The 144,179-nt window shown below is 49.2% G+C and overlaps 4 protein-coding genes across 6 annotated transcripts in view; 2 read left to right on the forward strand and 2 right to left on the reverse strand.

The window, feature by feature from the left end:
* STX1B (syntaxin 1B) overlaps positions 1 to 14,356 on the reverse strand; it is a 73,904-nt gene extending 59,548 nt beyond the window's left edge. The window contains exon 1 of the mRNA XM_083152363.1: positions 14,084 to 14,356. Within this exon, the coding sequence (XP_083008489.1) occupies positions 14,084 to 14,113 (30 nt within the window). The 5' untranslated portion in view covers positions 14,114 to 14,356. The remainder of the gene's footprint in view (positions 1 to 14,083) is intronic.
* Positions 14,357 to 45,850: 31,494 nt separating this feature from the next.
* On the forward strand, positions 45,851 to 67,582 carry LOC146019801 (syntaxin-4-like). The gene is made up of 10 exons (XM_083152364.1): positions 45,851 to 46,002; positions 48,093 to 48,194; positions 48,304 to 48,403; positions 58,188 to 58,262; positions 62,735 to 62,802; positions 63,086 to 63,194; positions 64,742 to 64,815; positions 65,009 to 65,146; positions 66,178 to 66,288; positions 66,379 to 67,582. Exons 1-10 carry the CDS (start codon positions 45,973 to 45,975, stop codon positions 66,457 to 66,459), a joined length of 888 nt encoding a protein of 295 aa, XP_083008490.1. The 5' UTR covers positions 45,851 to 45,972; the 3' UTR covers positions 66,460 to 67,582.
* A 17,464-nt stretch (positions 67,583 to 85,046) lies between these two features.
* ZNF668 (zinc finger protein 668) lies at positions 85,047 to 97,683 on the reverse strand. 3 transcript variants are annotated; one of them, XM_083152368.1, is made up of 3 exons: positions 97,251 to 97,292; positions 89,972 to 90,307; positions 85,047 to 87,757 (listed from the first exon to the last, which is right to left on the reverse strand). In XM_083152368.1, the coding sequence occupies exons 2-3, from the start codon at positions 90,296 to 90,298 to the stop codon at positions 86,054 to 86,056; spliced, it is 2,031 nt and encodes a 676-aa protein (XP_083008494.1). In that variant the 5' UTR covers positions 90,299 to 90,307; positions 97,251 to 97,292; the 3' UTR covers positions 85,047 to 86,053. The 3 variants fall into 3 exon arrangements, with proteins under 3 accessions (XP_083008494.1, XP_083008495.1, XP_083008492.1); XM_083152369.1 differs by lacking the exon at positions 97,251 to 97,292 and adding an exon at positions 96,951 to 96,971; XM_083152366.1 differs by lacking the exon at positions 97,251 to 97,292 and adding an exon at positions 97,398 to 97,683 and having other exon boundaries at positions 85,048 to 87,757.
* Positions 97,670 to 112,037, forward strand: ZNF646 (zinc finger protein 646). The gene is made up of 3 exons (XM_083152365.1): positions 97,670 to 98,238; positions 102,417 to 102,484; positions 103,806 to 112,037. Exon 3 carries the CDS (start codon positions 103,976 to 103,978, stop codon positions 110,150 to 110,152), a length of 6,177 nt encoding a protein of 2,058 aa, XP_083008491.1. The 5' UTR covers positions 97,670 to 98,238; positions 102,417 to 102,484; positions 103,806 to 103,975; the 3' UTR covers positions 110,153 to 112,037.
* The last annotated feature ends 32,142 nt before the right edge of the window (positions 112,038 to 144,179 follow it).

Below are 144,179 nucleotides of genomic sequence, written 5' to 3' on the forward strand. Positions count from 1 at the left end.
CACCAGGTGAGCGCCCCCCGCCGCCCACCCCCCCCCCGACCACCCCTCCCGCGAATCGCGGCACCCCCCGCGCGACCCTCCCCTCCCGCGATTCGCGGCAAAACTTCACCCCCTCCCGCGATACCCACCATCAACCCCCTGCACCCTCCACCCCGCGACCCCTCCTCCCGCGATTTGCGGCACCCCTCCCACGATTCGCAGCACCCACCACCAACCGCGCGACCCCCCAATTCTCTGCAACCCCCCGCGCCACCTCCCACGATTCGCGGCACCCACCCCAACCCCCATGACCCCCCTTCCCGCGACCCCCCCCCTCCTGTGATTCACGGACACCGCCCACCTCCCCCCCACGCGATTCGCAGCAACCCCAAGAATAAATGGCACATGCAAAACACTGACATGGCTATGGTCGACAATGAAAAAGGTTGACATGAGTTTTTGAAGATTTATTTTTCATTTTTTGAATGTTTTCATATTCATTCTCATGTGTTGACATGGACACCAATGAAGTGCCACACTTATGTCAACATTTACATGTGTTGACCTTTCTGTGTTGATTTTTTCTTGTGGTGATTCGCGGCACCCCCACCCCCCCCACCCCCGCGACCCCCCTCCCGTGATTCGCGGCACCCCCCCACCACGTGACCCCCCCTCCCGCGATTTGCACCAACCCCCGCCCCAGGGACCCCCCTCCCGTGATTCGCGGCAACCCCCCCTCCCACAATTCGCGGCACACCACCCCCGCGACCCCTGCGTTTCGCGACCTCCTCCCGTGGTTCGCGGCAAACCCTCCCGCCCCCGTGACCCCCCTCTCCCGCAATTCGCTGCAACCCCCCCGCCCCCCTCCCGTGATTCGCGGCACCCACCCCCCGCGACCCCCCTCCCACAAATTCACGACACCCCCCCCCTGCGACCCTCCCTCCCGCAATTCGCGGACACCGCCCACCTCCCCCACCCCCCCCCCCCCGCGATTCATGGCAACCCCAGGATTAAATGGCACATGCAAAACACTGACATGGCTATGGTCGACAATGAAAAAGGTTGACATGGACAAAAATGAAGTGCCACACTTATGTCAACATTTACATGTGTTGACCTTTCTGTGTTGATTTTTTCTTGTGGCAATTTTTTTCCAGTGCCAACTTTGTGCACGTCAACCTAGACATCATCAACCAAGATGTTGTATAATATACAACACCTGTTCTGTTTTACTGTAGTTGTTTTAAGTCAGATCTTTTACTGCCACTATTACTGTTTATGTAAATGCATTCTGTATGACAGCAACATCCTACCATCCTGCTACAAGAATATATAACCAACTAGGTGATTCATCGCACCCCGTGCCCCCCCCCCCCCTCCCGCAATTCACGGACCCCCTGCACCCCCCTCCCGCGATTCACGCCCCCCTCCCACAATTCACGGCACCCCTGTGCCCCTCTTTAGTCCCCCGTATGCCCACACACCCCTATCACTACCCAGCTTCCTGCTCTCCTGAACCGTAACTTCCACCACTGGGGAGTCGCTGATGCTGTGTTGCCCACATACCCCTATCACTGCCCTGCCTCCTGTTCTCCTGCCCCGTAACTTCCGCCAGTGGGGACCCGCTCACCCTGTGTTGCCCACATTCCCCTTGACATGGACACCCCCCACCTCCCCCACCACCCCACCCCCCCCCCCCCCCCCCCGCGATTCATGGCAACCCCAGGATTAAATGGCACATGCAAAACAATGACATGGCTATGGTCGACAATGAAAAAGGTTGACATGGACACCAATGAAGTGCCACACTTATGTCAACATTTACATGTGTTGACCTTTCTGTGTTGATTTTTTCTTGTGGCAATTTTTTTCCAGTGGCAACTTTGTGCACGTCAACCTAGACATCATCAACCAAGATGTTGTATAATATACAACACCTGTTCTGTTTTACTGTAGTTGTTTTAAGTCAGATCTTTTACTGCCACTATTACTGTTTATGTAAATGCATCCGTATGACAGCAACATCCTACCATCCTGCTACAAGAATATATAACCAACTAGGTGATTCATCGCGCCCCGTGCCACCCCCCCTCCCGCAATTCACGGACCCCCCGCACCCCCCTCCCGCAATTCACGCTCCCCTCCCACAATTTATGGCACCCCCCCTCCCGCAATTCACAACCCCCCCTCGCGCAATTCACGCCCCCTCCCGCGCTTTGCGGACCCCCGCCCCCTTCCGCGATACGCGGACACCTGTGCCCTCCCTCCCTTGATTCACGGCACCCCCCGCGCCCCTTCCACAATTCACGGCACCCCTGCGCCCCTCTTCAGTCCCCCGTATGCCCACACACCCCTATCACTACCCAGCTTCCTGCTCTCCTGAACCGTAACTTCCACCACTGGGGAGTCGCTGACGATGTGTTGCCCACATACCCCTATCACTGCCCTGCCTCCTGTTCTCCTGCCCCGTAACTTCCGCCAGTGGGGACCCGCTCACCCTGTGTTGCCCACATTCCCCTATCATGCTTTACCACCCAGCCTCCTGCTCTCATGCACCCTAACTCAGCCTCCTGCTCTCATGCACCCTAACTCCCACTCAGTAGGAGGAGACACTGACTCAGGGCCACCGTCCTATACTCCTGTACTGCCATGCTGGACCCTCACCCACTGGCAGAATCTGCACAGTGTCCCCCACCCTCCTCTTTAGTCCCCCTTATGCCCACACACCCCTATCACTAGCCAGCCTCCTGTTTTCCTGTGTCATGACCTCCGCCAGTGGGGAGCCGCTGACTCAAAAACACCCTACTATACTAATGCACACACACCTAAACAACACGCACACACAGCTCCCCCCCACACCCACAAATGTCACTGTACCCTCCACACTATCAATGTACATCTTACTCTGTAACCGCTTTTTAATTAAACAAAACAATACACACCCCCTTCCACATCATATGCTCTCTATTTAACACATTTCACCTATAACTCAAGTTGCAATACAGGCATCTTTCATACAATTCTAACCATATTTCTCATATACAAACGTTCACAAATTAAGGGGGCGCAGCCCCTTACGCCGGTGTGAAGAGCGCCCGATGAATCACCTAGTATATAATAAGTCAGATCCCATGTACGCATGTAACTACATCAGATATATATAATAAGTCAGATCCCATGTACGCATGTAACTACATCAGATATATAATAGGTCAGATCCCATGTACACATGTAACTACATCAGGTATATAATAGGTCAGATCCCATGTACACACATCAGGTATATAATAGGTCATAATAGGTCAGATCCCATGTACACATGTAACTACATCAGATATATAATAGGCCAGATCCCATGTACACATGTAACTACATCAGGTATATAATAGGTCAGATCCCATGTACACATATCTCTCTATATCAGGTATATAATAGGTCAGATCCCATGTACACATATATCTCTTCATCAGGTATATAATAGGTCAGATCCCATGTACACATATATCTCTACATCAGGTATATAATAGGTCAGATCCCATGTACACATATATCTCTACATCAGGTATATAATAGGTCCGATCCCATGTACACATATCTCTCTATATCAGGTATATAATAGGTCAGATCCCATGTACACATATATCTCTTCATCAGGTATATAATAGGTCAGATCCCATGTACACATATATCTCTACATCAGGTATATAATAGGTCCGATCCCATGTACACATATATCTCTACATCAGGTATATAATAGGTCCGATCCCATGTACACATATTTCTCTATATCAGGTATATAATAGGTCCGATCCCATGTACACATATATCTCTTCATCAGATATATAATAGGTCAGATCCCATGTACACATATCTCTCTATATCAGGTATATAATAGGTCAGATCCCATGTACACATATATCTCTTCATCAGATATATAATAGGTCAGATCCCATGTACACATATATCTCTTCATCAGGTATATAATAGGTCAGATCCCATGTACACATATCTCTCTATATCAGGTATATAATAGGTCCGATCCCATGTACACATATATCTCTTCATCAGATATATAATAATAGGTCAGATCCCATGTACACATATCTCTCTATATCAGGTATATAATAGGTCAGATCCCATGTACACATATATCTCTTCATCAGATATATAATAGGTCAGATCCCATGTACACATATCTCTCTATATCAGGTATATAATAGGTCAGATCCCATGTACACATATCTCTCTATATCAGGTATATAATAGGTCAGATCCCATGTACACATATATCTCTTCATCAGGTATATAATAGGTCAGATCCCATGTACACATATATCTCTACATCAGGTATATAATAGGTCAGATCCCATGTACACATATATCTCTACATCAGGTATATAATAGGTCCGATCCCATGTACACATATCTCTCTATATCAGGTATATAATAGGTCAGATCCCATGTACACATATATCTCTTCATCAGGTATATAATAGGTCAGATCCCATGTACACATATATCTCTACATCAGGTATATAATAGGTCCGATCCCATGTACACATATATCTCTACATCAGGTATATAATAGGTCCGATCCCATGTACACATATCTCTCTATATCAGGTATATAATAGGTCCGATCCCATGTACACATATATCTCTTCATCAGGTATATAATAGGTCCGATCCCATGTACACATATCTCTCTATATCAGGTATATAATAGGTCCGATCCCATGTACACATATATCTCTTCATCAGATATATAATAGGTCAGATCCCATGTACACATATCTCTCTATATCAGGTATATAATAGGTCAGATCCCATGTTCACATATATCTCTTCATCAGATATATAATAGGTCAGATCCCATGTACACATATATCTCTTCATCAGGTATATAATAGGTCAGATCCCATGTACACATATCTCTCTATATCAGGTATATAATAGGTCCGATCCCATGTACACATATATCTCTTCATCAGATATATAATAGGTCAGATCCCATGTACACATATCTCTCTATATCAGGTATATAATAGGTCAGATCCCATGTACACATATATCTCTTCATCAGATATATAATAGGTCAGATCCCATGTACACATATCTCTCTATATCAGGTATATAATAGGTCAGATCCCATGTACACATATATCTCTTCATCAGATATATAATAGGTCAGATCCCATGTACACATATATCTCTACATCAGGTATATAATAGGTCCGATCCCATGTACACATATATCTCTTCATCAGATATATAATAGGTCAGATCCCATGTACACATATATCTCTTCATCAGGTATATAATAGGTCAGATCCCATGTACACATATATCTCTACATCAGGTATATAATAGGTCCGATCCCATGTACACATATCTCTCTATATCAGGTATATAATAGGTCAGATCCCATGTACACATATATCTCTTCATCAGGTATATAATAGGTCAGATCCCATGTACACATATATCTCTACATCAGGTATATAATAGGTCCGATCCCATGTACACATATATCTCTTCATCAGATATATAATAGGTCCGATCCCATGTACACATATCTCTCTATATCAGGTATATAATAGGTCAGATCCCATGTACACATATATCTCTTCATCAGATATATAATAGGTCAGATCCCATGTACACATATATCTCTTCATCAGGTATATAATAGGTCAGATCCCATGTACACATATCTCTCTATATCAGGTATATAATAGGTCCGATCCCATGTACACATATATCTCTTCATCAGATATATAATAGGTCAGATCCCATGTACACATATCTCTCTATATCAGGTATATAATAGGTCAGATCCCATGTACACATATATCTCTTCATCAGATATATAATAGGTCAGATCCCATGTACACATATCTCTCTATATCAGGTATATAATAGGTCAGATCCCATGTACACATATATCTCTTCATCAGGTATATAATAGGTCAGATCCCATGTACACATATATCTCTACATCAGGTATATAATAGGTCCGATCCCATGTACACATATATCTCTACATCAGGTATATAATAGGTCCGATCCCATGTACACATAAATCTCTTCATCAGGTATATAATAGGTCAGATCCCATGTACACATATATCTCTACATCAGGTATATAATAGGTCAGATCCCATGTACACATATATCTCTTCATCAGGTATATAATAGGTCAGATCCCATGTACACATATATCTCTTCATCAGGTATATAATAGGTCCGATCCCATGTACACATAAATCTCTTCATCAGGTATATAATAGGTCCGATCCCATGTACACATATATCTCTACATCAGGTATATAATAGGTCCGATCCCATGTACACATATATCTCTTCATCAGGTATATAATAGGTCAGATCCCATGTACGCATGTAACGACATCAGATATATAATAGGTCAGATTCCATGTACACATGTAACAACATCAGATATATAATAGGTCAGATTCCATGTACACATGTAACGACATCAGATATATAATAGGTCAGATCCCATGTACACATGTAACAACATCAGGTATATAATAGGTCCGATCCCATGTACACATATCTCTCTATATCAGATATATAATAGGTCAGATCCCATGTACACATATATCTCTACATCAGATATATAATAGGTCAGATCCCATGTACACATAAATCTCTTCATCAGATATATAATAGGTCCGATCCCATGTACACATATATCTCTACATCAGATATATAATAGGTCCGATCCCATGTACACATATAGCTGAAATTCCTGTATAATAAAAGGCTAACTCTGTTCCTCACCTCTAAAGGGATAATTCAAGTGTACTGCGAACAGGTGGCCACTAGATGGCATCCAAAAGAGCAAATAAATGTTGCTTGGTTCGTGAGCGCATCGCCGTTGGTGCTGTCATTACTTCTATGTTTTTTGGAGCAAGTAACTACTCAGATATAATATTTTAGACCCCAAATAGACATAGATAGATCCTATGTACACATGTAGCTGAATATAAGATAATTACAGGTCAGATCCCACGTATACATGTAGCTGACTATCCTGTATAATAAGAGGCTTACGCTACTACACACAATCAACACATATAGGAACACGTACATACTATACTGTCTCACCTGCACATATAGGAACACGTACATACTATACTGTCTCACCTGCACATATAGGAACACGTACATACTATACTGTCTCACCTGCACATATAGGAACATGTACATACTATACTGTCTCACCTGCACATATAGGAACACGTACATACTATACTGTCTCACCTGCACATATAGGAACACGTACATACTATACTGTCTCACCGGCACATATAGGAACACGTACATACTATACTGTCTCACCTGCACATATAGGAACACGTACATACTATACTGTCTCACCTGCACATACAGGAACACGTACATACTATACTGTCTCACCTGCACATATAGGAACATGTACATACTATACTGTCTCACCGGCACATATAGGAACACGTACATACTATACTGTCTCACCTGCACATATAGGAACACGTACATACTATACTATCTCACCTGCACATATAGGAACACGTACATACTATACTGTCTCACCTGCACATATAGGAACACGTACATACTATACTGTCTCACCTGCATATATAGGAACACGTACATACTATACTGTCTCACCTGCACATATAGGAACACGTACATACTATACTGTCTCACCTGCACATATAGGAACACGTACATACTATACTATCTCACCTGCATATATAGGAACACGTGCATACTATACTGTCTCACCTGCACATACAGGAACATGTACATACTATACTGTCTCACCTGCACATATAGGAACACGTACATACTATACTATCTCACCTGCATATATAAGAACACATACATACTATACTCTCACCTGCATATATAGGAACACGTACATACTATACTATCTCACCTGCATATATGAACACGTACATACTATACTATACTCACCTGCATATATAAGAACACGTACATACTATACTATCTCACCTGCACATATAGGAACACGTACATACTATACTGTCTCACCTGCACATATAGGAACACATATATACTATACTGTCTCACCTGCACATATAGGAACACGTACATACTATACTGTCTCACCTGCACATATAGGAACATGTACATACTATACTGTCTCACCTGCATATATAAGAACACGTACATATTATACTGTCTCACCTGCACATATAGGAACACATACATACTATACTGTCTCACCTGCACATATAGGAACACGTACATACTATACTGTCTCACCTGCACATATAGGAACACGTACATACTATACTGTCTCACCTGCACATATAGGAACACGTACATACAATACTGTCTCACCTGCACATATAAGAACACGTACATACTATACTGTCTCACCTGCACATATAGGAACACGTACATACTATACTGTTTCACCTGCACATATAGGAACACGTACATACTATACTGTCTCACCTGCACATATAGGAACACGTACATACTATACTGTCTCACCTGCACAAATAAGAACACGTACATACTATACTGTCTCACCTGCACATATAGGAACACGTACATACTATACTGTCTCACCTGCACATATAGGAACACATACATACTATACTGTCTCACCTGCACATATAGGAACACGTACATACTATACTGTCTCACCTGCACATATAGGAACACGTACATACTATACTGTCTCACCTGCACATATAGGAACACGTACATACTATACTGTCTCACCTGCACATATAGGAACACGTACATACTATACTGTCTCACCTGCACATATAGGAACACATACATACTATACTGTCTCACCTGCACATATAGGAACACGTACATACTATACTGCCTCACCTGCATATATAAGAACACATACATACTATACTATCTCACCTGCACATATAGGAACACATACATACTATACTGTCTCACCTGCACATAAAGGAACACGTACATACTATACTGTCTTACATGCACATATAGGAACACATACATACTATACTGTCTCACCTGCACATATAGGAACACGTACATACTATACTGCCTCACCTGCATATATAAGAACACATACATACTATACTATCTCACCTGCACATATAGGAACACGTACATACTATACTGTCTCACCTGCACATAAAGGAACACGTACATACTATACTGTCTTACATGCACATATAGGAACACGTACATACTATACTGTCTCACCTGCACATATAGGAACACTTACATACTATACTCTCACCTGCATATATAAGAACACGTACATACTATACTGTCTCACCTACACATATAGGAAGACGTACATACTATACTGTCTCACCTGCTCATATAGGAACATGTACATACTATACTATCTCACCTGCACATATAGGAACACAAACATACTATACTGTCTCACCTGCACATATAGGAACACGTACATACTATACTGCCTCACCTGCACATATAGGAACACGTACATACTATACTGTCTCACCTGCACATATAAGAACACGTACATACTATACTGTCTCACATGCACATATAGGAACACGTACATACTATACTGTCTTACCTGCACATATAGGAACACGTACATACTATACTCTCACCTGCATATATAAGAACACGTACATACTATACTGTCTTACCTGCACATATAGGAACACGTACATACTATACTGTCTCACCTGCACATAAAGGAACACGTACATACTATACTGTCTTACATGCACATATAGGAACACGTACATACTATACTGTCTCACCTGCACATATAGGAACACTTACATACTATACTCTCACCTGCATATATAAGAACACGTACATACTATACTGTCTCACCTACACATATAGGAAGACGTACATACTATACTGTCTCACCTGCTCATATAGGAACATGTACATACTATACTATCTCACCTGCACATATAGGAACACGTACATACTATACTGTCTCACCTGCACATATAGGAACACGTACATCCTATACTGCCTCACCTGCATATATAAGAACACATACATACTATACTATCTCACCTGCACATATAGGAACACGTACATACTATACTGTCTCACCTGCACATATAGGAACACGTACATACTATACTGTCTCACCTGCACATATAGGAACACGTACATACTATACTGTCTTACCTGCACATATAGGAACACGTACATACTATACTCTCACCTGCATATATAAGAACACGTACATACTATACTGTCTCACCTGCTCATATAGGAACACGTACATACTATACTGTCTCACCTGTACATATAGGAACATGTACATACTATACTGCCTCACCTGCATATATAAGAACACATACATACTATACTATCTCACCTGCACATATAGGAACACGTACATACTATACTGTCTCACCTGCACATATAGGAACATGTACATACTTTACTGTCTCACCTGCACATATAGGAACACGTACATACTATACTGCCTCACCTGCACATATAGGAACACGTACATACTATACTGTCTCACCTGCTCATATAGAAACACGTACATACTATACTGTCTCACCTGCACATATAGGAACACGTACATACTATACTATCTCCCGCGCTTTGCGGACCCCCGCCCCCTTCCGCGATTCGCGGACACCTGCACCCCCCCCTCTCCGGCAATTCTGTCCCCCTCCCTCCCTTGATTCACGGCACCCCCCGCGCCCCTTCCGCAATTCACGGCACCCCTGCGCCCCTCTTTAGTCCCCCGTATGCCCACACACCCCTATCACTACCCAGCTTCCTGCTCTCCTGAACCGTAAATTCCACCACTGGGGAATCGCTGACGCTGTGTTGCCCACATGCCCCTATCACTGCCCTGCCTCCTGTTGTCCTGCCCCGTAACTTCCGCCAGTGGGGACCAGCTCACCCTGTGTTGCCCACATTCCCCTTGACATGGACACCCCCAACCTCCCCCCCCCCCCGCGATTCATGGCAACCCCAGGATTAAATGGCACATGCAAAACACTGACATGGTTATGGTCGACAATGAAAAAGGTTGACATGGACACCAATGAAAAACAACTGACTTAAAACATACTATACTGTCTCACCTGCACATATAGGAACACATACATACTATAATGCCTCACCTGCACATATAGGAACACGTACATACTATACTGTCTTACCTGCACATATAGGAACACGTACATACTATACTGTCTTACCTGCACATATAGGAACACGTACATACTATACTGTCTCACCTGCACATATAGGAACACGTACATACTATACTGTCTTACCTGCACATATAGGAACACGTACATACTATACTCTCACCTGCATATATAAGAACACGTACATACTATACTGTCTTACCTGCACATATAGGAACACGTACATACTATACTGTCTCACCTGCACATATAGGAACACGTACATACTATACTGTCTCACCTGCACATATAGGAACACGTACATACTATACTATTTCACCTGCATATATAGGAACAGGTACATACTATACTGTCTCACCTGCACATACAGGAACACGTACATACTATACTGTCTCACCTGCACATACAGGAACACGTACATACTATACTGTCTCACCTGCATATATAGGAACACGTACATACTATACTGTCTCACCTGCACATATAGGAACACGTACATACTATACTGTCTCACCTGCATATATAGGAACACGTACATACTATACTGTCTCACCTGCACATACAGGAACACGTACATACTATACTGTCTCACCTGCACATACAGGAACACGTACATACTATACTGTCTCACCTGCATATATAGGAACACGTACATACTATACTGTCTCACCTGCACATATAGGAACACGTACATACTATACTGTCTCACCTGCACATACAGGAACACGTACATACTATACTGTCTCACCTGCACATACAGGAACACGTACATACTATACTGTCTCACCTGCACATATAGGAACACGTACATACTATACTGTCTCACCTGCACATACAGGAACACGTACATACTATACTGTCTCACCTGCACATACAGGAACACGTACATACTATACTGTCTCACCTGCACATATAGGAACACGTAAATACTATACTGTCTCACCTGCACATATAGGAACACGTACATACTATACTGTCTCACCTGCACATATAGGAACACGTACATACTATACTGTCTCACCTGCACATATAGGAACACGTACATACTATATCTTATCTGAGCTACACATGATACATTTCCCACACACACATGTATATAACACACACAGACGTGTAAATATATAACTATACAAGACACAATGAATGACAGGGTGAGAACACAGCCAGAATACTGTCATTATCCATACTCATACGTGCACACAAGAGACATGCAGCCGGCTCCACACATGCACAGATGCCCATGTTAGCAGCAGTCCAGCAATTCCCAGGACACACTTACACATGAATGAGTGGCTGGTTACACCAACGTTCAGACCAATGGCTGACGGGGCCCTCACACACAGGAATGAATGAGATTACACACTGGCACACACAGCACAAAATGAATGAAGCCTGTACCATTCCATCTGACAAGCACATGATTTACACACACCTAACAACTGTCCATTCAGCAGTAGTGTAATGACACACACACCATACAATAATGTAGTACCATACAATAGTGTAACCCAAACCATATAGTAGTGATATCACCCCCCACACACCCACACTATACAGTAGTGTAATGAGAAGCATGCGCCATACAATAGTGAATAGTAGTGTAACACAAACCATAAACTAGGCTGACATTTTTATAAAGGGCTGTCATTTATTCGGCAAACCCATGTCCCCGACATGATTGTCCCTATACATAAACCCCTGCGGTAGTTCAGCACCCGCATGTGCGCCGGACTTGCCCTGCAACACATTTCGAATACCTGCGGGACTTGCAACACATCACACCCAAATCGTATAGGCCCAAACACACAGTATACAGTATAGATGACACCAGACAGTATATTTGATACACACACCACACACAATATATAGTGTAGATGACACACACACAGTAAACAGTAATTACACACAGAGTGTACAGGAGAGGGAGGCACACACAGTATATAGTGTCGATGATACACACAGTGTATAGCGTATATGAAACTGTGCATTGTGTAGATGACACACACACACATAGAGTATATAGTGTAATTGACACACACAGTGCATAGGAGAGGCAGACACACATACACTGTATATATTGTAGATGACACACACACACAGCGTATAGTGTAGATGACACATACAGTATATACACACAGTATATAGTGTAGATGACACACAAAGTATATAGTGTAGATGAGACACACACGGCGTATATTTTAGATGACACACAAGTGTATAGTGTAGATGACACACACAGTATAGTGTAAATGACTCACACAGTGTATAGGAGACACACACAGTATATAGTGTAGATGAGACACACACTCAGTATATAGTATACAGTAGATGACACACATACGGCGTATAGTGTACATGGCACACACAGTATATAGTGTAGATGACACACACAGACGGCATATAGTGTAGATGACACACACGTGTATAGTGTAGATGAAACACACAGCGTATAGGAGAGGGAGGCAGACATACACACTACACACTGACACACACAGTGCATAGTGTAGATGGAACACACAGCATATAGTGTAGATGACACACAGTATGCAGTAATGACACACACAGTGTATAAAAGAGAGAGGCACACACAGTATATACACAAAGTGTATAGTGTAGATGACATACACAGTATACAGTAATGACACACACAGTATACAGTAATGACACACACAGTATACAGTAATGGCACACACAGTATACAGTAAAGAGATGACACACAGTGTATAGGAGAGGGAGGCACACACAATATACAGTAATGACACACACACACCACACACACAGCAGCAGCTCATAAATCAGAATGAGACAGAGACCCGCAATGCACCCTTACCCCCCCACTCACACACACAGCCCTCCCCTCCCCCATCCTGCCCCCCACCCGCACACACAGGGGAGAGCCGGGAGATTGGGGCGCTGGGAAAGGGGGTGATGGAGGCACAGCTTACACTCCTCAGCTCCTGGGTCCGGTCCTTCATGCTTCCTGCGGCGGGGAGTCAGCACCGTGTCCCCCTCCTCTCTCACTGTGTGCCGGTGACAGGGGAGCCCCGGGCGGCGCTCGCTCACAGGGGGAAGGCTGCTGCGGGCGGGCGCAGGGAGGCTGCGGGAGGGCGCACGGAGCAGGCGGGCGGGCGGGCGGACGACTCGGGGGATGCTGCTGCTGCTGCTCTGGTGCTGATGCAGCAGGCGGTGAGGAGGATGCGGGAGAAAGAGACAGAGAGAGGAGGCAGTGCGCAGGCGCAGAGTGCAGGGGCCGCGGGGCATGACGGGATCTGTAGTCCTTCTCCCTCACACAGCTGTATAGATAGAAGCTCCATCCATGTCACATACAGCTAGATATATCCATGTCATATGTGTGTATGTATGTGCTATACATGTATATATTTATCTATATGTGTCACAGCCAATGTCTGTTACACCTATATGTTTGTATGTCCAGGTGTGATATATCTTTTAAATATAGGTAGTTATGTTTAAAATCTATGTATGCATATCTATTTACAGCTTTCTATCTATTTATCCATATAAATATATTAGATTAGGTTCAACTTTATTGTCATTACCCCCAGTACAGTGTATACACACTAGTATACTAGTATAGCAATGTCTTTCTCTCCCCCTTTCCGTGTTCCTCCCATCTCCCCTGTTCCTCCCATATACTACACGTTCTTCCCATTTACTCACATGTTCTTCCCATCTACTCCATCTTCCCCTATTCCTTTTAATCTACCCCATATTCTTCCCATTCCCCCCCATATACCCCATGTTCTTCCCATTTCCTCCCATATAGCCCATGTTCTTATTATGTCCTCCTATCTCGCCCTAGTCTTCCCATCTACCCCATGTTCTTTCCATTTCATCTCATCTACCTCATGTTCCTCCCATCTACACCATTTTCCTAAAATTTCCTCCCATCTAACCCAGGGTCTTCCCTTTTTCTCCCACCTACCCCATGTATTTTCTATTTACTCTCATCTACCCCATGTTCTTCCCATCTACCCAATGTTCTTTCCAGTTACTCCCATCTACCCCATGTTATTCCCCGTTCCTCTCATAACCCCCCTTTTCCTTCTATTTTCCCCATGTTCTTACCTTTTCCTCCCATCTCCCCCTGTTCCTCCCATCTTCTCCATGTTCCTCCCATCTACCCCATGTGCTTTCCATTTCCTCCCATCTTTCCCATGTTCTTCCCATTTCCTCCCATCTATCCCATGTTATTTCCATTTCCTCTAAAATTCCCCATGTTCCTCCAATCCATGCCATGTTCTTCCCATGTCCTCTAATCTACCCAATGTTCTTATCATTTCTAACATGTTCTTCCCATCCAATCTCTCCCTATTCCCATTTTTCTCCCATTTTGCCCATGTTCTTACCTTTTCCTCCCATCTCCCCCTGTTCCTCCCATCTTCACCACATCCAACCTGATGTCCTTCTAGTTTCCTCCCATCTACCCAGTGTCCTTCCCATTTCTTCCAATCTCCCATTCCTCCCAACTACACCATGTTCTTCCCATTTTCTCCCACCTACCCCATGCACTTTCAATTTACTCTCATCTTCCCCATGTTCTTCCCATCTACCAATGTTCTTCCCAGTTACTCCCATCTACCCCACATTATTCCCATTTCCTTTCATCATCCCGTTCCTCCCATCAACCCCATGTTTTTCCCATTTCTACCCATATTCTTCCATCTCCCCATTCCTCTCATAACGCACTTTTTCTCCCATTTTTCCCATGTTCTCACCTTTTCCTCCAATCTCCCCCTGTTCCTTCCATCTTCACCATGTTCTTCCCATCTACCACATGTGCTTTCCATTTCCTCCCATCTTTCCCATGATCTTCCCATCTACCCCATGTTATTTCCATTTCCTCTAAAATTCCCTATGTTCCTCAAATCTACCCCATGTTCTTCCCATGTCCTCCCATCTATCCAATGTTCTTCCCATTTCTCCCATGTTTCTCCTATCTACCTCATGTTCTTCTCATTTCCTCCCATCTACCCCGTGTCCTGGCCATTTCCTCCAATCTCCCCCTGTTCCTCTCAACTACGCCATGTTCTTCCCATTTTCTCCCACCTACCCCATGTACTTTCAATTTACTCTCATATACCCCATGTGCTTTCCATTTCCTCCCATCTTCCCCATAATCTTCCCATCTAACCCATGTTCTTCCCATTTCCTCCCATCTACACCATGGTATTTCCATTTCCTCTAAAATTCCCCATGTTCCTCCAATCTACCCAATATTCTTCCCCATTCCTCCCATCTACCCAATGTTCATCACATTTCTTCCCTGTTCCTCCTATCTACCTGATGTCCTTCTAGTTTCCTACCATCTATCCAGTGTCCTTCCCATTTCCTCCAATCTTCCCTGTTCCTCCCAACTACATCATGTTCTTTCCATTTTCTCCCACTTACACCATGCACTTTCAATTTACTCTCATCTACTCCATGTTCTTCCCATCTACCAATGTTCTTCCCAGTTACTCCCATCTACCCCACATTCTTCCCATTTCCTTTCAGCATCCCCTGTTCCTCCCATCACACCTTGTTCTTCCCACTGACCCCATGTTTTTCCCATTTCTTCCTATATGCCAATGTTCTTACCCAGGGCCATCTTAACAGCAGTGTGGGCCCCTGGGCAAAGCAATGCACTGGGGCCCTTACCCATTCTCCCCTCCTAGGGGTGAGGGTGCTATAAGCAGCAGCTTTGATGTCCCACGGGTGGCAGGGTGTGCTCTATCTTCCACTCAGCATGTAGGACCTGGAGCAGTAACTTCTGCAAATTACTCCTTTACTGCACAGGTGGTGGGAGGGAGAACACTAATGTGTGGAAGGGGGCACTGAGTTGAATGAAGGGTCCCTTGTAAATGACTTCCAGGGAGGTAGGGGGTGTTTTATATGCAGAGGAGGGTTGGATAATGGAGTGGGCTTAATATTTGTCATTTTCCAGTGGAAGGGCAGCTTGTTTGACTGCAGATATCGCCATTATCCGGAAATAGATTTATTAGCCTTCAATAGTATAAAAACCTCTTTCCGGAGGTGCTGGTGACTTGGGGATCAGAGATCAGGAGCCAGAGCAATCCATTGACAAAAATATAAAACTGTACACCAGACATTTGGAGCTGGAGCAGGGACCAGCTGCTGGAAGGCTGATATCTCTGGTTCTGGGCAGGATAGAGACAAGCTGTGTCGACAGAAAGGGGAGAGTCCCAGCTTTTGGAATATACTCATAAAAACTCCCAGTCAGAGAGAACCTGATAAATATGACTGGCAATTAACAGGTCGCATGTGGACTGCTAATTTGAAGTTGTATATCTCCAGTTCCCCAGGGTCGATTTTCAAAATTCTGGTATCCCTGGAAAAAGGGGATCCTCAGCTATCATACACCTGGGGCCCCTGGGCAAGTGCCCATTAAGCCCATATGAAAAGATGGCCCTGTTCTTACCTTTTCCTCCCATCTCCCTGTTTCTCCCATTTTCTCCATGTTCCTCCTATCTACTCCATGTGCTTTCCATTTCCTCCCATCTTTCCCATGATCTTCCCATCTACCCCATGTTCTTCCCATTTCCTCCACTCTACCCCCATGTTATTTCCAGTTCCTCTAAAATTCGCTATGTTCTTCCCATGTCCTCCCATCTACCCAATGTTCTTCCCATTTCTCCCATGTTCCTCCCATCTACCTAATGTTCTTCTAATTTCCTACCATCTACCTCATTTCCTTCCATTTCCTCCAATATCCCCCTGTTCCTCCCAACTATGCCATGTTCTTCCCATCTACCCCATGCCCTTCCCATTTCCTTCCATCTTCTCCGGTTCCTCTAATCTACCAAATGTTCTTCCCATTTCCTCCCATCTATATCATGTTCTTTCAATTTCTCCCGACTCCCCCTGTTCCTTCCACCGACTTCCATTTCCTCCCATCAACCCCATGTTATTTCCCTTTCCTCTCAAATTCCCCATGTTCCTCCCATCAACCCCATATTCTTCCATTTTCCTCCCATCTACGCCACACTCTTCCCCTTCCCTTTTATTTACTCAATGTTCTTCCCATTTCCTCCCATCTACCCCACACTCTTTCCAATTCCTCTCACCTACCACATGCTCTCCACCTGTTCCTCCCTTCTTCTCCATGTTCCTCCCATCTACCTTATCTCCTTCCCATTTCCTCCCATCTTCCCCATGTTCCTCTAATCTACTGCATGTTCTTCCCATTGGGATCAGTAGGATTTACCTACAGCTGAATTCCCGAAAATTACTTGACCGACACTGTTACACCAGCAAGGCGTCAATTCAATTCTTATGGCCAATATCTTGACTCATACTTAATAACAACTGTTGAAATGCCTAGTCATTGACATGATCATAATGCCGAACATGTTAAAATACTGACACAGTTATAATGATGACACGGTCATTAATTTGTATTATGTACCGCAATCCCTCCCATGGCTAGCTGCACTTGCCAAGCTTCCAGCACGGTATCCTGCTACACCCGGCATTCTATTATAGTCTCCCTCTATGGCCACTGGGATAATAAAGTATGAACAAGACAGGTAACTGGCCACAGTCAGTGCGTACAGTGATGCACACTACCCCTTCTCCTGCTCTGTATATTGGAAGTTAGTCTCGGTATCAGGGCACATTTATTAGGTACAGAGATGGCCCACTACCCCTTCTCCTGTTCTGTATATTGGAAGTTAGTCTCGGTATCAGGGCACATTCAGTAGGTACAGAGATGCAAACAACCCCTTCTTCTGCTCTGTATATTGGGCGTAAGTCTCGGTATCTGGGCACATTCAGTAGGTACAGAGATGCACACTACCCCTTCTCCTGTTCTCTATATTGGATGTTAGTCTCGGTATCTGGGCACATTCCATAGGTACAGGGATGCACACTACCCCTTCTCCTGTTTTGTATATTGGGTGTAAGTCTCCTTATCTGGACACATTTCGTAGGAACACAGATGTACACTACCCCTTCTCCTGTTCTGTATATTGGATGTGAGTCTCGGTATATTGGCACATTCAGTAGGTACAGAGATGCAAACTACCCCTTCTTCTGCTATGTATATTGGGCGGAAGTCTTGGTATCTGGGCACATTCAGTATGTACAGAGATGCACACTACCCCTTCTCCTGTTCTGTATATTGGATGTTAGTCTCGGTATCTGGGCACATTCAGTAGGTGCAGAGATGCACACTAAATTCCTATATAGAGAACAGGAGAAGGGGTAGTGTGCATCTCTGTACCTACTGAATGTGCCAATATACCGAGACTCGCACCCAATATACAGAACAGGAGAAGGGGTAGTGTGCATCTGTGTTCCTACGAAATGTGACCAGATACCGAGACTAACACCTAATATACAGAACAGGAGAAGGGGTAGTCTCGGTATCTGGGCACATTCAGTAGGTACAGAGATGCACACTACCCCTTCTCCTGTTCTGTATATTGGATGCTAGTCTCGGTATCTGGCCACATTCTGTAGGTACAGTGATGCACACTACCCCTTCTCCTGTTCTCTATATTGGATGTTAGTCTCGGTATCTGGGCACATTCCGTAGGTACAGTGATGCACACTACCCCTTCTCCTGTTCTGTATATTGGGTGTGAGTCTCGGTATATTGGCACATTCAGTAGGTACAGAGATGCACACTACCCCTTCTCCTGCTCTGTATATTGGGTGTAAGTCATGGTATCTGGGCACATTCAGTAGGTACAGTGATGCACACTACCCCTTCTCCTGTTTTGTATATTGGAAGTCAGTCTCGGTATCAGGGCACATTCAGTAGGTACAGAGATGCACACTACCCCTTCTCCTGTTCTCTATATTGGGCGTAAGTCTTGGTATCTGGGCACATTCAGTAGGTACAGAGATGCACACTACCCCTTCTCCTGTTCTCTATATTGGAAGTTACAGTAGTCTCGGTATCAGGGCACATTCAGTAGGTACAGAGATGCAAACTACCCCTTCTTCTGCTATGTATATTGGGCGTAAGTCTCGGTATCTGGGCACATTCAGTAGGTACAGAGATGCACACTACCCCTTCTCCTGTTCTGTATATTGGATGTTAGTCTCGGTATCTGGGCACATTCCGTAGGTACAGTGATGCACACTTCCCCTTCTCCTGTTCTCTATATTGGATGTTAGTCTCGGTATCTGGGCACATTCCGTAGGTACAGTGATGCACACTACCCCTTCTCCTGTTCTGTATATTGGGTGTTAGTCTCGGTATCAGGGCACATTCAGTAGGTACAGAAATGCACACTACCCCTTCTCCTGTTCTGTATATTGGATGTTAGTCTCGGTATATGGCCACATTCCGTAGGTACAGTGATGCACACTACCCCTTCTCCTGTTCTCTATATTGGATGTTAGTCTCGGTATCTGGGCACATTTCGTAGGTACAGGGATGTACACTACCCCTTCTCCTGTTCTATATATCGGGTGCGAGTCTCGGTATATTGGCACATTCAGTAGGTACAGAGATGCACACTACCCCTTCTCCTGTTCTTTATATTGGGTGTTAGTCTTGGTATCTGGGCACATACAGTAGGTGCAGAGATGCACACTACCCCTTCTCCTGTTCTGTATATTGGGTGTTAGTCTCGGTATCTGGGCTCATTCAGTAGGTACAGAGATGCACACTACCCCTTCTCCTGTTCTGTATATTGGAAGTTACAGTAGTCTCGGTATCAGGGCACATTCAGTAGGTACAGAGATGCAAACTACCCCTTCTTCTGCTATGTATATTGGGCGTAAGTCTCGGTATCTGGGCACATTCAGTAGGTACAGAGATGCACACTACCCCTTCTCCTGTTCTGTATATTGGATGTTAGTCTCGGTATCTGGCCACATTCCGTAGGTACAGTGATGCACACTACCCCTTCTCCTGTTCTCTATATTGGATGTTAGTCTCGGTATCTGGGCACATTCCGTAGGTACAGTGATGCACACTACCCCTTCTCCTGTTCTGTATATTGGGTGTTAGTCTCGGTATCAGGGCACATTCAGTAGGTACAGAGATGTACACTACCCCGTATCCTGTTCTGTATATTGGAAGTTAGTCTCGGTATCAGGGCACATTCAGTAGGTACAGAAATGCACACTACCCCTTCTCCTGTTCTGTATATTGGATGTTAGTCTCGGTATCTGGCCACATTCCGTAGGTACAGAAATGCACACTACCCCTTCTCCTGTTCTCTATATTGGATGTTAGTCTCGGTATCTGGGCACATTCTGTAGGTACAGGGATGTACACTACCCCTTCTCCTGTTCTGTATATTGGGTGTGAGTCTCGGTATATTGGCACATTCAGTAGGTACAGAGATGCACACTACCCCTTCTCCTGTTCTCTATATTGGATGTTAGTCTCGGTATCTGGGCACATTTCGTAGGTACAGGGATGTACACTACCCCTTCTCCTGTTCTATATATCGGGTGCGAGTCTCGGTATATTGGCACATTCAGTAGGTACAGAGATGCACACTACCCCTTCTCCTGTTCTTTATATTGGGTGTTAGTCTTGGTATCTGGGCACATACAGTAGGTGCAGAGATGCACACTACCCCTTCTCCTGTTCTGTATATTGGGTGTTAGTCTCGGTATCTGGGCTCATTCAGTAGGTACAGAGATGCACACTACCCCTTCTCCTGTTCTGTATATTGGGTGTAAGTCTTGGTATCTGGGTACATTCAGTGGGTACAGTGATGCACACTACCCCTTCTTTTGCTCTGTATATTGGGTGTAATTCTCGGTATCAGGGCACATTCAGTAGGTACAGAGATGTACACTACCCCGTATCCTGTTCTGTATATTGGAAGTTAGTCTCGGTATCAGGGCACATTCAGTAGGTACAGAGATGCACACTACCCCTTCTCCTGTTCTCTATATTGGATGTTAGTCTCGGTATCTGGGCACATTCCGTAGGTACAGTGATGCACACTACCCCTTCTCCTGTTCTGTATATTGGAAGTTAGTCTCGGTATCTGGGCACATTCAGTAGGTACAGAGATGCACACTACCCCTTCTCCTGTTCTGTATATTGGATGTTAGTCTCGGTATCTGGCCACATTCCGTAGGTACAGTGATGCACACTACCCCTTCTCCTGTTCTCTATATTGGATGTTAGTCTCGGTATCTGGGCACATTCCGTAGGTACAGTGATGCACACTACCCCTTCTCCTGTTCTCTATATTGGATGTTAGTCTCGGTATCTGGGCATATTTCGTAGGTACAGTGATGCACACTACCCCTTCTTCTGTTCTGTATATTGGATGTTAGTCTCGGTATCTGGGCACATTCCGTAGGTACAGGGATGTACACTACCCCTTCTCCTGTTCTATATATTGGGTGTGAGTCTCGGTATCTGGGCACATACAGTAGGTGCAGAGATGCACACTACCCCTTCTCCTGTTCTGTATATTGGGTGTTAGTCTCGGTATCTGGCCACATTCAGTAGGTACAGAGATGCACACTACCCCTTCTCCTGTTCTGTATATTGGGTGTAAGTCTTGGTATCTAGGTACATTCAGTGGGTACAGTGATACACACTACCCCTTCTTCTGCTCTGTATATTGGGTGTAATTCTCGGTATCTGGGCACATTTAGTAGGTACAGAGATGCACACTACCCCTTCTCCTGTTCTGTATATTCGATGTTAGTCTCGGTATCTGGGCACATTCCGTAGGTACAGAGATGCACACTATCCCTTCTCCTGTTTTGTATATTGGGTGCAAGTCTCGGTGCCTGGGCACATTCCGTAGGAACACAGATGTACACTACCCCTTCTCCTGTTCTGTATATTGAATGTTAGTCTCGGTATCTCGGCATATTCCGTAGGTACACAGATGCACACTACGTCTTCTCCTGTTCTGTATATTGGGTGTAAGTTTCGGTATCTGGGCACATTCTGTAGGTACAGAGATGCACACTACCCCTTCTCCTGCTCTGTATATTGGGTGTTTGTACCTACGAAATGTACCCAGATACAGAGACTGAGATGCACACTACCCCTTCTCATGTTCTGTATATTGTATGTTAGTCTCGGTATCTGGGCACATTCAGTAGGTACAGAGATGTACACTTCCCCGTATCCTGTTCTGTATATTGGAAGTTAGTCTCGGTATCAGGGCACATTCATTAGGTACAGAGATGGACACTACCCCTTCTCCTGCTCTGTATATTGGGCGTAAGTCTTGGTATCTGGGCACATTCAGTAGGTACAGAGATGCACACTACCCCTTCTCCTGTTCTGTATATTGGAAGTTAGTCTCGGTATCAGGGCACATTCATTAGGTACAGAGATGCAAACTACCCCTTCTTCTGCCATGTATATTGGGCGTAAGTCTTGGTATCTGGGCACATTCAGTAGGTACAGAGATGCACAATACCCCTTCTCCTGTTCTCTATATTGGATGTTAGTCTCGGTATCTGGGCACATTTTGTAGGTACAGTGATGCACACTATTCCTTCTCCTGTTCTCTATATTGGATGTTAGTCTCGGTATCTGGGCACATTCTGTAGGTACAGGGATGTACACTACCTCTTCTCCTGTTCTGTATATTGGGTGTGAGTCTCGGTATATTGGCACATTCAGTAGGTACAGAGATGCAAACTACCCCTTCTCCTGTTCTTTATATTGGGTGTTAGTCTCGGTATCAGGGCACATTCAGTAGGTACACAGATGTACACTACCCCTTCTCCTGTTTTGTATATTGGGTGTGAGTCTCGATATATTGGAACATTCAGTAGGTACAGAGATGCACACTACCCCTTCTCCGGTTCTTTATATTGGGTGTTAGTCTTGGTATCTGAGCACATACAGTAGGTACAGAGATGTACACTACCCCTTCTCCTGTTCTGTATATTGGGTGTGAGTCTCGGTATCTGGGCACATTCAGTAGGTACAGAGATGCACACTACCCCTTCTCCTGTTCTGTATATTGGGTGTAAGTCTTGGTATCTAGGTACATTCAGTGGGTACAGTGATGCACACTACCCCTTCTTCTGCTCTGTATATTGGGTGCAATTCTCGGTATCTGGGCACATTCAGTAGGTACAGAGATGCACACTACCCCTTCTCCTGTTCTGTATATTGGATGTTAGTCTCGGTATCTGGGCACATTCCGTAGGTACAGAGATGCACACTACCCCTTCTCCTGTTCTGTATATTGGGTGCAAGTCTCGGTATCTGGGCACATTCCGTAGGAACACAGATGTACACTACCCCTTCTCCTGTTCTGTATATTGGATGTGAGTCTCTGTATCTGGGCACATACAGTAGGTACAGAGATGCACACTACCCCTTCTCCTGTTCTGTATATTGGGTGTTAGTCTCTGTATCTGGGCACATTTCGTAGGTACAGAGATACAGACTACCCCTTCTCCTGCTCTGTATATTGGGTGTAAGTCTTGGTATCTGGGTACATTCAGTGGGTACAGTGATGCACACTACCCCTTCTCCTGCTCTGTATATTGGGTGTAAGTCTCGGTATCTGGGTAAATTCAGTAGGTACAGAGATGCACACTACCCCTTTTCCTGTTCTTTATATTGGGTGTTAGTCTCGGTTTCTGGGCACATACAGTAGGTACAGAGATGCACACTACCCCTTCTCCTGTTCTGTATATTGGGTGTTAGTCTTTGTATCTGGGCACATTTCGTAGGTACAGAGATACAAACTACCCCTTCTCCTGCTCTGTATATTGGGTGTAAGTCTTGGTATCTGGGTACATTCAGTGGGTACAGTGATGCACACTACCCCTTCTCCTGTTCTGTATATTGGGTGTAATTCTCTGTATCTGGGCACATTCAGTAGGTACAGAGATGCACACTACCCCTTCTCCTGCTCTGTATATTGGGTGTGAGTCTCGGTATCTGGGCACATTCCGTAGGTACAGAGATGCACACTACCCCTTCTCCTGCTCTGTATATTGGGCGTAAGTCTTGGTATCTGGGTACATTCAGTAGGAAGACAGACGGACAATACCCCTTCTTCTGTTCTGTATATTGAATGTTAGTCTCGGTATCTGGCCACATTCAGTAGGTACAGAGATGCACACTACCCCTTCTCCTGTATATTGGGTGCAAGTCTCGGTATCTGGGCACATTCCGTAGGAACACAGATGCACACTACCCCTTCTCCTGTTCTGTATATTGGGTTTTAGTCTCGGTATCTGGGCACAGTCAGCAGGTACAGAGATGCACACTACCCCTTCTCCTGTTCTGTATATTGGATGTTAGTCTTGGTATATGGGCACATTCTGTAGGTACAGAGATGCACACTACCCCTTCTCCTGTTCTTTATATTGGATGTTAGTCTCAGTATCTGGCCACATTCAGTAGGTACAGAGATGCACACTACCCTTTCTCCTGTTCTGTATATTGGGTGTAAGTTTCGGTATATTGGCACATTCAGTGGGTACAGTGATGCACACTACCCCTTCTCCTGTTCTGTATATTGGGTATAAGTCTCGTATCTTGGCACATTCAGTAGGTACACTACCCCTTCTCCTGTTTTGTATATTGGGTGTTAGTCTCGGTATCTGGGCACATTCCGTAGGTACAGAGATGCACACTACCCCTTCTCCTGTTTTGTATATTGGGTGTTAGTCTCGGTATCTGGGCACATTCCGTAGGTACATAGATGCACATTACCCCTTCTTCTGTTCTGTATATTGGGTTTAGGTCTCGGTATCTGGAGTTGCTACCTCTAAGCTGTGGAACCTGCAAACAATAATAATTAAGGTCTTTGGGGCATTGACTACATGATGAAGTAAAGCTCTGAACATTGAATTCCCTATGCAGCTTCTCACAATGGAATTCTCATTAAAATCATTCAGTTTAGAGGAAACCCTAGTGCACAGTATGACTTCACTAATTCACTCCTGTGTCAGGTTCTTGGTGTTCCCTCAGGTGTAATACACACAGTGGATCCCCTTGTGGCTGCATCATCAGAACCCTACAGAGTTGTAGCAGTGGAACCCCACAGTGCTGTATCACTGGAAGCCCTTAAAACTGTATCCATAGACACACAGATCATGGTCCTCTCTGGTGCTGGTGTACACTGGAGCAGGAACATCACTAGCAGTGTAGTCATCTGACTAGGACAGGACTGGATGGGAAACAACAGGTACAGGGAACCGATAGGAGCAGGTGGTGTACAGGCAGGCGCAGACAGGAGCAAGCAGGGTAAGGATAAAAGCAGGCAAGTAGCAGGCAGGAAAAAGACAGGAAGAGGCAGGAACAAGCAGGGTACAGGAAGCAGCAATCATGTCCATATCTGTCTGTTCTATCACTGTGTAAAATTGTAAAGAGCAACCGAATCTGCTGCGCTATATAAGAAACGGTAAATTAATAAACCTTTGATGGAATTTCTGAAGAAGATGATGTCAGGGATCTCCTGCACTTTTTTGCACGAGACCTTTAGAGCCCGTTTAAGGAGGGTCTTCTGCTAATAACAACTTCCCATTGTTCCCTTAGGGCTCTGTTACTTAGGATGCCGCCTGGTCTTATAACACCAGGCACCAGAGGTTCACAAAAATATGTAGGAGACTGCTAGGAAATAATAGACTGCGAGGACCAGGCAAGTGGGTAATAGCAGATGACCAAGAGATATAGATAACTATACTGTGAGCAGGACAAAACAGATACTAGGTATAGCAGAATAGCAGGTAGAGAAACACAGAGACTTAGCTGTAGATAAGCAGACTCTGAGTAATCCAAAACACCAGGGACATGAACACTGGTGCAGGACACAGGAACCAGAATCGCAAGGGGAAACTGGAGGGAACGCTTGGCATGGCTCTAGAAGAACACGAGGAAGTGACAGTAATAAATATCAGGCAAATGATAAACCATTGCAGCTTGATGCTGCATGTGCTTCCAGCCGGCATCCCGGTCCTGACAGGCGGCCGGGACCATAGTTCATTAGACCCGTCCAGTCTGCCTTGCAACGCACAATACTGTTACCTGGCAATAGCTGAAAGACTCAACATTTGACACGAACGCCGCGAGGTGCACGCTTAGCACGTTGGCTGCACGTCTCCAATCAGCCACGACACAGCTTCTAACAAATTGGTAGTTTGAATATCTGAAGACTTTTTCTCAGGGATTTTGAGGACCACCGGGTACTGAACGGAACCTCGAGAAGGCCTGAAGTCCTGAACGTCTCTCACCTCAAATTGCTCCTTGAGATTAACAAGAATGGCAGGAGTGTAGGAGGTTGAAAATCAATGTTGGAAAAAAGAAAAGTGGTTTGCAGAGAGCGGTACGGAAAAAAATTAAGACGTTTGAGTACAGTCGAAAGTTTTAGCCTGATGGCCACTGGAGTAATTACATGAAAACCCTGGAAGGGACCAATGAACCTGGAAGCTAGCTTCATGATGGATACTTTCTGCTGAAGATGGCTGGTTGCTAGAGGGCTTTCCTTTTATTCTGATCTGAGAGAAACTTGTACCAAGCAAGTGCCTATATTGTCATGGACTCAGAAGTTGAGATAGAATTGTATAAAACCCATAGCGTCTAGCCACCCTGCCGCAGCCCTCTCCCTGACAGTCTATCTATCTCCAGCTTATAGCCACCCTCTACTCTCCCCCTGTATCCCCATCTCACACCTGCCTCCCCTCTGCTCTCTCCCTGTATTCCAAGCTTACACCTGCCGCACCTCTCTCCCTGACACTCTCTGTATCCTGTGCTCACAGCCGCCTCACCTCTGCGCTCTCCCTGACATTCCCTGTATCCCCAGCTCACACCTTGACAGCAGCTGTATTCCCAGCCGCCTCACCTCTGCTCTCTCCCTGACACTCCCTGTATCCTGCGCTCACAGTCACCTCACCTATGCTCTCTCTCTGACATTCCCTGTAGCCCCAGCTCACAGCCACCTCCCCTTTGCTCCCTCCCTGACACTCCCTGTATCCCCAGCTCACAGCCGCCTTACCTCTGCTTTTTCCCTGACACTCCCTGTATCCCCAGCTCACAGCCGCCTCACCTCTGCTCTATCCAACACTCCCTGTATCCCCAACTTACAGCCACCTCACCTCTGCTCTATCCAACACTCCCTGTATCCCCAGCTTACAGCCACCTCACCTCTGATCTCTCCCTGTATCCTGTGCTCACAGCTGCCTCACCTCTGCTCTCTCCCTGACACTACCTGTATCCCCATCTCACAGCCACCTCCTCTCTCCCTGTATCCTGCGCTCACAGCCACCTCACCTTTGCTCCCTCCCTGACACTCCTGTATTCCCAGCTCACAGACCCCTCACCTCTGCTCTCTACCTGACACTCCCTGTATTCCCAGCTCACAGCCGCCCCACCTCTGCTCCCTCCATTCTCAGCCTCACCTCTCCTTACACCTTGATGTCACACTCTGGGGGTTTCTAGGGACTGGCAAATGGGGAGTAACCTTAGAGGAGATGGCAGAAGCCTGGTGGACGAATGTAGTGCTTTCTCATGTACCGGAGTACCGGATAAACGGAGAAGTTGAGTAAGGTCTTAAAGTTTTAATGATAAGGCTCTCTCCCTGACACTCCCTGTATCCCCAGCTCACAGCTGCCTCACCTCTGCTTTCTTCCTGACACTCTCTGTATCCCCAGCTCACAGCCGCCTCCCCTCTGCTTTCTTCCTGACACTCTCTGTATCCCCAGCTCACAGCCGCCTCCCCTCTGCTTTCTTCCTGACACTCTCTGTATCCCCAGCTCACAGCCACCTCACCGTTGCTCCATCCCTGACACTCCCTGTATCTCCAGCTCACAGCCGCCTCACCTCTGCTCTTTTCCCCGCCCCCCCAGCCAGCCCTGCTTCAGTGCTTCTGCACATGCGTGTCTGCGCTGAAGGTGGTTGCACATGTGCAAAAAAGGATTTTTTTTGAGCATGTGACAATCATATAAAAATTGTTTTCTATTGAAAGAGTCGAATCCATCCATAGCATGGAGTGAGAGGAGAGAGGGGGTGAGGAGATAGAGGAGAGAGGGTGGGTAGAGATTGTGAGGAGAGGTCAGTCATTTTTAGTAACACCCATCATTTGTGCACAGAGATCGACACCCACAGTGCCCACAGCACACTGACCTAAATGTTTTCTGGGTTTCACAAATGTAACATTATTTAAGACTAGGGGGAGATGCATCAAGTCTTGGGGAGTATGTTTATTGACCAATATGTGCAGCATATCCCCCAAATATACAGTAAGTGTTTCCTGTATGTATCAAGGTAGGACGGCAGCAGAGATCTCTTTATTGGACAGCAGCCGCTGACAATATGGTACAGGAGAGAGGGGGAACATGGGAAGACAATAACAGTGTAGGAAGGCCAGGTGGCCAGCATGTTCGGGATGGTAGATCAATAGGTCAAAGGTCAACAGCCATCTGACACTGGTCTATGTCACACACAGTCGCAGAGCAAAAGTAACGAAAAGACAATGAGCCTGATTCCGACACGGTCGCAATGGTGATGCAGCAGCAATCCTTCTTAGTGGCAGACCTGTAAGGTGCGGCACGTGTAGCAACTGCCTACAGAATCGTAACACGCTCAGCAGCTGCGGAATCCGTCACAATTATGATGCAGATGAAAGGAAATGTGACTCCGAGGGCCGTCATTGCCGTCCAGAATTCCCACTGGAGCTGCAACATTGGTGCCATGCTTTATGTATACAAGTTCACAGTCGCAAGCCCCCAAAAATGGTCACGACCCAGCTGCATTTTTACAGACCCCAATCGGCCTCTTCCTGTCAATCACTTTGCGACTGAATCCTTGCAGTGAGCTGCGCATTAAAAGTAGCCGCATGCACATTCCACAGATGATGATAGCTCACTTACGACATCATCAAAGTCAATGTCGCATCTGAATCAGGCCCCTAGTTACACTATCGAGTATCAATAACCTTGTTATAGAGAACCAGTGAGGAGTCTCCAAAAAAAACAAACAAGATCCGCTATTAATTCTCTGTTACGCCAATGACAGCACCTCGCAGGACGTATAGCAATGCTGGACACAATGTTTTGGGAGGGGGCTATACTGTCCAATTTCATTTACTTTTGAATACATAGTACAGTATGTAGCCCATGAGTTTACAACGACAGCTGTGCTTACAGAAGCTGGCAAACCCAGTAGGCTCGCAGGCTAAATCAATTGTACATACACACCACCTACAGTTTGAAGTCGGTATTGCGTGCCCTGAAAGAATTCCAGCTTGCATTTTCTCAAGCAAGGTTTTTCTTTTCTTTTGCCCCATATGTCTGTATTATATCAATCAGGGGTACCCTAAAACTTGGACTCCCTTACATGAGGTAAGTATACGGGGTTCCGGACAGAACCAAATACAAGAGTATTGTGCATGGATAACAGCATTTATTAAGAGTAGTTAAGATGGGTGCAGCAGGAGCCGCACCCCCGGGTGAAGCCCCAGCCAGGTGGCGGGCTATTCCCCTTCGGTTAAACACCTTTTTTTTAAATTCTGTATTTTTTAGTTTCATTTTCATATCTATAACAATTACAAGATGTTTCGGACACACACCGGCACATTCCAATAACTTCTAGATTGACATTGCTTTGCGATTGATGAAATCAGTTCTTACGTTAATCCATTAAGTTGACAAATCATCATGTACATTTAACACATACAAACATAAGCAAACAACATTTACCCATACACCACCCCTCCCTACTCCCCCGTTGCATATATTACTCTAGATTCACCATCCTCTTCCTCCACCTCTAATTCTTACACCTCTGTCTGTTCTAACATTGTGAAGATTCCATCTTCGGACAATAGAGATTTAATCTATATTTATATTATGTAGACAGTTACTTCATTATCAACATCCTATATCTAATTATTTATTCATTATAGTAATCTGATTGCATCCGCTGTGTCCATAATTTTGTTAACCTACTTATAATACTTCTTTTTCTGATATACATGTGTTTTTCATGTTCTAGGGTACTATTGACTAATTTTTTTCCAATGTCCCAACTCTAGTCCTTCCGATGCCAACCATTTTCTTGCAATTATAACATTAGCAATAGCAGTTAATTTCTCCAGCAGCTGATTGGGTACTTGTTTACTAGCACGGCGCAAGCGATTTTTATCTCAAGCATCGGGACCTAAAAAAATTGCGTCGATCGCATCGCATGCAACCAAATCACATGTGATCGACGCGATTTGTACATTGGAATCAATGTAAAATGGTCCCTGAGACCCAATTTTACATTGGTCCCAATGTAAAAAGCCCCGAACCCCCATTTTTTTTATTAAGTACTTTTTATTAGCTTTTTGCAGAAACATTCAAAGTGCAAGATAGACATGTCAGATTTGAGCAGTGCAAGGCCCTTCGTCATATCATACAATATACACAAATGGGGGTTTCCAACCAACAGGCGCAAAATGAATTGTAGTCTCTGAATCTTCCTATGTTCTCCTCAGAGGTTTCTCGACCATATGGGGAAAAATTCAGAAGAGAGGAAGGTAGTTAGGTCTGACCATCCCAAGGACAAAACAAGATAGCACAATGGATATTTTGTGAAGAGATGGATGGGCGTACCCTACTTACGATAGGTAGGGCAGCGTAAAAGCAAATCACATGCGATTGACGCGATTTTTACATTGGAATCAATGTAAAATGGTCCCTGAGACCCAATTTTACATTGGTCCCAATGTAAAAAGCCCCGAAACCCCAATTTTTTTTTCAATTAAGTACTTTTTATTAGCTTTTTGCAGAAACATACAAAGTGCAAGATAGACATGTCAGATTTGAGCAGTGCGAGGCCCTTCGTCATATCATGTACATACAAAATGTCAATTAGGAACGTAGATATGGATACCTAAGGAGTACCTCCACAACAGGGAAATAACAAGCTATCGACCTGGAGGCGCCATCCAGATCGAACAGGTTATATATATATATATATATATATACGCAGAGGTTAAAAAGAGGATTATACATTTAAATGTACATGGACTATAGAAGGTAAGTATAGACATATTAACCTGCACTGAGTCATAAATCACGGACTACTGCAGTCTATCAACAATAACAAAACAATAAAAAAAACTATACCCTAAAAGCAAATCGACCCCCCAGAAAATGCCCAAATTAAACCTCCTCAGAGCCCCCCACCCTGTATAACCTAACCCCAACTTAGGATATACCTGGATCCCTAAACCATGAACCTTAATCCCACTAAAGCTATGTCTATAAGAGGGAGTAGAATTAGTGGCGTCTAGCTAGATTTAAATAGTCTGCATGAAAAAAAAGGATATGTCATTGCTATCTTAGCTAACTTCCCCCCCTCCCCGTCCGGCCCCCTCCCCCCATTGCCGCATGCTTACCTGTCCGCTCGTCCCGGCTCCCCTCCTGGCTTCAATAAATTCTATGCAGACGGACCACGATAAAATGGCCACCCCCATACCGCAGAGTTTCAGAGAACAGTCTGCTTTATGGGGCGGCCATTTTATCGTGGTCCGTCTCCATAGCATTGATTGAAGCCAGGAGGGGAGCCGGGATGCGCGGACAGGTAAGCATGCGGGGGATGGGGGGCGGGGGGGATTACTATAGCACCGCAGCCCCCCCGGCGCCCCCATATGCACAGCGCCCCCCCGCGACCGCAGGGGCTGCGGTGCTATAGTTACGCCACTGTGGGAGAGAGACCTTTATGGGAAACCCAGCATGATCAGAAGAATTATGTTTGGAACGCCAAAATGATTGAAATTTAGTCATGTCCTCTTGAGAATATATATTCAGAGTACGAAGATAAACAGGAGCTGCGAGGGCCACAGGGTGGGTACACTGAGACACAACTCCCTCGGGCACATCAACACATTTCTTTGGGATATAGGAGGAAGAATGAACATTTGCCTGTATATCACTCAGCTGGGCAATAAGCCTGTCGGTAAATGCACATATTGCATGCAGGATTTGTGAGGCGTCGACGTCCATGATGCCACAATGGTATGTGTAAACAATACTGCAGCTACAGAGGGACCCAAGGGAAAATGGCTGCAGCTATACGTATAGGGTAAATAGTGACGTGTATCTGGCAGGAGAACTGGTCAGCAGTAGGATCGTGGTGTCAATATGCAAAGGCAGTACCTTGTATGGCACAATAAGGAGTTGTTCTCCCACCTCAGCTCCAGATAAAAAGGCTGGAGCACAGAAGATCGTCGCTCCGCGTGAGGAGGTCAGAGGCTTCAAGATGACGCCCGGGAGTCCCGCATTCGAAAGGTCCGGGCTGTCACCACAGAAAACCGGAGCCCAGCGCAGGTGCAGTGGATGGCACAAGACGTGCAGCAAAGGTTCATAAAGGAGAGGGATAAAGGAGAGAGAGCCGTGGCCCCGGGATCAGGAGAATATATCAGGATAGTTGCAGAGCCCCGGAGATCCACGTCCTCTCACCCACCAGGTCAAGCCACGCCCCCCCGAAACCCCAATTTTAATTGCATACCCCCCTCATGGGTGAAATGACCTCCCATTGTTAACGCCACCCCACAATGAACGGTAACCAAAAGCATGGCGAGCGCAGCGAGCCCGCGAGGGGCGGCGGTACACGTCCTCCGACCTTTTTATACCCCCACTATCCACGTCGGCGTGGAGTTGATTTTGTAAAGTGTGGTGAGCGCAGCGAGCAACCGAGCCCGAAGGGTGGCGAGCGCAGCGAGCCCCGCGCATAACTTCACAGGTATACGCGTCCCCTCGCTGTGCTCGCCCCACTTAATAAAATCAACTCCACGCCGAGGTGGATAGTGGGGGTATGAAAAAGTCGGAGGACGCGTACAGCCGCCCCTCGCGGGCTCGCCACGCTTTGGGTTGACGTCAATAGTGGTGGGCGTTAACAATGGGGGGACACTTCACATACTTAAAACCCATGACGGTGCATATACAATCAAAAATTGGGCCCATTTCCCATTGTTACCTATGTAAAATCGCATTGATCGCGTCGCATGCCATTATAATGGTATGCGATGGACGCGATCAACGCGATTTTCTCCTTGCCGGCAATTAAAACACTTGACAGAAAATCGCGTCCATCGCATACCTTAAGTGACCTTAACATAAAATATGCGATCTACCACGACGGGCGCCGTGATAGGAAACAAGTACTGTTGATTGTTTCTATCCCCATCCCTTGGGTCCCCAACAATACCCAATAGACATGACTTTGCATTATAATTTCTTTCTGACGTACCCAAAGTTCCTACTATATGGCTTTATCTGGTCCCAGAATACTTTGACCGCCTCACATTGCCGTATCATATGAAGAAACGTTCCGTGAGTTCTCCTACATTTGGGACATACATCCTCCTTATTTTGGCCCAACTTTTTTATTTTTCCCAGAGTAACATATACTCTATGTAGAATGTATAGCTGGATCTGTTACTGGATTCTGTGGCCCTTGTTGGTAAGGCTAGTGCTCGTTTCCATCCTTGGTTACTATTTCCCCCCCTATCCAGCTCCCACTATTTAAGGATTCTATGATCTATTTGAGGATTCCTGGTCTCATTTACTAGTGCCTCGTATATTTCAGCCACCTTCACCGTTTTCTCCTCATGCAGCATTTTCTTTGATGGGGATCCTCAATGTTCACATTACATCCTCCATATTTCTTATTAAGGCTGCTGCTCAATTGCAGATACCGAAAAAAGAAACCTGTTGGTAATTTATATTCCACGTCTAGTTGGTTGTAGGTCTTCAGTTCCCCGGCTTGGTATACTTGACCAATATTTTCTATCCCTACTTTCCCCACGAGATTCTTGTTTCTTCCTCACTTAGAGGGTTATTCTAGTTGACTCTTTCTGATAAATTCCTTCTTAGATGGACAAATCCATGTGCACTGCAGGGGGGCAGATGTAACATGTGCAGAGAGAATTAGATTTGGGTGAGTTATTTTGTTTATGTGCAGGGAAAATACTGACTGCTTTATTTTTACACTGCACTATAGATCTCACTTTGAAGTAAAACCCCACCCAAATCTAACTCTCTCTGCACAACTAACATCTGCCCCACCTGCAGTGCATATGGTTTTGGCCATCTAAGAAGGAATTTGTCAGAAAAAGTGGACCAAAATAACCCCCATCATTTGTTCTTTCTCTCCTTTAACCCACACTGGTATTTCAGAGTCTGAACCTTCATGTCCCATTATTTTATTTGCACAATCCCATATTGTTTTTGATTGCCTAATAAGGGGATTTTTTTTTTAATGTTCCCTATTATAATAGTTTGTGTAGGTGTCATATTACCACAATTCTGTGAAGCCAATTTATTTATCAGAGCATTCTCTTCCCCCATCATCCAGGTTTGGATATGGGTTAACTGTGCTACGATATAGTACAAGCGAAAGTCAGGCAAACCTAATCCTCCCAGTCTTACCAGGGTGTCACTTTTTATTCTTACCCTTTTTCCTCCCCATTCTAACTGTAATACGGTCTATTCTCTTAAACAGACTCATTGGTAAGTATATTGGAGAATTTTGGAAAATATAGAGAAATTTGGGCAGTATCACCACTGTTATCAGATTTATCCTACCGTCGGGGGTAGTCTATCTAAGTTTGGACCTTACCCTGACATAGCTCAATAAGTGGTTCAATATTATACTTCGTAAATTCCTCCGCCCTGTTGGTAACTCCCAAGGTATCTAGTGTCATCCATCCAGCTCAATGTTCCTCCATTGCTTCCCTGTTCTGATCTATTTCCTCTCAGAGGTATTATGCTGGACTTCCCCCAATTAATTGTTAGCCCAGAATATTTCCCAAAAGTTTCAACTATCTTTAAGACTACCGGTAGTTCTGCTATATGGTTACATAGATATATCAACTGCATACATGGGAATAAGCTCTCTGTCTCTCTCCCTTAGTCCAAACCCTCCCAGTTCTTAGTATACAGGCCAAAGGCTCTATCACCAGGTGGAACAAGGCAGGGGATAAGGGACACCCCTGCCTTGTCCCCCTGGTCAACCCGAAAGGTTCTAGACTAAACCCATTGATTTGCAATCTGGGCCTAGGGTCCCTGTATAAGAGTTTGATCCAATTTATATACTTAGGACCAAACCCATATGTTTCCAGAACAGACCGCTCTATGCAATCATAGGCTTTTGTCGCATCTAATGGTATTACGGCCTTTATGCTTTCCTGTTCTTGTTTTACCTGCAGATTTGTATATAGCCTTCTAATATTCTCCCTCGTACCCCCAAAGGCCCTACAGTGGCCCAATATCTACATAACAACACGAATCCCAAGTGTCACATCACTCTCTACCCCGAGTTTTACCTCCCCAAAAATCCCTCATAGGCTGCTGCACAAACGTGTGTGACTTTACTAAACAAGTGAGTGACTGACCATTGAATCTGTAGATTGTTTCCAAATGCTCATCCTCCCCACCCTACCCCCCTGAGATTTGACAGACAGCACCGGGTGACAGGTCAACGCACCACTGCCACATTTCAGCTCATTATCTCCAAGCACTTTTGAGTTGTGGCCCCTCAATCACCATACACCCATAAACGATGGGATAATTCCATTTATTCGATTCAGCCTGTAAATAAGGGCATGACTCTGCCCCTATAATACCCACTTATAGACAGACTATAAACACTTGTACAGTACATTACATATATACACACACACACACACACACACACACACACACACAATACACAGACTATAATCACCTATACATTATATCCAAACACTATAATCACTTATACATTATACACACACACACACACACACAATACAGACTATAATCATTTATACATTATATATATATATATATATATATATATATAGGGGTACCCCCCTTCCCAAGATCAGGAAGGTGGAATAAGGCGGCACTCACAGGACTTACGATGAAAAAAAACTTTTGCAGATTTATTTATACGTGCATCATAATGTGTCCCGCAACAGATCTAAGTTCCACCAGAGACCAAATTGGAGAGAACAACGTCAAAGAGACCAACAACGCTACTCGAGCGACAGCGACTTCGCTATTGAAGATTCTGACGACACAACTCCCACCTCGAGTCTCCCTTTAGGCAGAACAACGCGGGCACGCGGAGCCAAAGGACCAGGTGGACGCGGAGAGGGGGCCAAAACATCAGGACATACAAAGCCTCCAATAAACAAAAAGAAACCCTGATTTTCAATCTATCCTCCCATCCATTGACACAAGATGAGACCAAGGTTCTCAACAGAGGTTTATCATTTATACCGACCAATAAACACCAGGATGTCAATTGGAAAGCGGATTTGTACAAATTTGGAAGATCAATGAGAATCAGGGAACACTTTCAAGATACGCCTGAGCCGAAAAAAGACCGACATGACCATTTCATTAAAAAACATGCACACTCCACTTATGACCCCCAGTCATTTAACCCGTCCATTAAAATCTTTAATAGGTTAGTGGATGAAGCAGTTACTAAGTTTGACCAGAGCCCAAAGAAAATATATTCCAATATAAACTATAAAGAGGCCAAAGCACTACACTCACTATCCAAAAAATCGGATATAGTGGTACGCCCCGCCGATAAAGGCGGGGGTATTGTGCTACAGGATACATCACAATATATTAAGAACCTAGACAAACTGCTATCAGACCAGACTACCTATCGAAAGCTCCCGGGCGATCCGACATCCATCTTTAAAAAAGAATTGGACGGAGTACTAAGTGAAGCATATAAGAAGAACCAATTTTCGAAGAAAGTATTCCAGACCTTAACACAAGATTTCCCAGTGGTGCCGGTAATATATACGCTTCCCAAAATACATAAAAATCCTGTGGATCCCCCGGTCAGACCAATTATATCTGCCCGGGGCTCCCTATATCAGCCCATTTCTCAATTTTTGGATATTTTGTTACAACCCCACATAGTCATACAAGAACACTACCTAAAAGACACTACGCATCTCCTCCAGAAATTATCTACCATCAAAGACCTTCCAGACAACGTACTCTTATGCACCATGGATGTACAAAATCTGTACACTGTCATCCCTCATGAGGCAGCACTGCAATCAATGCATCGGTTCTTACAAAACATTGATTTCAAAGATCTTGATATTGGATTATTTTTACAGCTATTAGAACTGACACTGAAGAAAAACTACTTCTTGCACAACTCGCACTATTACCTTCAACTCACCGGATGCTTGATGGGCTCTAATGTGTCACCTTCAGTAGCCAACATCTTCATGTTCGAGCAAGAGAAACAGTTTTTCTTCCAGGACAACATCATCTGCCAACACGTAGCGTTATATACGCGATACATAGATGACCTCATGCTTATATGGACTGGCACCATGGAACACCTTGAAGAGATCATCCATACTATCAATAATCAAAATGGACCCATTAAACTCACGTATAATATCAGCCCCAAACTTATCAATTATCTGGACGTTAACATTTCTTTTTTTCAGGGCCACATTGAAACATCTGTATACAAAAAAGATACAGATAGAAACACACTACTACTCAATAGCAGCAATCATGCACCTCCTCTCAAAAAAAGGGATTACCAAAATCCCAATTAATGAGAGTAGCGAGAATTACAAACAACCCTGAAAAACTAGAACCAGCCCTGGAAGAGATGGTACACAAATTTGCGGAGCGAGGTTATGACAGAAAATTATTACAACAGCAAAAAATGGAGGTACTCAATACCCCCAGAGATCAGCTCCTACAAACTAGCAATTCGAAAAAAAGAAAACCAGAAACCCGTATACCATTTATTACCACATATACACCTACCAGTACCGTGCTACCCAGAGCACTAAATGACCTCTGGCCCATCATGTCCGGAGACAAAAAACTAACATGTATCGCCAAAAAAACTCCCATGCCCAGCTATCGACGAGGCAAAAACCTCAGAGATATACTAGTTAAAACCAACATAGAGACAACCACAATAAAAACCCTATTTAATGTACAAGCGAAAAAACCTGGGTGCTATAGATGCCCTGCTTGCATTACTTGTGGGTACATGGAGAGTGGCCACGATTTTAAACATCCCCAATCGGGAAAAAGATACAAAATTAGACATGTTCTTACTTGTAAAACCCAATACATAGTATACATTATTATATGCCCTTGTGGTAAATACTATGTTGGCCAGACCATACGCAGCTTCCGTGAGAGAATGGCCTTACATAGGTCGGCCATCAAGGCGATCTTGGAAGGCAAGGAAGTTGACCAGCCGGTAGCACGGCACTTTAAAACACATGGACACTCACTTACGCAATTCCGATGTAAAATCATTGATCATGTACCACCTCTGAAAAGGGGTGGCAACAGACAAAAATTACTAAACAGAAAAGAAACAGAATGGATCCATAAATTAAACACCCTAGTCCCAAATGGCCTCAATGAGACCATATCTTGGAATGCTTTTTTGTAATAGTAACACGATACAAATATCCATACCTGATATACCCATTGCAGTTCTGACCACCTTGTGTAAAAACTCCGATTGAAACAACCACCATCTAATAAATATGGTTGGTTTCAATATAGATAGATGTAGTCGACATAAAAAATGTCGACACAATTACCTCAGAGAGATACATGTTATAAAGGTAGACTCTTTTGAGTCCAGATACACTGACATGTGTGGCTGATGCGACACATGTAAGTTGGAGCAAAAAAATAAGAATCGTTAACTGTATATGAATTTTTTTGCCATGCATGTCTGTATAAGTGTCACACTAATTTTAATCCTTATTCATTTATTTCACTACCTAATTTCGTGTCACTATCAATAGTCCGATGTATACACATGTTTTTATCACTTATTTTGTTATTTGTATTTATAAGCACGTTATCACTTTCCAACTCTTTACAGTTGGTCTTACATTTGCGGCTCCCCCTGTAACCCCGAAGTGCTAGCGTGATGGGACGCCGATGGTTGCTAAGCAACAAGTCAGCGCTGCAGACCAGGGAGAGCGCGCGTCACTACCTTACGACCCGTGTCATCCCCAAGGGACGCAGCGTCCGATACCCGGAAGTACCGCTCGCGGGCACCGGGAGAACAGCGGGAGGACCTCACATCGGCTATTTAAAGTAAGTAAGCTCACCTATCTGGTTGTTTTTGCACTTGCACTTTACCCCCCACCTGTCCGTCCTGATGAAAAGGCGAATGCCTTGAAACGTAGACGATTTCATGGACACATTATGATGCACGTATAAATAAATCTGCAAAAGTTTTTTTTCATCGTAAGTCCTGTGAGTGCCGCCTTATTCCACCTTCCTGATCTTGGGAAGGGGGGTACCCCTATATATCATTGCATTCGAGGAAGGCAACCAGGCAATATCCTCTATCTTCAGAGTGCCAGACTATACAGACTGTATATATATATATATATATATATATATATAGCAACTGGGGGTGCGGCACTCATGGCTTCGGTTTTTAGAAATCAACACACCGTGACATGGTTTAAAGTGATCACTTTAAACCGTGTCACGGTGTGTTGATTTCTAAAAACCAAAGCCGTGAGTGCCGCACCCCCAGTTGCTATACTTACCCCCCTGTGAAGGCAACGGCTGCAGCTTTCAACTGTTACATTGGAGTGCCAGACCTCAGCTGCATGCATATATATATATATATATATACACACACATAAATATATATATATATATATATATATATATATACACACACACACACACACACAATGCACAAACTATAATCACTTATACATTATATCCAAACACTATAATCACTTATACATTATATATACAAACACTATTAGAGTTCATTCTAACACCCGCCATCTTTGAAAACCCATGCAGCTCCTCTTCCCTGCCTGGGGTGTCGCTGTCTGCTGTGGTGTTTCTAGCACAGGTTTGGTTTGCATATCAGTGCTGATATACAGACCACACTGTGCCAGAAGAACTACAGCAGACAGCGACACCCCAGGCAGGGAAGAGGAACTGCATGGGTTTTCAAATATGGCGGGTGCTAGAATGAACACCAACTATAATCACTTATACATTATACACACACACAACACAGGCTATAATCACTTATACATTATATATACAAACACTATAACCACTTATACATTATATACACACACACACAATACAGACTATAATCACTTATACATCATATACACACAAACAATACAAACTATAATCACTAATACATTATGGGGTTATTCAAGTTCATTCACACGGAGGACCAATGTTGCACATCTGCGCACGTACAGACGTAGGGTGTGTGCACCCACGACAAACTTTCCGTTCTCCGGGTGCACGCACCCTGGACGGCGTGCGGGGGAAGGAGAAGGGCGGGGAGCAAATAATATCCTCAGTCAGAAAGCAGAAGACTTCTGCTTTCTGACTCAGGATATTATTGGCTCCAAAATTGCTGAATGTACTGTTAAGTACCAATGCTGTGAAGGAACCCCAGTCGGTCAACTGTATAGTTTTTATCCAAAACTTGTCGCGATTTATGGTTACAGATGGAACCACATTATTTTATATGTCAGATGTTGGTCTATACTTTGCCTCTCTATTATTGAGGAGAATTAGACCTTTTACCTTATTGATCTTTTGATCCAGTTCATCCCTGAAGAAGTCATTTTGGGACGAAACGCGTAGGGTCGTTTATGATGTTTTAAGTTAGATGTTGGATCAATTATAGAAATTTTATGAGAATCATCAAATTAAGAGAGATACTTTTTTGTAGTGATGTTCTGAATAAATACTATTCATTTTCAACATTGTGTACCATTTCTGGTGAGAATATAAGAGTGCACTTCTATAGCTCTTCTTTTCATTCCTATCCCTTGTGCCTTTATTAACAGCAAGGCGCTACAGAAGAGCTGCCACCACCAGCGCGGAAGAAGGTCACAAACCCCTTTTCGATATAGATCTATCTGTAAACATACAACAAAAGAGGAGCACTCCATAGTGTAAAACTGAGAGTTTTAGTAAGCACACAAAATGCTCCGGTGCAGCCAAAATGTACTCGTACTGGGACTAAAACAGCTGTGGGCTGGTTACCACAAGGTGCAATAAAAGCAAGGCAGGCAAATCTCCTACCACTTAAGACGTGAAACATATTGGATCCTTACGTTGACCACCCTGACACCCCTGGGACTAATGAGGGATATGAGTTCACACCCTTTATCAATAGATAGGTTTAAAATTTATACCGCAGGGTCCTATGTAAATTGTTTCCCTTGAATAATAATAAATAATAATAATAAAAAATTCCTACTGCTAACATTAATCTTATGTTTTTTATATTGTTTTGGGGAAGCAAAAAAATTGTTTAAACCTTCCTGGTTGATTACATCATATTTTTCGATATTTTGCATTTTTTATGATAATTCCGGCTCTTTATAAAAGGTTGCCTTATTTAATGTTAAATATAAATGTTTTTTGGGTACTTGTGTATTATCTGGGCGTCCATCGATGCAATGTGACCCGATTTTTTATTGTACACCCACCCTGATGGGTGATGACTATGTTAAATGCCCCCCCCATTGTTAATGCCACCCCAGTATCAACGCGGTACGCGTCCTCCGACCTTTTCATCCCCCACTTATCCACGTCGGCGTGGAGTTGATTTTAGATAGCGTGGCGAGCGCACACTAGATAGTGTGGCGGGGCGCGTGGGGATGCGGATTATTTTATATTTATTCCACGTGCGCTCACCACACTATCTAAAAACAACTCCCCGCTGACGTGGATAGTGGGGGTATGAAAAGGTTGGAGGACGCGTACCGCTGCCCTCGCCATGCTTCGGCTTGGCTTTAACAATGGGGGGGGGGGCATTTAACATAGTCATCACCCATCAGGGTGGCTGTACGATTTAAAATCGGGTCTGGGGGTGCATTTAACATAGGAATCAGGCATCAGGGTGTCTGTATCGGGTACAATCGCGTCGCATTGCATCACATGCCATTATAATGACATGCGATGCGATATTAAAATTGTACAGACGGCCCTGGAAACCCTCAAATCGGGTCCCATCGCATACCTTAATTAGTGGTATGCGATGGGCGCCCGGATAATACACAAATACCGTTTTTGTATACTAACTCGGTCAATCTTTTTTGGTTGGCCATATTATACCTTATTACTGTTTGTATACACAATGCATTCTTAACATGTATATCAGCCTCCTATAGCGTAATATGGAATCGAATATGAATTGAACGGCTTTTGTCTATTTGCCGTTCCTTTTATGACATTCGTTATATATGGTACTGATTACCAGTGACTTCTGTATTTACCATGTATATATTATGTATTTTATTGTTTTTGTTCGTATAATATGCACTGATATGTATCTTCTTATTGTTATATTCACGCCTGCCGGTCTGAACAAATCCTATTGGTCATCTGTTTCTGTCTTAAGTCCGGAGCTGACCGTCACCAGCCACGCCCTCTGACGAAGTTTTTTATGAAACCCGTTAGAGCGAAGCTTGGTGACGTCAGCTTGCTGTGTGCCGGACCTCCCTTGCCACCTCTGTTCCTGTACCTTGTGGTAACCAGCCCACAGCTGTTTTAGTCCCGGTACGAGTACATTTTGGCTGCACCGGAGCATTTTGTGTGCTTATTATCAGTTTTACACTATGGAGCGCTCCTCTTTTGTTGTATTTTTGCAGATCTCTATTTTGATCCCGTGAGTCCTGGGATTTCGTTGGAGTGAGCTGCAGTCCAGATTGGGACTTAGGGCCTTATTCTGGTTAGGTCGGTGAAACGGACGTACGGTCCGTTTCACCGTACACGGACGGTGAGCGTTAAGTCCGCCTACAGAACAGCCGCATACGGATGGTCACAAACACCGACAATGGGGAGTGGTGTACACCACCGGATACGGACCGGTCTCCGCTTAGACACCGTTAACTGGCGTACAACAGAGCGTACGCCCAAAGTGCACGGACGGGTCTCGCCTTTTTTCAATGGAAAACTCCGTACGTCCGTGCACGGTGGCATACCCTTCACATATATGGGCCTGCTAATCTAGCCTTTCAACTATGATTAAGGCAATTAAATGAATTATTCTGTTATTCAATAATTGTTTTCTATTAACTCAATTGTCTACCTTAATAAACACACTAATAAAACAACATTTTAACCCTCATTACATGTATATTTATTATGTTCTAATGTGGCATTTTACTCACTATCTATGTGTCCCCACATTGGTTTTACTTTTAAATAAAGTTATATTGGTGTTACAGTGAAAAAGTTGACACATGTCGACTTCTGTGAATTGAGTGTCCTGCTTTTATATACAAAAACACTTACTGAATGGGTGTAAATGGTTATAAAATAACTACCTTGACATATGTAAGCAGGTCTTAGAAGAAATCTTACCTACAATTAAACCAAACTTGCAGGTAGTGAAATCATGGTTTTCACTGAATAGGCTGCAGCATTGCTTATTACATTCAGGTGTCGTAATCAGCTTTAATCAGCAGACCCAGGCGTCCGCTCTCATACGGTATCTCTAGGGGTGGTCTGGAGCTATCTTTGGCGTTCGCCAGTTTTTGGGCCAAAATGCACGGGGCATTCGCCGATCGAGCGGTGCGTACATTTTTGGTGCACACCCATGTTTACGCCCAGTTTTCCTCATTATTCCGGCCGCTCCCCTAAAAACGCCCCCATGCCGCCCACAATGACAGTACTCTTGCGGACAGGTTTTTCCACACGGAGAGACCCGTCCGTGAGCGGTGTGAGGTTGCCGCACCTGCGCATTGCGAAAGCTACACATGATGAAAAAAAAACCCGATCCGCTCGTATACGGACCCACCGTACCAAGCAGAATAAGGCCCTTAGTGTATATTACAAGGCCATACCCCTGTGCAAGTTGGTGTTTGGACTGCAATCTAGCAAATCTACGATGATTTGTTCTACCTTTTCCAGTTTATTCATATGTCTAGTGTCCGTGAGTCTCTGAAACACTGCCATCTGCTGGCAGAGAGTGAAACTACATCTCTCTCACACATGCACATACACAGACTAGCGTTTTAAGCTTTTGCTTCGAGCGAGCTTACTAGTACATTATATACACACACACACACACACACACACACAATAGACTATTATCACTTATACATTATATACACACACACACACACTTACAATACAGTCTATAATCACTTATACATTATATATACACACACTATAATCACTTATACATTATACATACACACAATAATCACTTATCCATTATATATACACACTATAATATACACTTATACATACACACTATAATCACTTATACATACACACAATACAGTCTTAGTCACTTATACATTCTATATACACACACACACACTATAATCACTTATACATTATATATACACACTATAATCACTTATACATTATACATACACACAATAATCACTTATACATTATATATACACACTGTAATATACATACATATACACTTATACATTATACATACAAACTATAATCACTTATACATTATATATACACACAATACACAGGCTATAATCAGTTATACATTATACATACACACACTATAATCACTCATACATTATATATACACACAATACACACACTATAATCACTTATACATTATATAAACACACAATACACACACTACAATCACTCATACATTATACATACACACAGTATACACAGATATGTAAAATCGTAACAAGCAGCCCTGGTGTCCACATCCCGGGTCCTCCTCCTGTGTGTTTCCCAGCATGCACCTGCCCCCTGAGCCTGACGTCTGTGCCGCAGGAAGGGTGCAGTGGGCGGGGCCGGCACGGAGCATGCGCAGTGTGTCTGGATTGGAACAAGTTCTGTGTATGAGAAGTGGAGCACTGAGGAAGGATACATTGTATCCAGCAGCAGCAGTATGAGGGACCGCACCAAGGAGCTGGGATATGTGAGACATCTCATAATACTTAGCTTGGGGAGGGAGGGGGGACTACATGTCCCAGCACACCTTGCCTGTAGCCTGGGAGTACTGTGTGTACCGGCTGGGAGGACTTCCAACATTTACTGTACTGTGCGGAGACTGTCACTGCATAGGGTTATTTCTGCTTCACCTCCAGTCAGTCAGCCAAGGGGCCTCAGCCCCAATGCCACCCCCACCCCGTGCCCCTGGCGTGTAGCCTGTTACATTGTGTATGTATGGTGACTGTGAGGTCCCTGTTCTCATGTCTGATGTCAGTGTGATGTCATCAGACCACCCCCCCAACACAAGGCCACCCCCACCCCCTGCCCCTGGCATGTAGCCTGTTACATTGTGTATGTATGGTGACTGTGGGGTCCCTGTTCTCATATCTGATGTCAGAGTGATGTCATCATCCCCACCCCCAACACAAGGCCACCCCCACCCCCTGGCATGTAGCCTGTTACATTGTGTATGTATGGTGACTGTGAGGTCCCTGTTCTCATGTCTGATGTCAGAGTGATGTCATCATCCCCACCCCCAACACAAGGCCACCCCCACCCCCTGCCCCTGGCATGTAGCCTGTTACATTGTGTATGTATGGTGTCTGTGAGGTCCCTGTTCTCATATCTGATGTCAGAGTGATGTCACCAGACCCCCCGCCCCCAACACAAGGCCGCCCCACACCCTGCCCCTGGCATGTAGCCTGTTACATTGGCCCTTATTCAGATCTGATCGCAGTACAAATTTGTTCTCAAAATGGGCAATACCATGTGCACTGCAGGTGGGGCAGATGTAACATGTGCAGAGAGTTACATTTGGGTGGGGTGTGTTGAAACTGAAATTTAAACTGCAGTGTAAAAATAAAGCAGCCAGTATTTACCCTGCACAGAAACAAAATAACTCACACAAATCTAACTCTCTCTGCACATGTGACATCTGCCCCACCTGCAGTGCACATGGTTTTGTCCATTTTGAGAACAAATTTGTACTGCGATCAGATCTAAATAAGGGCCATTGTGTATGGTGACTGTGAGGTCCCTGTTCTCATATCTGATGTCATCAGCCACCCCCACATCCTGCCCCTGGCGTGTAGCTGGTTACATTGTGCATGTGTCTGTGAGGTCAGTGTCCTCATGTCTGATGTCAGAGTGATGTCATCAGAGCCCCCCCCCAACACAAGGCCACCCCCACATCCTGCCCCTGGCGTGTAGATGGTTACATTGTGCATGTGAGGTCAGTGTCCTCATGTCTGATGTCAGAGTGATGTCATCAGACTCCCCCCCCCCCCCTCCCCCCATCCCCAGCACCAATGTCACCCCCACACCCTGCCCCTGGCATGTAGCCTGTTACATTGTGTATGGTGACTGTGTCCTCATGTGTGATGTCAGAGTGATGTGATTGAATGGCACATTGGGTATCCCTCTGATCTTCCCAGGGGCCACAGCATAATAACCTTAGAGGTACATGCTATAACAGGCCAATATGGCGACAGAATTGGGAGGAACTGGATGGGTTGCCTGTCGCCCATCACTGATCTATAGAGGCTGGATCATAGGCTTCTCCCTGCCCAGCGCCTCTCCGGCAGACGCTTCCTCTCTATTATTATGTGATAGGCAATGTACTTATTTATATAGCGTTTCTCTTCAGTAGGGCTCATTTACAATGGCTTGTATCCATGGCAATAATTATAGTGAAGCATATTCATTTATCAGCGCTAGGGAGGTGCGATGGTTCTCCGATAGTGCCTGTGATGGCGGACGCTGGTTCCACTAATGCCATGTCAAGGGCACGTCCGCTTGGTGTGTTCTCATTTCCTTTGGCGTATGCTGTTTGTGTGTATTCTCTGCTGTGGTGCTTCTAGCACAGTGTGGTCTGTATTCCAGCACTGATATCTTACCAGACCTGTGCTAGAAGCATCACAGGAGAGAGTGACACCTCATGCGGCCGTGCCTCAGGAGCTGATGAGCCACATTGCTGCATTCTTATTGGATGACCAGATGGTTATCACGGCTTCATGCGGGTGATGTGTGGGCTGCCCGATGTTCTTCATTTGTGCCACGTTGTTGTTCATGTTTCAGGGCGACAGTGATTCGGAGTCGGACGAGTGTAAGGTGTTCATCGATATCCGAGCTAATGGCACCCCAGAGGAAAAGGAGATTGATCAGCAGCTGTTCCAAATGGTAACTTGTAACCGGTGTCGCTGGGTACTGCTGCTGGTGAGGGGCAGGTGGCGGCACGCCCTGCCTCCTGCATTAATGGCCGGTGGCTGAGGGCTTTGTCTTCTTTCAGATCCGAGAGATCCGGGAGTCACTGCAGGTCCTCGGCCGCAAAGTGAAAGAGCTGGAAGCCAGTCAGGTGAAGATCCTCAGCCAGCCGCTACCTGAGGACAGTAAGTGATTGGCTGCGCCACATACAGACCTCCCATCCCTAATAGCTGTGTTCAGTTATAGATCACTGCAACTTTATAACACTCATCACTGCACCCTCATACAACCTGTGCTTCACAGCAACTCATCACTGCACCCTCATACCATCTATACCTCACAGTAACTCATCGCTGCACCCTCATACCACCTGTACTTTACAGTAACTCATCACTGCACCCTCAAGTCACCTATACTTTACAGTAACTCATCACTACACCCTCATACCACCTATACTTCACAGTAACTCATCACTGCACCCTCATACCACCTATACTTCACAGTTACTCATCACTGCACCCTCATACCACCTATACTTCACAGAAACTCATCACTGCACCCTCATACCACTTATACTTCACAGAAAATCCTCACCGCACCCTCATACCACCTGTACTTCAAAGTAACTCATCACTGCACCCTCATACCTCCTGTACTTCACAGTAACTCATCACTGCACCCTCATACCACCTGTACTTCACAGTAACTCATCGCTGCACCCTCATACCACCTGTACTTCACAGTAACTCATCGCTGCACCCTCATACCACCTGTACTTCACAGTAACTCATCGCTGCACCCTCAAACCACCTGTACTTCACAGTAACTCATCGCTGCACCCTCATACCATCCTCTGCTTCCCTACATCCCAGCTATATTGTGTACTAAGTGCTGCTGTTACCTGTGCTCATCTCTACCACTGACACCTGCCCCTGGTAACATGCAGACTGCTCCTCTGCTTCCCTACATCCCAGCTATATTGTGTACTAAGACTTGTGCTGCTGTTCCCTGTGCTCATCTCTACCACTGACACCTTCCCCTGGTAACATGCAGACAGCGCCTCTGCTTCCCTACATCCCAGCTGTATTGTGTACTAAGTGCTGCTGTTACCTGTGCTCATCTCTACCACTGACACCTGCCCCCGGTAACATGAATGCTCCTCTGCTACCCTACATCCAGCTGTATTGTGTACTAAGTGCTGCTGTTCCCTGTGCTCATCTCTACCACTGACACCTGCCCCTGGTAACCTACAGACTGCTTCTCTGCTTCCCTACATCCCAGCTGTATTGTGTACTAAGTGCTGCTGTTACCTGTGCTCATCTCTACCACTGACACCTGCCCCTGGTAACCTGCAGACTGCTCCTCTGGTTCGCTACGTCCCAGCTGTACTGTGTACTAAGCATTGTGCTGCTGTTCCCTGTGCTCATCTCTACCACTGACACCTGCCCCTGGTAACCTGCAGACTGCTCCTCTGGTTCCCTACGTCCCAGCTGTACTGTGTACTAAGCATTGTGCTGCTGTTCCCTGTGCTCATCTCTACCACTGACACCTTCCCCTGGTAACATGCAGACAGCGCCTCTGCTTCCCTACATCCCAGCTGTATTGTGTACTAAGTGCTGCTGTTACCTGTGCTCATCTCTACCACTGACACCTGCCCCTGGTAACATGAATGCTCCTCTGCTACCCTACATCCAGCTGTATTGTGTACTAAGTGCTGCTGTTCCCTGTGCTCATCTCTACCACTGACACCTGCCCCTGGTAACCTGCAGACTGCTCCTCTGGTTCCCTACGTCCCAGCTGTACTGTGTACTAAGCATTGTGCTGCTGTTACCTGTGCTCATCTCTACCACTGACACCTGCCCCTGGTAACATGCAGACTGCTCCTCTGCCTCCATACATCTCAGCTGTACTGTGTACTAAGTGCTGCTGTTACCTGTGCTCATCTCTACCACTGACACCTGCCCCTGGTAACATGCAGACTGCTCCTCTGCTTCCCTGCATCCCAGCTGTACTGTGTACTAAGTGCTGCTGTTACCTGTGCTCATCTCTACCACTGACACCTACCCCTGGTAACATGCAGACTGCTCCTCTGCTTCCCTACATCCCAGCTGTATTGTGTACTAAGTATTGTGCGGCTGTTACCTGTGCTCATCTCTACCACTGACACCTGCCCCTGGTAACATGCAGACTGCTCCTCTGCTTCCCTACATCCCAGCTGTATTGTGTACTAAGTGCTGCTGTTACCTGTGCTCATCTCTACCACTGACACTTGCCCCTGGTAACATGCAGACTGCTCCTCTGCTTCCTACATCCCAGCTGTATTATATACTAAGTGCTGCTGTTACCTGTGCTCATCTCTACCACTGACACCTGCCCCTGGTAACATGCAGACTGCTCCTCTGCTTTCCTACATCCCAGCTGTATTGTGTACTAAGCATTGTGCTGCTGTTACCTGTGCTCATCTCTACCACTGACACCTGCCCCTGGTAACATGCAGACTGCTCCTCTGCTTCCCTACATCCCAGCTGTATTGTGTACTAAGTGCTGCTGTTACCTGTGCTCATCTCTACCACTGACACATGCCCCTGGTAACATGCAGACTGCTCCTCTGCTTCCCTGCATCCCAGCTGTACTGTGTACTAAGTGCTGCTATTACATGTGCTAATCTCTACCACTGACACCGGCCCCTGGTAACATGCAGACTGCTCCTCTGCTTCCTTACATCCCAGCTGTATTGTGTACTAAGTGCTGCTGTTACCTGTGCTCATCTCTACCACTGACACCTACCCCATGTAACATGCAGACTGCTCCTCTGCTTCCCTGCATCCCAGCTGTACTGTGTACTAAGTGCTGCTGTTACCTCTGCTCATCTCTACCACTGACACCTGCCCCTGGTAACATGCAGACTGCTCCTCTGCTTCCTACATCCCAGCTGTATTATATACTAAGTGCTGCTGTTACCTGTGCTCATCTCTACCACTGACACCTGCCCCTGGTAACATGCAGACTGCTCCTCTGCTTCCCTACATCCCAGCTGTATTATGTACTAAGTGCTGCTGTTACCTGTGCTCATCTCTACCACTGACACCTGCCCCATGTAACATGCAGACTGCTCCTCTGCTTCCCTACGCCCCAGCTATATTGTGTACTAAGTGCTGCTGTTACCTGTGCTCATCTCTACCACTGACACCTGCCCCTGGTAACATGCAGACTGCTCCTCTGCTTTCCTACATCCCAGCTGTACTGTGTACTAAGTGCTGCTGTTACCTGTGCTCATCTCTACCACTGACACCTGCCCCATGTAACATGCAGACTGCTCCTCTGCTTCCCTACGCCCCAGCTATATTGTGTACTAAGTGCTGCTGTTACCTGTGCTCATCTCTACCACTGACACCTGCCCCTGGTAACATGCAGACTGCTCCTCTGCTTCCCTACATCCCAGCTGTACTGTGTACTAAGTGCTGCTGTTACCTGTGCTCATCTCTACCACTGACACCTGCCCCTGGTAACCTGCAGACTGCTCCTCTGCTTCCCTGCATCCCAGCTGTATTGTGTACTAAGACTTGTGCTGCTGTTACCTGTGCTCATCTCTACCACTGACACCTGCCCTTGGTAACATGCAGACTGCTCCTCTGCTTCCCTACATCCCAGCTGTATTGTGTACTAAGTGCTGCTGTTACCTGTGCTCATCTCTACCACTGACACCTCCCCATGTAACATGCAGACTGCTCCTCTGCTTCCCTACACCCCAGCTGTATTGTGTACTAAACATTGTGCTGCTGTTACCTGTGCTCATCTCTACCACTGACACCTGCCCCTGGTAACATGCAGACTGCTCCTCTGCTTCCCTACATCCCAGTTGTATTGTGTACTAAGTGCTGCTGTTACCTGTGCTCATCTCTACCACTGACACTTGCCCCTGGTAACATGCAGACTGCTCCTCTGCTTCCCTACATCCCAGCTGTATTGTGTACTAAGTGCTGCTGTTACCTGTGCTCATCTCTACCACTGACACCTGCCCCTGGTAACATGCAGACTGCTCCTCTGCTTTCCTACATCCCAGCTGTATTGTGTACTAAGCATTGTGCTGCTGTTACCTGTGCTCATCTCTACCACTGACACCTGCCCCTGGTAACATGCAGACTGCTCCTCTGCTTCCCTACATCCCAGCTGTATTGTGTACTAAGTGCTGCTGTTACCTGTGCTCATCTCTACCACTGACACATGCCCCTGGTACCCTGCAGACTGCTCCTCTGCTTCCCAACATCCCAGCTGTATTGTGTACTAAGTGCTGCTGTTACCTGTGCTCATCTCTACCACTGACACTTGCCCCTGGTAACATGCAGACTGCTCCTCTGCTTCCCTACATCCCAGCTGTATTGTGTACTAAGTGCTGCTGTTACCTGTGCTCATCTCTACCACTGACACCTGCCCCTGGTAACATGCAGACTGCTCCTCTGCTTCCCTACATCCCAGCTGTATTGTGTACTAAGACTTGTGCTGCTGTTCCCTGTGCTCATCTCTACCACTGACACCTTCCCCTGGTAACATGCAGACAGCGCCTCTGCTTCCCTACATCCCAGCTGTATAGTGTACTAAGTGCTGCTGTTACCTGTGCTCATCTCTACCACTGACACCTGCCCCTGGTAACCTGCAGACTGCTCCTCTGCTTCCCTACATCCCAGCTATATTGTGTACTAAGTGCTGCTGTTACCTGTGCTCATCTCTACCACTGACACCTGCCCCTGATAACATGCAGACTGCTCCTCTGCTTCCCTACATCCCAGCTGTATTGTGTACTAAGACTTGTGCTGCTGTTCCCTGTGCTCATCTCTACCACTGACACCTTCCCCTGGTAACATGCAGACAGCTCCTCTGCTTCCCTACATCCCAGCTGTATTGTGTACTAAGTGCTGCTGTTACCTCTGCTCATCTCTAGCACTGACACCTGCCCCTGGTAACATGCAGACTGCCCCTCTGCTTCCCTACATAGTAGTAGTAGTAGTACGTTTATTTATATGGCGCCGCAAAGTGTCCGCAGCGCCGTACATAGCAAACAAAAAAAAATGACGAGGTAACGTACAGGGTGTGTTGAAAAATACAGTATAAATGGGGGTATAGCTGGTAGAACTAAAATCAGCATCAGTTCAGAAGTAGGTGTCAAAATTGTCAAGGAGACTAAAGATGAAGTAGAGGAAGGGAAGAACAGGACAGGAGCACAGGTGAGGTAAAGAGGTAGGGTGAGTACGTGAGGAAGGAGGGCCCTACTCATAAGAGTTAACATACTAAAAATAGGTGGGTGGACGAACGAAAAACAATAGGATAAGTAGGAACGGAGGGGAACGGAGGCAGGATAAGAGGATCAAAAGAGGTTAGGAGGAGGGATAGGCTAGTCGAAAAAAGTGGGTTTTGAGGGAGCGCTTGAAGGAGGTAAGGGAATCAGAAAGCCTGATGGGTGGCGGGAGGTTGTTCCAGTGCAGGGGGGCAGCGCGAGAGAAGTCTTGGACACGGGAGTGGGAGGAGGTGATTAGGTGAGAGGTCAGTCGGCGGTCAGTGATGGAGCGAAGAGGACGGGAGGGAGTGTGGATAGAGATCAGTGAAGAGAGGTAAGGAGCGGTGGAGGAGGAGAGAGCTTTGTAGGTGGTGGTGAGGAGTTTAAAGAGAACTCGGAAAGGAATGGGGAGCCAGTGAAGAGATAGACAGAGGGGGGAGGCGGAGGTAGAGCGGCGGGAGAGGAAGATGAGCCTAGCAGCAGCGTTAAGAATGGATTGGAGAGGTGCGAGGCGGGTGAGAGGTAGCCCGGAGAGAAGGATGTTGCAGTAGTCAAGGCGGGAGATGACAAGAGAGTGAATGAGAATTTTGGTCGCGTCAGTGGAGAGGAATGGTCTGATGCGTGAGATGTTGCGTAGGTGAAAGCGGCAAGACTGTGAGAGAGCACGAATGTGGGGGGTGAAAGAGAGGGAGGAGTCAATGATGACACCAAGGCAGCGCGTTTGGTCGGTGGAGGTGATCTCGGTTTCACCAATACTGATGGAGATAGTGGGAGAAGAGGGGATGTTCGGGGGATGGAAGATTAGAAGTTCAGTTTTAGCCATGTTTAGCTTCAGGAAGCGTTGGGTCATCCAGGCTGAGATGGCTGTGAGGCATTCAGAGACCTTGGACAGGAGTGATGGGGATAGATCGGGGGAAGAGAGATAGATTAGGGTATCATCAGCATAAAGGTGGTAATGAAAACCATAGGAGCTGATGAGAGTGCCCAGAGAGGTGGTGTAGAGAGAGAAGAGGAGAGGGCCAAGGACAGACCCTTGGGGAACACCGACTGGCTGCGGGGTAGTAGGAGAGGAGGAGCTCGGAGTGGAGACGGAGAAGGAGCGATCGGAGAGGTATGAGGTGAACCAGGAGAATACCGTGCCAGTGATGCCAAAGGAGCGGAGTGTGTTGAGCAGGAGAGGGTGGTCAACAGTGTCAAAGGCAGCTGACAGATCAAGCTGGATGAGGATAGAGAAGAGGCCTTTGGATTTAGCCGATATTAGATCGTTAGTGACTTTGGTCAGGGCAGTTTCAGTGGAATGTAAAGGGCGGAACCCGGATTGGAGGGGGTCGAGAATGGAGTTAGCAGTAAGGTGGTTTAGGAGACGATTATAGGTCAGACGTTCTAGGAGTTTGGAGGCAAAAGGGAGGAGGGAGATGGGCCTGTAGTTGGATGGGGAGTTGGGGTCCAGATTTGTTTTTTTGAGAATTGGGGAGACAAGAGCGTGTTTGAAGGAGGAAGGGAAGATCCCAGAGGATAGGGAAAGATTAAACAGGTGAGCCAGGTGAGAGCAGACTGACGGACTGAGACGACGGATAATATTGGAGGGGATAGGATCAAGCGGGCAGGTGGAGGGAGAAGCGGATTGAAGGATAGAGTGGACTTCAGCAGCAGTGGTGGGGTAAAATGAGGACAGGGGTTGGAAGGAGGGGAGTGGGGATGTAGGAGGGGAGGAGGGAGAGGGTGGGGTCATGGCAGCAGTGATGGCAGTCCTGAGAGAGGAGATTTTGGTACATACCAGCTGTATTGTGTACTAAGTGCTGCTGTTACCTCTGCTCATCTCTACCACTGACACCTGCCCCTGGTAACATGCAGACTGCCCCTCTGCTTCCCTACATACCAGCTGTACTGTGTACTAAGTGCTGCTGTTACCTGTGCTCATCTCTACCACTGACACCTGCCCCTGGTAACATGCAGACTGCTCCGCTGCTTCCCTACATCCCAGCTGTATTGTGTACTAAGTGCTGCTGTTACCTCTGCTCATCTCTACCACTGACACCTGCCCCTGGTAACATGCAGACTGCCCCTCTGCTTCCCTACATACCAGCTGTATTGTGTACTAAGTGCTGCTGTTACCTGTGCTCATCTCTACCACTGACACCTGCCCCTGGTAACATGCAGACTGCTCCTCTGCTTCCTACATCCCAGCTGTATTGTGTACTAAGTGCTGCTGTTACCTCTGCTCATCTCTACCACTGACACCTGCCCCTGGTAACATGCAGACTGCCCCTCTGCTTCCCTACATCCCAGCTGTACTGTGTACTAAGTGCTGCTGTTACCTGTGCTCATCTCTACCACTGACACCTGTCCCTGGTAACATGCAGACTGCTCCTCTGCTTCCCTACATCCCAGCTGTATTGTGTACTAAGTGCTGCTGTTACCTCTGCTCATCTCTACCACTGACACCTGCCCCTGGTAACATGCAGACTGCTCCTCTGCTTCCCTACATCCCAGCTGTATTGTGTACTAAGTGCTGCTGTTACCTGTGCTCATCTCTACCACTGACACCTGCCCCTGGTAACCTGCAGACTGCTCCTCTGCTTCCCTACATCCCAGCTATATTGTGTACTAAGTGCTGCTGTTACCTGTGCTCATCTCTACCACTGACACCTGCCCCTGGAAACATGCAGACTGCTCCTCTGCTTCCCTACATCCCAGCTGTATTGTGTACTAAGACTTGTGCTGCTGTTCCCTGTGCTCATCTCTACCACTGACACCTTCCCCTGGTAACATGCAGACAGCTCCTCTGCTTCCCTACATCCCAGCTGTATTGTGTACTAAGTGCTGCTGTTACCTCTGCTCATCTCTAGCACTGACACCTGCCCCTGGTAACATGCAGACTGCCCCTCTGCTTCCCTACATACCAGCTGTACTGTGTACTAAGTGCTGCTGTTACCTGTGCTCATCTCTACCACTGACGCCTGCCCCTGGTAACATGCAGACTGCCCCTCTGCTTCCCTACATACCAGCTGTATTGTGTACTAAGTGCTGCTGTTACCTCTGCTCATCTCTACCACTGACACCTGCCCCTGGTAACATGCAGACTGCCCCTCTGCTTCCCTACATACCAGCTGTACTGTGTACTAAGTGCTGCTGTTACCTGTGCTCATCTCTACCACTGACACCTGCCCCTGGTAACATGCAGACTGCTCCGCTGCTTCCCTACATCCCAGCTGTATTGTGTACTAAGTGCTGCTGTTACCTCTGCTCATCTCTACCACTGACACCTGCCCCTGGTAACATGCAGACTGCCCCTCTGCTTCCCTACATACCAGCTGTATTGTGTACTAAGTGCTGCTGTTACCTGTGCTCATCTCTACCACTGACACCTGCCCCTGGTAACATGCAGACTGCTCCTCTGCTTCCTACATCCCAGCTGTATTGTGTACTAAGTGCTGCTGTTACCTCTGCTCATCTCTACCACTGACACCTGCCCCTGGTAACATGCAGACTGCTCCTCTGCTTCCCTACATCCCAGCTGTACTGTGTACTAAGTGCTGCTGTTACCTGTGCTCATCTCTACCACTGACACCTGTCCCTGGTAACATGCAGACTGCTCCTCTGCTTCCCTACATCCCAGCTGTATTGTGTACTAAGTGCTGCTGTTACCTCTGCTCATCTCTACCACTGACACCTGCCCCTGGTAACATGCAGACTGCCCCTCTGCTTCCCTACATACCAGCTGTACTGTGTACTAAGTGCTGCTGTTCCCTGTGCTCATCTATACCACTGACACCTTCCCCTGGTAACATGCAGACTGCTCCTCTGCTTCCCTACATCCCAGCTGTACTGTGTACTAAGTGCTGCTGTTACCTGTGCTCATCTCTACCACTGACACCTGCCCCATGTAACATGCAGACTGCTCCTCTGCTTCCCTACACCCGAGCTGTATTGTGTACTAAGCATTGTACTGCTGTTACCTGTGCTCATCTCTACCACTAACACCTGCCCCTGGTAACATGCAGACTGCCCCTCTCCTTCCCTACATCCCAGCTGTATTGTGTACGAAGTGCTGCTGTTACCTGTGCTCATCTCTACCACTGACACCTGCCCCTGATAACATGCAGACTGCTCCTCTGCTTCCCTACACCCCAGCTGTATTGTGTACTAAGTGCTGCTGTTACCTGTGCTCATCTCTACCACTGACACCTTCCCCTGGTAACATGCAGACTGCTCCTCTGCTTCCTACATCCCAGCTGTACTGTGTACTAAGTGCTGCTGTTACCTGTGCTCATCTCTACCACTGACACCTGCCCCTGGTAACATGCAGACTGCTCCTCTGCTTCCCTACATCCCAGCTGTATTGTGTACTAAGTGCTGCTGTTACCTGTGCTCTGTAATGGTTAGTTCTGTGTCCCCTGCATTGTTCTAAAGTGTGCCCTATGTACGGCACTGACAACCACTTGTGGTGCCTTATAAATACCATGTAATAATAATACCCATCACCCTCATAGTGAGCGCTCATGCATTACTAGTTGCTATGCCTTTGTACTCACTGCACTATTCTTCCAGTGGCTTGCTTGTACATGTAAGGTGAATTATGTAGCATGAAATGTATATGCTGATACATTTATATCCAACACATGACTTGTGTATGTTATGTGACCCGAGGTGGTGTCATATCTATAAGCCTACTCTATCTTTGTTTGTATCCACAGGTATGAAAAAAGATTTACAGACCCTGCGTGAGGAGATAAAACACTTAGCAAAAGATATCCGCAGCAAACTGCAAAGTAAGTACAATGTCTCGTGTGTAACTATCCAGTCTGTCTCTGAGCCTCGTCCTTCCCCGCTGCCTGTACATCCTGTCTGTGAGCCTCGTCCTTCCCCGCTGCCTGTACATCCTGTCTCTCAGCCTCGTCCTTCCCCGCTGCCTGTACATCCTGTCTCTGACAGCGTCCTTCCCCGCTGCCTGTACATCCTGTCTGTGAGCCTCGTCCTTCCCCGCTGCCTGTACATCCTGTCTGTGAGCCTCGTCCTTCCCCGCTGCCTGTCCATCCTGTCTCTGAGCCTCGTCCTTCCCCGCTGCCTGTACATCCTGTCTCTGAGCCTCGTCCTTCCCCGCTGCCTGTACATCCTGTCTCTGACAGCGTCCTTCCCCGCTGCCTGTACATCCTGTCTGTGAGCCTCGTCCTTCCCCGCTGCCTGTACATCCTGTCTGTGAGCCTCGTCCTTCCCCGCTGCCTGTCCATCCTGTCTCTGAGCCTCGTCCTTCCCCGCTGCCTGTACATCCTGTCTCTGTGCCTCGTCCTTCCCCGCTGCCTGTACATCCTGTCTCTGAGCCTCGTCCTTCCCCGCTGCCTGTACATCCTGTCTCTGAGCCTCGTCCTTCCCCGCTGCCTGTCCATCCTGTCTCTGAGCCTCGTCCTTCCCCGCTGCCTGTACATCCTGTCTCTGAGCCTCGTCCTTCCCCGCTGCCTGTACATCCTGTCTCTGTGCCTCGTCCTTCCCCGCTGCCTGTACATCCTGTCTCTGAGCCTCGTCCTTCCCCGCTGCCTGTACAGCCTGTCTCTGAGCCTCGTCCTTCACCGCTGCCTGTCCATCCTGTCTCTGAGCCTCGTCCTTCCCCGCTGCCTGTACATCCTGTCTGTGAGCCTCGTCCTTCCCCGCTGCCTGTCCATCCTGTCTCTGAGCCTCGTCCTTCCCCGCTGCCTGTACATCCTGTCTCTGTGCCTCGTCCTTCCCCGCTGCCTGTACAGCCTGTCTCTGAGCCTCGTCCTTCACCGCTGCCTGTACATCCTGTCTCTGAGCCTCGTCCTTCCCCGCTGCCTGTACATCCTGTCTCTGAGCCTCGTCCTTCCCCGCTGCCTGTACATCCTGTCTCTGAGCCTTGTCCTTCCCCGCTGCCTGTACATCCTGTCTCTGTGCCTCGTCCTTCCCCGCTAACTGTCCATCCAGTCACTGTGCATCGTCCTTCCCCGCTAACTGTCCATCCGGTCACTGAGCCTCCTCCTTCCCCGCTGCCCGTCCATCCTGTCTCTGAGCCTCGTCCTTCCCCGCTGCCCGCCCATCCTGTCTCTGAGCCTCCTCCTTCCCCGCTGCCTGTCACTGTGAACTGTCCTTCCCCACTGCCTGTCCATCCTGTCTCTGAGCCTCCTCCTTCCCTGCTGCCTGTCCATCCTGTCTCTGAGCCTCCTCCTTCCCTGCTGCCTGTCCATCCTGTCTCTGAGCCTCGTCCTTCCCTGCTGCCTGTCCATCCTGTCTCTGCCTTGTCCTTCCCAGCTGCCTGTCCATCCTGTCTCTGAGCCTCGTCCTTCCCCACTTCCTGTCCATCCTGTCTCTGAGCCTCCTCCTTCCCTGCTGCCTGTACATCCTGTCTCTGAGCCTCGTCCTTCCCTGCTGCCTATCCATCCTGTCTCTGCCTTGTCCTTCCCAGCTGCCTGTCCATCCTGTCTGTGAGCCTCCTTCTTCCCCGCTGCCTGTATATCCTCTCTCTGAGCCTCCTCCTTCCCCGCTGCCTGTACATCCTGTCTCTGACAGCGTCCTTCCCCGCTGCCTGTACATCCTGTCTGTGAGCCTCGTCCTTCCCCGCTGCCTGTACATCCTGTCTGTGAGCCTCGTCCTTCCCCGCTGCCTGTCCATCCTGTCTCTGAGCCTCGTCCTTCCCCGCTGCCTGTACATCCTGTCTCTGTGCCTCGTCCTTCCCCGCTGCCTGTACATCCTGTCTCTGAGCCTCGTCCTTCCCCGCTGCCTGTACATCCTGTCTCTGAGCCTCGTCCTTCCCCGCTGCCTGTCCATCCTGTCTCTGAGCCTCGTCCTTCCCCGCTGCCTGTACATCCTGTCTCTGAGCCTCGTCCTTCCCCGCTGCCTGTACATCCTGTCTCTGTGCCTCGTCCTTCCCCGCTGCCTGTACATCCTGTCTCTGAGCCTCGTCCTTCCCCGCTGCCTGTACAGCCTGTCTCTGAGCCTCGTCCTTCACCGCTGCCTGTCCATCCTGTCTCTGAGCCTCGTCCTTCCCCGCTGCCTGTACATCCTGTCTGTGAGCCTCGTCCTTCCCCGCTGCCTGTCCATCCTGTCTCTGAGCCTCGTCCTTCCCCGCTGCCTGTACATCCTGTCTCTGTGCCTCGTCCTTCCCCGCTGCCTGTACAGCCTGTCTCTGAGCCTCGTCCTTCACCGCTGCCTGTACATCCTGTCTCTGAGCCTCGTCCTTCCCCGCTGCCTGTACATCCTGTCTCTGAGCCTCGTCCTTCCCCGCTGCCTGTACATCCTGTCTCTGAGCCTTGTCCTTCCCCGCTGCCTGTACATCCTGTCTCTGTGCCTCGTCCTTCCCCGCTAACTGTCCATCCAGTCACTGTGCATCGTCCTTCCCCGCTAACTGTCCATCCGGTCACTGAGCCTCCTCCTTCCCCGCTGCCCGTCCATCCTGTCTCTGAGCCTCGTCCTTCCCCGCTGCCCGCCCATCCTGTCTCTGAGCCTCCTCCTTCCCCGCTGCCCGTCCATCCTGTCTCTGAGCCTCGTCCTTCCATGCTGCCCGCCCATCCTGTCTCTGAGCCTCCTCCTTCCCCGCTGCCTGTCACTGTGAACTGTCCTTCCCCACTGCCTGTCCATCCTGTCTCTGAGCCTCCTCCTTCCCTGCTGCCTGTCCATCCTGTCTCTGAGCCTCGTCCTTCCCCACTTCCTGTCCATCCTGTCTCTGAGCCTCCTCCTTCCCTGCTGCCTGTCCATCCTGTCTCTGAGCCTCGTCCTTCCCTGCTGCCTGTCCATCCTGTCTCTGCCTTGTCCTTCCCAGCTGCCTGTCCATCCTGTCTCTGAGCCTCGTCCTTCCCCACTTCCTGTCCATCCTGTCTCTGAGCCTCCTCCTTCCCTGCTGCCTGTACATCCTGTCTCTGAGCCTCGTCCTTCCCTGCTGCCTATCCATCCTGTCTCTGCCTTGTCCTTCCCAGCTGCCTGTCCATCCTGTCTGTGAGCCTCCTTCTTCCCCGCTGCCTGTATATCCTCTCTCTGAGCCTCCTCCTTCCCCGCTGCCTGTATATCCTCTCTCTGAGCCTCCTCCTTCCCCGCTGCCCGCCCATCCTGTGTCTGAGCCTCCTCCTTCTGCGCTGCCCACCCATTCTGTGTCTAAACCTCCTCCTTCCGCGCTGCCCGCCTATCCTGTTTCTGAGCCTCCTCCTTCCGCGCTGCCCGCCCATCCTGTCTCTGATCCTCATCCTTCCCCGCTGCCCGCCCATCCTGTCTCTGATCCTCATCCTTCCCCGCTGCCCCCCCATCCTGTCTCTGATCCTTGTCCTTCCCCGCTGCCCGCCCATCCTGTCTCTGAGCCTCGTCCTTCCCCGCTGCCCACCCATCCTGTCTCTGAGCCTCGTCCTTCCCCGCTGCCCGCCCATCCTGTCTCTGAGCCTCCTCCTTCCCCGCTGCCCGCCCATCCTGTCTTTGAGCCTCCTCCTTCCCCGCTGCCCCCCCATCCTGTCTCTGATCCTTGTCCTTCCCCGCTGCCCGCCCATCCTGTCTCTGAGCCTCCTCCTTCCCCGCTGCCCGCCCATCCTGTCTTTGAGCCTCCTCCTTCCCCGCTGCCCGCCCATCCTGTCTCTGAGCCTCCTCCTTCCCCGCTGCCTGTCCATCCTGTCTCTGAGCCTCATCCTTTCCCGCTGCCTGTCCATCCTGTCTCTGAGCCTCATCCTTTCCCGCTGCCTGTCCATCCTGTCTCTGAGCCTCGTCCTTCCCCGCTGCCTGTACATCCTATCTCTGAGCCTCATCCTTTCCCGCTGCCCGCCCATCCTGTCTCTGAGCCTCCTCCTTCCCCGCTGCCCGCCCATCCTGTCTGTGAGCCTCATCCTTTCCCGCTGCCTGTCCATCCTGTCTCTGAGCCTCGTCCTTCCCCGCTGCCTGTACATCCTGCCTCTGTGCCTCGTCCTTCCCCGCTGCCCGCCCATCCTGTCTCTGAGCCTCCTCCTTTCCCGCTGCCCGCCCATCCTGTCTCTGAGCCTCCTCCTTCCCCGCTGCCCGCCCATCCTGTCTCTGAGCCTCCTCCTTCCCCGCTGCCTGTCCATCCTGTCTCTGAGCCTCATCCTTTCCCGCTGCCTGTCCATCCTGTCTCTGAGCCTCATCCTTTCCCGCTGCCTGTCCATCCTGTCTCTGAGCCTCGTCCTTCCCCGCTGCCTGTACATCCTATCTCTGAGCCTCGTCCTTCCCCGCTGCCTGTCCATCCTGTCTCTGAGCCTCGTCTTCACCTGCTGCCTGTACATCCTGTCTCTTTTGTATGTTCCAGAATTAGAAGTGAAGGAGGATGATGAAGAGGTCAGTGGGTCAGTCCATATGCGTATGAAGAAGACACAGGTACAAGTTACTGAAGGACTAGTACTGCCTATATTTTCTCTCTCCTTCATCACTAACCCGGTGCAATAATCTGAGTTTCACAGACCAGCGTTTAGTCTCCTCATTGACAAGGTGACCTACAAAGACTGAAATACAGGGACATGGACAGTAATGTCCCTAAGAGAGAACCCGATGATAAGCAGCATTTCAGGATTTGCTTTGTGTCCTGTCACTTTCTGGGACGTGTGCTGTCATGTATTAGATGACATGTTTATATTGAATTGTCTCCCCTTGTGTCTGGCAGCACGGGGTCCTCTCTCAGCAGTTCGTCCAGCTCCTGAATAAGTGCTACACAGTACAGAACCAGTATAGAGACAGCAACGTCAACAGGATCAAACGCCAGCTGCAGATCAGTACGTCATGTCTTACATTGCAGGTTAATGTAATGTAGCAGTGTTGTTTCATAAAGCTGATCATAAGCTAAGTGACCTTATTATTAAGATGATTGCTTTGCTGGTCAGTCTGAGTAGGCCTCGGTGGGGATTGTGGATGGTCAGTCTGGGTAGGTCTTTGTGGGGAATGTGGATGGTCAGTCTGGGTAGGCCTCGTGGGGAATGTGGATGGTCAGTCTGGGTAGGCCTCGTGGGGAATGTGGATGGTCAGTCTGAGTAGGCCTTGGTGGGGATTGTGGATGGTCAGTCTGGGTAGGTCTTTGTGGGGAATGTGGATGGTCAGTCTGGGTAGGCCTCGTGGGGAATGTGGATGGTCGGTCTGGGTAGGCCTCGGTGGGGAATGTGGATGGTCAGTCTGTGAAGGCCTTGGTGGGGATTGTGGATGGTCAGTCTGGGTAGGCCTTGGGGAATGTGGGTGGTCAGTCTGTGTAGGCCTTGGTGGGGAATTTGGATGGTCAGTCTGGGTAGGCCTTGGTGGGGAATGTGGATGGTCTGTTTGGTAGGCCTTTGGGAATGTGGATGGTCAGTCTGTGTAGGCCTTGATGGGGAATGTGGATGGTCAGTCTGTGTAGGCCTTGGTGGCGAATTTGGATGGTCTGTTTGGGTAGGCCTCGTGGGGAATGTGGATGGTCTGTTTGGTAGGCCTTGGGGAATGTGGATGGTCAGTCTGTGTAGGCCTTGATGGGGAATGTGGATGGTCAGTCTGTGTAGGCCTTGGTGGCGAATTTGGATGGTCTGTTTGGGTAGGCCTCGTGGGGAATGTGGATGGTCTGTTTGGTAGGCCTTGGGGAATGTGGATGGTCAGTCTGTGTAGGCCTTGATGGGGAATGTGGATGGTCAGTCTGTAGGCCTTGGTGGGGAATTTGGATGGTCAGTCTAGGCCTTGGTGGGGAATTTGGATGGTCTGTTTGGGTAGGCCCCGGTGGGGAATGTGGATGGTCAGTCTGGGTAGGCCTCGGTGGGGAATGTGAATGGTCAGTCTGGGTAGGCCTCGGTGGGGAATGTGAATGGTCAGTCTGGGTAGGCCTCGGTGGGGAATGTGGATGGTCAGTCTGTGTAGGCCTTGGGGAATGTGGCAAATCTGTTCTATATAGACCTATGGAAGTGAAATTTGGAGGGTCCTTCTATATAGACCTTCTGAGTAATGAATATGGCTTGGGTATATAGGTCTGATAGGTCTGCCTGAAGCTATGGTGGAGAGGGAGGATGGACAAGCTGCGGGTCTTGTTTCTCTTCATGTACTTATAGAATATTTAGTCATAAGATGGCCAGAAGAGTTCATTTAAATTAACTAAAGCTTCTAAAACTGAAAAGGTGAAGTTGTCCATAGCAACCAATTTGATTCTACCTATCATTTCTCTATTGCAGTCTATAAATTAATAGACCGATTCCAATTGGTTGCTATGGGCAACCTCAGTTTTCAAGTTTAGAACCTTTAGTAAATTGACCCCTAAGTGGGCTGCAATCTAATGGTTTGAGGATCCTAAGTTTCTTCTCTTGTTTCACAGCTGGGAACAGTGTTACTGATGAGCAGTTTGAGGAGATGCTGGATAAAGGAGAGACTGACGTGTTCACATGTAATGTAAGCGGGATCACGCAAGGTGGGCGGGCACATCCATATGGCAGGTTATTACTGTGTATTTAGCTCTGTCCGTTTGATGGTGTATGACATGCTGCGCGAGGGGCGCGGTGGAGGGTGCTGCGCGAAGGGGGTGGCTGGAGGTGCTGGGCGTGGTGCAGAGGATGCTTTGCTATTGGTGCGTTTCTCTCCTCAGATCCTGAAGGACACGCAGGTTAGTAAACAGGCCCTAAATGAAATTGAAGCTCGACATGAGGAGATCCTGAAGTTGGAGAAGAGCATTGTGGAATTACACGATATGTTCATGTATCTGGCCATGGAGGTGGAGTCGCAGGTAAATCTTCTGCATCTCTTATATATAGTCATGTCCTTTGTCCTCACCGCCGTCATGTATCTGTCTTCACTTTCTATATTAGGAATGGCCCAGTTGGGTTCTACTCTGTCTGCTGGTCATTTCCCCACTATTGTTGTTCTCCACACTGCTCAGTGTCCCTTTAGGAGCTGTATTCCTTAATGGCCATAGTCCTGCTGGAGTCCCTGCACTACACTGGCAATAGTCCTGCTGGAGTCCCTGCGCTGCACTGGCCATAGTCTTGCTGGAGTCCCTGCGCTACACTGCCCATGGTCCTGCTGGGGTCCCTGCGCTAAACTGGCCATGGTCCTGCTGGGGTCCCTGCGCTACACTGGCAATAGTCCTGCTGGAGTCCCTGCGCTACACTGGCCATAGTCTTGCTGGAGTCCCTGCGCTACACTGCCCATGGTCCTGCTGGGGTCCCTGCGCTACACTGGCCATGGTCCTGCTGGGGTCCCTGCGCTACACTGCCCATGGTCCTGCTGGGGTCCCTGCACTACACTGGCCACGGTCCTGCTGGAGTCCCTGCACTACACTGGCCACGGTCCTGCTGGAGTCCCTGCACTACACTGGCCACGGTCCTGCTGGAGTCCCTGCACTACACTGGCCACGGTCCTGCTGGAGTCCCTGCACTACACTGGCCACAGTCCCGCTGGGGTCCTTGCTCCCCTCTGGCCACGGTCCCACTAGGGTTCCTGCTCCCCTCTGGCCATGGTTCTGCTTGGGCCCCTGCTCCCTACTGGCCACAGTTCTGCTAGGTTCCCTGCTCCCCACTGGCCACAGTTCTGCTAGGTTCCCTGCTCCCCACTGGCCACAGTTCTGCTAGGTTCCCTGCTCCCCACTGGCCACAGTTCTGCTAGGGTATGTGCTCCCCTCATGCCGCGGTCCCGCTAGTGTACCTGCTCCCCACTGGCCAGCCACAGTTCTGCTAGAGAACCTGCTCCCCTCTAGTTATGCAGGGTCATTCCTCCGCTAGAATCTCTTGCCTTCTACTTGCCTCTCTGCTGTTACAGGGAGAGACCATAGACAACATAGAGAAGAACATCGGCCTTTCCACGAATTATGTGGAAAAGGCCAATAAGCAGCTGGTGCAAGCGGTGGACAACAGGCAGAAGGCGCGTAAGGTGAGGCTGCTTCCTTCCTGCTGCTAATATATACGAGCTGACTAACGCCCGCTTGGACACGTCTCATACAGCCGTCTCTTCTCTCTGCAGAAGAAAGTATTTATTGTGATCTGTGTGGCCGTCTTCCTCATCATCCTCATCCTCGCCATAATTTTGGGTGTCACGCTGTGAGAGAACACTGCTCCCCTACATGAATTGGATGCTCCGAGCTACTGCCGTCCTGGTCCCCATCTCCGCCGCGTGAACTGTTATCCGGAGTTCTCCCTGTGGGCTCAGCTGGGTGATAACCGGACAGTATACTGTGGGTCTGCAGGCGCCATAACTGAACTCCTGTGGTGCCTTATTTTCATTACTACAGTGTGTGTGTGTGTGTGTTTTGCTAGTGTGCCTTATTCTGCTGCTAATCTATTGTCTCACCATTTTATATATCGCTGTATAATTTAGCTGTGCGATATCATTACTGATTGCGCGCCATGGCCAGCCACGTACGAGGAAGGGACTGGCGCTGCCTCGGGTGCATACCCACCACCGTGTACCTGTCCTGTCAGGGCCACCACACCCCAGCTGGATTCTAAATGCTGGCAACACCGGCCAGGCACCTGGATGCTGTGTCTCGCCTGGTTTGTTGAGGATAAAATAGAAATTGCTCTGATAAACCCATTTTGTAAATTAAACTGGTTACTGATTTTACCAGCCGTGGCCTCCGAATGACAAGACGCCTTTAACGGCCGAGTTCCGCTGTAGCAACGCAGTATAGTCGGCGTATCGGTGCCTTAGTCTTATGCTGTGCTCTTATAATTTTATAGTGTCATTCTGGCTACAGTAGGACTGTAGGCAGCCATTTTGTGTGCTGAACCAATGACCATGTTGAGGCACAAGAACCTGGAAAATGGCTGACGCTGTTGTTTTTGCTGAGCGGTCCAAATATATTCCCCACGTTCTGAGCAGTGTCGCTTCACGCACTGCAGCCAAAGGACGACACGTGGACCGGTCATCTCTGGAATACTGTATGTGCGGTGTGGCTGGACACTGGCACTTCATTCCACACAATGTCCTTTCTATAAGTATTTTACATCAAATAAAGTATATTTCTACATTTTTTTTTAAATAAAGTATTTTTATTCAACAGATTATGAGTACAAGACAGAGCATCGATTTGAAATATATACATACAAGGATGTCAAGGATAATAACAGTTAGCCAGCCTAACTTACTGGGCTTTACATTATGTTAACATATAATGCTGTCACGATGTATATTCATTTGGAGTACAATAAACAATTGTTTATGAGAGGATGAGGTGTCCCTGCTCTGTTCTGACTGGATATCAATAATTCAATTTTTTATTATATACTAAAATACATAGTAAAGGGGAAAGAGGAAAAGAAGAAAGTGAAGAGAAAGATAAGAAGAACATCTGTCATGTATTGAATGTGTACAGTAGGATTTCCATCCCATGTGAGGTATTGCATTCACTTATTCACACTGCTTATAGACATGCCGTGGTTATCAACACTTATCAACGGTTTTGAGAATGTGAGGAGTGCGGGGACTGCAACCACCTATTCCAAATTTTTTCAAATTTAGGCAGAGTGCCGCGAGACATATAAACATATTTTTCGTGTTGCACAGTGACATTGACTAGAGCCTTCCACTCCACCAGTGTAGGCCCCTGACCAGCCATCCAATGTCTGGCTATTACAACCTTGGCTAGGGAGCATAGGTTAATCACATATTGACCCTCTATGCTAGTCAGAGGGGTATTTTCTTTGCTTCCCAGCATACACATTTTAGGTGTCAGAGCCTGCCCGGGGATCCCAGTGGATATAATCGTTGTTTTGACAGCAACCCAATAAGAGCTAACCAGGGGGCAGTCCCAAAGCAAGTGCCATAGGGTCCCCTGTGAGGAATGACATTTTGGGCAGTCCGGGGAGGCTCGGCCACCGAATCTAACCAGAGCGCACGGAGTCAAGTATGTTCTATGTAAAATGAATAGCTGGACTTGTTGGACTCTGGCGGAGACTGTGGCATGTCGTGGTAGTGCCAGTGCCTCCTCCCATTCTTCCTCCTCAAAACCACCCACATCTGCCTCCCACTTGGCTTTTAGGGAGGGTAGTGAACCCTTGTGTAGGAAAGATAGCATAAACGAGTAGGCCAAAGATACTGTTTTAATCTGCCCCAGATTAGCCAGGAATATTTTTGCTGGAGAGGATAGCAGTACAGGGGGACTGTTGTTGAATTGAGTATTTAGTGCATGACGCAGCTGTAAATATCTAAAAAAATATACCTGAGACAACCCGTACTCCTCCTTTAGCTGCTGAAAAGATTTTAGTATGTTGGCCTCATATAGCTGTCCTATCGTCACCACCCCTCCAGATGACCACAGACTCCTGCCCGACAAGCAGGCGAGTTCAGTCAGTTTGACGGAATGCCAGAGGGGGGCCTCGGGATCTATAGCAGTGTACCCCATCAGAGACTGGACCTCCTGCCAAACCCTAATGGCCTGAACCACCAATGGGGGAGCCCCCCCAGGGATCCTCCCGCCCAAGAGCAGCTGTAGGGGTGAGACAGAGGGGCAAGTTTGATGCAGAAATGCAACCGGAAGTGAAGTCTGGTCAGTGACCTGTAACCAATGCCTGAGGTGTGAGAATTGGCTGGCATAGTAGTACACCCTGAACTGGGGCAGAGCCAGACCCCCATCAGCCCTTGGTCTGGTGAGGATGTTAATGCTAATTCTAGGACGCTTATTCGCCCATATCAATGTAGATAACAAGCTGTTTAAGTGTCTAAAGAAAGAGGCCGGCACATACACTGGAGATTGTAGTAGGACGTATAATATCTTAGGCTGTAGGATCATTTTAACCAGATTGACTCTACCTATGACATTCAGGGGTAATTTAGTCCATACCGATGTTTTATCTTTAATAGTGGATAGGAGTGGCTGTAAATTCTTGGGAATAAAGTCCCGGCTGTCATTAGTAATTGTTATCCCCAGATATTTAAATTGTGAGACCCAACTAAGCGGGAGAGGGGCGCCCGTATCCAAGGGTGGGGGGCCACGTAAGGGCATTATGGATGACTTGGACCAATTCACAGTAAGACCGGAGAATCTGCCAAATTCCTCCATCAGCTGCAACGCAATTGGCACAGACATCCTGTAGTCTTTTAGGAAAAGGAGTAAGTCATCAGCGTAGAGTGCCACTTTATCTGTCCTCTGTCCCAGCTGAAATCCAACTATATCCTGATGATTTCTGAGAATACAGGCGAGTGGTTCAATAGCCACTGCAAAAAGACCAGGAGAGAGGGGACATCCCTGTCTAGTGCCCCTCCCCAGGGCAAAAGGGGGTGAGATATGATTATTGACAGATATCCTGGCCATCGGACGGAGGTATAACAACTGTACCCATTTTAGGTATTGTGGGCCAAAGCCCATGCGTCGCATTACCTGCCATAAATAAGGCCACTCAACGGAGTCGAAGGCCTTATTGGCGTCGAACGACACAACAGCAGAGTGCGCCTCCTCCGTGTGAGTAGCCTGGATATGTGTGAACAGCCGCCTCAAATTCGTACTGGTAGACATACCTGGCATGAAACCAGTTTGGTCCGGGTGAATAATGGACAGTATCACCCCATTCAGCCGAATAGCCAGGACCTTTGCCAGAATCTTGGCGTCGGTGGTGATTAACGAAATGGGTCTGTAAGAGTCGGGGTAGTTAGGGTTTTTTCCGGGCTTAGGTATAACCACTATAATGGCTTCTGACATAGAGTTCGGCATTGCATTAATATCAAAAAGGCCGTTGAACAATTTTAATAATTGAGGGGCAAACAGGTCCAAGTGCGACCTGTAAAGTTCCATCGGAACCCCGTCCACGCCCGGAGCCTTCCCCCCGGGAAAGGACCTAATCGCAGTCTCTATTTCGACAACTGTGATAGGGGCGTCAAGAGAGGACATGGCCTCCTCGGACAACACAGGCAGGTCAACTCGGTCCAAATAGTCAAACAGCTCCCCCTGCGGGCAGTCTAGTCTTGAGCAATACAGGTCCTGATAAAAATTCAGGAACACTTCAGCTATCTCACCAGTGGATGTCCTCAATACTCCATCAGTATCATAGATCTGTGCGATTGAGTTGGTTGGGCGGTCTGAATGCACCAGGTGGGCTAGAAGGCTGCCTGTCTTATCCGCATTCATGTATAATCTGTGGGATTTAAATAATAGGCTGCGAGCATTATGCTCCTCTAGGTGGGAAACCCAGGCGCTCTGTGCCAGCTCCCACCTCACTCTAGACTCCCCCGAGCCACTCCCCAGGTGCTCCAGCTCAGTGCGCCGACACTCTTCCTCCAGCTCAATGCCCTTATTTCTATGTGTACGCTTGATGGAAGCAATTTTAGATATGAGAGTACCCCTCAAGTATGCCTTGAATGCATCCCACACCACTGGAACGGGGGCGGTGCCAACGTTAGCCCCAAAGTATCCCTCCCATAGTGTCTGGAGGCCCGAGGATTCCCCAAACTGCAACAACCAAGAGGGGTGTAGTTTCCAAAAGGACTGTCCCCTCTGGCACTCCATCTCCACCGTTAGTAGTAAAGGAGAGTGGTCCGAGACGCCCCGCGACTTATAACACACAGTTCGGAGCCTAGGTAATACTGAGGGAGAAACCAGGGCCAGGTCTATACGCGAGAAGGAGTGGTGAGTCTTGGAGAAGCAGGAGAATTGGGGGACAGCTGGATTTTTCTGTCGCCAAGCATCTCGCAGACCAAGTGACTCCACGTAGTTCGCAAACCTCGAGGGGCGATCATCTAGAGGGACGGAACCAGGGGGCCACCACCTATCCAATCCAGGGTTCATTAGTTTATTAAAATCCCCAAGGCATATAACTGGAGTATCAGGGGATTGGGCCACATAGGTAGCCGCATGTTTTAATACGTCATAATTAAAGGGGGGAGGGACATACACCGCCAGTATAAAGAAGGGTTGCGAGTACAGCCTGCAATGCAGGAAGACGTATCTACCCAGTGGATCCGTCTTAACACTGAGCAATACAAATTGTACCGATTTATTAATTAGTACCGATACCCCTCTTGAGTGAGTAGTGTGAGAGGCATGGTATGTCCATCCCACCCAGGGCCTACGTAAAGACAGCAATCTGTTTCCCTCCAGGTGGGTCTCGACCAGGCAGGTAATGTCCGAGCCATATTGTCGGACCATTTTAAGAACTAGGGAGCGTTTAACTCTATCGTTTAGTCCCCGGACGTTCCAGGTTAAAATATTAAGCTGTGTCATGTAGGGTTATAGAGTATGAGAATATGGATGCAGTTACAATCCCGTAGCCATCTTGGAGGACTGCATATGCCACAGTTTTCACATCAGCAAACGCCCCACCCTCCTCATCCGGGCATAGTGGCCAGATACACATTGCATGACAGATAAATAGAAGGAAAAAGAAGAAAGAGAAAAACATAGAAAAAACAATCCCAACATAATACACCCCCTCCCTGTATACCTCCCCGAACTGTGGCATACTTATAACCCTAACCTCGTAACTACAAGACCAGAAGGTCAAGAGAAAAAAAAAAGGGAAGAAACCTCCTAACCCTAACTAGTCGTGAAGGCAATCAGTTAATAACTACCAATGCAAGCAGCAGGACCCCCCAGCCATGTACTGGGCCTGTGGCTCACCTAGGGCAACACAATTTAAGGAAGTACAGTATATAATAACAAAATCCCCCCCCCCCCCCCCCCCCAAAGCTAAACAAAAGAGTACAACAGCAACATCACAGCTATGGTTATAATTACGCTGGCCAGTCGTCGCTGGTTCAGGCAGACATCTGGGCATGTCCCGGAGAATGTTCAAGGATGCCGCAGCTTGTCCAGAGAGACAAAAACCATGTCCAGTACCAAACCTCTAGGGATCAGGGCGGTGCCAGCTGTCGAGCGCCAGGTGCAAACCGGTCGAGCCAGGCTGCCACTTCTCGGGGGCTGCTGAAGAACTTCGTCTCGCCCTCCGCCACCACCCGCAGCCGAGCCGGAAAGAGCATGGAGTAGGGAAGATTTAAGTCGCGCAGCCTGCGCTTCACGGGAACGAATGAGGCCCTCTCCTTCTGCACCTCTATGGCGAAGTCAGGGAACGTAGAGATGGTGGCACCATTCCTGGTCATGGGGCCTTTGGTGCGGTTCAGCCTCAGAACCGTGTCGCGATCTTTGTAGTGGAGAAATTTGGCAATAAAAGTCCTCGGAGGAGCCCCCGGAGGGAGCGGACGGGTGGGAATCCTATGGGCTCTCTCAACCGCAAATTGGGGGGTGAAGGACTCCCTACCATACACCTCGACAAGCCAGGCCTCCAGGAATGATTCTGGTGTCTGGCCCTCCTCCCTCTCCGGCAGGCCGACAAATCGGACGTTATTTCTCCTCAAACGCCCCTCCATGTCCATAAGCTTATTCTGTATACCTGTGACCTGTTGCGTCAGGGTGGCCACTGTGGCCTTCAGGGGATCAACTGTATCTTCAATTGTAGAGACCCGCGTTTCCACCTCTCCTACACGTTCCCTGATGCGCTGCACGTCCTGCCTGAGCAGGGACAGGTCGCACTGCACCTTCTCAATTTTATCTGATAAGCGTTTCTCGGTGCCAGTGATAGCATCCAGGATTTGTTGGAGGGATGGGGGTGCAGGAGAGGTATCGTCAGAGGGGGCGTCGGGGTTGGCCGGGCCCTCAGGGTTTGGTACAGCATCCACCTGTGATGTTGATGGGCCCTGCGGCTCCTGTCCCCTTGCATATTTAGCCAGCTTTGCTGCAGAAGCGTTGTGATGATTCTGTTTCACCATGTCTAGGCAGTATGGGTCGGCTGCACCCACTCCCCCACTCCCTATACAGTCAGAAGCAGCAGAGTATGAATAGAAGTTGTTAGGTCGTGTGTGTAGCAGAGGCTCCCTGCAGCAGTCAGTGCCCTGTGGACATATAGCAGATCAGGCAGATCACCCACTGAGGACTGCCTCTTATATAGTGTAAGGGGCCTGTTGTTTTAAAGATGGCCGCCGGGACACTGGGCTGGCTCCTAGATGTTGCCCGCTATAGCGCCCGTCAGCCGCCGTCGGAGGACACCCGCCGACAGGTATGCAGCGCTGTGCGGGTGATTGGCAGCGTGTGCCTCCGTGCAGGGAATCGGCGGTGGGGGCGTGCACCAGCGGAGGTCCGCGATGCGGCGCGGGGCTAGGCCGCAGTCCTCACCTCGGTCCGGCAGTACTAACGGGCGGACGGCGCCGCCGGAGACAATCGGGACAGCTGCGGCAGGTACAGCGGGGGTTCAGAGGCGGCGGGGTACGGGGGATCTCAGCGTCACCCAGGGCAAAGGATGGATTTTAGGATTGCTGGCCAGGGAGCTCTGCTCAGCACGTCTTACCCGCTTGCCGCCGTAGCCACGCCCCCCTGTATATTTCTACATTTAAATAATGTCTTGGCCTGTTCTTCCCCAGGGAATGTACATTTCGACCTGGTGATATGCGCATTAATCCTGGCCGGTACAGGCCTACCAACTTTAGTATATGCAAACGCTATAACAGAGCGCAACCACCTAGCAATGGTCTGCTTAGAAGCAGGCCAACCAATTTTGTGTATGTCATACAACACTAGCAAAGTATCAGTCTTTCTGACACTCTTAACTCTGTCCACATAAATGCGCAAGGCGCGCACAACATCCAAATTTCTCAATTTGTCCCTTTTCCTCGAACCCTCTGGGGGTTGGAACACAGGCAGAACTATCTCCTGATTTAGATGGAAAGCCGAGACTACTTTCGGTAAAAATTGGGGTACCGTCCGAAGGACAGCCCTATCATCATGAAATATAAGGAAGGGAGACTTGCATGATAATGCTCCCAACTCCGATACTCTCTTTGCTGACGCCACTGCCAACAAAAATACCAGTTTCCACGTAAGGAATTTAAGGTCAGCCGACCTTAATGGTTCAAAAGGCACCTTTTGAAGGCACTCCAACACCAGAGATAAATCCCATGGCGCTACTGGTTGTTTGTAGGGAGGTTTCAACCGAGACACCCCCTGCAGGAAGGTCTGTACTTCCGGTAATAATGCAATCCTTCTTTGGAAGTAAATAGACAAGGCCGAGATCTGTACTTTTAGTGATTGAAGGCTTAACCTGGAGGAAAAGCCATCCTGCAAAAATTCCAACATTTTTGCCAATCTAAAGCGTGATGTGTGTGACTTCTGTCTTTCACACCATCGAATATAGGTCTTCCAGACCCTATAGTAATTCTCTGAAGACACTGACTTTCTGGCTTTTATCATTGTGTTAACCACCGCTTCTGAGAATCCTTTATTCCTCAAAATGGTGGTTTCAACAGCCAGGCCGTCAAAATTAATCGAGCTGAATCCAGATGGTTGAACGGTCCTTGTTTTAGCAGGTCTGACCTCAGAGGTAGACGCCACGAGTCCACAGACAATCTCTGAAGCCTTGAGTACCAGGACCTCCTTGGCCAATCTGGGGCCACTAAGATCACTGGGCTTGCCTGGGCCTGTATCTTTTTCAACACCCCTGCCAGCATTGGAAATGGTGGAAAGACATAAAGGAGATTCCCCTCCCAGGGGATAGTCATGGCATCCACTGCTTCTGCCAGTGGGTCCCTCGTTCTGGCATAAAACCTGGGTACCTGATGGTTGAACCTGGATGCCATCAGGTCCACATCCGGGGTTCCCCACCTCCGTGTAATCTGGTGAAACACCTGTGAGTTCAGGCTCCATTCCCCTTCCATCAGCTCCTCCCTGCTCAGGAAGTCGGCCTCTATATTCTCCACTCCTGGTATGAATATAGCTGATAATGCTGGAACATTCTGTTCCACCCACAAGAGGATTCTGGACACCTCCCACATAGCCAGTTTGCTGCGTGTGTCTCCCTGGTGATTCAGATACGCCACAGCTGTGGCGTTGTCGGTCTGAATCCTTAAAGGGAGCCTCTGTAACCTGTCTCCCGCCAGAGAAATCACTTTCCACACAGCTCTCAGTTCCAAGATGTTGATCGGTAAGGCAGACTCCTCTGGAGTCCACAAGCCCTGCAGACGCAAGTCCAAGACTACTGCCCCCCAGCCCCTGAGACTGGCGTCGGTAGTGACTACCAGCCAGCTCCAGGACTGCAGGGACCGACCCCACTGAAGGGAATCCACCTTTGTCCACCATTTCAGGGAGGATCGAGTTTCCGAAGACAGCACTATCTGTTCTGACTTCATGGTCTGCGTGTTTCCTGACCAAGTCGTCAAAATGTTCCACTGGAACACCCAAGAGTGGAACCTGGCAAATTGCAACGTCTCGAAAGACGCCACCATCTTCCCCAGCAACTTGAGGCACCTCCATACTGATGTGCTCCGAGAGCCGAGAATCTCCTGGACCAAGGCAGCCAGATCCCTGGCCTTTGCCTCTGGTAAAAATACCCGATGTAAGTGGGTATCCAGAACCACTCCCAGGAATTGGAGTCTCTGTGATGGCACCAACTGAGACTTTTGCAAGTTTAAAAGCCAGCCGTGAGCCTGCAAAAAACTGATGGCTTCTGCCAAATGACTCTGTAACATGTCTGCTGACTCCGCTTTGAACAGCAGGTCGTCCAAATATGGTATCACCGTGATTCCCCTCAGCCGAAGCACAGCCGCCATTACAGACATTATTTTGGTGAATACCCTTGGCACTGTGGCCAGTCCAAAGGGCAACGCCTGGAATTGCAAGTGCAGGTTTCCTATCGCAAACCTTAACAGAGCCTGATGTTCTGGGTGTATAGGGACATGAAGGTACGCGTCCTGGACATCCATGGACGCCAAAAATTCTCCCTGGTCGAGGCTTAGTAGCACTGACCTTAAAGACTCCATTTTGAAATGGTCTACCCACAAATGGACATTCAGTGACTTTAAATTCAGAATTGGTCTGAAAGACCCGTCTGGTTTGGGCACCAGAAACAGAGTGGAATAAAAGCCTCTTTTCCACTCCGCTCTGGGAACCGGGATAACCACCCCCTTCTCTAACAGAGAATGAGCTGCTCCCAAGAGGGCTGTACGGAGCCAAGCCTCCTTTGGTAGTGGTGTGGGAATAAATCTTCTCGGAGAAAGACCTTTGAAGGGAATTCTGTAACCCTGGGCTATAATGTCTAATACCCAGGAATCCTGGTCTAGCAAAGCCCATGCGTCCCTGAACTGTGACAGACGCCCCCCCACCCTGACCACCGCCGGGCAAATCCCCTGGCAGTCATGCAGAGGGTTTGTCCTCTCCTTTGGTGTTAGGTTTCTTATTAAATTAACCAAATTTTGACTTTGGCGCTTTACCCCTCGAGGACTGAAACTTTCCCCTAAATGACTGTCCTCGAAAGGACGCACCTCCTCTAGGGGAGGGCCGAAAGGACGGCCTGAAAGCAGAAAATCTTGATGTCTGCTTGGCTGCGGGGCAGGCAGGAAGGTACTCTTGCCACCTGTGGCCTGCTTAATAATCTCTTCCAGCTCAGAGCCAAATAACAGCTTTCCTTTAAAAGCTAATGCTTCTAAGGCCTTCTTAGACTCATTATCTGCCTCCCAAGCCTTAAGCCAGAGTACTCTCCTGGCATTGATAGACACTGTGGAAACTCTAGTAGCCATTTTGAGAGCCTCCTCCTCAGCTTCCAGCACATACTCTGCGGCTGCTTTAAGCTTCTCTGCCAGCAGCAACACACAAGGGTCAGCATGTAAAATCGTGCACAACTCATTTGCCCACTCAATCATGGCCTTAGAGACCCAGGCTGAAGCAATCAGGGGACGTAGGGTGTATCCCACCCCTTCAAATATAGCTTTGAGGTTACCCTCCAGCTTTTTGTCCACAGGATCCTTAAAAGCTGCCCCCCTTTGCACTGGTAATAGGAGCTTTTGACAGACGTGCCACAGAAGCCTCAACCACTGGAACTTTTTCCCAGAGCTCCGCATGAGACTCAGGCATGGGGTACAGACTTAAGAATCTCTTAGGCATCTGCAGCCTTTTATCGGGCGTTTTCCAAGCCCCTTCCAACAACTCCTGTAAACCTTCATCTGAAGGGAAGGTAACAGCTTCCTTACGCTGCCGTTTAAATACACCTTTAGCAGGAGTCTTATCCTCTACAAACAATTTTAAAGCCTGTTTAACAGCAGTAATCAAATCCTCCACCCCTGCGGCTGAGGAATCTTCAGAATCATCACCCTGCTCCCAGGGAATGTCTGCATATGCTCCCTCCTCTTCATCCACCAATAAAGGCACAGAGTAAGACCTTTTAGTGGTCCCCACAGCATCAACATCAATCTTGTCTAGCAAGTCACTTAACCTGTTGATCCCCTTTGCAGTATCCTGCATCACCTGTAGTAAAGCAGGATCTGCCTGGGTAAGAGGCAAGGAGCCCGAGGACTGCTGAGATGATGGCATAGGTCTCTGAGATTCTACCAAGACATCACTCTGTCTGTCCAACAATTGCACTAAAGCGTTAACAGACCTGCCCAGGGCACTAGCCCACGCGGGTTCAATTTGCTCTACCCTCTGGGGTTCACTCCCCATGGGTCTCACAGCAGCGCAAGTAATACACAAACCCCCCTTGGCCTTCTGCTCAGGTACAAATTTTTGTGTACATACATTACAAGCGCTCAATGCATTAAGGGCTCCCTCCCCCAAAACCACAGCTTGTTGCTCAGACATGATGTAAAGTAACCACACAGTGCATTCAATGTACAACAGCGTTTATACAGAGTCAATGCACCCAGCCACTTATCTGTCTTGTCGGTTTCAACTGCGGGGAAACGATGCCCAGCAAATCCAAACACTCTGTCAGGATCTGTCAGCCAGCTCAGCTCCGCTGCAAGCGTTCCGAATGGCGCCAAAACAGAGTGAGGGAAGAGACCAAGTCCCTGCTGCTGCGGGGTCCGTGACTTTTGGCGCCAACCACCCCCAGACAGCCGCTCCCTTAGTAGGATCTCCTAGTTCCAGTATCTCCCCCTTGGCTGGGGACCACTTGGAACATGCCTGTAACACACTGCTGTCCTCTCATAACAGGAGCTCAGTGTGTAAGCTCCGCAGAAAATGGCCGTCGCCATCACGGAGCGCCTGTCCCCCATGATCCCCACCTAGCGTGAAGCCGGTTTCAGAGCGCTCCGGAGCCCAGGCAGCTTCTTAAAAGAAGCTGTAAGCGCTGCACAGGGAGGCCAGACAGCGTCTCCCCTGTGCACAGCGAGCTGACAGGACGCGCTTCTGTCAGCTCCGGCTGCACTAGCAGTGTGAGGATTCACTAATGAGAATCCTCACACTGTGCCTACCTAGCTAGAGTGAAAAATTAATAAAATACCCTAACTACTCTAATTCTTCAGCTGCTCCCGCAGCTCTTTAGAATAGCACCCACTCCAGTGGGCACCTAACACAAACTGAAGAGTCCGGGATGCAGTAGGGGAGGAGCCTACCCTCTAAAAGCTTTAGGATAGGTGCCTGGCTCCTTCGGACCCTCCTACATCCCAGTGTTGAGCTGTGTCACCAGGACCATTGAAAGAGAAATGGCTGCCTGAATGTCAAGCAGGTTAGAATTGTCTCCATTACATCAAGTACTAGTGTCCAGCAGTTGATCTTGAGATTAGGCCCATTGTGCAGGTAATATAGTGCAGGTGGAAGATTAGGCTAAGGTGAGTTAAGATTCAGATACATCTTTGAAGGCTGTGAGAGTCTGACTGGGCCTGGTTGGGAATTCCCTAATTGGGCAGCAGCTCAGGAGAAGTCTTGTAGGCAGAAATGAGACATAAGTCAGACACTAGGGGCCGGATGTACTAAGCCTCAGAAAGTGATAACATGGAGAGTGATAAAACTGTCAACCAACCAGCTCCTAGATGTCAGTTTATCACTCTCCAAGGCTAATATGTTGCCCTAGAGCTACAACAAACCTTGGGGCCTTTTATAAGTAAAGTTCGGTAACCCCCCCTTATCCCAACATGCTTTTAATACAGGGATTGACAATTTGTTTTCTCGGTCTTCCATCCTGGTGACACAGCTAACCATGGGATGTAGGAGGGTCCGCAGGAGCCAGGCACCTATGCTGACTTCTTTGAGAGGCAGGCTCCTCCCTTCTGCATCCCAGAATTCCTCAGTTCGCATTAGGTGCCCACCGGAGTGGGTGCTGTGCTGACTGACTCTGCCTACTGCCCCCCCCTTGCTACCTACTCTCCTGGAAGCTTCCCTTTCATTGCCACCCTCCGGATCCCAGTCTTATTGCTATCTCCAAATTGGGAGCCATCAACTTGTATCCTGTGGACATCCAATATCGCACCATCGTGAAGGTATACAGATCTTCCTCCAGCGAAAAAATTACCACAGTTTTCATCCACTACTGGGATCAGCGCAACCTAGTGAGGACCCCAAATTTTTGGGAACCAGACCATCCTCCAGCGTCTCCTATTACCATCCAGGACGGCAAATTATCAACCACCAATTCGGTAGTGCACTATCCGGAGAGCTTCCCCCCTTATTCCAAGGGACACAAAGGCAGCTACGCAGAGACATAAGTATTGTCTTCCTTGTCCTATCTATTATATATGTAATTTTTTTTATTATTATTGTGTTTTGTTATTGACATATCATTATTGTCTTGTCATAAATTACTTGTTTTTTAATATTTTTATACAAATTAAAATTGTGATATCCAATTGATCCACTTAGCGCTCCACCTTTTTTTCCCACTGCTGTGCTGACTGGCTGCGTGCTGCCAGTAAGATCGTACCCAGCAAACAAGTGATCTATGATAAATAGGCCTATAGAGAACTCAGTCTGTGGCTCCCTACTCCTTCCACAATAATGTCACTGTCCCTACACATGCAGCCCTGTCCTGACTAACACATTACTCAAATCCTCATATACTCTGTGCTGTTGGGGAACCAGTACCCAGGGAGGCTGCATGGAATGATCAGAGATCAGCCCTCCAATGGTCTTTTCCCAGGCGCCCTATTCTCTACAGAGCCACCATTACAGGTCCTGCACCGCTGAGAAGGTTGGAGGTGACTGGGTGACAGAAAAGAATAACGGGGTGCGAGAGGGAGGGAGGTGACGTGTGGAAAAAGAGGGTGGGGTGAGGTGAGAGGGGGGTCCAGAGATCGCGGTCAGTGAACAAGTGTGGGTGAGGGGAAAGAAACTAGGGGCAGAGAGAGAAACGAAACGGGGGGGGGGGGGGGTGTGAGTGAGGGTTGTGAGAAAGAGGTGGCAGGCGGAAGAGAGTAAGGAGAGAGAAGACTGGGTGGCTGAGCGCACAGGCGAGAGAAAAGGGGACAGGAAGAGAGCGAAAAGAGGAAAGAGACAGGGTGGGGGAGAGGTATGAGAGGGGGAAGGTGAAGGAGGGGTGAAGTGATACAGGGGGCCAGATGTACTAGTTCAATGTTATCACTTTGCAGGGCTTAGTACATCTCGCCCAGGGTGAATGAGTAAGGTGATGGAGGGAGAGGTGAGAGGGGGTTAGGTGAGAGGGGGTGAGGCATCAGGGTAGCGATAGAGAGGGTGAAGTGCTTGGTTGGGCAAAGGGGTGAGGTGATGGGGGTGGGTGGGATGGGGTGACTAGGCGTTACTTGAGAGGTGAGGAAACAGGGGGCGATAGGGAGGGTGAGATGCTGGAGGGGTGGTGATAAGGGGCAAGAGGGAGTGAGATTACAGGGGAAGTGTGAGTGAATGGGTGGGGAGGTGAGGCAAGTATTTTCAACAGCATCGCGGGTCTTCTGGTCCCCAGCACTAGCCGCTCCCTGGTCACTGCTCAGCACCTGCTTCCTGGCCGCTGCTTGTGTCTCGTCCCCTGAGCCGCCGCTTGTCTGATGGGATTGCGCTGTCGCTGCCCTGTTAGGAGAGGGGGTGATGCACTGCTGCTCTGTTAGGAGAGGGGGTGGGGTCGGGCAATGAAAAGCTGGTCGCCGGGAAGCAGAATCGGTCAAGCCCTGTTTTAATAGTTATAAATAGAGAGAGGTATACATTACTGGCCAATATGCTTCTTACTGCTATGGTACAGGCTGTGGGCCAGATGAGCCTTGAAAATAATGAGCCTTGGTAATGTGGTGAGTGATAAAGTACCAGCCAACAGCTACTAACTGCCATCTTCCTTTCCTGGTGGAAACTGGGACATTTAGTGTGATTGGAGCAACGGCAATGAACACCAAGGAGTTAAAAACCTCATGACTGCAGCCCAGGCCCCTCTTCCCCATTCTCTTACCTCCAGGCCCTTCAGGTTTTTTGTGCTGAAACACGTCATACCAAGAGGGAAGGTGTTCAGCCCAGAGTTATTATTTTATTATCTTTAAATTTACATTCTGCTCCTGGAGCAATCCTGCCAGGCTGTTCTCCTGGTCAGGGGCCATTGCACTGACCTACAGGGCCAGACCTGCCAGCCATCCCCCTCCTGCACACTGGGGGAGCTGCCACCTTCCCCCATTTGTGCGGTCAGGAACAGAGTGCCAAGGTGGGACTGAGAGCTGTGGTTGTGCGGCCGCTAGACCACCAGGGAAGGTACTGCTGATGGGGGCCACCATTACAGCCAGCGGTCCCTGTGGTTCCAGAAGGGGCAGAGCTTCCATGTCCTCTCGTGGGGTGGAAGACTCTCCTGCCATGCGGTCCTATATTTGCATTGTATGTAAGAAGAATTTCTCCTGTGTCTCAGTACCATGGTGGTGTCAGCCGTTCCTATAGGTAATCCAGGCAGCCAGTCTTCAGAGACTGGGCAGTCTCTTTCTTCGGCTATGAGAGAGCTGGCATCACAGCTAGCAGCTGCCCGGTTGCCACAGATAGTCTCTCCCCCATCCCCTCCTCCTGTGGAGGCCACAGAATCACATGTGTAACTCTCTGAGCTGGAGTGGGTTCGGCACAGGGTTCGCAGAATCTGCTGGGCCCAATGACTAAGCGCAAGGCCTCTAGGCCTAGACCAGCATCCTACCCTTTTGCCGGATGCTGCAAAATTCAAAGAGGGATTTGAGGGAGAGGTGGACTTGAAGGGTTCCACATATCTGCAGGATGAGCACATGACCCAATGCAGCGTTGATGCCTTAATTAAGGCTGTCCATACATAGTTCAAGATCAAAGACCCAGATCAGCTGCTGGGGCACTGTTCTTTCTTCAAAGAAGAAGGACCCAGTGGTTTTTCTTCCATCTCCATCTACCTGTGTTCATCCTAATAGGAAATTTCTTATTTCCAGTCATCTAATGTTCTACCCCTTTCCTTTGGAAGAACACAGGTGAATGCACATGTGGCCGTCTGGTAAAGTGGACTACTTTACTGATCCCTATGGTGGCGACCCATAGAGATCCCACTGATTGAAAATAGAGCATCTCTTAATATTGAAGTTAGACAATGCTGGCGTGGCAGCCTGTCCAGCATTTGCTTCCACCTGGGCAGCTAAAGCTATTGGTAGATTGGAGGATGAACTGGTGGAGCATATCAATTCTGCCGGTCAGAACTACTATCATTTGTGTATCTCATTAGAGAAGCCTCCACGTATTTGGGTGAGGCTGCTCTGGATTCTGCTTCCATTTATTCAAAGATTTCAGAGTCCTCTGTTGCCACCAGACACGCTCCTTGGCTATGCATTTGGAATGCGGACTCTGACTTGAAGAAGGCTCTGGAAGTCCTTACACCAGCACCAGCTACAATGCAATCAAGTACTAAAAACACAGGCTGCACAGACTGTGTCGGGCGATGGGATGTGCACGGGAGCGCGCATCTCATCGCACTGCCCTGTCACACCGGGTATGGACACCTTTAGCCAGGGTGATAGTACTCCCCCCCCCCCCTTGCAGAGGGGACGGGGTTTCTATTCAAATCTGTTCCTAGTCCAGAAGCTCAGAAGCTGGACAATTTCTTTTGGCCCATTCTAGATCTCAAGCTACTGGACCTGGACCTCAGGGTTCTAAGGTTCAGGATGGAATGCCTGGGATCCATCATGCAGGCCTTGCAGCTGGGGAATTGTATGGCATCCCCAGACATTCAGGAAGCCTACTTGCATGACCCCATTTGACAGGTTCATTAGCAATCCCTTCACCTTCATGGATTTCCACTATCAATCCAGGACCCTGCAGTTCGGCCTTTCTATTGCCCCAAAGGTCTTCACCAAGATTATGGTAATAACGATTCTCATATTGCCATACTGATGACCTTCTGATCCTGGCCTAGCCATGGGACTCTCTACAGAGACATCTACAAGATGCTGGACTTGCTCCAGGCCCACGGATGGTTGATCAAGTGGCGCAAGTCCAGTCTGGTCCCTTCCCAATCCATGCTCCATCTCGGAGCTTGTCTGGACTCGTTGGCTCATTGTCCCAGGGGACAAAGTAATCTCCTGTTACAATTTGAGGAGACCCAGATGGGTGGATTCACAGAAAAGTACTTCAACAAATAACCTGAATATAAAATATGAATTTAGTGTAAACTTATTGATGTACATTGGTTATTGATGAATTCAGCGGATGTCCAATACAGCAAACTGCGGAGCCCCGCCCTCTCCGTCAAAGGGCTGTTATTTCAGATTTTTCTGGCACTTTTGTAGGGTTTTTTTCCAAGCATTAGACTATCTTACACTTAGTCCTGGTTGATATAAAATAGAATACTTAATATTAAAATAAATGGGAAAAAACAGTAGAGGGCACTGTTCCCTCAATTAGGAGTACACAAAATAGTACATGGATAACAGTAGGAGGCACTGAATGCCCCTCTGTGACTCCTGCCCATGTCTGTGACTCTCTCCTGCCCTCTGTGGCTCCTGTCCATCTCTGTGACACTCTCCTGCCCCTCTAATGCTCCTGCCCATGTCTGTGACTCTCCTGTCCTTCTGATGTCCCCCTGCCCGTATCTTCACCTCTACTGCCCCTATGATGTCCCCCTGCCCATGTCTTCACTGCGCCTTCCTCCTGCTCCTCTCATGTCCCTCGGCTCGTGTCTGCGCCCCCCTCATACCCCTATGATGTCCCCCTGCCAGTGTCTATCTCCCTCCTGCTCCTCTGATGTCCCCTGGCCCATGTCTGCACCTTCCTCCTGCTCCTCTCATGTCCCCCAGCCCGTGTCTGCACCTCACTCCTGCTCCTCTGATGTCCCCCTGCCCGTGTCTGCGCCTTCCTCCTGCTCCTATGATGTCCCCCTGCACGTGCCTGCGCCTCTCTCCTGCTCCTCTCATGTCCCCCTGCCCGTGTCTGTGCCTCCCTTCTGCTCCTCTCATGTCCCCCTGCCCGTGTCTGCGCCTCCCTCCTGCTCCTCATGTCCCCCTGCCCGTGTCTGCACCTCCCTCCTGCTCCTCATGTCCCCCTGCACGTATCTGCATCTCCCTCCTGCTCCTCTGATGTCCCCCGGCCCGTGTCTGCGCCTCCCTCCTCTGATGTCCCCCGGCCCATGTCTGCACCTCACTCCTGTGCTCCTCCGATGTCCCCCTGCACCTCGCTCCTCTCATGTCCCCCTGCCCGTATCTGCACCTCCCTCCTGCTCCTCTGATGTCCCCCGGCCCATGTCTGCACGTCACTCCTGTGCTCCTCCGATGTCCCCCTGCACCTCTGATGTCCCCCGGCCCATGTCTGCACCTCACTCCTGTGCTCCTCCGATGTCCTCCTGCACCTCCCTCCTGCTCCTCTGATGTCCCCCGGCCCGTATCTGCGCCTCCCTCCTGCTCCTCTGATATCCCCGGCCCATGTCTGCACGTCACTCCTGTGCTCCTCCGATGTCCCCCTGCACCTCCCTCCTGCTCCTCTGATGTCCCCCTGCTTATGTCTGCGCCTCACTCCTCACATTGGCACCTGTTCCTAATTCTCCAGTCTACAGGGCTACTGCATCTTAAAGACTCCAGAGAATCCCGGTAATTCCAAAGCATTTCATGAGGATACAAGGGATACGTTCATCTAGAACACAAGATTTCACATCTCCCATCTTCCTCTGCCAACATCTTTGCACCCATTTTCATTACCTCAGCAACATTCTTTCTACCTGTGGATTGGTATTGATATTAATATTGATCTAGTTGGAACCTTATGTATTCGTTTTCTAATTGATCCCAGCTGACTGTATTCACATGTCAGTATTTTTATATGCACACTGTGGCATTTTAGATTTAATGTGTATGTTTAATGTGATATATGTTTAGTTATTAAACATCGTCATATTTTAATACCGTCTTGCAATTTATTCAGCCAGCACTGGCACATTACAAAAACGCTCTCCCCTCCATGCCTTTGGAATCCACCATGTGTGCAAGACCCAGGTGCTGTTTAAGAAGGAATCAGGATTTCATTCTCAGGAAAGGTGATATTTATTTTTTAGGGAAAAATACATTAGATTATCCTGTCTTCTGCCTATAATAAGGAACTATACCTGTGCAAATCTCTGCTACTCAGCACTCTCACAGCCCGCAATAAATAGTCTCTGAACGAGCTGTAAATGTAGACCCCCCGGGTGACCGGACCTCTGTCACAGATGTAGCCAGAAGAGGCATCCGGTGCAAAATGGCCGCAACAGACTCTGGAAAACGGTCAAACGACTGCCTTCCTTTTTGTACCAAAACAGTTCTCATTTCCCAGAAGCTGTACACGGCTTTCATAGGTTTGTGGTACAAGGTATAGTCCCAGGATGCTGACAGACTACTGGCGATTTCTTATAGTAAGCCCTTTCTAGCTTAATCAGCATTCCCTAGGGCTGAGCCAGTACATACAAAATGGCCGCCTTCTCCAGTACTCTGCGACAGGGCCGCACAATCCTGTTTGTTCATGAAGGACTACTGAAGAGAGAACCACGTTGGGTGTACAGGAAATTCAGCTTGATGTGGGGGAAGGCTCAATAACCTCCATGTTTCCTTCTGCCACCTTCTCTAAAAAGGAAACCAGGGGATCAAACAAAGGCTGAGGTTCCACCGACCCTGGATGGATCGTCAAAGTAGTGATCTCTTCCTCCTCCCGGATCGTCAACGTAGTGATCTCTTCTTCCTCCTCCTCTTCCTTCCCTTTAACCCCCTTGGCATGTGTCCGCTGGTGCTTGCGCAGGTCGCTGGGTACTAGGAAGCCCTTGCCGCACTGCGGACAGATATGGGGGCGCACATCGCTGTGTATTCTCTGGTGCTTCTTCAGCCTGGCCCGGTCAACAAAGCCCTTCTGGCATCGGTCACAGCGAAACGGCCGCAGCTCCGGGTGGCTCATCTGGTGGTTCCTTAGGTCCATCATGCTCTGGAATGTTATGGAGCACTTCTCACAGGTGGTGGATTCCTCCTTCTTCTTGCTGGGCTCCCGGATGGTTCCCAGATGGGTACGTTCATGTTTCCTAAGGCTGGAATTGACGATAAAGGTCTTTCCGCAATCATTGCACTTATAGGGTCTCTCGCCACTGTGTGAGCGTTGGTGTTTGCTTAGTCCAGAGCGTTCGGCAAAGCCTTTCCCACATTCTGGGCACTGGAACGGCCGCTCCGCACTGTGTGACAACCGGTGACGCTTTAAGTCCCAGGATGCCACAAAAGTCTTCTCGCATTCCGGGCAGCGGAACGGTCTCTCGCCGGTGTGGATTCGCTGGTGCATTGCTAAATCGGCCGGTTGCCGGAAAGGTTTGCCGCACTTGTCGCAGCTGTAAGGCTTGACCCCTTGGTGCGCTCTCTGATGCCGGCGAAAGCTGGACGGGTCTGAGAACATGCGTCCGCACTGGGGGCATAAATAAGGCTTCTCACCAGAGTGCGTCCGTTGGTGGCTCTGGTAGGACGATAGCTGGGTAAAGTCTTTGTTGCAGATGGGGCACTTGTACGGTTTCTCTGCAGCGTGAATGCGCTGGTGACAGCTGAGAGAAGAGGCGCGCGAGAACGCCTTCCCACAGTAGGAACACAAAAAGGGCTTCTCGCCCGTGTGGCTTCGCTCATGGTTCTTTAAGTCCTTCAGCTCGCTGTAGGATTTTTGGCACAGCTGGCACTGGTACGGCCGCAGCCCGGCATGACTGCGCCTGTGCTTCCGGTAAACAGATGGGTCGGCAAAGCCTTTATCACATTCAGGGCAAGAGAACGGGCGCTCCCCCGTGTGCAGTCGCTCATGGATTCGTAACTTAGATGGGGTAGCATAAGCTTTATCGCATTGCCCACACGGAAAAGGCAGCTGCCCTCTATGGGTGGCCATGTGCACCCGCAGGCAAATGGGCTGCATGAAGGATCTTTCACACTCCTTACACACAAAGGGTCTCTCTCCCGTGTGGCTTCGCACGTGGCTCCTTAGCAGAGATGCGGTCTTGTAGGACTTGTCGCAGTGCACACACTGATGCCGTTGGTCTCCTCTGCACACTCGTCTCTTGGAAGATGGAGACTTGGGGTCCTCCTTTATGCAGTGAGCTTGGCAGTGGCGCATGGCACGGGGAAGATTTGGAAAGGTCTTGCTGCAGGTCAGGCAGCGGAGGCGGCGTCCACAGTACACATATCCAGGGGACTCTTCCTCGATCATTACCTCTATATCATTGAGCGTTTCTCCCTGGCCTGAAGACACAGGGGGATCCTGGTAAGGAGAAACAAAAAGAGCCATCAAAACCTGTTCCACCAGAACCTTCACCCAGTGAACATCACGCATATCTCATCTCCGGGAGTGACATCACTACACTCCCAACATAAGGTGCATGTCCTGGGAATGACATCACTACGCTCCCAATATAAGGTGCATGTACCGGGAGTGACATCACTACGCTCCCAATATAAGGTGTATATTTCCCGGGAGTGACATCACTACGCTCCCAATATAAGGTGTATATTTCCCGGGAGTGACATCTCTACACTCCCAATATAAGGTGCATGTACCGGGAGTGACATCACTACGCTCCCAATATAAGGTGTATATTTCCCAGGAGTGACATCTCTACGCTCCCAATATAAGGTGTATGTACCTGGAGTGACATCACTAAGCTCCCAATATAAGGTGTATATTTCCCGGGAATGACATCACTACGCTCCCAATATAAGGTGTATGTACCTGTAGTGACATCACTAAGCTCCCAATATAAGGTGTATATTTCCCGGGAATGACATCACTACGCTCCCAATATAAGATGCATGTACCGAGAGTGACATCACTATGCTCCCAATATAAGGTGCATGTCCCGGGAGTGACATCACTACGCTCCCAATATAAGGTGTATATTTCCCGGGAGTGACATCTCTACACTCCCAATATAAGGTGCATGTACCGGGAGTGACATCACTACGCTCCCAATAGAAGGTGTATATTTCCCAGGAGTGACATCTCTACGCTCCCAATATAAGGTGTATGTTCCTGGAGTGACATCACTAAGCTCCCAATATAAGGTGTATATTTCCTGGGAGTGACATCACTACGCTCCGAATATAAGATGCATGTACCGGGAGTGACATCACTACGCTCCCAATATAAGGTGCATGTCCCGGGAGTGACATCACTACGCTCCCAATATAAGGTGCATGTCCCGGGAGTGACATCACTACGCTCCCAATATAAGGTGCATGTCCCGGGAGTGACATCACTACGCTCCCAATATAAGGTGCATGTAACGGGGAGTGACATCACTACGCTCCCAATATAAGGTGTATGTAACGGGGAGTGACATCACTACGCTCCCAATATAAGGTGTATGTAACGGGGAGTGACATCACTACGCTCTCAATATAAGGTGTATGTAACGGGAGTGACATCACTACGCTCCCAATTTAAGGTGCATGTCCCGGGTGTGACATCATTATTCTCCCAATATAAGGTGCATGTCCCGGGTGTGACATCATTATTCTCCCAATATAAGGTGTATGTCCCGGGAGTGACATCACTATGCTCTCAATATAAGGTGTATGTCCCGGGACTGACATCACTACGCTCCCAATATAAGGTGCATGTCCCGGGAGTGACATCACTACGCTCCCAATATAAGGTGCATGTCCCGGGAGTGACATCACTACACTCCCAATATAAGGTGCATGTCCCGGGAGTGACATCACTACGCTCCCAATATAAGGTGTATGTCCTGGGAGTGACATCACTACGCTTCCAATATAAGGTGCATGTCCCGGGTGTGACATCATTATTCTCCCAATATAAGGTGTACGTTCTGGGAATGACACAGAAATGATACATAACTATAATATATATTGGGGGAGGGCGCCCACCTGCTGTCAGAGGAAGATGTGAGCTATATACTGTAAGGGACACATTGTATAATATGCAAAATTATGGTGACATCGGGCCACAATGTCACCAAAGTGGGCAGGCCGGCCCGCCACATCACCAAAGGGGGCGGGCCTGGGCTGCAACGTCACCAAAGGGGGCGGGCATGGGCTGCAACGTCACCAAAGGCGGCGGGCCAGGCCTCACCGTAGTAACTGCCGGGGAACCACCGGGCTTCAAAAAAATAAATAAATTGGGCAGGGCACGGCGCCCCACTAAAACAACCGAGCAGGAACATATATTCCTATACATACATACATACATACACAAACAGTATATATATTCACATTAAAAGAAAAAAAAATGTGTCTCTAAATCAAACCATCCATATTACAGTGTCCAACAATCTTTCTGTCGGGGTGCGTGTATAGGATGGCAGTTATTCTCCTTATTAGATCACAAACAATCTACATAAATCTGTGGAAATACACGCACAATAGAAAACACAAAAGAGCGCCCCCTAGTGCAGTAGAATACAAATCACCACTGGAAAAGGCACAGGTAAGAAGTGAGGAGATGGCCCCATACCGTGTCCTCTTTGCACACAAAGGCTTGCTCTTCTGTGTGGCTACACACGTGACTCCCCAGCAGCGACGCGGTCTTGTAGGACTTGTTGCAGTGCGAACACTGGTGCTGATGGTCTCCTCTGGGTGCTGGGCTTTTGGAAATTGGAGACTTGGGCTCCTCCTTTATGCAGTGAGCTTGGCAGTGGCGCATTGCACGTATCTGATTTGGAAAGGTCTTGCTGCAGGTCAGGCAGCGGAGGCGGCGTCCACAGTACACATATCCAGGGGACTCTTCCTCGATCATTACCTCTATATCATTGAGCGGTTCCCCCTGGCCTGAAGACATCATGAAGGGATCCTGGTAAGGAGAAACAAACAGAGCCATCAACATCACTTCCTTCAGAACCTGCAGACAAATCTTATCTCTGGGAGTGACATCACTACTCCCCCCCTCTACTAATAGAAGGTGTATGTCCTGAAAGTGACATCACTACTCTTCACCCCCCAACCCCCTAATAGAAGGTGTATGTCCTGGAAGTGACATCACTACTCCCCCCCCCCCCCCCTAATAGAAGGTGTATGTCCTGGAAGTGACATCACTACTCCTCCCCTCTCCTAATAGAAGGTGTATGTCCTGAAAGTGACAGCACTACTCCCCCCTCTCCCCTAATGGAAGGTGTATGTCCTGGAAGTGACATCACCCCCCCCCCTCTCCTAATAGAAGGTGTATGTCCTGGAAGTTACATCACTATTTCTCCCCTCTCCTAATGGAAGGTGTATTTCCTGGAAGTGACATCACCCCCCCCCCTCTCCTAATAGAAGGTGTATGTCCTGGAAGTGACATCACTACCCCTCTCCTAATAGAAGGTGTATATCCTGAAAGGGACATCACTACTCCTCCCCTCTCCTAATAGAAGGTGTATGTCCTGAAAGTGACATCACTACTCCCCCCCGAATAGAAGGTGTACGTCCTGGAAGTGACATCACCACCCCCCCTAATAGAAGGTGTATGTCCTGGAAGTGACATCACCCCCCCCCCCTAATAGAAGGTGTATGTCCTGGAAGTGACATCACTACTCCTCTGCTAATAGAAGGTGTATGTCCTGGAAGTGACATCACCCCCCCCAATAGAAGATGTATGTCCTGAAAGTGACATCACTACCCCCCCCCCCTAATAGAAGGTGTATGTCCTGAAAGTGACATCACTACTCCTCTCCTAATAGAAGGTGTATGTCCTGAAAGTGACATCACTACTTTGCTCCCCTAATACTAGGTACACAGGGAATGACACAGAAAATACATTTATATCAGATATATAGCAGGGGACAATACCCACCTGCTTTCAGGGGATGATGGAAACAATATACCATATAAGACACACACACATACATACATACGCCAATCCTCCATTATATTAAAACCACCAGCCTAATACTATGTTGGCCTCGCTCCTGCTACCAAACCAGCTCTGACACGTTGAGGATTTCTGAAGGGTTCCTGTGGTGTCGGCAGAAGATTCTATGAGTCCTGCAAGGTACAAGGTGGGAACTCCATGGCTCAGACTTGTTTTTCCAGCACATTCCACAGGGGCTCGATCGGATAGTGTTCTGGGGATTTTGGAGGCCAAGTCAACACTTTGAACTCAACCATCCCTGAGCAATGATTGCAGCGTAGGTGGGACGTATTATCCTGCTGAGAGAAAGAGACCACTGCCATCGGGGAACCCTACTGCCACGAAGGCCTGTATACTTGGTCTGCAACAATGGTTAAGTGGGTGGTACCTGTCATAGTAACATCCACATTAATGCCAGGCCACCAGGGTTTCCCAGCAGAACTTTACCCAGACAGTCACCCTGCCTCTGCTGGCTTGCCTTATTCCTGTTGTGCACCTTGGTGCCATCTCTTACCCCAGTACACATGTACCTGGCTGTCAGACCATATCTTCTTACATTGCTCCTTGGCCTAGTTCTGATGCTCACATGCCCATTGTAGGTACAATCTGTGATGCACTGGGTGTTCTCACACCTTGCAATCAAAGCCAGCAGTAACTTATACATCAATTTGTGCTACAGTCACTTTTCTATTGGATGGATCGGACCAGGTGAGTTAGCTTTCACTGCCCATCAATATCCCCTGAGCGCCCAGTCACTAACTCATCAGCTGTCCTTTATTGGACCAGATTTAGTAGGCAATAACCACTGCACACCAAGAACACAAGACCTGCTGTTCTGTAGATGTTCTGTCCCAGTCTGGTGAGGGACAGGATTTGCTTCTGTTTGTCCACATATATTATGATTGGCAGCCACTAGCACTGGTTTTGCCAGGTACATTGTCCATAAATAATATGAATTGATCTTGGTCCACCAACCCAAGGCTCCCCTGCAAGTGTCCTGAGGCACCCCAGGGTGCCTATGCACACTGGGCCTTATTCTAGTTCACTCTGACAAAATCCTTCTTAGATGGACAAAACCATGTGCACTGCAGGCAGTGGCGTAGCTACGTTTTGGGCGCCCATACCCACCCCCCGCCGCCGCCCCGTCAAGCACCACCCCCCCCGGCCGCCCCGTCGCCTATGCTAACCCCCTCCCCCGCAGTCTTACCTATCGCGCTGGTCCCGGCGGCTCCGTTCTTCCGCTGAGGACCACCACAAAATGGCCGCCCCCATACAGCAGACAGTTTCAGAGAACAGTGTGCTATATGGGGGCGGCCATTTTGTGGTGGTCCTCATCAGAAGAACGGAGCCGCCGGGACCAGCGATACGTAAGTCTGCGGGGGATTGGGGGGGGGGGGGGGGGTAACTATAGCACCGCAGCACCCGGCGCCCCCACATGCACAGCGCCCCCCCGCGGTGGCTGCGGTGCTATAGTTACGCCCCTGACTGCAGGTGGGGCACATGTTACTTGTGCAGAGAGAATTAGATTTGGGTGGGGTGTGTACTTCAAAGTGAGATCTATATTGCAGTGTAAAAATAAAGCAGCCAGTATTTACCCTGCACAGAAACAAAATAACTCACACAAATCTTACTCTCTCTGCACATGTTACATCTGCCCCCCTGCAGTGCACATGGTTTTGTCCAGCTAAGAAGGATTTTGTCAGAAAGAGTGAACTAGAATAAGGCCCACAGTTTGGGAACTACTGATCTATACTTTACATTTGATCTAATAAACTATGGTTGGATTATGCTTTCTCGCTTTCATGGAAAGGAAATTTCCTTGAAAATGTGTGTAATTGTGGACCCTGAGGGGTTATTGCGTAAGCCTCCGCCTTATGTTATCATAAGGCCAGCTGTTCACTACGGGTGTGTTTTGACAGTGGAATGCAGCAGTAGGATGCGCCGGTGGTGGTGGTGGGTGTGTGTGTATATATATATACACACGTAGGACCTTATTTTGGTCCGTTTGCAGCCAGCATTTGTTCGCACGGGGACCGATGATTGGCATCTGCGCAGCCGCATTTCTGCGCATGTGCTGGGCCACAGGGATCAGATGGTTTGAATCTGTCCCTTTAGGAACGCACACTGCACGCTGATAAAATGTTCCTCTTGTTTTGTGCACACCTGAGGTTGTCCAGGTTGTGGGTGGTCATGTTCACTGTTGCTTAAGACGTATCTCTTGAGGGTGCACTGCACGCCTCCGAGATAAACCTTCTCCGTGAGCAATTTCATTCAAACTATGCCCTGCGTTTCTCAAAGCGGCTATGGCAGTTTTGTGAAGAAATTTGTGTAAGTCCCTCCCCGTGCGCGTGTAGGCTGTCAATCAGAATACCTCTCTCAAGGTGTCCTCACACCTCCAAATAGGTACAAATGTAAAAGCGGGGTGAGAGGTTTCCCCTTCGGCGCAACAGACTAAAAAGAATGAGTGCAGAGGAAATGTACGTCCCTTGATAGGGAGTATAGCTCCTCTTCTGCGATATACCAGCTTCATATACCAGTGTGATGGCTGTGGAAGATTCTTTTTGATTGAAAATTCCTTCCTGGGAGCCATTTATGAGACAACTTTACAAGTTTGTACAGTATCACTACACAAGGGGAACATTCTTTTTTACTGTGTATGTGAAGAAAACAAAGGGGCCAGATGGGATACAGCCAAGAGCTTATAGGGGTGCTGGTAACTCCATTAACAGAATTATTCAACCAGTCACTAGTTACAGGAGTAATTCCAGAGAACTGGAAAAGAGCAGATGTAGTACCACTGCACAAAAGCGGAATAAAGGAAAAGGCAAGCAACTGCCAACCAGTGAGCCTCACAGCAGCAGTATGGAAATAATGGAAACACTATTAAAATAAAGATTTGTGGAATATCTCAAATCCATGATGTTTGGAATCCTGGAAAAAGATTGATTAGCAAGCTGATAAATAAACTAGAAATCCTGGGATTGGATTTGATGACTGTTGGATGGATAAGATTTTTTGGTAACAGGATAGGAAACAGTTGTAGTAAATGGAGTTCACTCACAGGAGGGAAATGCTACCAGTGGAGTACCACAGGGATATGTACTTGGACCAGTGTTTTTTTTTTTATATCTTGCCTTTTTGCAGAGAACACAAAAGGTATGCAACAGAGGGCGAGATTCTCGATTACAGAAATGCGGTAAAAACCCCGTTATCGGGGTTTTTACTGCATTTCTGTATTCTCTAACCTCCCTCCGCAGTGTCACCGCTGCGGAGGGAATCGCCAGCAAAAGCTGGCGGTTCCCTGCAGAAGCCTATGGGCTTCTTACCGCAGCGGTGTGTGAGGGATCCGTCACGGATCCCTCCCAGCATGCCCTGCGGCCGGTGCGTCAGTCTGCGCATGCGCAGACGGACTCCCCGGTCATAGACCCGGAAGTCCAGCAACGGCGCTGCATCGCAAGGGACAGCTCTTACCGCAAGAGCTGTCCCTTGCGTTAATGACCGCATATTTTAGAGAATATGCGGTCATTAGAAATGCGATGCCGGGCGAAGAGGGCTGCGGATTTAAGAGAATCCCGCCCAGAGTATGTATACCAGGAGGTGTAAACAAATGTTTGATGACCTAGGTAGACTAAAGGAATGGGAAAAAAATGTGGTAGCTTGAGTTTAATCCTGCAGTTCGGTCTGAAAAATCCAAAGGCTAAATATACTATTAATGGGATTATATTGGGAACTACTGTGTAGAAAAGGGATCTAGGAGTCACTATTTCAGGTGACATAAAGGCAGGTAGGCAATGTAACACAATACGTAAGGCAAGTCAGATGCTTGATTGGATAGTGCCACTGTATAGGTCAGGGCTGGGCAACACCGGCCCTCCAGATGTTGATGAACTACACATCCCAGCATGCCTTGCATCAGTTTCAGCATGGCCACATAGCAAAACGAATGCAAAGCATCCTGGGATGTGTAGTTCACTAACATCTGGTGGGCCGGTGTTGCCCAGCCCTGGTATAGGTCATTGGTACAACCTCATCTAGATACTGTGTTCAGTTCTGTATGGGCCACTGGTACGGCCTCATCTAGAGTACTGTGCCCAGTTCTGTATAGGTCACTGGTATGGCCTCATCTAGAGTACTGTGCCCAGTTCTGTATAGGTCACTGGTGCGGCCTCATCTAGATACTGTGCCCAGTTCTGTATAGGTCACTGGTGCGGCCTCATCTAGATACTGTGCCCAGTTCTGTATAGGTCACTGGTGCGGCCTCATCTAGATACTGTGCCCAGTTCTGTATAGGTCACTGGCGCGGCCTCATCTAGATACTGTGCCCAGTTCTGTATAGGTCACTGGCGCGGCCTCATCTAGATACTGTGCCCAGTTCTGTATAGGTCACTGGTGCGGCCTCACCTAGATACTGTGCCCAGTTCTGTATAGGTCACTGGCGCGGCCTCACCTAGATACTGTGCCCAGTTCTGTATAGGTCACTGGTGCGGCCTCCTCTAGATACTGTGCCCAGTTCTGTATAGGTCACTGGCGCGGCCTCCTCTAGATACTGTGCCCAGTTCTGTATAGGTCACTGGCGCGGCCTCACCTAGATACTGTGCCCAGTTCTGTGTAGGTCACTGGCGCGGCCTCACCTAGATACTGTGCCCAGTTCTGTATAGGTCACTGGTGCGGCCTCATCTATATACTGTGCCCAGTTCTGTATAGGTCACTGGTGCGGCCTCATCTATATACTGTGCCCAGTTCTGTATAGGTCACTGGTGCGGCCTCATCTATATACTGTGCCCAGTTCTGTATAGGTCACTGGTGCGGCCTCATCTATATACTGTGCCCAGTTCTGTATAGGTCACTGGTGCGGCCTCATCTATATACTGTGCCCAGTTCTGTATAGGTCACTGGTGCGGCCTCATCTAGATACTGTGCCCAGTTCTGTATAGGTCACTGGCGCGGCCTCACCTAGATACTGTGCCCAGTTCTGTATAGGTCACTGGTGCGGCCTCATCTATATACTGTGCCCAGTTCTGTATAGGTCACTGGTGCGGCCTCATCTATATACTGTGCCCAGTTCTGTATAGGTCACTGGTGCGGCCTCATCTATATACTGTGCCCAGTTCTGTATAGGTCACTGGTGCGGCCTCATCTATATACTGTGCCCAGTTCTGTATAGGTCACTGGTGCGGCCTCATCTATATACTGTGCCCAGTTCTGTATAGGTCACTGGTGCGGCCTCATCTAGATACTGTGCCCAGTTCTGTATAGGTCACTGGCGCGGCCTCACCTAGATACTGTGCCCAGTTCTGTATAGGTCACTGGTGCGGCCTCACCTAGATACTGTGCCCAGTTCTGTATAGGTCACTGGTGCGGCCTCACCTAGATACTGTGCCCAGTTCTGTATAGGTCACTGGTGTGGCCTCCCAACTTCTGTACCTTAGGTAAAGGGCTCTTTGCATAAGAGGTGTGGCTTAGCAGTTGGAGGCATGGCTCTACCAAGAACGCTGCATGGGAGTCACAGCCAGAAGCCTCATTTCAGCCTATACAGAGAAAATGACATATCTGGAGGTATATTGAAATGAATGCAATATATATAATCTGGGGATAGGGGAGCTCTCACCTGCTGTCAGGAGATGATGGGGGTTATACTCCATATAGGACATACTGAATACATATAATAGTAATAAGAGACGTGTAACATACAGGCACACAGACATAGAGCAGAGGAGACGGATGCACATGAGGTACATGGAGGTAGGAGGCACCCACCTGCTGTCAGGAGATGATGGGGGTTATACTCCATATAGGACATACTGTATACATATAATAGTAATAACAGACATGTGTAACATACAGGCACACAGACATAGAGCAGAGGAGACGGATACACATGAGGTACATGGAGGTAGGAGGCACCCACCTGCTGTCAGGAGATGGTGGGGGTTATACTCCATATAGGACATACTGTATATAATAGTAATAAGAGACATGTGTAACATACAGGCACACAGACATAGAGCAGAGGAGACGGCTACACATGAGGTACATGGAGGTAGGAGGCACCCACCTGCTGTCAGGAGATGGTGGGGATTATACACTCAGCAGCTCCCAGCCAGCAGACAAAGCATAACATGGCCGGACCTAGGACCCTGGGGGTGGGAGGAGGAGTCGGTGGCGGAAGTTGGCGTCCGTCACTATAAATGGTCCCCTAAAAGGAGTGAGTGTTCCGGGCTGAGGGAAGCACCGCTACCTTGGGGGTCTAGCAGCTATGCTGCAGCGGAACCAGGGTCCGTCAGTCTCTGACAGGGGAAGTGTCAGGGTCTCAGCCCCGTACCGACCGGAACTGTCCTGTTCCTGACTTAGTTTCCGGCGGAAGGCACAAGCGCGGCGCACGCCCTTCTCGGCTCCGGCTTCTGCGCTAAAGAAAAAAAAATCATATGCGCGCAGCCCACCATCTTGGGAGTGGCACCCGCTCCCCGCCATCTTTAGAGCGGGCACGCTCCAGGCGCCGTCATGTCGCAAGCTGGCAAAGGCGGCGGGTGTCCTGGGAGACGAGGAGAGCCGGAGGATGGTGCAGGTGGGGAAGACATTCCTGGCGGCACACTTCCTGTTTCCTAGCAACAAAAGGAAGTGTTAGTGGTGCTGAGAGATGGTCTAAATATTCCCCGAGCGATTTCTCCGGCGGGCCCTTAACCCGCAGGCTGGGGCCCCTCACCGCGGGACGTGAGAGCGCCTGGGCCGAGCCAGGGGGCGGCACCTGGGGGCCCCAAGCGCCAGGAGAGGCCCCTGCCCCATTGTGGCCCATTCACCCCCTGCTGCTGGGTATCCTACATCTGTATTACCTCTGGCTATGGGCTGATACCCCCTCCCCACCCTATATACCCCCTGGGGCTGGACGTGCTGCTCAGGTACTGGCACTACCTTATTATATTATTATTATTATTATGTATCTTTGTATCCTTTTTTTTTTTGTACCCTTTGAGCATTATATTTTGTGTGTGTGTGTGTGTGTGTGTGTGTATATATATATATATATATATATATATATATATATATATGTTCCTACGACTGTGGTGGGCGGTCTGTGTTGGCAGTGTGGTGGTTGTACATGAATCTTGGCCTGGACCTTTTTGTGAATAGGTGAAAGTTACACCTGCTGATAGGCACCTTAGGGGTTACACTGCGCCACCAAACCGTACAGGACACAGTCTGTCCTGCTAAGCCCCCCATTCCCTGCGCCACCGCTACGTATATCCCATCTGCGGTGTCTCTAATGTTTATGCGCAAACCTTTAACTGGGAAATTAAGTTAATGTTTGAAACTGGCTGCAGTGACAATCCCAGCGAGGCAGGATGTAGTCAGTGAAGATGCCGAAGCCAGCACTCAGAATACTGGCGCTTAAATCCAAATTAGCCACATGAAGACTGGCGCCATAATCCCAGCATAATTTAAGAGCGTACGCTGGGATCCTGAAAGTAAGTATGCAGGGAGGGTTAGCGTTAAATTGGCAGAGAACAGCCATAATAGAATAAGTCTCTAAAAATCCTTATATCTTAAGAAATGCCACCAAACCTTTTAGTAAAATCATAAGCTGCATATACACTAGACAAAATAGTACAAGAGCAATATCTTACCTAGTCTGTACACTCAATATCATTGACGATCCGCGCTCCCCCGCATCTTTAACAATCCCCTCCCTTGTGTGAATGGTTTAGAATAGAGAGGTCTAGTTAACCAGTCCCTCCCGCCGACAAGCGTGTTTGCACCTGCCAATATCAGCGGGATCATGTTATGTGTAAGGGGCTTTAGTGTATGTGTGTGTGTATATGTATAGGTGGTGGTGGGGGGTGGGGGGGGACACGGTACGACCGAGGTCACTGGGGAAATCTGTTGAATGCAATGACCCGTCTTCTGCTTTTGATTATTGTTTATTCAGTTGTAGAAGTGCAGATTATTTATTAGGTACTTGTTTCCTAGCACGGCGCCCAGATTTTCTACGTATGCTAAGGTAGTGAAATCGCATCGCATCGGCCATTTTAGTGCCGTGCGATCATTTATTCACTGCTCTGTGTGCCCCAGGGGATCGCACCTCCTGCAAGATTGCATGTGATTTTATAGGGTGTGTCATTACATTAGCTATACAATAATATCATTGTATGACATATACAATTGTTTTACGCACCCTCCTAATATCCATAAGTGTGGTGAGTGCAGCGGAACGCGTCCTATGACGTTTTCATACCCCCACTATCCACGTCGGCGTGGAGCTGATTTTATATAGTGTGGCAAACGCAGCGAGTGGACGCAGATTACTTTACATGTATTCTGCGTGGATAGTGGGGGGTGCCTAAAACCTCTTTGTATGACATACAATCATATAATTCTATAGCTAATGTAATGGCATCGCTCACCCTATAAAATCACATGCGATTTTGCGGGAGGTGTGATCCTCTGGGGCATACAGAGCAGTGAATAAATTACATTAAAAATAAATCGCATCGCACGGCACTAAAATGTCCCATGCAATGCTTATAATAGTGTGGATGTCGTAGGGAGAGAGGGATTTCTGTAGGTGCAACATGGGAAATCTTCTGTACTGTCTCGTCTGTGTACGGGCTGGTGGTGAGTCCGAGGGAGATTTCCCCGGGTGAGATGTAATGGGTTTTGATGATGGCACGGGGTTGAGCACAATACAAACAAGTGTGGGCAAGGTAGGTGGTACTCGGTGGATGGGTAGTACCAGGCAGGATGTGAGCATTGCACATGAACAGAGGTAGGATACGATGTCACCAGCAGGCAGGGTGAAGAAGAGGATGAGTGAGGGTAAATTCTGGGTATGGGAGTGGTGGGGGCAGCAGGGATGGAAGCAATGACTGTGAAATGTCTGGTGTCCTGAGGGAGAAACATGGGCAAATCTAGAAGGTGAGAGATGGGGGTGACACCCCACTGCCATCCCTGACTGGGGCTTTTGGTATATAGGCTGCAGCTGCCACACTAGGTCCAGGATGCTGGGGGTCAGTTGGTCCAGCAGACTGGCAGCAGTCACAGTTGAGCTGCCCTGTAGCGAGTGTGAGGCCATCTTCTGCGTCACTGCGCCATTTCCCAACACTATAGACTGTACGTGTCAGCCCTCACTGACATTGCTGCCATTGACAAAAAGCATCAGAGCTGACTTACTATGCAACTAACCTGAACTGCCGTCCTTGTATGTAACACGCATGTTTTATATGTGTGTATGCCGAGATAATGTCACTAATCTGGTACCTGGGAAATCCTTTCTGTGGAGTCTAATTAAGAGAAGGCCGCATATACATCTATATTGTTTTTGTGCAGGGTAAACACTGGCTGCTTTTACAAGTAGCGCACACGTTGGTTGGCTTTATTCTAACACTGTGATTTAGATTTGTACTTGGACACCAAGCCCCCCCCCCCCTTCTCTGCACACGTTACATCTGCCCCCCTGCAGTGCACTGCGCAGTTGCACGGTTGCTTGCTAATTTTTACTTTACTTCCTAATTAGAATGAGGCCCAGGGCTGGACATTTATGTGGCATTTATGTTGGAGGCCTGGGGAGAAGGACGCCCTGACAGCCCTCGCTTCTAGTGATTGGCTGAAGCTTGGGTACAGTTCCAGGGGCTGTATATTGGGATATTTGTGATTAATGTGGAGAATTCAGCGATTGCTGGACGCTAGGAGCTTATTGCTGTCACTCAGCAGGATCTCTCCCACGTCAGGCTGCAGACTCCGGAAATGTCGCACCTCCACGTTTGCTCACCTGGCTCTGACTTTAGGAACACTGATTGCAGTAACCTGTCACCTCCCCCCAGCTGATCGGTCTGGGTTCTGTGAGGATGGGAGGTGGGGTGGGGGGGCGCAGAGGCGCAGATTGTATGTATTAGACAAGTTGTCTGACATTCCTGAATGACTTATACGTGGGAAGTTCATAGGTCAGGAATTCCTGCTGCAGTCCTCAATGCACACTAATGCCCCATACAAAATAATCGGTGTATTATAGCGGCGCCCATCGCGTACAATGCGATGCGATTAAAAATTGTATAAGCACACTAATGGGTGCTTACAATGTGAAATGCACGCCACCCCCCCCCCCCCCCCCCCACTATAAACGTGAACCTGAAGCATGGCGAGCACAGTGGTACGCGTCCTCCGACCTTTTCATACCCCCACTATCCACGTCGGCGTGGAGTTGAGAATAGAAAGTGTGGCGTGCGCAGCGCGCCACCGAGCCCGAAGCGTGGCGAGCGCACGCAGATACCTTCACAGGTATCGGCGTCCCCTCGCGGGCTTCACAGGTATCCGCGTCCGCTCACGGGGCTCGCCACGCTTCGGGCTCGCTGCGCTCGCCACACTTTCTATTCTCAACTCCACGCCAGCGTGGATAGTGGGGGTATGAAAAGGTTGGATGACGCGTACTGCCGCCCCTCGCGGGCTCGCTGCGCTCGCCACGCGTTCACGTTAATAGTGGGGGGGTGGCGTGGGGGTGCATTTAACATTGTGAGCACCCATTTGGGTGCTTTAAAAGCACCCTTTAGGGTGCTTATACAATGTTTCATCTTATAGGGGGCAAAAATCGCATTGCATGCCATTGGGTGCATGGCATGCGATTCGATAAAAACATTGAGCGATGTACATCGAGGGCGCCGCTATAATACACAAGTACCAAATAATCCATATGGGCTGGTCTGCAAAGCGTACGATTCATGGGTTGAACACTGAAAAATATTGTTGACAACTATCGTTCAGTGATATCACGCGACCCCTACCAGACATGCAGTCACTGAGGATATTGTCAGATTGGATTGCATGTTCAGATGACGGCGGGGGGGGGGGATCGTTAACGATCTAGTGGCCATGCTAAATGATAATGTTCCAGTATAGTGGAACTTTAGAATCGGTGTCCTTAGCATGACTTTGGCCATTATGTACCCGTTACTGTGCACAAGGCGAGTCTGTAAGACCAGGTGAATGGATCGCAGACTGCAGGGAACCGGGAAATGTCCTCACTACCTGCTTTACACCCTGTACTAATTGCTATAATTGTGACAACGTATCTCTGCGCTTCTTGTAGAGATCGCTCCGTGAGGGTGAAGAGGAAACCGATTAATGTAGAAGAGGAAGAAGAGACCTTCACTCCACGTAAGTGCAAGTACTCTCTGCCAACATGCCACCTTCAGTCTGCGGGTGGGTGCGTTTATTCCCATGGCACCAGAGAAGAGGTAGCGTTATCACCATGCCAGCTGCCATGCCTGGCAATGACTGCAGAGAGCTGGCTGTACTGCCATCAGAGGGACCGCTTTATACCATCTCAGCATGTGCTGGTACTTGTAGTTCCCCAACAGCTGGTGACCCCAAATTTTCCTATCAATTATTTTGGGGCTTTTACTTACTTCACCATCCACGTAAACTCCAGTTGGGACATTTGCTAAGCGCCGGCCGTGATGCACTAATTTACTGTCCATGTGCTGAATTGACAAGAAAAAAACCTCAAACTCACGTTGACCACTTGTGTTGATCTTATGTCTGTGTTGATATTGGCCCTCCGTCAGTCCCAATGGTGGGGGAACTGCGTACGTATAGGACACATCTTGCGTATATATCACATTGTGAAACTCCTAACTCCTCTGCCTGTTACAGAGGGACACTATGAACAAAGGTTCCACTGTTCCTCCTAAACTGTGATTGCGCTGCAGTTTGGGGGTGTGGGCATGGGGTGATATGCAGCTACCACACTTTCATTGCTTAATGGGGTGATGTGCAGCTCCTCCTACACTTTCATGGCTTTGCTGTCTGCAGTCCTTCCTCTGCATGCCAGGTCTTGAGGATGATTAGCGTTGGAACTGCCGCTCCCTTCCCTTGCTGTTAGGTGGTTGTGATTCCTCTCTCAGACCCTGCCTAGGTCGACATGAGTTCCCAATCTACGTCCACGTGGAGGATAACAAGGAAAAGTCTGCCTTACCTTGTTTGCACACAATGCACCCTCTCCCAAAGCCGTCTCTTTATATAATGATGTACAACACTCTTCTTAGTAATGTCCTCTGCCTGGGGAAGCGGGTTACATGATGCTGTAGCGGAGTCTTATCGTCTGCGCAGCTTTGCTTTCACCAGCATAAGGTTCCGCTTCTGAGTTGGGCCGAAAACACAAATCAATGCAGAGAACTGCTCCTCCCCTGGTTAAGCCACACTGCATTGGCAGGCATACAAATACATTTAGTATGTTTGCATGCAGGGTAAATATTGGCTGCTTTTGCATGCAGCCCACACATAAGTTTGCATGCAGCCCACACATAAGTTTACCCTTTAATGCAATATGGTTTTACTCAGGGTGCCGTTAATAACTTTTTTTTTTTTTCTTTTTTTTTTTTTAACATTCAACATAGAATTGGTTCCAAATTGTTTCAAGCATCCTCTATGTAACTTGTGTCTACACACTTTTGATTCACTTTATGTTTATTTACAGGTTTGCCGTGAAGAAATGCTAAATGTGTAAGCCGCAGGGATCTGGCCATGCACACGAGAGAGAAATACCCATAATCTGTGATGTCACCGCAGCCGAATGTGATGCTCCAGCTGTTTCCTGGAAGTATAGAATTCATGTTTTGAAAGACACCATCGAGTTCCAGGCTAAACATGGATGAAGGAGGATTTGGGGCCAACCAAGTACAAAGTGTTTCAGGCAGAACCCTGAACTGTGACCAGGAAGACCGTCCGTATAAATGTAACCAATGTGACAAGAGTTACCGGCATGCTGGCAGCCTGGTGAACCATAGGAAGACCCACCAGGTTGGCCAATACATCTGCTTGATATGCCAGAAGGAGTACTCTAACCCAATGGGCTTGAAAAGCCACCTGCGCACTCACTCAGAGGAGAAGCGTTTCCAGTGCGAGCAATGCGGAGAAGCCTTTCGCATGTCTCAGCAACTTTACAACCACCGGAAGTCTCTGCATAGTTTTATCTCCAATGAGGAAAATGTTAGCAGAAGCCACAAGCTTGAAGCGCAGCCTCCAGTACTTGCAGAGAGCAGCAGTTTAATGAGTAACTTGGAGAACTACATTGCTGAGTCCATGGTGCCGGTAGACTTCTCTCAGCTTGTGTTAAAGTATTACCCAGAGGAAAAGTCTCGGGATGCGGCTAGCGCAGAAGATGACTCGGAAGAAAAGGCAACTGTTGTGGAGGAGAAAGAGGACCTGACCCACAGCAACTCAGAGGAGTATCGTTATAAGTGTAACCAGTGTGAGAGAGCCTACAAACACGCCGGCAGTCTGGCTAACCACAAACAGAGCCATTTGGTCGGCTTGTTTCAATGTGCCATCTGCTTTAAGGAATTTTCCAACCTCATGGCCATGAAGAACCACTGCCGTCTCCATTCAGACTCCAGAGCTCAGAGACGTTTCAGATCCTCTACAAAAGTTCCTGGAACGCCTGCGAGAAGCGCAGATCTCCCACAGGCTGAGGTGTTACAGTCTGATGACTTTATGGAACAGCATGAGGATCCGCCTAATCTGTCTGAGCTATCGGAGGGCAGCAACGTAGAGGAAGATGCAGATGGAATTCCCTTACCCAACTTAGAACACCAGGTGGCACTTGAATCTGGCTTATTAAGTCTGCATTCCAAACCTAACCCTAATGTGACAAATACACGCTTCTGTTTAGACTCCTTGCTACAGAGTTCCAGCATTGACAATATGGCTCAAGTGCAGGAGAATACAATTATCCATAATTCATCCTTCAAACATGAGGGGGAACCTGGGCAGTTCCAGGCTCCACAACTGTCATATGATGCTACACTTGAAGAAGAAGCCAACTCTGGAGATCTGGCAAATAGGCCTTTTAAGTGCCAAGAGTGTGGAAAGACATACAGGCATGCTGGGAGCCTCATAAATCACAAAAAGACTCACCAAACTGGGGTTTATAACTGCTCATTATGTTCTAAGCAGATGTTTAATATGGCTGCCTTAAAAAACCATCTTCGGGCTCACTTTAAGTCTAGAGGAGGGAGGAAGCTGGAAGATGCCTTCTTCCATTCCGCCAGCTTCTCTGAGTTCTTCCAAAACCCAGAGGACCCTTACCAATGTGGCAGCTGTGGCAAAATATTAACGAATGAGAGCGATTTCCTACAGCACCAAGTCCTTCACCAGGAGCATGGGCTAAAAGAAACCTGTAGTGAGGGTCAACATACGGAGGAGGGTCCTGAAACTGATGTTTGTTGGCAGGAACATCCCCAAGCCTCGCATGGTAGCAGCGATGACTCTGCTTATTCCAGTGGTCCTGGTATGCCAGATACAATCAAGACAGAGGTGGAGAACCTTGCCCTTCAGCAGTGGAGTCCTGAAGAATCCCTAGCCGTACCACCAGAGGTAAAGACTGAGAGCGGTGATACTGGCCTTCAAGACTCCTCTACAGGTTTCGAGCAGCTGCCACAAGATCAGATGGTCTCAGAAGAGGACGTGTCTTGCAGATTACAGGAAACGGAGCAAGAGTCAGTTGACCGACCCTATAAATGTGAATTGTGCGGAAGGACATATCGTCATAAAAGTAGCCTAATAAATCATAAGCTGACTCATAAGACAGGAGTGTACCAATGCTCTCTCTGCCCAAAGCAATACACTAATTTAATGGCCCTACGAAACCACCATAGATTCCATAATAGATCATACGCAGGGAGAAGGGGGCACACTTCCAGGCGAAGTCACAACTTTTTTCGTAGCAAACCTAGATTCTTGCAAAATAAAAGCTTGAGCTCTTCGGTAGAATCTGTGAAATTGAATGATAAAATATCCCCTGGGATGACTGCCCATATTGCAGCTTCTGAAACCATGTTAGCAGAGTCACCGATTCATTGCAGCTGTGGGAAGTCTTTTACCTGTTCGGATGATTATCAGGAGCACGGCCAGAACTGTAGGAAAGCAACCTCTGACTCTTCTGCAGAGCCAGCAATAGACCTCCAAGGTGGTAATCCCATGTTTACTCTCCCTCCCGAAGCTGCTGCAAAAGAGACAACCGAGCACCAAGGAAAAGTTTCAGAAGCTTCAGAACATCAGGGAAGACGGGTGTATGAATGTGACCTCTGTGACAAATCCTATAGACATTCAGGAAGCCTAATCAACCACAAACGCACTCACCAAACTGGTGACTACATGTGCCCTTATTGCTCCAAACATGTACATAACTTGGCTGCCTTAAAAAATCATATAAGAATACATCACAAGGTTAAAAAGAGCCAACAGGGACACGGGAGTGATAATCCTGGGTTTCTGTATTCCGATATTGACTTTCCCCATGATAGCAAGGACTTGTTTGGTTGTGTAAGCTGTGAAGAAACGTTCCATAGTGAAAGCGATTTGGTGGCTCACCAAATGGTCCACATGGCACTAGAGGAAGATTTATGGGACCATCAGGATCCAGTGTCAAGCACACCAAAGGTCTTTAAAGATCCAACTTTAAGAGATATTAGGGACTATGATTGGGAACACTCTAGTGTCTCCAATTTCCATGAAGAAGAAGCCAAAGACCTTGGATCTCCAGCTGAAGACATTAAACCTTTAGATTACACTTGTGTAGAATGCGGGGAAGTGTACGAGAGTGTGGAGGACCTGAATAACCATAAACATACACATCAAACTGGTATATACCAGTGTTCCTTTTGCCCAAAAGAGTACCCCAATCTCCTTGCCCTGAGGAGTCACTTTCAGTCCCACACCAAGCCTCAAGCTCTCAGGAATAGTAGCAGAGAAACCTTAGCTAGTGCTGAGGGGAATGAGTTTGAGGATAATCCGCCCTCTGTGGATAACCGCTACGACTGTGGTCACTGCGGATTGATCTTCTCAAATGAAGTAGACTTCCATCAGCACCAGGTTGCTCATGAAAAGCAGGCAATGGATGAATCTCTTCCTGGGCTCCATGCTGAGGGACAGGTGTCAGAGCTCGCATTTCCCATGCATTCCTCGGAAAGGGAGTTACTGAGAAGAATAAAGAGTGAGATGGAGGAAGCCGACCCTAGCGAAGCTGCTGACGCTGGATCTCTGCTCTCCCACATTTGTGGCTTCTGTGGCAAGACTTATGATGATCTAGAGAGCTTGCAAGTCCATAGCTTCAGTCACCATCCTGAAGAAGTGCCCCATGCAAGTGGAAATGTCACCCCTGAGGAAGATGTTCAAGATGAAATGCCCCAGCAAAATATGGCAGTGAAAGTGGAGCAGAGCGCTGTTGAAACTGCCAAGAACGGAGAAAGCCCAGAGAGCCGTCCTTATACTTGCGAGCAATGTGGAAAGACCTATCGACACGGTGGAAGTTTAGTCAACCATAAAAAGACTCATTTAGTTGGAAATTTCCAGTGTGTAGCTTGTTTCAGACAGTATCCTAACCTTGCAGCTTACAGAAACCACTTGCGGCACCACCCAGATTGTAAGCAGCAGGCAGCTATAAACAATCCTCATGAACTACAAGTTTCAACTCTAAATGACAGTATACTCCCCAGTGGGGAAAGGGTACAGTTGAACTTTTCCCCTTCTTCCAGTGTTACGATGTCTGACCCTGCTGGTCCCCATATTATGGCCAATAACCTTAAACTAAATGAGGATTCTAAGACTAATTCCACTTCAAATAATTACCCTCCCCAAGTTGACTGCCAAACTCCTATAAAACGTAAGAAGAGCTCAAGTAGACGGCGTTCTAGGCGAACTGGTAAAAGTAAAGCGACTGCTCCCAGGGGCATTTCTACCGGTGGTCCACTGAAACTGGATGATGGGGAAGACCAATCACTTCAGATCTGTGAATTTTGCGGAAAAATGTTCTTTGGTGGGAAAGAGCGAGCACTGCATCTTTCTGGTAATTGTCAGCGGAACAGCTGCTCAGACAAAGCCATGGCATCTCTGCTGGTAGACCATAAGACAGAGAGTAAACTAGATCTACTGCCATACCTCCCCAGTTCGATTCAATCACCTAGCCAAGGTGAGAGTGGGTTTCACCAACGTCCGTTTCGCTGTGAAGTGTGCGGCAGGAGCTACAGGCACGCAGGAAGTCTCATTAACCATAAACAGACGCACAAAACTGGGGTTTTCCGCTGTTCAATTTGCCAGAAACGCTTCTTCAACCTCATGGCCATGAAGAACCACAACCGTATACACTTTGAGCTGAAGAGGCATAAGTGCCTGGACTGTGGCAAAGCTTTTCGGCTAAGAAAGCAACTGGACACCCACCAAAGAATACACCGGCAAAGGGCTGTAGGCAGAAAGCCAAGAAGGCGCAACCGCAGGAGTGTGAAACATCGAAAAGTTGCTCAATGGCAGCTGCAAAAGTCCTCAAGTAATCTCTCTAAAGCCCTTCCAAGCCAAGACCCTGCCCCAGTTCAAGTGAATGGTGTTAGAGAGAAATTCTCAAATCCTAAGGCGACAAGGTCAATGGATCCTAATCTCCGTCCTTATCAGTGCGAGGAGTGCGGGAGATCGTACAGGCATGCGGGAAGTCTGTTTAACCATAAGAAAAGCCACAAAATGGGGCAGTACTGCTGTTCTGTTTGTGACAAAACTTACTCAAATCTAATGGCCATGAAGAATCATCAACGCACTCATTACGAAGCCAAAAGACATTACTGCTCCCAGTGTGGGAAGTCCTTCAGGTGGAAGAGGCAGCTTTACAGACACCAAGTCATTCATGTTCAAGAAGAGCCCCAGACGTCTGATTCTCATCTGCTGTCGGGAGCTGCAGAAACGATTGCAGTAAAAGGTTGCAAGGAAGAAACCTCCACTCTATCCCGTAAAAGGCCCAGGAAGACTAGATATCGCCCAAACAGTGCTGCAAAGAAACCCAATAATTCAACTAGCGACCTGCTAACCTCATTAAAACCAGTTTGTCTAGCTTGTGGAACATTATTTGCCAGCTATGATGAATTAGAAAGCCACCGGTGTAATGAAGACACATCTGATATGTTGGTCTCTTGTAAGGAAGAAACAAAAGACCCTTCATTATCGAAAGCGGGGCGGCCTTATCAATGCAATGTATGCGGGCGTACGTACCGGCATGCTGGTAGTTTACTAAATCACAAGAACACTCATGAGACGGGGCTATATAAGTGTTCTATATGTCACAAACAGTTTTTGAACACCATGGCCATAAAGAACCATCTCCGCACTCACACGGCTGAGAAGCGCTTTCAGTGCGTGGACTGCGGAAAAGCGTTTCGCTCTTCCCGAGAACTGATCTGCCACAGTCGAGTCCATACAGGGGAACGACCCTTCCATTGCCCAACATGCAATCGTGGGTTTAGCAGTAAGCTGACCCTTAGGCATCACCAACGTACTCATAAGCATTTGACTTCGTCTTCTCAGTCTTCCACACTTATTCTGCCACCTGATAAAGTAACAAAGAGGGAAAATAACCCCTCCGAACTGTCAGAGGAGACGCAGAACCATTCAACCACCCAAGAAGAACGTAAATACAAGTGCAACCAATGCGATCGCTCTTACCGCCACGCTGGTAGCCTTTTCAATCACCAGAAAACCCATAGGACTGGGGTCTACAAGTGCCCAAATTGCCTCAAGGAATTCTTCAATCTGCTTGCCTTTAAGAACCATCTCCGCATTCACAAATACCCGTGCAAGGACTGTGGGAGAGCTTTCCGCATCGCCGGCCATCTGGCTACTCATCGCAAACTTCATGAACAGGAGGGATCTTTAACCTGCCCCCTTTGCAACAAGCACTTTTCCTGTCGCTCCAGTTTTGACCAGCACCAACTCTCCCATAACGGCCCGAGCGGTGAAGTTCTAGAACCTCCGGTTGTAGCCAATTTCATGGTGGAAGTGACATGAGCTTAGCCTGAGCAGATCTGGTGACTTTCCACCATGTTCTCCTAATAATAACACTGACGTTTCCATGAATTCACTTATGTTTAGTATTTTAAGCAACCTCAGTAACGTGCCATTTAAACGAAGTCCAGGATTAGATTGTGACCCAATAATGGACAAACCTGCAGAACCATTTTCAGAGAAGCGGCACTTTAAAAAAAAAAAAACATTCTCCCCCAGTTTCGTTGCCTTTTTATTTTGTTACAGACAAGACAATGAGGGGTTCTCCTTCTCTTACCAGATGCACTTCTGTGGAAACATGGTGCTTTAATGAAACGTTGGACACCTGTGTGCCCGCAACGCAGTGTTGCCGATTAGCCTCGCCCCAGTGACTATATGTTGTACACTTCCTCCTCGTCATTCCAGGGAGGGAGATTACAAACTGTTGTGGGACTGTTCTAAGCAATTTGGGTGGGTTACACGTAAGTAGGGTGGCACATTTGCTTGAAACGGGTTTACACGTTGCCCTCTACAAGGCTGTTATCTTCTCATTTCCTGCTGGCCGGAGCCCGCAGCACTGTGCAGTAGATGGGTCTAATAATTTATATTGTGCAGGGTTCCGGGAACCTTCAAGCTGTAGGGGGGAGGGGATTATGCAGGTAAATTAATTTGTAAATGCCTGGTTTGTCGCGTCTTTATTTAGGAGAGGTATATAATGTAAGAGCTAGCTGCCCGGGCGGCCCCAGTTTATCAGAAAGCGTCCATCCGGAGTGTCTCAAAGGCCACCATTATGGTCCAGGTTTAAAGGATATCTGTGCTTGAGTCCAGATAGTTAAATCAAAGTGGTACTAATTTAGGACCTTATTCGGGTACATTCGCATGGCCTTGTTTGCGCATTTCTGTGCATATGCTTGGTGCGGGCGGCCTGGTCGAACAGAATGTTTGCTGGGTGCTTGAGCCCAACCTTGAGAATGCTGGGGAGGGGGATGATGGACATGTGGGGGGTGGGCAGCGGGTATAACCGGATGTCAGCTTCCCGTCCACTTCTTCCCGAACGTATGCGCATTGTTAATGGTGAGCCAGCGTACCACCATTCGCAATGTGTGATCTGGTTCACTCGCAAGGATGCAAATTCACATCTGAGCGAATGAACCAGAAAAATCCCCTTAGTCACCGGTATGGCTTTTATTAATACCTGGACTGTAATGGTGGAGTTAAGGAAGGCGCGGGGGGTAGTCCTTGTACCGTGCTCACCTGTGGTTTATTCCTTCTCAAAGGGAATGCAGGTTTACCTTAAGTTTTACAGGCTATGACCCAATATACGGTATCAGAGAAACACTAATACAAGAGGTAGTATAATTAATGTTTATTGCAGATTAAATGTGGCCACAAGAATAAGCACTTACTAGCTAATGTGACATGCCAGGGGCCTGCCAGCAGGGGGAGTGCTAGGGCACGGTCTATAAGGCCTGCCATCGGGGGGTGCGCTAGGGCACGGTCTAGAAGGCCTGCCAGCGGGGGGAGCGCTAGGGCACGGTCTATAAGGCCTGCCAGCGGGGGGAGCGCTAGGGCACAGTCTATAAGGCCTGCCAGCGGGGGGAGCGCTAGGGCACTGTCTATAAGGCCTTTCTCCGCTTGGGATAAGGTCACTAGGGCACCTTATTGAAGTTTAACACTGAAGGGTGACTGGGCTTAGGTTGACACCTGAAATAATCACAAGGAAAGAAACTTTGCGGAGAAAAATTTATCACACTAAAATTTAACTTTTATTAGTATAGTTAAGACCGCGAAATATAAAACCAAACATATAACAAACAGGGTAAGTGACTGGTGTATTAAAACTGCACGTACGGGCGGAATATTTAATTAATCCACTTCAGCGTCTTATGATCTAATATTTATTTACTGTCTGCGTGGGAAGCGGTCATCTATTAGAATGAACTTAGGTCTACAGTCATTAGGTTGACTGGCAGGAAGGTCGACCTGACTTAAGGTCGACATGGGCCAAGGTCGACATGACTTAAGGTCGAATTTGCATAAAGGTCGACATGAGGAAAGTCGACTGGTCATAAGGTCGACATGGGGTTTTTCACTGTTTTTTTGAGCCGACATGTGCCGACAGGCGGTATTTCATGCCCTACCATCCACTAGGGCGTGGTGGGAGAATAAGATAGTGTGCCGAGCGCAGCGAGGCACCGTGCCCGAAGCATAGCGAGCGAAGTGAGGGTCCGATTCTCATTGCCAACTGTGTCCATGTCGACTGTCGACATTCGGATACAAAAACAGTGAAAAACCCATGTCGACCTTATGACCAGTCGACCTTCCTCATGTCGACCTTTATGCAAATTCGACCTTAAGTCATGTCGACCTTGGCCCATGTCGACCTTAAGTCAGGTCGACCTTCCTGCCAGTCGACCTAGTGGGGTCGACCTAATGACTGTAGACCTAAGTTCATTCTGACAGATGTACCGATTCCGTCTGCGTATCTCTGTGGAGTTAGTACTGACATTTGGATTCTCATAGTATGTATATAAATGATAGCAATGTTCACGAGCATCCACTTTGGTAACCATGTAATATACAGTGTTGTCTGATGGTTAGTATGTTGCCACTTCTGCTGCTGATCCCAAAGTGTTATAGACCTCTTCAGTGTATAGGAATGAGGCAAGGGTTATGTAGACACATTGATTAGAGCAGTGGTTCCCAACCCTCGTCCTCAAGTCCTCAACAGTGCACGTTTTCCAGGTCACCCGGCAGGTGCACTCATTATTCAGGCACATTGTAAAAGATCCACAGGTGGAGCTAATTATGTCACTTGGGATTCTGTGTGGAGACCTGGAAAACGTGCACTGGTGGGGGTACTTGAGGAGCAGGGTTGGAAATGCCTGGATTAGAGTATGATTCCTTATACCAATCTGAGGTGCATAGTAATCGATGTAATGATTATCCTATATGTGTCAGTGGTCGCACACCTCTACTCAATACTATTGAATATAACAAGACAGGGGGCCACCTAATACTACCAACAACTGTATATGTAATCCTGTGTGACTGAACTGTGTACTGTGTCCTTGACACCTGAAATAGGTTGACATGGCTGGAAGGTGGACACAAGCAGTAGATTGGCAAGGTAGACCTGAGCTTTTCACGTTTTTTTGAGCCGACAGGTGGTATTTTATGCCTTGCCATTCACTGCGGCGTGGAGGAAGAATTGTGGGCCGAGCGCAGCTTAGTACCGTGCCCGAAGCATGGCGAGTGCAGCGGTAAACTTTGAAGGTGTCCATGTCAACTGTGTTGAAAATCTAGACAAACTTCAAAAACTTATGTCAACCTTTTGACTGTCAACCATGCCATTGTCGACGTAAGCCCTGTCACCCTTCAGTGCTCGATGCAATGCATGTCACCCCATGCCCCTCTGCTTCTAGTACACCCTGTCTGCATAAAGCTTCGGATCATACAGTATTAACTGGTATTCACACGCTAAAAGCTGAAATGCCCCCTCGGGCTCTGCATGGGGTCACGTGCAGCCTCTACGTGTTCTGTGTGCAATGGCATGTACTGAATGTGTCTGTTAGTTCTGTAGCTCCCACCTGGGTAGAAGTGAAGCTAGGAGTCTTGTATTACTCTGACCTGCCACAAGATGGCAGCAGACAGCTAGGCCATTCTAGTGCTGGAAATACAGGTCCATAATCTGCATATTGCTGTCTGGGTTCCTAAGAACATCATATGGGCCAGGATCCTTTCGCACACACAGACTCACATGCGGAAAAAATGTTCTGAATATAATTTGTGTAGGGATCTGTGGCGTTGGCGGTTCCGGTAGCACAATTACAGTGTTACATTTGCCTTAAATAACTTGAAATATATTTACTATGGTGCCTACAGAAAGCCATCGTCACCTGTGCCTAATTCAGACCCGTTCGCTGCTGTGTGAATTTGCTTAGGACTGCAATCACATAGGCGCAGCCCCGTGCAAGTTTGCGGATGACCGGCTGCTCGAGGCCGGAGCCGACGTCAGACCCTCCACCAAAACGCCCGGCCATGTCTGCTTTATACACTCCCCAAAAACATCCGGTTACGGTACCCGAACGGCGGCTTCCTGTCAGTCAGGTTGTAAGGAGACTGCGGAAAAAGTCATCGCCGATATTTGCCGCTGTTTGGTCTTGTGCGCGCGTGTGGCTGTCCAGTTGTATAATCATTCAGCCCTGAATACCCCCCCTCCGTTATCGGAACTATTACATTTGTGCATTGGTATAACCATACAATAGGTTCCCCTGCACAAAAGCAGTTTGTATCCTACTCCTAACTTTTGCCTTTGCACGACTAGGGGCCCAATTCAGACCTGCTGCTGGGCTGCGAGTGTTCAGAGCCCAACGAGCAGATAATGTCCCCCCCTGTGAACACATTCGCAGCTATGCACACAGGGAAAATCGCCATCGATTGCCCCAACCCCCCCACCCACCCTCACGATCGCAGAGAGTGAGTCCAGGCTTACTTGGTGCTGCGATGGCCGTGGGCACAAGGAGGACGCTGACAGCTCCAAAACCCTCCCCCAGTGAGCGGGCAGTGAAGACTAGCCTTTGCTGACCGCCTTCGTACAGACAACTTGCGCAATTTCCCGTTGTTTTTGGGGGGGCTAGGTCCACTTGGGCACTTGCTGTGCGTGACTTTATTCTCCCTCTGGCCACTGGGACGGGCGAGTACGGACAAGTTGGTTAAAACAAAAAAATCATGAAAAACTCATGTTGACCTTGTCACTGTCAACCACGTTCCCGTCAACAACTTTTTGCTTGCATTAATGACGTATCTAGACCAGTGATTCTCAACCTTTGTCCTCAGAGCCCCCAACAGTGCATGTTTTCCAGGTCTCCCAGCAGGTGCACAGGTGAAATAATTAGCCCCATCTGTGGATCATTTAAAATGTGACCGTAAATAAGGAGGGCACCTGTGCACCTGCCAGGAGACCTGGAAAACGTGCACTGTGTGGGGGTCCTGGGGACCGAGGTTGAGAACCCCTGATCTAGATGCTGCCAACCATTTGTAGGTAGAAAGGGTTTGGAAGACCCGCACCATAAATTTGAGTGTTATCCCTTGTAAAGGGAATATTATATAAAGGTTGAATACAATTAATAAAATTGAAAACCAAAAAAATATAAAGGATGGCCTGATAGGTCAACGTGTTAATACACACTAATAAAATATACACCTAACAGTAGGTACGTTTTTATAAAAGTCTTTAATCAAGACATCTTGGGTGAGGAGTGCGCCCCATTTAAAGCTGATTTCTTTCTTTTCTTTTCTCCTGTTCATATTAACCATTTGTAGGTGTCTACATAACTAGACACGTGTGACTATTAGTGGATGAGATGGTCAATCCATCACACGGGATCTGATCTGAACTGGGGATAAGCAATCACAGGTGTGTGTGTGTGTGTAATACAGAAACAGCAGCGGGGTAAATACTGATGTAGTGTTCGCTGTTTTAGTGGGACACTGCGCCCTGTCCGATTTTTAAAGGGCAAAACGCACCCTGCCCCTCTAGCAGCGCCCCGCTAAAAGAGCCTGCCCCCGACCCTGCCCGGTGTGACGCCGCCATAGATGGCGATGCCCCGGCAGTGCAGAGGCTTTGGAGGGGCGGGGCCTGCCCCCTTCAGTGACAGTGGCGGCCAGGCCCGCCCCTTTTCATGACGGTGGCTGGGCCTGCCCCTTTTCGAGACAGCACCCCTTTTGTGACGTTGGCGGCCTGGGACTTTCGCTGCTCCCATGCAGCGGCGTGCCTTGCCTGCCCTGGTTCCTAGAAGGAACACTACTAATGGTGTGTACACACGGTCGATTTGGTTTGCTATTCGATCCCAATGTGATCAGATCGGTCATTGATTTGGACGATATAGTGCACATCTACACTATATAGTCATTGCTGCCCTGTCTATCTGGGTTTCGATTTGTGTTGTCCCGAGAGCGCGCATCGGGATCGCAAGGTGAGTAAGTAGTATAGTGTTCCTTCTAGGAACCGGGGCGGGCAGGGCGCCGCTGCATGGGGGCATCGTCAAGGGGGCGGACCGGGCCTGCCGACGTCACTGTTCTGGGCGGTCCCGGGCCGCTGATGTCACAAAAGGGGCGTGCCCGTGTGCCGTCGTCAAGAAAAGGGCCGGGCCCGGCCAGCATCCTCATTGAAGGGGGCGGGCCCAGCCGCATCGAAGGCTCTGCACTGCCGGGGAAGTAGCCTAGCGGGAACATAGTAGATTCTGAATGGTTGCCCATAGCAACATCCCCTCTTAACCCCTTCACTGGTAATCCCGAGATTATGCCTTAATGCCCAGGCTGGCAAGCCCGGAAAATTCTCAGATTGCCAGTGATTAGCACCGGGCAGTGCTGCTGAGTTCATCGCTGAACTCGGGCAGCTTCAGCGCTGCACAGCTCACTCCCCTCCGCCTCGCTCCCCTCCGCCTCGCCGGCTGATTGACAGTTTAGCTACGCTGCCTGGACCCAGGGAGGCAGTGGTGGGTTTTTTAAGGGAGCGCTCACCATAAAAAACTCACCCAGTGGGGAGCGCTCCAATAAAAAAAACACCACTGAAGGGGTTAATAAACCTAAGCATGTCTTGTTACCAGCGGTGACTGTTCCTAATACCGCCACTAGAGGTCATAGCTCCCATGGAGTGCATGTGCCAAGGAATGCGAAGCATGTGCTGGTGCACAGTGTAAACATGCCATGCTGCCTGGGCAGAGCGTGCATCATGTTACTGAGAACTTACAGTGTGCTGAGATCTTCTCCCATAAATCTGCCTGTCCTGCCCACAGCGGGTCTCCTGCCTCTGGTACAATATGCACGCTGGCACAGAGGTAATGATGTCTCCGAGGCTGGCAGGGGAATGTTTTCTGATCTGTGTGTGCTTATCGATGACACCACCAATGTGCAAACCCTGATTTGCGACCTAGCTCTCAGTACCCCACAGCTGCAGCAAGAGCAACGCATTGTGGCCGTTAGGGGGGCGGGCAGGAGTGGGAAAAGGGACCGTTGTACAAAACAGGTGTGTTGTCTTGTTTTGGAGGCGTGTCCAGGCTGCGTAGACTTTCAAAGACGTTTTCCTGGCTCCAGCTGATAGGGATAGGCCCAGTGCCCTATTTCCTGGTGGATAACCATTGGATTAATGGCACATTCAGCAACCATTGGAGAAAAATCATTGACGTCCATGTCTACACTACGCGTCTGACTGGAAACCACTGATGGCCATGTCTGCCTGTAAACCATCTAGCCTTAGACTAAACATCTGAATGGAAATCTGTGACTGACTCTCTCTCCCCCCCCCCCCAGTCCCACGCTGGCTCTCCCTCCAGCCGCAGCTTCATCAGGGCCCTGACATGCTGGCCCCCAGCCCCACAGAAGACAGCTTCTGGACCCTTCCATGCTGGCCTATTTGAGCCCTTTCACTCTAGCCCTGTGAGTGACGAAGTCAAGATGGCGCCTCTGATGGTTGCCTAGGATCTGTGCCACCCAGCCTAAAATATGTACCCTGTGTCTCCCCTGTAGTGTTCCATGTCTGTACTGTAAACCTAGTTACCTCCCCTCCTACATTCTGTAGGAGACTCATGGTTGCCTACCTGACCCTCTCCTTCAGGGAGAAAATGCTCTGTTCCTTATCTTCCCTGGTAATGTATGATTGCCAGCACCTGTGGGGAGCTAGGTAATTGATAAGAAAGGTGTCACCACAGGTGATGGCAATCCTACATTACCAGGGAAGCCCAGGAACAGAGCATTTTCTCCCTGAAAGAGAGGGTCAGGTAGGCAATCATGAGGAGACTCCCTGACATAGCAGCAATCTCCCTCTCTCCCTCATTAGTCTAGCAATCTTCCTCATGTCACCTAGCCCACATTACACTGTTACATCATAGTTACCTCCCCTCCTGCATTCTGCAGGAGACTCCCTGACATAGCAGCAATCTCCCTCTCTCCCTCATTAGTCTAGCAATCTCCCTCATGTCACCTAGACCAGTGGTCTCCAACCTATTTTGGGTCGGGTCGCGACAAAATAAACCGCCCGAAGAGCTACTAAAGTAAAAAATGTTAAAAAATCTGCATAATATAAAAAAAAACACACTGCAATGGCCAATATGTCACAAACATACATCCCAACACTGTAGGTAGAGGAGAAGAGACATCTGCGCACCAAAAATTAGAGGGTTCAGCTACTACCGTGGAATTCGTGCGAGGCTACATCCCCCATTTTTTCCGCTATGGGGGCATGGTCAGCTCTCTAAGAGCTGTAGCCACATGGGGTGCGGCCATGGAAAATGTGGGTGTGATACACATATGCCCTCAATAGTGCAGTGCCAGATACACATGACCCCAATAGTGCAGTCCGTGATACCCATTATAAATATGCCCCGCACCGTGATGCTCCATTATACAAATGCCCCACAGCGTGATGCTCCATTATACATATGCCACACACTCAATGCCCATTATACATATGCCCAACAACGTGATACTCCGTTATACAAATGCCCCACACCGTGATGCTCCATTATACATATGCCACACACTCAATGCCCATTATACATATGCCCAAAAAAGTGATACTCCGTTATACAAATGCCCCACACCGTGATGCTCCATTATACATATGCCACACCGTGATGCTCCATTAATCATATGCCCCACACACTGTGATGCTCCATTAATCATATGCCACACACCGTGATGCACCATTATACATATACCACACACCGTGATGCTCCATTATACATATACCACACCGTGATGCTCCATTATACATATACCACACAGTGATGCCTATTATACATATGCCACACACCTGTCAGCGCAGGCGGGTTCTGTGTTCCCGGCTGTGACCGTGGTGGACCAGTGGAGGGCGCTGGAGAGCCAAAGGCAGAAGGTTTGATGTAGGACATACACGGGGAGATCAGGGCACAGCGAACCAGAGAGTTGACGGAGACCAGGAACAGGGGCGCGGAGTCTAACCTGCCAGCGGTATTCACCAGGGAGCCCCGCAAGGAACTTTGGACTTAGCTGCGTCTGACAGGCAGGTCGCAGCCCCCTGCCCTGGTCCTCTGGACGCAGGCAAGGGAGATGATACTGGAGGTAATAATGCGGAAGAAAAGGCAATCTGGAACCTGCGGAGGATTGCACAGGATGTCGACAACTGAGGTAGACTGCGGTGCCGACAATGGTGCCGACGGCTGGTGGGTGGCTCAGGTATATGCTGGAGCAATAGGACGTAGTTGGTAAAGTCTCTATAGAGCACAGCAGCTGAATGTCGACGCTGGTGTCGACGGAGCCAGTCGCTAGTTCAGGACAAGATGGAGAATGTCGCTGAAAGGCTTGGAAGCCAATGGTGGTAATGGCGAGGCACCTGTACTCGACTGCAGAGGTGGAAAGGCAGGAGTCTTCTGGAGACGGATAACCCAGGTAGGTATAGCGGGTGCAGATAACGCTGGAGAGAAACACAGGGGAGCCTGGAGATCTCGGAGTCTTGGGAACTTCTCTGTCACAGGAGAATACTGAGAGCAGGTAAGCAATTGTTCAAGACAAGGAAGGAAGGCCGCAGACCGGCTTTATCCCCCTTGCTTGTCTGTGATTGGCTGCCGGCTGCAGCACCAATCAATGCTGGAGAAAGGAGCACACACCTTGATCCAGGTACAGGTGTGTGGGTCAGAGGTGACGTGGATGAGCAGCGGGGATTGGTCTGGGGAATCAGCTGACCTGAGAGTGTCATGGCGGCACCCATGCTGCCCGGGAACGGCGTGCGCTTGGCAGGGAACCATGGCAATGGGCCGCGGGGACACAGGGGACATCGCGCCACACATCAGAAGCCATGCGGATGACAGGCCTCTCACGCAGTACAGACCATCGAGATGGTAATGAGCGATGTTTCCGATGGTGGGATCTGCGGTTTGTGACAGTACCCCCTCCTTTTAGGGTGGGCACCGAACACCCTTTGGGCTTGGAAGGATGTTCCTGATGGAACTTTTCTCTTAGACGAGGAGCATGAACGTCTTCAGCATTAGTCCAACTTCTCTCCTCAGGACCATATCCCTTCCAGTCAATGAGATACTGAAGGCGTCCATAACGATGGCGAGAATCCACGATCTTTTTTATCTCAAATTCAACTCCTCGCTCAGTTCTGACTTGTGGTGATACCGGGGACGAGGACTGGAAGCGATTAAGAATTAGAGGTCGTAGCAAAGAGATATGAAAGGAGTTGGGAATGCGCAAAGACTTGGGTAATTTTATTTTGTATGCTACCGGGTTGATCTTCTGTTCGACAATATATGGACCTATGAATCGGGGTGCAAATTTCATCGAGGGGACCCTCAGTCGTAGGTTTCGGGTAGAAAGCCATACTTTGTCACCAGGACGGAATTCTGGTACTGCACGCCTCTTACGATCTGCAAAGAACTTGTAACGAACCGAAGCTTTTTTCAGATTGAAGTGCACTTTTTTCCAAATCTGTGAAAAGTGTCTCAGGGCTGCGGTAGCTGCTGGCACTTCGATGGTTGCTAATGCCTCGAAGGTGGGTGGCCTGGGATGTTGGCCATAAACAATGAAGAAGGGGGAGTGACATGTGGATGAATGGTACCTGTAGTTATGGGCAAACTCAGCCCAATGGAGTAGCTTGGCCCAATCATCTTGGGAAGATGAGATGTACAGCCGTAGGAATGTCTCGAGGTCCTGATTGACTCTTTCTGTCTGGCCATTGGACTGCGGATGATAAGCAGATGAAAACTTCAGTTTAATTTGAAGGGCTGAAGACAGGGCTTTCCAAAAGCGTGCCACAAATTGCACTCCTCGGTCAGAGACGATTTCTGTAGGCAGGCCATGGCTTTTGAAGATGTGCTGCACGAATAACCGCGCCAAACTAGGAGCGGAGGGTAACCCGGAGAGGGGTATGAATCGGGCCATCTTCGAAAAACAGTCAACTACCACTCAGACGGTGTTGTATTCTTGGGACTTGGGTAACTCTGTGATGAAGTCCATTGAAATGTGCGTCCATGGACGCGTTGGGATAGATAAGGGGCAAAGTTTCCCAGCAGGAATTTGACGAGGGGTTTTATGCTGGGTACAGACAGTACACGATGCCACAAAGTCTTTGACGTCTTTTCTCATCTGGGGCCACCAGTAAGAACGTTGGAGGATTTCAAAAGTGCCCTGGACGCCAGGGTGTCCGGAGAATAAGGACTTGTGAGCCCAGGACAGCAGTCTTTGGCGAAGCTCAGGGGGTACAAGAGTTTTGCCAGGAGGAGGTGCCGGAGAAAGTTGCGTAGGAGCAAATGCGATGGGGTCAATGATGGGATGATTCTCGGGTACTAGGGGGTCCTCTTCCATGGAGCGAGATAAGGCATCGGCCTTTACATTTTGAGAACCAGGACTACAAGATCTTGAAAGAAAATCTGGAAAAGAATAAAGACCACCGGGCCTGACGAGGATTCATACACTGAGCCGACTGCAAGTACAGGAGATTTTTATGATCAGTGTATATGTTGACTGGAAACTTGGCACCTTCCAGGAGATACCTCCATTCTTCGAGTGCTAATTTAATAGCCAGTAACTCCTGGTCGCCTATGGAATAATTTCTCTCTGCTGGTAAGAATTTGCGTGAGAAAAAACCACAGGGATGCTGTTTCCCATCCTCGGATGTCTGAGACAGTACTGCACCTACCCCTATGTTAGAGGCATCGACTTCTAGGGAAAAAGGTCGTTCCATATCAGGCTGGGACAGGATGGGTGCAGAGATGAATGACTGTTTCAGCAACTGGAATGCCGACAAGGCCTCTGGGGACCAGACAGACGGGTTGCTACCCTTGCGGGTGAGAGCCGTAATAGGAGCAATCAGAGTGGAGAAACCCCGGATGAATTTTCGGTAATAGTTGGCGAAGCCAATAAAGCGTTGTACGGCTTTCAATGTAGTGGGTTGAGACCACCCAGTGATGGCTTCCAATTTCTCGGGGTCCATGCTCAATTGTGACCCGGAAATTAGGTATCCTAGAAATGGGACAGAGGGTACCTCAAATGTGCATTTGGAAATCTTGCCGTAGAGTCGATTTTTTCTGAGACGGAGGAGGACCTCTTTGACTTGGGAATGGTGTGAATGTAAATCTCTGGAGAATATTAGAATGTCATCCAAATAGACCACAAGACAGACGTACAGCATGTCCCGGAAGACCTCATTAACGAATTGTTGAAAGACAGCTGGGGCATTGCAGAGGCCGAAGGGCATCCCTTAATACTCGTAGTGACCATCCCTCGTATTGAATGCAGTCTTCCACTCATCACCCTTGCGGATACGTATCAAGTTGTATGCCCCACCGAGGTCCAGCTTGGTGAAGACGGTGGCACCTTTCACTCGATCGAATAATTCTGTAATCAAGGGGAGCGGATAGCTGTTTTTGACTGTGATGTTATTTAACCCTCTGTAATCAATACAAGGTCGCAGACCACCATCCTTTTTTTTTACAAAAAAGAATCCTGCGCCCGCTGGGGACTTTGAGGGCCTGATGAAGCCTTTCTGTAAGTTCTCACGAATATATGTAGACATGGCTTGAGTCTCAGGGACCGATAGGGGGTATGTACGTCCCTTGGGAGGAGTCTTTCCAGGGAGGAGGTCAATTGGACAATCCCACTGACGGTGGGGCGGCAGTGTGTCGGCTGATTGTTCACAGAACACATCAGCAAAGTCTCTGTAAACTTCGGGGAGACCAGGCACAGAGGTGGCCACGGCAGAGCGCACAGGTATCACAGGGTTAATGCAATGCTGATGACAATGATGACTCCATTGCTCCAATTGTAAAAGCGACCAGTTGATGGTGGGGTTGTGGAGCCTGAGCCAGGGAAGACCTAATACAATATCATAAGACGCTTTAGGATTGACAAAAAATGTAATGTGCTCTTGATGTAATGTGCCCACTTTCAGCAGAACCGGTTCGGTACAGGCACGTACCTCACTGCCCGGAATTTTACTGCCATCCACTGCTGTGACAATGAGATGAGGATGTAGAGGCATCACGGGAATTTGTAACTTGATAACAAGATGTTGAGAAATGAAATTTCCTGCCGACCCGGAGTCGACCAAAGCGGAGCTTGATCTGAGTCCAGCAGGGGTCTCTAAGGACACTGGAAGGGTAAAGTCAGTACAGGGAGGAGACTTTGAGACATGACCTAACCTAACTCCTCCGTTACAGGTTAGGCCCTGGAGTTTCCCGACCGCTCGGGACAATCATTGATGAAGTGACTGGGAGCAGCACAGTAAATGCAGAGTTTGTTGCGCTGTCGACGGGAACGTTCCTCAGGAGTCAGGCGTGATCTACCTATTTGCATTGGTTCTTCACTCGCAGGGGACTCTGAGCGTACTCGAGGAGTAAACTTGGGAATTAACTTCTTTTGTTTCTCTAGACCTCTTTCTCTGAGACGGAGATCAATCTTTACACACAAGGAGATTAAGGGCCTTATTTTGGTTCATTCTTTCTGACAAAATCCTTCTTAGATGGACAAAACCATGTGCACTGCAGGGGGGGGGGGGGGGGGGGCAGATGTAACATGTGCAGAGAGAATTAGATTTGGGTGAGTAATTTTGTTTCTGTGCAGGGAAAATACTGACTGCTTTATTTTTACACTGCAATATAGATCTCACTTTGAAGTAAAACCCCACCCAAATCTAATTCTCTCTGCACAAGTAACACCTGCCCCACCTGCAGTGCACATAGTTTTGCCCATCTAAGAAGGATTTTGTCAGAAAGAATGAACCAAAATAAGGCCCTAAGTCTTCCAAGGAATCAGGAAGATCGCGGGTGGCCAGTTCGTCTTTAATGCGGTCTGATACCCCTAGCCAGAACGCGGCTGTCAGGGCTTCGTTATTCCATTGTAACTCAGAGGCCAAAGTCTGGAACTGGATCACATATTGTCCCATGGATCGGGACCCTTGTTTGACCCGTAGTAAATCTGTGGATGCTGAAGTAGAGCGTCCAGGTACATCAAATATACGGTGGAAAGTCTGTAAGAATTTGCCATAGTCTGACAACAGGGGATCAGATCTCTCCCATAACGGTGATACCCAATTGAGGGCGGAGCCAGTTAGCAAAGAAACCATGTAGGCTATCTTAATTCTGGCGGTAGGGAAATTGTGTGGAAGAAGTTCAAACTGGATCTGACACTGGTTGATAAACCCCCGGCAGAGTTTTGGATCGCCGTCATATTTGCTGGGAACTGGTAGCAGGAGACGAGAAGGTAAAGCAGCGGGTGGAGATAGATTCCCCTGGGCAGTTGACACAGGAGTCGGCAGTGACTGCTGCAATGTGTCCAAGCGATTGGATACTTCTTGAAGGAATTTTATCACTCGCTGCTGCGTGGCTTCTTGAGTCTCTATTCGGGCGGTAACATTTTGAATGACCGCTGGTCCCACACTGGGGTCTTGAGCCGAGTCCATCGGTCTTGAACAAACTGTCAGCGCAGGCGGGTTCTGTGTTCCCGGCTGTGACCGTGGTGGACCAGTGGAGGGCGCTGGAGAGCCAAAGGCAGAAGGTTTGATGTAGGACATACACGGGGAGATCAGGGCACAGCGAACCAGAGAGTTGACGGAGACCAGGAACAGGGGCGCGGAGTCTAACCTGCCAGCGGTATTCACCAGGGAGCCCCGCAAGGAACTTTGGACTTAGCTGCGTCTGACAGGCAGGTCGCGGCCCCCTGCCCTGGTCCTCTGGACGCAGGCAAGGGAGATGATACTGGAGGTAATAATGCGGAAGAAAAGGCAATCTGGAACCTGCGGAGGATTGCACAGGATGTCGACAACTGAGGTAGACTGCAGTGCCGACAATGGTGCCGACGGCTGGTGGGTGGCTCAGGTATATGCTGGAGCAATAGGACGTAGTTGGTAAAGTCTCTATAGAGCACAGCAGCTGAATGTCGACGCTGGTGTCGACGGAGCCAGTCGCTAGTTCAGGACAAGATGGAGAATGTCGCTGAAAGGCTTGGAAGCCAATGGTGGTAATGGCGAGGCACCTGTACTCGACTGCAGAGGTGGAAAGGCAGGAGTCTTCTGGAGATGGATAACCCAGGTAGGTATAGCGGGTGCAGATAACGCTGGAGAGAAATACAGGGGAGCCTGGAGATCTCGGAGTCTTGGGAACTTCTCTGTCACAGGAGAATACTGAGAGCAGGTAAGCAATTGTTCAAGACAAGGAAGGAAGGCCGCAGACCGGCTTTATCCCCCTTGCTTGTCTGTGATTGGCTGCCGGCTGCAGCACCAATCAATGCTGGAGAAAGGAGCACACACCTTGATCCAGGTACAGGTGTGTGGGTCAGAGGTGACGTGGATGAGCAGCGGGGATTGGTCTGGGGAATCAGCTGACCTGAGAGTGTCATGGCGGCACCCATGCTGCCCGGGAACGGCGTGCGCTTGGCAGGGAACCATGGCAACGGGCCGCGGGGACACAGGGGACATCGCGCCACACATCAGAAGCCATGCGGATGACAGGCCTCTCACGCAGTACAGACCATCGAGATGGTAATGAGCGATGTTTCCGATGGTGGGATCTGCGGTTTGTGACAACACCGTGATGCCCATTATACATATACCACACACCGTGATGCACCATTATACATATACCACACCGTGATGCCTATTATACATATGCCACACACAGTGATGCTCCATTATACATATGCCACACACAGTGATGCTCCATTATACATATGCCACACACCAGTGACGTGCGGTGAGGTTAGTGGCTGGTGAGGCACCCGGCCAAAACCACACATCGTAATGCCCATTACACATGACAACACACACACCGTAATGCCCATTACATATGACAACACACACACCGTAATGCCCATTACACATGACAACACACACACCGTAATGCCCATTACACATGACAACACACACACCGTAATGCCCATTACACATGACAACACACACACTGTAATGCTCTTTACATATGACGCCACACACCGTATTGCCCATTACATATGACGCCACATACCATAATGCCCATTACACATGACGTCACACACATAATGCCAATTACACATTGTGTCACACCCAGTTATGCCACTGACAACCATTTTATGTCCAAAACACCAAAAATGCCCCTTACAAGTTACACCCCACAATAAGACTCCTATGTTCAACCCCCACCCAACACTGTTTTTTAACCTGCTTAACGTTTACCCCACTAGCCCCCACTAGCACTGCTCCTCCACATCCAGGCTCATTTAACCCCCTCCAATTCCCCCTACCAAACTTCAGTCACTCCTTTCTTTGACCCCCAAGGCATTGTTAATCTGGGCTCCTTCCAGGGGCGTAACGACTACTCTGTGGGCCCCATAGCAAAATCTTGATAGGGACCCCCTGCCCCAATGTCAATAAAGTGCCCATTAGGGGGGGAAATGACGAGAGTGGGAGGGGAGAGGACATGAGTAGGGCAGTAGAGAATGAAAAGGGGGGTAGAGGATGATAGTGGGGGGTAGAGGGCAAGAGAGTGTGGGGGGGGGGGTAAAGAATGAAAGGGGGGGTAGAGGATGAGAGTGTGGGGGCAGTGTAGAGGGCAAGTGAGTGTGGGGGGGTAGAGGACGAGAGAGTGGGGGGGTAGAGGGCAAGAGGGAGGAAGAGGATGAGAGGGGGTGTAGAGGATGAGAGGGGGGGTGGAGGATGAGAGTGGTCGGGTCTAGAGGATGAGAGTGGGGGGTAGAGGACGAGAGAGAGTGTGGGGGGGTGTACAAGACGCCAGGGGAACAGAGGAGGAGAGGTGAGGGGAGATGGCAAAGCAGGGTTTGAAGGTTCATGACAGACACTTTGTGGCTCCTAATACCCTCTTCTCCCTGAGTGTACCTCTGGTAGTGGCAGGGAATCTGGAGCCTTCTCATCCATTCTCCTGCTCAGCGTCTTGTGCCTGCTGCTCAATCTGCCTCCATGTCTTCATCTTGGAGCCGTGTGTCCAGCTTGCCGGCGAGGTGCCTCCTGCCCAATCACCGCGCTGGATCTCCCTAATCACGGCGATGTTTTCCGCGCCGGGTCTTCCAACTAGGCAGCGCAGTGTCATGGTCCCGCAGGCATGCCACACCGGGGTACCTCACTCACTTGTGAGGAGTCTCAGGCTTCCGGTGCTGCAGGCGGGGGGGGGGGGGGGTCATCGGCGGTAGTCGGCGGGGATTAGCGGTGAGTGGCTGTGACTCTCTGGACACACTCACAGCCACCACCACATGTCACTGGCAGGAGGAGTCCTCCCTCAGCTGCCCTCACTATCAGTCCCGACTCCCGCTGCAGTAAAAAACCTAAATGACAGCAGCATGGGTTTAGGAACGGGGATTAAGTGTGCTGCTGTCAGTGATCGTGGGGGGGGGGGGGGTGTCCGACGGGAGCTGGAGTTCTGTCACTGGACAGTTGGATGTACTGTCAGTCCTGCCGGTGCCCAATCGCATTGGTTTCAGTGACAGGGACGTGCTGATATAGTGGCTGAAAGCACGTCCCTGTCACGGTGCCGCTTCCAATAGGTTTTTCATGGGCTTTTACAGCCATCTTCTTGTCCTCGCCCCCTGCACGCCCTCTGCTCCCAGCATTTTGTAATAGACAGCTGGAGGCATCGATTTCGGTGCCTCCGAAATCACTTGAAACATTATGTGGCATTGAAAATGTTTAGATTAATATAAAGAAGATACTTATGAGACAGAATATGTGTCATAAGAATCTTCTTTGTATCGTTTTAATCATTAATGACAGGGGAGGCACTGCCTCCCCTGCCTCCCCTGACTGCACGTCCCTGCCACACACCGTGATGCTCCATTAATCATATGCCACACACTGTGATGCTCATTAAACATATGCCACACAAATGATGCCCATTACACATATGCCCCACACCTTGATGCTCATTAATTAAAAATCATCAAGGTATCTGGGGCATATGCCACACACATGATGCCTATTATACAAATGCCCCACAGCGTGAAGCTCATTATTAATGAGCATCATGTGTGTGGCATATGCCCCACACACCTTGATGATTATTAATTAATGAGTATCAAGGTGTGGGGCATATGTTTAATGGGAATTATTTGTGTGGCATATGTTTAATGACTCATTAAACATATGCCATACACATGATGCCCATTATACCTCAAGTAGTAAACAGTTGCGCACACACAGTTTAAAAAAAAAAAAATTACCTAACCGAGTTAAGCAGAGGCTGTGGCGTCGATAAGTGCGGCAACCCGTGGACAAACAGTGCGCGGTGATGGGCGGGAACTCACACTCAGGTCCGTGCGCTGCTGGGGAAACCTCTCCCTTCACTCCAGGGTCCCTCTCTGTAGTCTGTCGCCGGTACGCCGCCGTGTTACCGCACACACCAACATGGCCAATGCGTGGCAGGAGGACTCCGCCCATGCGTGCTCCTGCTGTGCTAGATGCCGCGAGGCGCATGTTGCTGATGCGCCTGTGCCGCTTGGCGCTATAGAGGCGGTTGCGCTCACCCTGCCCAGTCGCCGCCATTACACGAGCGGCAGCGGGGAGTCCCCGAGCTACTCTAAAACCCCCCGGTGAGCTACCCGTCGCTCGCGAGCGACGGGTTGGCGAACACTGACCTAGACCACATTAAACTTTTACATTTTTGGGGAAAAAGGAATGAGAGATAGATTTATTTACAATGAATCATCAGCGCTATTTCCCAGCACATTACCAAGTACAGTATCTGTTACTAACTGCTTTGGAACTCATCTACATTTGGATATAAATCATTATAAAAGATTCCTCTCAGATGTAGCAGTACACACCCAAGCTTCTAGGTGCCACGTTCACAATCTCTTTTCACAATCTCCAGATATGGAACTAGACACGCGCTTTGGGTGGAGTATGGCACACCCCCTCAATGTGGTGCGCTGCAAAATTATGCTACCAACTATAGTCTCCCTGAAAGTAGTTTTCAAAAGTAGGCAAGTATGTTGCAATGACCTAGTGGCACCACTGAATGGCTGCCTGGGTGCTGTGCAGCTCAGCAAATATATGTTCCCCATGTCCGTGTCCCTCAGGATACACATATATGTACGTGTAATATAGATCTGTACTGTCACTGTTTTTTTAGTTGTTCCCTATCTGTCTGGTGCAATCACCATGTGGCGCCACTGAATGTCTGCCTGGGTGCTGTGCCACTCTGCAAATATATGTTCCCCATGTCCGTGTCCCTCAGGATACACATATATGTACGTGTAATATAGATCTGTACTGTCACTGTTTTTTTAGTTGTTCCCTATCTGTCTGGTGCAATCACCATGTGGCGCCACTGAATGTCTGCCTGGGTGCTGTGCCACTCTGCAAATATATGTTCCCCATGTCCGTGTCCCTCATCAGGCTATGCATATCTGGGTACTTGTTTCCTAGCACGGCGCCCAATTTTTTCATCTTATGGCATAATTGTATAAGCACCCTAATGGGTGCTTACAATGTTAAATGCACCCCCGCACCACCCCCACTATCAACGCCAACCCGAAGTGTGGTGAGTGGTACGCGTCCTCCGACCTTTTCATACCCCCACCATCCACGTCGGCGTGGAGTTGATTTTAGATAGTGTGGCGAGCCCGAAGCATGGCGAGCGCACGCGGATTACTTTACATGTATTCCGCGGCCCCTTGCGGGGCTCGATGCATTCGCCGCGCTTCGGGCTCGGTGGCTCATCTCATCGCATCGCATACCATATTTAGGCTTATGGTATACGATGCGATGGGCGCCGTGCTAGGAAACAGGTAGCGATATCTGTACGTGTGATATACTGTATATCTGTACTGTCATTGTTCCTACCCTGACTGTTGCACAGCAATCCAGAACTAAATCCTAGTATACGCAAGTATACCTGGCCAATAAAGCTGATTCTGATGGCCAGCCCTAATCTACATGTTTAACCTAAAATCATTAATGGTTGGCAGCCAGCCTTACACTCAATGGGGGGTATTCAAAGGTTTACTTTTGGGCGTCATATTTATCACACCTTTCAAATTCACGCATCTGACGTCTTTTGAAGTAATGGTCGAGTTTGCTATTCAAATGTTTTTTTCTTTAGACGCCTAATCTGCTGAAGTTGTCTTATTTATCACGCCCATTTATTCCCCTCTTTTAATCTCACGCCCATTTATTCCCCTCTTTTAATCTCACGCCCATTTTATCCCTTTTTTTTAATATCACGGATTGCATATATTTTATTTGCGCGCCATTTTATTCCCTATTTTGTTCCACCTGTTTTACCCTGCCCTCTGCCCAGTCATACAAGTTTGTCTCCATTATAAGAGCACCCCTCACCCCGTTAAACAGACGCCATTTAATTTGCACTGCTCTCGCCCAACTACACCCTGATGTGTCCTGTACTGTGATTCTGAAGGGTGCCAGACAGGGTCCCAACAGTCGGGATCCCGACAGTCATTTACCTGCTGTCTGAGTCCGGCCAGTCGGGATCCCGACATCGGGCTAATGACTGTCAGGATCCCGACTGTCGGAACCCTATACCACAACCGATTCTGAAAAGCAGATGTGCGAGCAGGCGGATGCCACATTCAGGGAGCTGCTGGGGAAGACGAAGAGCAAAGGATGTGTGCTGCAGCCTGCCGCCCACTGGAGAGAAGAGGAGCCGCTGCGCTGTGCATGGAGCCGGAGCCTGCCGCCCACAGGAGAGATGACGAGCTGCTGAGTTGTGCATGGAGCCTGCTGCCCACAGGAGAGACTATGAGCTGCTGCACTCAGCAGGAAGCCGGAGCCTGCTGCCCACATGAAAGAATACGAGCTGCAGGGCTGTGCAGGGAGCCGGAGCCTACTGCCCACAGGAGAGAAGAGGAGCCGCTGCACTGTGCATGGAGCCAGAGCCTACCGCCCACAGGAGAGAAGAGAAGCCGCTGCACTGTGCAACGAGCTGGAGCCTACCGCCCACAGGAGAGAAGAGGAGCCGCTGCACTGTACATGGAACCGGAGCCTACCGCCCACAGGAGAGAAGAGGAGCCGCTGCACTGTGCATGGAGCCAAAGCCTACCGCCCACAGGAGAGAAGAGGAGCCGCTGCGCTGTGCATGGAGCCAGAGCCTACCGCCCACAGGAGCGAAGAGGAGCCGCTGCACTGTGCATGGAGCCAGAGCCTACCGCCCACAGGAGGGAAGAGGAGCCGCTGCGCTGTGCATGGAGCCAGAGCCTACCGCCCACAGGAGCGAAGAGGAGCCGCTGCACTGTGCATGGAGCCAGAGCCTACCGCCCACAGGAGAGAAGAGGAGCCGCTGCGCTGTGCATGGAGCAGGTGCCTACCGCCCACAGGAGCGAAGAGGAGCCGCTGCACTGTGCATGGAGCCAGAGCCTACCGCCCACAGGAGAGAAGAGGAGCCGCTGCACTGTGCATGGAGCCGGTGCCTACCACCCACAGGAGAGAAGAGGAGCCGCTGCGCTGTGCATGGAGCCGGTGCCTACCGCCCACAGGAGAGAAGAGGAGCCGCTGCACTGTGCATGGAGCCGGAGCCTACCGCCCACAGGAGAGATGACGAGCTGCTGAGTTGTGCATGGAGCCTGCTGCCCACAGGAGAGACTATGAGCTGCTGCACTCAGCAGGAAGCCGGAGCCTGCTGCCCACATGAAAGAATACGAGCTGCAGGGCTGTGCAGGGAGCCGGAGCCTACTGCCCACAGGAGCGAAGAGGAGCCGCTGCGCTGTGCAGGGAGCCGGAGCCTACTGCCCACAGGAGCGAAGAGGAGCCGCTGCGCTGTGCATGGAGCCGGAGCCTACCGCCCACAGGAGAGAAGAGGAGCTGCTGCGCTGTACATGGAGCCGGTGCCTACCATCCACAGGAGCAAAGAGAAGCCGCTGCACTGTGCATGGAGCCAGAGCCTACCGCCCACAGGAGAGAAGAGAAACCGCTGCACTGTGCATGGAGCCAGAGCCTACCGCCCACAGGAGAGAAGAGGAGCCGCTGCACTGTGCATGGAGCCAGAGCCTACCGCCCACAGGAGCGAAGAGGAGCCGCTGCACTGTGCATGGAGCCGGTGCCTACCACCCACAGGAGAGAAGAGAAGCCGCTGCACTGTGCATGGAGCCAGAGCCTACCGCCCACAGGAGAGAAGAGGAGCCGCTGCGCTGTGCATGGAGCCAGAGCCTACCGCCCACAGGAGCGAAGAGGAGCCGCTGCACTGTGCATGGAGCCAGAGCCTACCGCCCACAGGAGGGAAGAGGAGCCGCTGCGCTGTGCATGGAGCCAGAGCCTACCGCCCACAGGAGCGAAGAGGAGCCGCTGCACTGTGCATGGAGCCAGAGCCTACCGCCCACAGGAGCGAAGAGGAGCCGCTGCACTGTGCATGGAGCCAGAGCCTACCGCCCACAGGAGCGAAGAGGAGCCGCTGCACTGTACATGGAGCCGGAGCCTACCGCCCACAGGAGCGAAGAGGAGCCGCTGCACTGTGCATGGAGCCAGAGCCTACCGCCCACAGGAGAGAAGAGGAGCCGCTGCACTGTGCATGGAGCCGGTGCCTACCACCCACAGGAGAGAAGAGGAGCCGCTGCGCTGTGCATGGAGCCGGTGCCTACCGCCCACAGGAGAGAAGAGGAGCCGCTGTACTGTGCATGGAGCCAGAGCCTGACCCCCACAGGAGAGAAGAGGAGCCGCTGCACTGTGCATGGAGCCAGAGCCTGACCCCCACAGGAGAGAAGAGGAGCCGCTGCGCTGTGCATGGAGCCAGAGCCTGACCCCCACAGGAGAGAAGAGGAGCCGCTGCGCTGTGCATGGAGCCAGAGCCTGACCCCCACAGGAGAGAAGAGGAGCCGCTGCACTGTGCAGGGAGCCGGCAGCCGCTGACCCACCAGGGCGATCCGTCTGTCTCACACACACTTGGGAGACTTGTATGTTAGGCAGTTGGGGGGGGTTGTTTGCCTGTATACAGTCATTAGGTCGACACTATTAAGTTTGACATGCATTGGGTCACCCACTGAAGGTCAACAGGGCTTAGGTCAACATGGAAAAGGTCGACACAAGCATTAGGTCTACATTGGGAAGGTCAATATTTAATGTGTCGACATGGGTTTTTCACGGTTTTTCTGAGCCGACGTGCTGACAGACGGTATTTCATGCCCTACCATCCACTAGGGCGTGGAGGGAGAATATAATAGTGTGCTGAGTGCAGCGAGGCACCGAGCCCGAAGCGTGGCGAGCGCAGCGAGCCCCGCGAGGGGATGCGGATACCTTCACAGGTAAACGCGTCCCTTCGCGGGCTTCCCAGGTGTCCGTGTCGCCATGGACACCTGGGAAGCCCGCGAGGGGACGCGTATAACTGTGAAGGTATCCGCGTCCCCTCGCGGGGCTCGCTGCGCTCGCCACACTTCGGGCTCGGTGGCTCGCTGCGCTCGCCACACTATTCTATTCTCACTCCACGCCCTAGTGGATAGTAGGGCATGAAAAGGTCGGAAGACGCGTACCGCCGCCCCTCGCGGGCTCGCTGCGCTCGCCACGCTTCGGGTTCACGTTGATGGCGGGGTGGCGTCAACTACTTTTGGGGGGACATTTTTATGTTCAGGGGTGTTTTTGCCCCATTTCCCATTGTTCCCTATGATAATTTGGGGAAATTGATCCATTTAACATTGTTTCCTATGGTAAATCGCGGTCATCGCGGGTCAATTGGGACATTTAACATTGGTCCCTATGTAAAATCGCGGTAATCGCGTCGGTCGCATCGCATGTCATTATAATGACATGCGATGTACCCGCGATGCCCGCGATAGGAAACAAGTACCGTTTATCCTTAACCCCTTACAAAAAAAAGGAAATTTCATTAAATAAGCCATTTATTAAAAAAAAAAAAAAATAAAGAAAAAAAAAAACACTTTTATCACCACCCGACACCCAGGTGAATAAAATTACGAGAAATTGACCAATTTTAGACGACTATTAAAAGGCGTGAAACTTATCACCAAACATTTGAATACGAAGCCCATGAAAATGACTGAAGTAAAAGTTGTTTAAAAAACTGTCAACTTTTAAAAGACGGGGAAGAATTGAATAGCAAACTAATATCACGACATATAAATGTTGTGAAAAAAAGGGAGAATAGGCGTTAAAAAAAGAACAGACCAACATTTGAATACCCCCCAATGTCTGACTGGAAGTCATATATGGTTGATGGTCTTGAAATCATTGATGGCCATGTCTGACTGGAAACCATCGATGGTTGATGGCCAGCCCTAGACTTCATGTCTGACTGGAAACCATCGATGGTTGATGGCCAGCCCTAGACTTCATGTCTGACTGGAAACCATCGATGGTTGATGGCCAGCCCTAGACTTCATGTCTGACTGGAAACCATCGATGGTTGATGGCCAGCCCTAGACTTCATGTCTGACTGGAAACCATCGATGGTTGATGGCCAGCCCTAGACTCCAAGTCTGACTTTGGTTTGAGTTGCACTTTACATAGATGCAATGGAACTACACATCCCAGCATGCTTTGTCACAGTTTTGCAATTAGAGCATGCTAAAATGGTGGCAGGGCATGCTGGGATGTGTAGTTCCACAACATCTGAATGAGCGGTAGGTGTAGGTTTTCAAAACCGTCAAATCTTTGACCAATTGGAGCCATACCAGAACCGGCAGTTTATGAAGTGATGGTAAAGTTGGAGGGGGTCCCGGCACCTTTTGGTCCTTGGAATGTCCTACTTTGAGTGGTTGATCGCTCGCCTGCTTGGAACTCATGATCAGGAAGTTCCGATGCGTTTCGAGTGGCTGCTCTGAAGGCAGTATGGGCCCGAGCCTAGGTTGTCATTATTCATTTGATCCCATTTCTAGAACCTCTCCAGAATTCAACTTTTCTGGGTAACATCAGTAACGCGAGTCCCCGTTGAGTGTTGGGATTGGGTACCCTAGCACCAGGATGTTCTGGCCAGCAGAAGGACTTCTTATTATTACCTCAACATACCTAATTTATAAATAGCGGAAACACAGTGACCACCTCCATTGTGTATTTTAGGATGTTTCATTGTCATACAGTATGTACATGTGTTATGTGATCTTATGATGTGTGTACGATCGGGTTCACCGCCGGTCCCCATAGGGCTCTCCAGATGCCCAGCTTCCGGGTCTGTGATGTCAGGGAGCTGTGGTGGAAGAGGTGATCACATGACCTGGTGCTAGTACTAATCAGTGTAACTACAGGACTCCATCTATTCTCCCTTCCTACAGCTGTGCTAGTGACAGGAATATGTCCGCAGTCTAACTAGTACTGAAGCCAGGCCGGGTCCCTAGTGCTCGGCTCCCCCTCTCTCTTCCTCTCTTCTCCTATCCCGCATATATGTACACTTATCTCGCTCTCTACCTTGTCGCTTTACCTCTCATTTCACTAGGGGGCAGAGGGCAAATGTGGTGGGGAAGGGATGCAACCAGTGGCCGATCCGGGGGGGCAGCACAGTTCAAAATTCAAATAGAGAATGCACAGCAATTGCCAGGGCGCCTCAGGTTACTCGTGACCAGTGACGCTTCACCGCAAGATGTAGCCACGCCCATGGGATCCCGCTCGTAAGACGGACCACCTCTGTGCATCCGCTTAGTCACCCCCCGCCCCCCGTCATTGCCCAGGAACTCCCAAACACTTCTGCGACCGTGCGTCTCCCACGTGACCCCTGTGCACAGGAGGCATTAGAATAATATGACCTGACTGCGCCGACGCCCACAGTACATTATAAATATAGGGCCTAATTCAGATCTGATCGCACGTTGCATATGGGGCCCAATTCGACAGTGAATGTTCCGCAGTGGGGACGGAAGGTGCGGCTCTGCGTATTTGCGCATGTGCAGGGCACCTGTATGAACGCCATTGTTGGTTGTCACAGGAGGGGTACACCAGGGTGATGTCACCTGACCTCAGCGCCCGCCCCCTCTTTGGCGGACACTGGAGGAAATAACGGTCCGTTCTGACAGACTTTTATTTCTGAGGGGAGAGAATTCATTGGATGGTCGGCAACCAATGAATGATGTCTCTCCCTTTCGTCCGCATGCGAGGGGGTGTGTTTGCATAATCCCCTCCTATGGTACTGAGGGGATTCGAGGGGGACGGGGAACGGGCGTCCGGCGTTAAGCATCAAACAACTGCTGCTTAGTGAGCAGTGTTGAATTACCCCCTTGGTTTGCTAATGGACAAAATTATGCTGCGCTGCAGGTGGGGCAGACGCAACAGGTTCAGAGAGAGTTACATTTGGGTGGGGTGTGTTCAAACTTAGATCAAAATGTCAGTGTAAGAATAATGCAGCCAGTATTTACCCTGCACAGAAACCAAATAACTCCCCCAAATGTAACACTCTCTGCACCTGTTACATCTGCCCCACCTGCAGAACCTGCCCCACCTGGTTTGTGCCTTAACAAAACGTTGAGCCTATTTCTCTAACGATCGGATTGGGACGTTTTTGGTCCCGTTGCGATGTTTGGGGGTCTGTGCGTGCGCGGATTTGTAGACCCGCAGCACTGAACGGCTTTGGCGAGTTCCACACTCACCGAGCCTTTCGTTGTGGGGAGGGAGGGCTGGGGGAGGAACCTTCACTGGACCATGGGAACGCAGGCGGGCCGATGCCTGCCGGGGACGGGTGAGATCACATGACCTCAGCGCCCGCCCCCTATTCAGCGATTTGCAGAGGAAATAAGTCAGTTATTATTGACTTTTATTTTCAAAGGCAAGAGAAATGATTTCTCCTGCTGGACGGCATTTCTCCTGCAGTGGAGACAGGTGAGGGGTACGGAGGGGAATCGGCGGGCAGGGGCGTTGGCTGGACGGCATTTCTCCTGCAGCGGAGACAGGTGAGGGGTACGGAGGGGAATCAGCGGGCGGGGGCGTTGGCTGGACGGCATTTCTCCTGCAGCGGAGACAGGTGAGGGGTACGGAGGGGAATCAGCGGGGGCGTTGGCAGGATGGCATTTCTCCTGCAGTGGAGACAGGTGAGGGGTACGGAGGGGAATCGGCGGGGGCGTTGGCAGGATGGCATTTCTCCTACAGTGGAGACAGGTGAGGGGTACGGAGGGGAATCGACGGGGGCAGGATGGCATTTCTCCTGCAGCGGAGACAGGTGAGGGGTACGGAGGGGAATCAGCGGGGGCAGGACAGCATTTCTCCTGCAGCGGAGATAGGTGAGGGGTACGGAGGGGAATCGGCGGGGGCGTTGGCTGGACGGCATTTCTCCTGCAGCGGAGACAGGTCAGGGGTACGGAGGGGAATCAGCGGGCGGGGGCGTTGGCTGGACGGCATTTCTCCTGCAGCGGAGACAGGTGAGGGGTACGGAGGGGAATCAGCGGGGGCGTTGGCAGGATGGCATTTCTCCTGCAGTGGAGACAGGTGAGGGGTACGGAGGGGAATCGGCGGGGGCGTTGGCAGGATGGCATTTCTCCTGCAGCGGAGACAGGTGAGGGGTACGGAGGGGAATCGGCGGGCGGGGGCGTTGGCTGGACGGCATTTCTCCTGCAGCGGAGACAGGTGAGGGGTACGGAGGGGAATCAGCGGGGGCGTTGGCAGGATGGCATTTCTCCTGCAGTGGAGACAGGTGAGGGGTACGGAGGGGAATCGGCGGGGGCGTTGGCAGGATGGCATTTCTCCTGCAGCGGAGACAGGTGAGGGGTACGGAGGGGAATCTGCGGGGGCGTTGGCAGGACGGCATTTCTCCTGCAGCGGAGACAGGTGAGGGGTACAGAGGGGAATCGGCGGGGGCGTTGGCAGGACGGCATTTCTCCTGCAGCGGAGACAGGTGAGGGGTACGGAGGGAATCGGCGGGGGCGTTGGCAGGACGGCATTTCTCCTACAGTGGAGACAGGTGAGGGGTACGGAGGGGAATCGGCGGGGGCAGGATGGCATTTCTCCTGCAGTGGAGACAGGTGAGGGGTACGGAGGGGAATCGGCGGGGGCATTGGCTGGACGGCATTTCTCCTGCAGCGGAGACAGGTGAGGGGTACGGAGGGGAATCGGCGGGGGCGTTGGCAGAACGGCATTTCTCCTACAGTGGAGACAGGTGAGGGGTACGGAGGGGAATCGGCGGGGGCGTTGGCTGGACGGCATTTCTCCTGCAGCGGAGACAGGTGAGGGGTACGGAGGGGAATCAGCGGGGGCGTTGGCAGGACGGCATTTCTCCTACAGTGGAGACAGGTGAGAGGTACAGAGGGGAATCGACGGGCAGGGGTGTTGGCAGGACGGCATTTCTCCTGCAGTGGAGAGAGGTAAGGGGTACGGAGGGGAATCAGCGGGGGCGTTGGCAGAACGGCATTTCTCCGGCAGCGGAGACAGGTGAGGGGTACAGAGTGGAATCGGCGGGGGCGTTGGCAGGACGGCATTTCTCCTGCAGCGGAGACAGGTGAGGGGTACGGAGGGGAATCGGCTGGCGGGGGCAGGACGGCATTTCTCCTGCAGCGGAGACAGGTGAGGGGTACGGAGGAGAATCGGCGGGGGCGTTGGCAGGATGGCATTTCTCCTGCAGTGGAGACAGGTGAGGGGTACGGAGGGGAATCAGCGGGGGCGTTGGCTGGACGGCATTTCTCCTTCAGTGGAGACAGGTGAGGGGTACAGAGGGGAATCGGCGGGCAGGGGCGTTGGCTGGACGGCATTTCTCCTGCAGCAGAGACAGGTGAGGGGTACGGAGGGGAATCGGCGGGCGGGGGCGTTGGCAGGATGGCATTTCTCCTGCAGCGGAGACAGGTGAGGGGTACGGAGGGGAATCAGCGGGTGCGTTGGCTGGACGGCATTTCTCCTGCAGTGGAGACAGGTGAGGGGTACGGAGAGAATCGGCGGGCGGGGGCGTTGGCTGGACGGCATTTCTCCTGCAGCAGAGACAGGTGAGGGGTACGGAGGGGAATCGGCAGACAGGGGCGTTGGCTGGACGGCATTTCTCCTGCAGTGGAGACAGGTGAGGGGTACAGAGGGGAATCGGTGGGGGCGTTGGCAGGACGGCATTTCTCCTGCAGCGGAGACAGGTGAGTGGTACGGAGGGGAATCGGCGGGCGGGGGCGTTGGCTGGGCGGCATTTTTCCTGCAGCGGAGACAGGTGAGGGGTACGGAGGGGAATCGGCTGGGGCGTTGGCAGGACGGCATTTCTCCTGCAGCGGAGACAGGTGAGGGGTACGGAGGGGAATCGGCGGGGGCGTTGGCTGGACGGCATTTCTCCTGCAGTGGAGACAGGTGAGGGGTACGGAGGGGAATTGTCGGGGGCGTTGGCAGGACGGCATTTCTCCTACAGCGGAGACAGGTGAGGGGTACGGAGGGGAATCAGCGGGGGCGTTGGCAGGACGGCATTTCTCCTGCAGCGGAGACAGGTGAAGGGTACGGAGGGGAATCGGCGGGCGGGGGCGTAGGCTGGACGGCATTTCTCCTGCAGCGGAGACAGGTGAGGGGTACGGAGGGGAATCGGCGGGGGCGTTGGCTGGACGGCATTTCTCCTGCAGCGGAGACAGGTGAGGGGTACGGAGGGGAATCGGCGGTGGTGTTGGCAGGACAGCATTTCTCCTGCAGCGGAGGCAGGTGAGGGGTACAGAGGGGAATCGGTGGGTGGGGGCGTTGGCTGGACGGCATTTCTCCTGCAGCGGAGACAGGTGAGGGTACGGAGGGGAATCGGCAGACAGGGGCGTTGGCTGGACGGCATTTCTCCTGCAGCGGAGACAGGTAAGGGGTACGAAGTGGAATCGGCGGGGGCGTTGGCAGGACGGCATTTCTCCTGCAGCGGAGACAGGTGAGGGGTACAGAGGGGAATCGGCGGGGGCGTTGGCAGGACGGCATTTCTCCTGCAGCGGAGACAGGTGAGGGGTATGGAGGGGAATCGGCGGGCGGGGGCGTAGGCTGGACGGCATTTCTCCTGCAGCGGAGACAGGTAAGGGGTACGGAGGGGAATCGGCGGGGGCGTTGGCTGGACGGCATTTCTCCTGCAGCGGAGACAGGTGAGGGGTACGGAGGGGAATCGGCGGTGGTGTTGGCAGGACGGCATTTCTCCTGCAGCGGAGGCAGGTGAGGGGTACAGAGGGGAATCGGTGGGGGCTTTGGCAGGACGGCATTTCTCCTGCAGCGGAGACAGGTGAGGGGTAAGGGGAATCGGCAGACAGGGGCGTTGGCAGGACAGCATTTCTCCTGCAGCGGAGACAGGTGAGGGGTACAGAGGGGAATCGGTGGGCGGGGGCGTTGGCTGGACGGCATTTCTCCTGCAGCGGAGACAGGTGAGGGGTACAGAGGGGAATCGGTGGGCGGGGGCGTTGGCTGGACGGCATTTCTCCTGCAGCGGAGACAGGTGAGGGGTACGGAGGGGAATCGGCTGGGGCGTTGGCAGGACGGCATTTCTCCTGCAGCGGAGACAGGTGAGGGGTACGGAGGGGAATCTTCGGGCAGGATGGCGTTTCTCCTGCAGCGGAGACAGGTGAGGGGTACGGAGGGGAATTGGCAGGCGGGGCGTTGGCTGGACGGCATTTCTCCTGCAGAGGAGACAGGTGAGGGGTACAGAGGGGAATCGGCGGGGGCGTTGGCAGGACGGCATTTCACCGCTCGGTAATCAGCGATTTTTGCCGCTTACCGAGTCAACATGTGCTGTGCGATCAGGGCTGAGTTAGGCCCATTGTGTGATTACATCTGTATCTCGGAGGGGTCCTGCTCACTTCTAACCAGTTCTCCTGCAGATCCTGAACAGCCGGTTCCACCAGTCTTTGGCCGTCATTGTCACCTTATCTGTGTCCTCTGAGGGGGAACCTGTCTGACAGGTGCCCAGGGCCCCAAGCAAAGAAAAAAGAAAAAGAAGTGGCGCTGGTTTTGATGAAAGGTCATACAAAATGTAATATCAATTAAAATACAGAACATAAATGACACAACAATAAATATAAATAAATAAAATAATGATTATAAATCAGGACCGGAGGCTGGGAATCGTGGACCATTAAATGGTTTGTTGTAGCGGAATGGGGGTACAGCTATTTGATGAAATGAATGTGCCCAATGGGCTGATATTTACCACTGGTGGTTAGGGTTTGTCCTATCCCAGATGCAAAATTGCAGAGATGTCCTCAGATGGATGCGACAATAGGGCCACTGAGGCGGGAACCCATTGATGTTGTGAGCCACGGGTTTCTTGCGTCGCTAGAGGGTCCAATCTCAGGGATGGTGTCGGGCAGGTGTCCTCAGGGTTGGTTGTATTTGTGAGACCAACTGGTCAATGATTTCAGAAAGGATGTCCAACCCTGATTCCTGCACGTGGAATAAACCAATGTGGTGGCAATGAAGATGTCCAGCAGTTGTGGGGGTGTTAAATGAGATGTCCTCTGTGTGAGGAAGGTGGGCAACCGAAGCCGCTTGAGCAGTCCAAACAGTGGGGATAAAGTGAGGGTCAGCTGATCCGGTGCTGGATAAACCACTGGCGCGTTTCGCTGCTTGGAAAGGTGCAGCTTTATCAAAGGTGGTCCTGATTTATAATCATTATTTTATTTCTTTCTATTTATTGTTGTGTCATTTATGTTATGTATTGTAATTGATATTAAATTTTGAATGACCTTTCATCAAAACCAGCGCCACTTCTTTTTCTTTTTTTCTTTGCTTGGGTTTATTGGGGCTGACAACCCCGACATCAAGTGGCAGCTCTTGACAAAACACCCCTGGTAGCGCCTGTCTGTGCACCCGAGGGAGCACATCCCAGCCTTCCTGTGCCCGGGGCCCCAGCCTGCCTCCATTGTATGGGGGACATCAGCTTCCGGCTGGTTCTAACACATGGGATCCGGACTTATGATAGATTGACTCTAGGTTGACAGCCAAAAGGTCGACTTCTATTGGTCGACGGTCAAAAGGTCGACATGGAAAATGTCGACATGAGTTTTTCATGTTTTTTAGGTGTCTGTGGACATAGGTCGATTGGTTATCAGCCAATCAGATCCTCTCTACATTATTATGTAATGTGATTGGTGTGTTCTAAATGAGAATCATATTTCTAAATAGGTGTCGCTCTAAATAGGGTTGACAGTCAATAGAGCCCTCCAGCTGCTATGGAACTACACATCCCAGCATGCCCTGCCAGCACTTTAGCATGCCTTATGTGCTGTGGTCTCTGTATCTCACCGCAAGCGACATCGCACAGGCACTATGGCGCAGGCACAGTGCGATCGCGACATGTACGCAGTCTGCCGGTAATCGCTCTGCAGCGTCGGTACTGCATGCGAACATGAATCAGGCCCTATGTGTGTGACACAGGATTTAAAGATTTGTGAGTTTACTGGTAATTGTGAGCACGAAACACGTCGGTGCCGTCCAGGGGGCCAGAGAATGTGAAGGCGGGATTACTGTCAAGAGGCGTAAGGTATGATGGTCAGCTCTTGGGCATACCTCCCAACATGACCCTCTCCAGAAGGGACAGAGGGCGGGATGTATTAACGGGAAAATGCGGTAAAACCCCTGTTTTACCGCATTTTCCTATGTATTAAAACCCCGCCGCCACGTCAACGCATTGTAGGTATCGCCACCTTTGGGTGGCAATACTCTATAGAAGCCTATGGGCTTCTTTTCGCCGCCCGACGCCTCCGCCGAAAAACCTGCCGACCCCCTCTCCCCCTCCCTTGGGCTTACCTGGTCCAGGTCCTCCTGGACCCGGAAGGTAACACCTTCCTCCCCCTAGTGACGCAGCCGGACATCCTTCCGGCTGCAGAGGGGGAGAAGAGGAGGCGCCGGACACAGCCTGCTTAGCTGTCCCCGGCGTGAGGGGAGCAGGAGGGGGCAGGGAGGTGACGGAGACCCCTAGCACACCACAGTACAGGTATCGCGGGGGGCCTCGGTCACCGCATCGCAATGCCAGCCGCATATGTTAGTACATATGCGCTGGCATCGCGGCGGACAGGCGGCGAAGGGCGGCGATGTATATTAATACATCCCGCCCAGACTGCTCTATTCCTGGACTTCCCTATTAATGTATAATTATCCTGCCCTTCCTATTGATGAACCTGTTTATAACAGGTGATGGCAGGGGCAGGGGGAGGGGGCGGAACAGAGCATTGTGTCCTTCCTGGAATGGGCCATGGTGGGAGGTATGTCCTGGGGCCCATGGGGAACCTATTGTTGGAGGTGATTGGTATTGGAGCCAGACTCACAGGGGTTGGGGGCAGCAGAGAGAAGAGACTTCTAGGTAATTTGGGTGTGTGACATTCCCATGGTCTAGTGAAGGTTCCGCCCCCAGCCCTCCCTCCCCACAACGAAAGGCTCGGCGAGTGCCAAAGCTGTTCAGTGCCGGGGTCTACAAATCCGCGCATGCACAGACCCCCCAACATCGGAACAGAACCTAACCTTTTGACTGTCGACCTAGACACTGTCGACCTAATGGCAGTGTCGACCTAATGACATGTCGACCTAATGGTATGTCGACCTAATGGTATGTCGACCTAATGACATGTCGACCTAATGGTATGTCGACCTAATGACATGTCGACCTAATGGTATGTCGACCTAAAAGCATGTCGACCTATTGAGTTGTCGACCTAATGGCTGTCTATCTACTTGTTGTCTACAAAGAGTCCGGATACCCACATCACACAGCAGCAACTTGTATTACTCCCTTAGTGCCACCACTGGCTGCCCCACTAAGCAGATGTATCATGGCTTGGAGAGCGATAAAGTGCAGCATTCCCCTACAGCAGCCAATCACCTTCTGTCATTTATCTAGCAGAGATAGAAGATGATTGTGATTGGTTGCTGGGGGGAGTGCAGCCACCCCCCCACACCCCTCAGACAGGTGCACATGCTGCCTACCAGCACCCACTGCCATACATTCATACACTGTACCAGCCGTGCTGCATGTACCAGTGCTATAGGTCATTACACGCTGCTGCCCCTCCGCTATTCCATTATACACTCTGCTGCCACACATCCCATCACTAGCCCACTGCTGTCCCTCTACTATTCCATTATACACTCTGCTGCATCACATCCCATCACTAGCCCACTGCTGTCCCTCTACTATTCCATTATACACTCTGCTGCCTCACATCCCATCACTAGCCCACCGATGTCCCTCTGCTACTCCACTACACACTCTGCTGCCTCACATCCCATCACTAGCCCACCGCT

Source organism: Crinia signifera, chromosome 7 (assembly GCF_055691185.1).
Source record: "Crinia signifera chromosome 7, ASM5569118v1, whole genome shotgun sequence".
NCBI lineage: Eukaryota > Metazoa > Chordata > Amphibia > Anura > Myobatrachidae > Crinia > Crinia signifera.

Coding starts and splice junctions, on each gene's coding strand:
- LOC146019801 (XM_083152364.1), top strand. CDS start 45,973: ATGAGGGACCGCACCAAGGAGCTGGGATAT. Junction 62,803..63,085: donor TGCGTATGAAGAAGACACAG/GTACAAGTTACT, acceptor TGTGTCTGGCAG/CACGGGGTCCTCTCTCAGCA. Junction 64,816..65,008: donor CTGACGTGTTCACATGTAAT/GTAAGCGGGATC, acceptor TTCTCTCCTCAG/ATCCTGAAGGACACGCAGGT.
- ZNF668 (XM_083152368.1), bottom strand. CDS start 90,298: ATGATGTCTTCAGGCCAGGGGGAACCGCTCAATGATATAGAGGTAATG. Junction 87,758..89,971: donor TTGTGTGCAAAGAGGACACG/GTATGGGGCCAT, acceptor TCTCCTTACCAG/GATCCCCCTGTGTCTTCAGG.
- ZNF646 (XM_083152365.1), top strand. CDS start 103,976: ATGGATGAAGGAGGATTTGGGGCCAACCAAGTACAAAGTGTTTCAGGC.